General features: G+C 37.8%; 1 protein-coding gene across 1 annotated transcript; it reads left to right on the top strand.

The window, feature by feature from the left end:
• The first annotated feature begins 28,275 nt into the window (after positions 1-28,275).
• Positions 28,276-106,334, top strand: epha8 (eph receptor A8). The gene is made up of 17 exons (XM_047149506.2): positions 28,276-28,525; positions 51,580-51,644; positions 66,622-67,285; positions 89,224-89,379; positions 89,641-90,102; positions 90,455-90,579; positions 91,358-91,520; positions 93,081-93,186; positions 94,741-94,808; positions 95,002-95,127; positions 96,060-96,245; positions 97,196-97,257; positions 98,420-98,629; positions 99,271-99,420; positions 100,039-100,229; positions 100,839-100,994; positions 104,898-106,334. Exons 1-17 carry the CDS (start codon positions 28,438-28,440, stop codon positions 105,010-105,012), a joined length of 3,093 nt encoding a protein of 1,030 aa, XP_047005462.1. The 5' UTR covers positions 28,276-28,437; the 3' UTR covers positions 105,013-106,334.
• The last annotated feature ends 26,211 nt before the right edge of the window (positions 106,335-132,545 follow it).

Below are 132,545 nucleotides of genomic sequence, written 5' to 3'. Positions count from 1 at the left end.
TCCGGCACAGACGAGTACCAGCTCGTGTTCTGCACACATTTTGGCACGCAACTGTGTAATTCTCATACTCCACCAGCCTCACACTCGACCACATCGCTCATCAGAAATTCCAAACAACCTGAGACAGTTTGCAAATATTCCAAACTGTCCTTCAAGTGGATTGAAGCAGACGTCTATGATCGCACATGCATTATGTAGATTCTTTCTCTCTCACACACAGGCAGGTTCTCAACGGATCCTTCCTCAGCCACCATAACAGTGTCCTTCTTTACTCACCAACTCACTTTAATTCCTTTATCAGCCCTTAAGCAATGCATCGCATGTGAGGAGAATTAATGTCTGATGCTCAATATCTATGTGTAGCCAGTTCACAGATGCTAACTCATAACTACCGACTAGCGAAAACCCAAAGTCAGTGAGGTCAATTCAACATGGCTGCTCACGGCATGAACATTAAACAAAGTAACACCTTATACTTTTAAATAAATTATACAAGTATTGACATCAATCGACATACGGACATATTAGCTTGTTAAATCTATAACACTGACTATGCAGATTGCCATTTTGTTCATCATAGTTAGCTAGATAGTTTCTTGCTAAAACATCTCAAAACACACAACAGTCGAACCCTGAGGTGGAAGACCATATGGGGTTCCACTGCAGCCAACCAAGAACAGGAACCTGAGACTACCTGAGTCGGAACAGGATCTACCACACTGGACAGATGAAGATTGCCTGGTCTTTTTCCAATGTTTTTTGAAATTCACACCAATTCCCGCCTCATGTCAAATGGTCTGGGAGCACGGTGGCTTAGTGGTTAACATGTTTGCCTCACACCTCCAGGGTTGGGGGATTGATTCCCACCATGGCCCTGTGTGTGTGGAGTTTGCTTGTTCTCCCAGTGCTGCGGGGGTTTCCTCTGTGTACTCCGGTTTCCTCCCCCAGTCTAAAGGCACACATGGTAGGCTGATTGGCGTGTCCAAAGTGTACGTAATGTTTGAATGTGTATGTGGCCTGCAGACTGGATGGACTGGCACCCTATCCAGGGTGTTCCTTGCTGATGCTCACTGGGATAGGATCCAGGTTCCCTGTGACCCAGTAGGATAAGCAGTATAGAAGGTGGATGGAGAGATGTCTAGCGTTCCCAGGATAGATTCCGGAAGTAGAAGCTGTTTTGGAAAATAGAGACCCTTGAATCCAGATAAAGTTCACAATTATTTTGTCCTGCAACGCAACTTGCCATGTATCTGTTCTCTCGTGTTCTGTACGGTTCCTTAAAAACGAACCACGCAGCAAATCTGGAGACTGGTGGCAGCTGAAAAAAATCAGCATGATGTGTGTGTTTGTCCTCAGAATCAGTAGACTGAAACGCTCCTGGGGTTCGGCGAATCCTCTGGGATTTACGTCTTGCACGTCCTCCGAGACCCAATTTAAGTTGGACCTTGTTAGAGGGAGGAAAGAGCTAGAGAAAGAAATACAGAATCGGAGAAGAGCGAGAGCGTGAGAGTGGATAAAAAAATGACGCGCTCATGGGCCACGGTGCTGAAGAAGCACAACGGAAAAATTAAGCGTTTATGCAAATGGAGGGAAAGGTCGCAGGTCAGCTGGCGTTAGACACTGCCGGGGAAAAATGACACAGTAAAGTGTAAAGCTTCACTCTTAAATCTTAAAACTTAAAACTTCAGCATTTTAAGGTGGTGATTCTTGAAATTTTTATGAACCGGCTGCAAGCGGTAATCGATCTCGATCACATATTAGCCTGAATCTGAGCAAAATGGATTCTTTTGATTCGTTCGCTATTTGATTCACTCGTCTTGATTTGCAATTTCAAACTGCGCATAATTAAATGAACTTCAAAATCAAAAAAATTAATGTCTTGTTTGTTCTTCATTGCTCAGAAATACATCGGTTGCAACAAACCTTTCTCAAGAAAGCACAACAACCACTCGACCACCACGGATTCTGCGATCTGATTGGTCAGAGGATGTGGATTCATTTTTTCTAACAGCAGCTCTGACAGCAATGCAGCTCGTTCACAGATTTATATTAGTGTGCTCGTTCTAATACGTTATCGTTTCTATAGTAACACAGTTGCTCCACATAAACGGATTAAATACTGGACGGAATGGAAGGAGTCTCCTGTGTGAGCTCTTTATAACAATCAGAAGTAAAGATGCCATTTTCCGACATCTTCAGGGTGGCTCTTGGAAACCTGCATTTTTTGTATTTTTTTGCCTTATTAATTTCAAGATTGAAAGAAGAGAGGCTGGTGTTTACAGCTGCTATAACATAAGTGAGAACAGGAACTTGTTTTGCATATGTTCCAAAAACTTCTTTAACTGATAAAAATTGTTTCAAATTGCTGTGGTATATGAATAAAGGGAATAATAGGGAATAAAACCCTCCAGCATGTGCTCCAGGAAAATAATCAATGTCGGTGTCGTAATAATAACTCTGCTTTATTACACCGCCGTGTTGTTGATTATTTTCTTACAGCATCACGACACCGAGTGATTTATTTAATGTATTACAAACATGATATTTAAACAAGCAAGAGTGCGGTTAGACTGAACGTCCTATTTCCTATAGATCCTGTTTTCCACTGCTGCTTTCTTAGCGAGGTTTCGGGATCAATCTGGATTAATTCCTACATTTCAGAATGAATATACATGAAAAATGTTTCACTTGCTATGTCCGCTGATGATTCGGCTAACTCTACTGTAGTGACTGTTTCAGTGAAGTGGAAGTGGAATTTGAACACAGATGGGCGGGGTGATACACACAGTGAAGTGTCCCAGTGCGGTTATACTAAATATAAGCAGTATTGGAATGCTGTTCGTCCAATCAGATCATTGAACTGGAACTAACTGTTGTCTAAAATGGTATTGATTCACAGGAGAAGAAATCAAATTCCTTTGCAGTTGTTTTATTAAATACAAGAATCCCGTGTCATGCTACAGAAAAGTGTTTGCTCTATCATCAGTTCTGTAAACGAGAGTCCGAGCTAGCAAAACTGCCCATGTCTGGTTGGGGGAAATATCGTTTTGTCAATCACAACAGCCCAGAATCTTATACCATATCAGACTTTAAAGACAATCCCAAAAGCACCTGAAAGTCGCCTGTCCTTCACGTCCTTCAAAACCGCGCTGATTTCCACATAAAACCACGAGTCTTCCTCCACAGCAGGGAACCACGGCCTCACCTAGAACAATTGCTGTTAGACATCTTAATGTGTCGGGAGAACTCTGCGGCTCCGTTTCCCCCGCAGAGCTCCAACCCTTCCTCCCACCGCTCAATCCACAGTTAAGATGTCTCGTCGCTAGATAACAAGCAGTCTCAGTGGGGATTTTTAGAGGCTCTTTATTGTCCCACCAGAGGATGACTTTCCATGCTGCCAAGACAGAAGACGAAGGGAGCAGAAGAAAAACAAAAAAAAAGCTCTGCTGTCAACTAGCGTCTCTTGCGCCAGGCTCCAGATGATGGTGCCGGCCTTCGTGGCTTTTCCTTTTTTTCCCGTCTGGAAGCCGTCAGCCTTTTATAATGGATGTGAGTCTGGCTGAGCAGATGAGGGTGTGAGTCAGAGAATGAGCGAGGGATGTTTTCTGATCAGTGTTAGACCTGCTGTGGCAGGAAGTCGGTTGAACGGACGGTCGATATTATGTAACGCTTCACCCAAGCCCTGTGACATAAGCATGTCATAAGCATGTCACAATTTCCTCAGTAGCCATGACAGCTTGTGATATAACAGCGTCGCATTTTTCTCATGATGCTAATTTTAGCTATGTACGTATTATGAAAACTATTCCATAGCCACAGAAAGAGTGCTTAATGATTCATATTCTTCTTATTCAGGAAATCTTCCTTGGTCTTTTAGCGCATGTGTGGAAAAAAACAAACAAACAACAACTGGCTATTTTTTGATTTCACAACATTAGCTAAGCTATCCAGTGATCCAAACATAAATAAAGGCAATGAATGATTTATAGGATGTACTGTGTGGAAATATTTTATTTAAAAATAACAAAGTAAAATAACACTACCCGAGGCATAATTATAACGATTGGACCGTGGTATGCGTCTCATTACTACAACTTATTTACTATATAAATATGTCGTAACACATAGGAGAATTTGGAGTTGGGATATAAAAAGTGTTATAAATTCTCATAACATCAGATACTATTCTAGCTGCTGTCTTATGACGCGAGCATCTGTTGAAATTTGAGTGACTAGAATTACTAGTTATGAATGTACGACAGATACTAATAATTCTTATTGCTAATTACAATAATAATACTACTAATAATAATAATAATATTGATGATTATTGTTATTTACAGAGAAAATACTAAATTACTTTTTAAGCTGCTCTTTTTTTAATCCATCTAACTCCCCCTTAAATTTAAATCATTTGCATTAAAAATGGAACAAATATAAATACAAGTAAAACATTATTCTGTAATATTATTCTGCACATGCTTTTAGGATTGCCGTTTGCTCTGGAAACCGTCGGCCGTCAGCTCTGTTCTGTGTAGATTAAGCAAGCTGCAGGATTTTGGGCGCGCGCAATTATTGTACAAACCCATTAACACCAAAATATATTTAAAAAAAAAAAATATATATATATATTAAACACATGTTCTAGTGTGTAAATCAAAACTGCTATGGAAAATAACGTGTGTCTGGTACAAACAGAACAACGTTCAGTGTGGAAACAGCTTGTTCATGTTGTTCATGTCCCACAGTGCTAGATTAAGCATTAAACAGTCACTAGGAATTAAACAACAACAAACAAACAACAAACTGAAGTTGGAGACGAAACAACAACTGTTGAGTAATAACTTAAAAGATGCATGATAACTTCAGGTTATTAGTGAATCAATCACAAATGAAAAACTAACATGTATTGTACAACAGCTTTTCGGTCCGTAGTTTTTTTCCGTGATTGTGGCGCGAAAAACCGCAAAATTTGCGATGCAACTTGTGGAGTTTTTTTGTGCCTTTTTTTTTTATGGAAAACTACTCGACTTGGTGAATGGCACGAAATGGTTTCGCATGCTCTTTCACAGTGATGCTTGTTGGTAAAGGAGACCTTTTAGCTGTACGATGTATGCTCGACGCACGTGAATCGCGAAGGGTTTTGGCCAGATGCGTGTTGTGATGACGTCACATGATGCGTCTCGGCCCGAATCTGCTGAAAATCTGCCGTCATTTTGAAAAACCGCACGCTCCTCTGCAGAGTTGTCTGATTTTTCATTCATTTCTGTCTTCTGGGGCTGACTTATGGACTATGAATGTATAAATGACTAAAAACACGAGAAAGTTCTTTTTTCTTAACTTGAGCTATGTTTCTTAGAATTCAGCAATAACGTTTTTTTTTTAATCAGACATAATTTTCTAACCAGTGCCACACATGCCCCTAGGGAAGCTCACTTCCACCACCTCAAAAAAAAACAATCCTGTGTACTGTCTCATAAATATGAGATACCAAGTCATATTTATAAGAGACTAAGACATAGTTTTTAGATACTAAGTCATTACTATGAGATGTGAAACACAAAGTCATCATTTTAAGATAAAAATTTATAAATATGAGGTATTACATCATAATTTTCAGTCAGAATTATGAGATATAAAACCATGATTTTGAGAAACCAAGTCATAATTTCAAGATAAAAATCATAATTAAGGGTTGCTAAGTTCTAATTATGAGAAACTAAGTCATATTTTTATGTTGTATTTACATACATACATGCATACAGTGCCCTCCAATAATATTGGCACCCTTGGTAAATATGAGCAAAGAAGACTGTGAAAAGTGTCTTTATTGTTTAACCTCGTGATCTTTTGTTCAAAAGATTCACAAAAATACTCTGCTCTCATGGATATCAAACAACTGCAAACACAACACAGGTTTGTCTATATATAAACCTTACAGGTGCAGATTTATGAACTTTCCTGGAAAAGGATTCTTGAGTATTTTAGCCAGAGCTAAAAAAAAAAAAAAAACAACTCTCCAAGGATTCAAGTTGGACAATTGCAGATGCTGGCTTCATTTTTAATCTCCATTGATAATGACGAGATGCCGCCTCCATGCCAACGAGCACTTTGAAAGCTTTGCCAAACTCTCATCAAGCCGCAAATGGAAGCACCTGGACTCCACTAAATGCCATGTGAACCCAAGAGCTCGGTTTTCTGGTCAATTGAGATCAAAATGGTGGTTGTTTTTACCTGCCAAAACCAAGCATGAGACTTTTGTTCTTTCCTTTAGCCATGTATTACATGATCTGGACGACTCTATAAGTATTAGCACCCTTTCATGACAAGGACAAAAATGATTATCTAAAATAAATAAGAAGTGCAATGAGCTTAAACATATATTTTTAGACACTATTTTCCAAATGATTGGCACCCTCGAAAAATAACGTTTCATTTTTAATCATCCTTTATACTATATTCGTATTTGTTTATGCAGGCAGTCTTCAATTTTTAAGTATTGAACAGGTTTCAAATACCCAGATCGACATGCTCATTGCAAAAATGAATTTTATGTCATTTCGGTGTTTATTTGAATATACACTTGGGGTCATATCTTGAAAGATTGCAAGATTTCCAAATGGACATTAAATGTTGTGTACTCTCAAATTTGGTCAAAATGTACAGTAGTGGATTTTCTAAACTACGAGCAAGCAATTACGAGGCGTGTCATTGAGGTAACTGATATTTTGTTAGCGGGAAGGATTTTGATCTGTTGGCCCTTTCTCTTATAGGGTGCCAATAATTATAAGACTGACTGTACTACTTATAATAACAGTAAAGTGTATAAAAAATTCTGTTAAAGAATTTCTCTGGACAACGATATCCCGATATAAAATATAATTTTTTCAGATGTATTTGTGAATACCAAAGTGTCTAAATCCTCTAGTGTTGTGCATATACTGTACATTGAGGTGCCAATATTTATGCAAATCTATCCATTGTTAGCTGGTTCTGGCTAATATGCTTGTGCAAACAGAAAAGTTAATTGTAAGTCAGTTGATCGTTTTGATCCATATCTTTAAAACTAAATAATGAGTTACATTTTAAATATAAAATCACATTTTAACAAAATAAAGATTGGTGAAAGAATGGTTTTATTTCTTTTCATTTCATATAACATTATAATAAAAAAAAAAAATCAGTAATGCAAATGATTTGAAATGGTCAAATATGAAATATAATGCATGAAGAATGTCCATAACTTCAAAGCTCTGAAGAAAGTCGCCATGTGGATGTTATATTATTTATTCCAGTTGGATCTGTGTGAGTTGTGGATGAACACCTCCAAATGTATTCCTGAAGTGCGGTGTCGACAGTGTTGATGAGGATGAAGTGAAATCAAGTGAGAATCCTAGCCTTTATTAGATAAATATTTTGTATTGTGTGAAAAAAGGCTCATTGAAGTAAATGGCTCTGGTCATGTGACCCATATAAAGGAATGCTAATCTGAATTCAAATGCAGTGCTACCTTTTGCTTACCTTTCAGCAATCATGAGCCATGAACCAGGATAAACAAGCACAATTAATGTGAAACATACACTATTCGTAACTGATGCTAACGTTTTTTTTGAGACGTGAGGGATTTATTGTGGGTTTTGTATTAAGGCAGCAGTAATAAGTGCTTTTGCTGTGTGTTCTGGGTCTCATGGGTTCTGCAGTATCAGCGCTGAGAAAACCAATTATATGAAATGGTAAGGCAGGATGACTTCATCATTACAGATAATTACTTTCATACCCTGTGGGTTGTTCTTCAGTTAGCTAAAAACAGGGCAAAATTGTCGGTGTTGCCGCGACTAAGCGCAGAGACTTTTACTTTTCGTACATGCAGAAACATCCTCACTGAAAGAGACAGCCAAGAGAGACCACTCAGAAAAATTTCTCCTTTTTAAAAGTGCACTATGTAAGATTAGTCTTTTTTTGTTTTTTTTAAAGCAGTTAAATAGGTTCAACATTTGAATGCTCATGAAGCTCCACCTCCAGGCTCGACGGTGACCCGTAGAGTAAAGTCTATAAAATGACTGACAGGAGACACATCCACAATCAGACAAGAATTCCAGATCAGATGTCGGTTTTCCAAAAGGGTTTTCCCAGTGACTTAATACACTGTTGTTGAATGGTTGTTGTTCTACATATCTTCGACGTACTAGTGAATGAAAAAAAAATACAATTGCACCTATTGTACTTTTAACTGTTTCAAGCCCATGTCTGATGTGTGTCTTCTCAATCACCGCTGATGACGTGTTGCAAATGTGTCACTGAAGTGCATTTAAATAAATTAGCCCACCTTTGGATGCCAAATCCAGGTGGCAGTTTTAGACTATAGGAGTTACAGCATGGGCCAGAGGGAAATCAGCTACATTCTGTGTATTTTGATTTTGCTATCATTCTAGGTTTCCATCCATCTATACCGCTTATCCTACACAGGCTCTTGGGGAGCCTAGGGTCTTTCCCAGGGAACTCGGGGCACAAGGTGGGAGACAAGATAGACGTGAGACCAACCTGTCGCAGGGCACAATTGCACACACATTCACACTCTACAGACAATTTGGAAATGCCAATCATATTACATGCATGTCTTTGGACTTGGGGAGGAAACTGGAGTACCCAGAGGAAACCCCCAAGGCACAGGGAGAACATGCAAGCTCATTGTGCACAGGACAGAGGTGGGATACAAACTCCAAATCCCGCAGGTGCGATGCTAACCACTAAGCCACTGTGCCCCCCCTAGGTTTCACAAGGTTTAAGACATTTATTAACTGTAAATATTCATGGATGGCAAAAATTGAGCCTTATTTTTATGTATTCCTTCCTTCCAAGTAAGAGAGGTACTGTGTTAGCCCTGTTAAGCCATTCAGTTCATTAATTCATTTCTAAATTACAATCCAGTTACAAGATTGCAATAATTTGTCTCTTCTATGTAATGTCAAAGTTTATTCCAGCGTGAATCGGTGAAGCAGAGTTTCACTTTTATTGACACACTTGTTCATCTTAACGATAGCACACGATAACGCTATATGTGCAACATGACTTGATGGCACCAATTAGACAAATTTGACTTTCACTACAGGAACATTTCAGTTCATTAAACTTCTCTTAAAATAACCTCACCTTGCATGTCCTCTTGGACTGAATCCCAAAATGTTCAGTTCCAGGGCAACGAGCGGAATAAAACAACAAATGGAGAACAAAAACAGCAGAGGATGTTCATAGAGTTCATCACTGGAGCATCAGCATCCGGGACTGTGCTTTAATTATTTCATCAAACACGTGAAAATAAAAAGCCTCTTTTGGGCTTATATAATTCCTTAAAAAAAACTAGTGTTAAATCCCCATGGTGTGATCAGGGCAATAAAGCCATTTAGTCATTAGCATAGTTATGTAACCTGAACTAATGAACTGTGCTGCAATCGCATTGAGGAGAAAGAGAAGCTGTGCTCTTCAGAAGGATCGGATCTGTGTTCTGTACTTCCGTCTTGAAACCTCTGAGTCTTTTGCTCAGCTAAAACAAACAAACAACAACAACAACAAAAACGTTTGATGCAGAATCGTTTGCAGGCAGCGTATCACTGAGGTTAAACTGGGATGTAGGAAAGCTCTCGTCCAGTTTCTGTGATGATATAAGGAGTGGGAAATACTTGTCTTTACTGAACTTAAGTATTCTTTTGTATTTTACTCAAAATCAAGTACTCTTACTCAGATAAATATTGATTAAATTAATACTTTTTACTCCTTGCCTTGACATTTTGATAGTCAAAATATTCGTTAAATATCTCAAATGGCAGGTATTTATTTATTTAATCTTGCTACGATGTTGTCTTTTGCTAGAGTTACTGATTTACACAGGATGAGATGTCTTATTTGTCTAATTAGTTTGTTAAATTAGCTTGTGGTTATGTTTTGGACATTAGCTAGCTAGTTAAAATAGCTATCTAGTTAAGTTTTGGATATATGTTTTTAAATGATCTACCTAGATAAGCTTTGTAAATTAGCTTGTTAAATTAGCTAGCTAGGTAAGTTTTGCATCTTACCCTGTTAAATTAGCTAACTAGTTAAATTTGTACATTATCTTGTTAAATAGTTTTGACCGCTAACTTGACTTCTTGTTCATTGCAATAGCATTATTAAACATTATCTAAGCAGCATGCCACATTGTCAGTTAGCAGTATAATTTCTGTATGACTGATAGCTTAGCAAATATGCTAGTTATGTTTAGACTACAGTTGGGCGCCCAGATTTGATGTTTTCAGTGTTTCCTTGTCTGGCAGATACACAGTGAAGCCTTTAAACTAGAAAAATAACCAATAACTGCACAGTAAATATTTTAATATATCATTTTGTTTAGCCTCAGGGGGTGGGACATACAGTGAGGGAAAAAAGTATTTGATCCCCTGCTGATTTTGTACGTTTGCCCACTGACAAAGAAATGATCAGTCTATAATTTTAATGGTAGATTTATTTGAACAGTGAGAGACAGAATAACAAGAAAATCCAGAAAACCGCATGTCAAAAATGTTATAAATTGATTTGCATTTTAATGAGGGAAATAAGTATTTGACCCCTCTGCAAAACATGACTTAGTACTTGGTGGCAAAACCCTTGTTGGCAATCACAGAGGTCAGACGTTTCTTGTAGTTGGCCACCAGGTTTGCGCACATCTCAGGAGGGATTTTGTCCCACTCCTCTTTGCAGATCTTCTCCAAGTCATTAAGGTTTCGAGGCTGATGGTTGGCAACTCAAACCTTCAGCTCCCTCCACAGATTTTCTATGGGATTAAGGTCTGGAGACTGGCTAGGCCACTCCAGGACCTTAATGTGCTTCTTCTTGAGCCACTCCTTTGTTGAATTGGCCGTGTGTTTTGGGTCATTGTCATGCTGGAATACCCATCCACGACCCATTTTCTATGCCCTGGCTGAGGGAAGGAGGTTCTCACCCAAGATTTGACGGTACATGGCCCCGTCCATCGTCCCTTTGATGCGGTGAAGTTGTCCTGTCCCCTTAGCATAAAAACACCCCCAAAGCATAATGTTTCCACCTCCATGTTTGACGGTGGGGATGGTGTTCTTGGGGTCATAGGCAGCATTCCTCCTCCTCCAAACACGGCGAGTTGAGTTGATGCCAAAGAGCTCCATTTTGGTCTCATCTGACCACAACACTTCACCCAGTTGTCCTCTGAATCATTCAGATGTTCATTGGCAAACTTCAGACGGGCATGTATATGTGCTTTCTTGAGCAGTGGACCTTGCAGGCGCTGCAGAATTTCAGTCCTTCACGGCGTAGTGTGTTACCAGTTGTTTTCTTGGTGACTATGGTCCCAGCTGCCTTGAGATCATTGACAAGATCCTCCCGTGTAGTTCTGGGCTGATTCCTCACTGTTCTCATGATCATTGCAACTCCACGAGGTGAGATCTTGCATGGAGCCCCAGGCAGAGGGAGATTGACAGTTCTTTTGTGTTTCTTCCATTTGCGAATAATCGCTCCAACTGTTGTCACCTTCTCACCAAGCTGCTTGGCAATGGTCTTGTAGACCATTCCAGACTTGTGTAGGTCTACAATCTTGTCCCTGACATCCTTGAAGAGCTCTTTGGTCTTGGCCTTGGTGGAGAGTTTGGAATCTGATTGATTGACTGCTTCTGTGGACAGGTGTCTTTTATACAAGTAACGAGCTGAGATTAGGAGCACTCCGTTTAAGCGTGTGCTCCTAATCTCAGCTCGTTACCTGTATAAAAGACACCTGGGAGCCAGAAATCTTTCTGATTGAGAGGGGGCCAAATACTTATTTCCCTCATTAAAATGCAAATCAATTTATAACATTTTTGACATGCGATTTTCTGTATTTTCTTGTTGTTATTCTGTCTCTCACTGTTCAAATAAATCTACCATTAAAATTATAGACTGATCATTTCTTTGTCAGTGGGCAAACGTACAAAATCAGCAGGGGTTCAAATACTTTTTTCCCTCACTGTACATTCTAGACAGCACTCGATTGGTTGATTTGAAAGTTTTGGCACGATATGAATCATGAAGGTTTTCCTGGAAGCGCTGAATTTTAAAGTTAGACACAGTATTGTATTGGTGTCCATAACACTAAAGAAGAAATACAAAAAGCTCTGAAATTTCAATTGAGATTTTTTTGAGCATTTTAAACTGGGTAAAATGTTGTATCAGAGGTTAGACAAAATAAAAATCCACTCAGTGTTTGTATTGTTGATGTGTTTATTGTTCTGTTCGGTGTAATGCGTTACGGTGTAAGGCCTGTTCGTGTCCTGTTCATGTGCTGAGATTATGCACAGCTTCTTCCCTCAGTGCTCATGGAAGCTGGCAGGCTCGTATCTGCTAAATTAGAGCTGGAAAGAGAGATAAGCCTCTCCAAAATGGAGAGAGAGAGAGAGAGAAAGAGAGATAGTCAGAGCTGGGCAGTGTATGAAAGATTAGGAACACCCGAAGCCTTTCATTTCTGCCTCTCTTCCACCAAAGTCCCTCTCTCCCACTCGCAATTTTGACGTTTGTGAGAAGTTCGACGGCTCCAGATTAGAGTCTTCTGGGGTTGCTCTTTATCTTTTTTTTGTTTTGTTTTGCTGAAGGGAGAGTCGGTGGTCCTAATAATCGCAGTTTGTTTTAATTACAGCCGAATGTCTAGCGCTGTAATTGAGGGACTTGGGCTTTGGCAGTGCTGGTGTGTGTGTTTTTTCCCCCCTGTCTTAAAAAAAATCCGTTCTATTCCAAATTCGTTCTATACAATCAGCAAGTGTTTACCTATTTGCTGTCTGGCCCTGCCTCTGCCTTTTTAGAGAAACCCTGTCTGTCTTTTCAGATTGATTTCTCACATCCCGTGATGCAAATGGTGCGTTTAATTCCAGATGAACGCTGCATGTTTATAGTGCAGTTAATCTGAAAGATGTAGCTTATCATTTAAAAAAAAAAAACATTAGCGTGCTAATTACAATCGTTAACAATTGACAGATGCATGTTAAATAAGATGCTGTAAAGACAGCCGTACTTTATGAACATGTTACTCCCTGTAACTTGTCATATAACAGTTTTATGCACTTCAGTAGACTGCAGGCTTGTTAATATTCATGACAGGGCCACATGCACAGCAGCAACAGCTGGCAAGAGAAGCGCGTTCACCTGCAAACTTCCAAAAACACGAAGCACATCGAGCAAGCCTTTTGGACTGACAGGAAGTTTGAGAGGATTTGATGGATTGAAGAGGTTTTACGCAATTGCAGTTCATGTTGTTAAACAAAGAGATATCAGCCATAACATTCAACGGCAGGTCTTGTGGGGTGTTCCCAGTATGCAGTAGGTAGAATCTACCAAAAGTGGTCCAAGGAAGGACAACTGGTGAACCGGCGACAGGGTCATGGGTGCCCAAGGCACATTGGTGCTCATGGGGAAGAGATGGCACCAGGATGCACTATGTGAAGAAGGCAAGCTGGCGGAGGCAGTGTGATGCTCTGGGGAATATTCTGCTAACCCTAACCCTAAACCTAGAACCTTGGGTCCTGGGTATTCATGTGGATGTTACTCTGACACGTACCACTTACCTAAACATTGTTGCAGACCAAGTACACCCGTTCATGGCAATGGTATTCCCTAATTGCAGTGGATTCTTTCAGCAGGATAATGCTCCCTGCCACTCTGCAAAAATTGTTCAGGAACTGTTTGAGGAACAGGACAAAGAGTTTAAGGTATTGACTTGGCCTCCAGATTCCTCAGATCTTAATCCGATCGAGCGTCTGTAGGATGTGCCGGACAAGCAAGTTCAATTCATGGAGGCCCCACCGCACAACTTACACAACTTGCCAGATACCACAGTATACCTTCAGAGGTCTTGTGGTGTCCATGCCTCGATGGGTCAGAGCTGTTTTGATGGAACAAGGAATGAAGACCTACAATTATAATTATTATAACATTTAGGAATTGGAGAATAAAGTTAAGCAGTGCATCACAGACTAATCGTATCAGATCTGGGTTTGCAGATCGACATTGCTCGGATGTTCCAGTTCCAGTTCCAGCCCCCCCCCCCCCCCCCCCCCCCCCCCCCAGTCTCTGCTGTGCCACATGGAGAAGAAACGTTGACGCATGCCATGTTTCTCAGAATAACTCTGACATGATGGGTTGGGCTCCGGCTTGATAGAAATGTGTTATTTTTGCTGAGGAGGAACAAAAAGCCCCAAGAAAGTTTTTTTTTTCCTTTTTTTGCAAGATGCTGCTTTTAGAAAGTGCATGGCATGTTATTGGAAGAAACGCAAGCTCCTGAAATCTTCTCTCAATTTCCTCTAAGCACATTCGATTGAGGACATTTGCTCTCTTGTTGTGTAATGAAGGAGGCTGGATCTGTTTGGAGTTTTGCAAAACGGTCCACAAGCTAAAGAATTACGTTCAGTACAGTCAAAAGTGTCATAACACTTGCCATCATAATAACTTATATCAAATTCACATCCAATTTGATGAAAGCAGACTTTATGACAGCTGTGGAATTTGTCTGTGGGAATTCATTTGTACTAAATGGTCATGTACATTTATGTCAGCCATCATGAAGGGCTTATATAGCCTTATCAACCCAGTGTGAATCATGTTTTAGTCCATAAACTCTTTTCCACATCTGCCAACATGCTCACTGCCCCCCCGTCCTCTCCGTCTCCCCCGGTCCCCCTTCCCCCCCTTTTATTCAGGTCAGGACCCAAACTCCACTTCTCTTTTCCCTATCCTGTCTTTCTCAGATATTCCCATGATGCTTAGCTTGTCAGTGAAGCGCACAGTCCATCCTACAGTTCATAACCTGTGTGACACTGTGTCTAAAGGTCTGATTTCTCTCTCACTTAAAGCATCACAACAGTGCAATCCCTGGTGAGTCCCGTCACACAAAAGTCTTGTGTGGAAGAAAGAAAAAAAAATCCATTGTGAGATAGCAGACTGAGCCAGACACGCGTCCGTGTGAATACACAATGAGCTTAAACATGTGGAGAACCTCTCAGAGAGAACATTTCTGTAACGTTAGGGCACGGAGAGTATACTTCGAAAGCTGGTTAAGAGTCACTAACAGCTTGTTTATGTGGGAATCGATGGCAGTTTGTGCCAGAGCTGTCGACCAGCATCTGATAAATAAAAAAGCTAAAAAGCCGCAGATGCTCTCTGCTTCACTTCGGAGGAGTTAGCAAACCTTCTCGTCAAAAGTTTCTGCAAATTGGCCAGTTTATTCATCTTTCTGGTAACAAAAATATGGTATGAAGCCCATGTTCATAACTCATTATGACTGTGCTTATAATTATTCATAGGTTGGTAACAGTTCCTTACAAGCATTTTATAAACGTGTATAATACTTCATAAAGCTATACTAACATTCTATACAAGAAAAACCAGTAGCACTTTCCATAAAACCCATATTCATAACTCATCATAACGCATTATAACTATAACTCATTATATTCTATGTAAGTTGGTCAATGATTCTGTTTTTTCTCAACGTTAATAATGCTATGTAATAACTCATAACTGTGCTTATAAGTCGTTGTAAGATTTCTTTCTAAGCTTTTAGAATGCTTCATAAAGCTCTAATAATCATACATCAATACATCATTTTGTAACACTTTCTATGAAGCCCATGCGCATAACTCATTATAAATGTGCGTATAATTCTTTATAAGTTGGTAACAATTCCTTACAAGCATTTTATAAACTCTTATAATGCTTCATAAAGCACCAATAATGGGCTGTAAGCAATTCCCAGGTAACTTATAATGATGTTTTAACTGTTTTAAGTGTCGCTAGTCATTATTATGCCATGCGACATGCTGCACAGTTGTAATATTCATTAATGATTATAAATTTTTAAAAATTCCACCAAATTATGCACAAGACATTATTACAGCTTTATGAAGCATTATTACACTTTATAAAAACAATTGCAAGGAATCATTACCAGCTTAAAAGGATTACAAGCACAGTTTTAATGATTAATGAACCTGCACTTTACCAGTGATCAGAGTTAACAAATAATTCTTTCTCACATTTTTAGCGCTTTATGAAGCGTTATAAGCTTACAAGAAGTCAAGAAATGCAAGGATGAGAGAGATGAAGAAATGAACAATGCTCCCTAAACGTTAAGGTGACATGAAAATCAATGAGAGAATGTTTTTCCCTCTGGTCTGTCATGTCGAGACCGCCATAAATACTGCTCCAGGACATAAGAAAAAGCCTTAAATGTTAAACCACAATGACTTTTGACCTTATTGACGTGAATGTCAAAGATAAACGATCTCATAACACCACTGACAAACAGGGATCCGTGTGGGAAATCTTCCACCGGTGCTCTTTTATCCCCCATTAATTTTATATTAACGTTATGTAACCTCAGTCATAACATAACACGGCCATCTCTTTTCCAGTTCAAGCATTGTGCTTTTTTTATTCTTCCCCAGATACTGAGCAGACTTTAACAAGTGTTTACCATCCCTCGGAACAGTAACGCTTCTTTGTGCCACCCTCCTACAACACTTTTGCCCAACTTTAGCAGCTTTTAACGTTGTACAGTGCAGCATTGGTAACAAAGAGAGGCTTCCCCAGTCATTAATCATCGTGACAAGCCTTTTGTTGTCAGTTAGCAGCTGTGCGTAGAGGAACATTACTCTTCTATTCTGGCCCGCAGTGCCGAGGCGGCCCACGCCGTCCCCCCTTTTAATGAGGAATCGGAAACCGGAGCGTCCAACTCCTGCTCTCCTATCAACTGCTAATTGAACTCCCAGCTGTTAAGAAAATGGACCCTGTGTGTGTTTCTTTTTTTTCCCTGCCTGGTTTTGGCAGATGAGTTCATCTGGACTGAGCCCAGGAAATTCCTTGGTTATAGTTGTGGATTTAACAAGTTTTGAAATGATTCAGTCAGTCAAATCGTAAATACTTGAATCGAAACCCTGCGTCATAAGGCTGGCATGATGGTGTCATAAGCTTGTCATACCAGCTGACATAATGCATGACAGTGCATGTCAGTCAAATGTCCTACTCTGAACTACAAAGTCAGTTGTTTTAATGTAAGTAAGTGTAACAATACAAACTTTTACAAAAAATTTAATAAAAATCCATGTCATTTGTCTCAGTTGTTATGTCACCCTATGAACACAGCTTATAAGCTTTCCCTCCCTATTCAGGTCTTCTTATACACAATGACGCAACAGCATATGTCAGATGTCCTAAACTCTTAGAGAGTTCTTTGGTTTCGCATTTTGGATAAACCCTTAAAGGTTCTACTTAGACCTGCACTAAACTACAAAGTCAGTTGCTATGACGTTCTAATATACTGTAAGGAAGTGTTATGAACAGTGAAAGCAGGTCTTATGTCAACATGACATCAAAATCAATGAAAGCAGTCTTTATGACAGCTGAAGCCTGCTGGAATTAACCTTGTTTGTGTATATTTATGTCAGTGGTTGTAAAGGGCTTATGTAGCCTTATGAATACACGTTGCCTTCCTTTTACATTCTTTAAGAATCTTGGGGAAACCCTTAAAGGTTCTACTTGGACCTGCACTGAACTACAATATCAGTTGTTATGAAGTTCTAATGTACTGTAAGTAACATAAGCAAGTGCAACAACAAAGATGTAATAACCAGTGAAAAAACAGGTCTTATGCCAATTTTGAGTAATGTTTATGTAGATTTCAAGGGCTTATGTAGCCTTATGAACCTTTTAAATAAAATATTACCTTCCTTTTAATCCAAATAAGTTTTGTTTTGGAAAAGAAAATAATTCCGTCAAAGGTCATACGCTTAAAGGTTCTGTACTTCACCCTTAAAAAAGAACTGAGATTTGCTAAATGTTCACTAGTTAGCATAAATGTTCTTTGGTTCTATGGATAGTTAAGGGTTCTTACCTCTGAACAAAAAAAATGGTCCTATGTGGAAAACGTTCTAAAAATTGTAGGATTCTACACAGAACCCTCTTAAAACACGATCAAGATTGAGTTAAGGATTCATTGGATAAGTAAGAGCCTTAGTTTATTAAACATGTTCTACGTAGAACTCTGATAGGGAAACACTTTGTGGTAGAATTCTACATAGAACCTTTAAGGGTTTCTCCTGAGGGACAACTAAACATTCTTTAGGCTTCTAGATTTTAAGCATATTTTCTGAGAGTGTATACGAACATTCTGTATGTCATCTATGTTGTGACGCATTATGACAGTTATGACATCTGTCTCTATCTAATTTGAATTAGATAACAAGCTGTTATGGCCAACATTGAACTTATGATTGCTTATGAGATGTTTATGACACTCCTGTGGGTCTTATGATGCAGGGCTCAAGTGAAGTGTTACTAAGAATATGTAATTGCCTGTAAATTTTCCCATATTACTGCTGAACTTCTGCTAACAACTTTGTCGCATTTAAATGGGGGCAAACTACCTGGCTGTGAAAAATATGCTAAGCCCGAGGGCCTTGCTCCATGCGCTAATGTGTGAACATGCAAATTAATGCATGTTTTTTTTTTTAAAAAAAAAGTGCATAAAAATGCAAAACCGTCACTTAATATGCAAACGTATCTAGGTTTTGTTTTGTTGTTTTGTTTTGATTTTTTTGATTTTATTATTTTTTTGTTATTGCAGCTGCTGTTGTTTAGATTAGCACCCGTGTGGCATCAGGACTTAGCACGCTAACCGCCACAGGATTGCCAAGCTGCACACAATCTCTTTCTCTGCAGCATATTTGGGATGGAGAGGTTCCAGATGAACTCCATCTCACCCTGCCTCCCACAAACGGATGCTGGGGCTGCTAGCTCGCTTACAGGCTCTGCTCTCAAAGTGACAAAAACGGCTAGTGCACCGTGACAAGCTTTTTTGTCTTCTCTCCTGTCCTCCCACCTTTCAGTTCGCTTCTGCCTGTCTCGTTCGAGTGGGAGAGGGAAGCGAGGGAGGGATAAGAGAGTTGTAAGCTGAAAGATGGAGAAGAAGAGCGAGAGACCGAGAGTGAAGATGAGAGAGAGAGAGAGAGAGAGAGAGAGAGAGAATGAGTCCGTCTTTCTCTGTCAGCAGAAATCCCTCTCTAATGAAGTTCTTTTTAAACATAAACATTGAAAATCTACTTCCTATACAGTTTTATTGGATTTTGCAACTTATGAAACTTGCACACAATTAAAATTGTATACAATTATGACATAATTATGTGGCTGAACTTAATTATGAACTAAACACATTAGGGATTATGTAAATTAGTCATGGGAAATTCTGGTTCTTCTCAGTGAATCAGGGCAATCGGCTCAAAGAGTCGACTCATTTGGCTCACAAATGACTCCTTGCTTTTTGTATTTTTTCCCACAAAGCTGGCAAAATCTTTGTCTATCTATCTATCTATCTATCTATCTATCTATCTATCTATCTATCTATCTATCTATCTATCTATCTATCTATCTGTTCACTTCAACTATACTCTACATTTTGATTGTCAAAATAAAATTATTCATCCATCCATCCATCTTCTATACTGTTTATCCTTCATTCAGGGTCATGGGGAAACCTGGAGTCTATCCCAGGGAGCATCGGGCACAAGGTGGGGTACACCCTAGACAGGGTACCAATCCATCGCAGGAAAATAAAATTATATTTTACTTTATCTACCATTATTTACCATGTTACTACATTTTTGGTGACAATAAAAATTCTCACATTATTATAATATCTAATATTATCATGCTGCCGCAATCACACAAATGCACATTTCATCATTCTCATTAGAACAGCTTTCGAAAATCATTATTCTAAGCCACGCGAATCAAATGTAGATTCGATTCACTGAACCCATTTTAGCACAATTGCACTGTACGCGATCAAAAGAATGAAAGAATCAAACACCGATAAATCTTCACTGCTATACATAGAATGCTGCCAATTATTCAGCGAAAAACGAATGATTACAACTTATCATATATGTGGATCGACTCCCAGAAGAGCCATTTCAAAGAGTTGACTCATTTGTGAACGAATCACTAATGTAAATGTGACATGGTTTGAGCATGATTCTCTCGAACAAATACATAAACAAAGTGTTTGCTGGATCAGTAAATGCATTAATTACAATAAAATCATGCTAAATTTAATCCAAACAAAATTTGGCAAAATTATTGGCACCCTTCTTGTAAATGAGCCAAAGTGATAGAATAGAATAAACAAGCAGGAAGAGACCTTTACTTCTAAAAGAAAAAAAAATTCTTGTAATAGCTCAAAACATCTTTTTTAAAGTTCTACTTAAATTATAGCAATTCAAGTCATTAACAAAAAGTCACTAGTAATAATAATAATATTTACATTGTGCCTTTATATCATTCAAAGTTGCTGTACAAAAATAAATCCATATGATAACAACATCACAATCAATTTTATGAAATCCAAGACCGAGACTTTATAAAGTAATTGCCCCCTGTTCCACCTCCCTAATGGAGCAATCCTGTTCCCTAAATAGAAACAGAGAAGCTAATTACCCCCTTATTTCAGACACAAAAGCAACAGCACGCCTTAATTGCAGCGACCCGTTACTGAACAGTTCACTGGTTTAAGATCCTCTCACGATCCTCGGAGCTCTGTGATCAATACTGAGGCGAATATGTCAACCTCCATGGTGCGGCCTTAACGCCGTGAGCACGATGCGTGTGCTAAATAATAATTTTCGTTCCATTTGCATAGCTTTTATTCTGGTGAGCTCTGTTTCAAACAGACAAGAGGGAAGCCCTGTTTGAAACACAAAACCATTTTTTGAGTGAATCTGTTCCAAAATGCCTCACCCTAGGAGCAATTTGGGGGGGGGATGTTGGGGGGGAACTAAAAGTAGATTAAAAAGTGGCGGTCAGGAGTCCTGCATCGATGAGCACGAAAATATAAAACCTCAATGTCATTTCAAGATAATTAATCATAATTAGGCGCTCTTTTAGTGATCATACATCACGGGAAAACATCATCTTCCTGCCAGTGATAAAGCGATAATTATCCCCCTAATTACCTTCTACTTACTGCAAGCATAAAAATGAGGAATATTAGAGACTTGTTCTGACAAGGAGCTTCTGTCGTGGACCGAGTTGCTAATTCCAGGGTATTTCTGAGAGCCACTGCTTTAATAGCATGTGGATCTAGTCAATAAATCTGTGCAGAGAAGAAGTATCATTAGATAGCAGAATACACACCTTCAATGGAGCCCAAAGCTAATTTGCAAAGGCAGTAGATGGCACTTGTCAGAAAATTTAAGGCACTTTTCATGCAAGGCATACGCCTGTGAATCAGAAATGAGCCTTGCTATTGAGAACATCGTCGAGCCGTTTATAAAGCAATCTATGCAGCAGCAGCTCGTGACTATAGATTTCGGCGAGGCAGGACGACATTAATAACGAAACTAAATGAAGTCGAGACGCTAACACACTTGACTCGTGCTTCTATCTAGGTGAATTGTTGGTGTAACCCTGTAATAGGCAATTCCCTTAATTGAACAAGCTAAACATGTCTGATGTTAAACTGCCACCTCACTTTTCAGTTTGCCTTATTTGTAAAGAAATTTAAAACGCTATAATTAAAAATTTAATAAAATAATCGCACCCCTAAGACATTCCTTTTGCTACTTAAGTAGCTAGCTAGAAAAAGAAACAGTAATCACATACTTTCTAATCAGGGCAAGGACTGAAAACTGTGGACAAAAAAACAAACGCTAGCAATGTTCATTTTCAAATGGATTTAAAAAAAAATCTATGTACGTGCGAAAGTTATTGATAGTACTTCCTATGTGACGGACTTGACTGGACACTTCACACTAAAATGCACAAGAGACCACTGGATTGTTTTTTTTAGTAGAGAAGAAGAGCACTTTAAAGGTCTAATTAAAAATGTACAAAAGCAGAAAAGTATTCAGTTCCAATAATACTCATGTATAAATACTCCCAAAATAACACTTAAGTAAAGAAACACAGTTTAATCGCAAGTATTTTCCACCCTGCTTATGTTTAAAGCGAACTACATCACAGCCCTTAACCCTGTTAGAACGCAGTTCTGGGTCTGTTGCGCAGTATGGAAATGTTAAATGACTGGTAGTTTGAGAAGATAACAGAGTAATTGTGGTTAAATTACAGTGTGACGTTTTATCTCAATTGATGTTGCTCTGGAGACAGATTTAAAGGTAGTTAAATAAGACAATTGCCAAAAAATGGACCAACATTTTTTCTAAAAAGACAGCAGAAGCTTGGAGATTTGCTGCACCTTTGCTCCAGACATGTCCAAGAGACGTTAATTATGCACATGTTGTTGACTTTTATAACTCTTAATAACCTTTTGTACCTTAGCGAACACTTGTGCAGGGTTCTACAGGCGTTTAAAGTGAGAGAAGGATCAACAGAGGGGAAAAGGAAAGTCTATAAATGATGAGGATATGGAGGAACGTATTTGGAGTGAAAACCAGAACCTACAAATATTGTGTACGATATCTGTTTTTTTTTGTATTTCTGCAAAGCTGCCAAATGTTTCCTATCTGTCTATCACTTAAAACATGAAATAAAATCCTGCTCTTTATTATACTTTGTTGTGTTTGTTGTAAAAAATCTGTTCAAATCAATAAATCGGGATACATATTTGATTGAGTTGACAAAAATAGTAAAACTGATGTGTTATTATCACGCTGCATCAGTCATTCTCAATATGTCTCAATTGTTATTCTCGGCCAAACGAATCAGATCGATTACATTCACTGAACGAATTTTGCGGACGTTTGCACTCAGAAAATCAAACCCTGATCATTTTCACTACTAAACACAGAACATGGCCATGGTTATAACAAAATGAAACAAAATAAAAACAAAACAAAAAACAATACTACAATTGTTTGTGTTTGTGGTCAGCTCAAAAAAGAGTGAGTTCAAAGAGCCGACTCATTTGTGAACGATTCAACACTAATATAAGTGTCTTGGTTAGTTGCATTTCTGATTTCTGGTATATCTGATGAATCATATTTCTTTTTCCTTGTGTGGATGGTTGGTGTGTGTGTGTGTGTGTGTGTGTGTGTGTGTGTGTGTGTCGCTTACCTGAGGAAGAGATGGGACCAGAATGCACTATGAGAGGAAGGAAATCTGGTGGAGGCAGTGAGATGCTCTGGGCGATGTTCTGCTGGGAAGCCTTGGGTCCTGGGTATTCATGTGGATGTTATTTTGACACGTACCACTTACCTAAACTTTGTTGCAGACCGAGTACACACCTTCACGGTAATGGTGTTCCCTAATGGCAGTGGACTCTTTCAGCAGGATAATGCCCCCTGCCACACTGCACACATTGTTCCGGAACGGTTTGAGGAACATGACAAAGGGCTCAAGGTGTTGACTTGACACGCACATATATATCAAGAATACATGTATCCTTCACTGAAAGTGAATTTTAGTATATAATTAATCTACTAAAATGTTCTTATGTCATCGTGTTATGTTTAGTGTCTCCTTATAAGTCTTCTTTTCATCGAGCGCTAATTTTAGATTGCTGACTCAACGCTTGCGCTGATTGTGTATCTCCGTCATGGTATTGCAGAGCTGCAGGGCTTCCCAACATGATTAACTCCAAATCGACACTCAATCCAGCCGTGAAACCTGATTCATGTTTAAATCAGCAAACAAGGTTTCAAAAGATCTTCCTCCTCACGTTACTGAGCACAGAGGAACCTGAACACGTTACTGAGCGCAGAGGAAACTGAACACGTTACTGAGCGCAAAGGAAACTGAACACGTTACTGAGCGCAGAGGTTCAGAGTTCAGACTCATCCTCATACTCATTCACTACACTCTACATTACACTTCCATTCCTTTCCTTTTTTCTTTTTTATATTCTTTAAATCACTTTATTTCTCTCTTTCTTTCTGTCTTTTTTCTTTCTATCTTTCTATCTTTTTTATGTTCTGTCTTTTATTTATTTCATTCTTTCATTCCTTCTTTATTTCATTCTTTCATTCCTTCTTTCTTTCTTCCTTTCTTTCTTTCATCTTAATCATAATTTAAACATAGTTTTAAAAAAAAAAAGATTTTCTTAAAGCGAGAAGCTGAGTCGCGCACAACAAGTTTCATGTTGAAAAACTAGAAACAGAAAGGCGGAGGCTCCAAATAAACAAAATATTCCACTAAACGAGCCCGTCACGGTCTGCCTATATATAGCCGGCACCTGATGTCCGAGTCTTCCAGAGTGACCCCTGCCATCTGCCATCACACGGTGCGCAAAATGCCAAAGCGGGCAGGTAATTCAAGGTTAGTGCACGCCAACTGCTCCTGCTCACCTCCTATCGGGCACAGATGCAGGTCCTGGCTGGGCGCTCCCTACACACCAGTGCTGCTCCTCTCCATTACCCTCCCCAATGGCTGACACACTTTCTGCTCACAACCAACATACTGCATGACATCATTTTAGGAAGTCAGTCAAAAAAAAAAAACACGTAAAGTTATTACTATAAAAATAATTCAGTTGGTGTGTGATGGCAGAAGAAGTTGAATTCCTTGGGGCTTCGCATCAATGCTGGTAAATGACTGAAGAGCCATTCTGCTTTGTCACAGCCTACTGGGATTTGTCTCTCTGTGATCTCTTTACTTGGTAACAAGACAGTGTTCATAGGCCTACATTAAGCCTACATAACCCTTTTTTCCATGAAGGCCACAAAAAGTGATTGTCATGGTCCATATATATACATATATATTAGAATGTGTGTGTGTGTGTTAGTGTGTGTGTGTGTGTGTGTATACATTCTTATATAACCTGACATAAACTCCAATGGCGACTGGACTGTATATGACACAATTATGTCACAGTTATGCCGGATATTATAAAAATGAGATCTTCTTCATTGTAATAAGGAGGGGTTTGTATAATATTGCCTACAAGAGGTTTGTCCAAGAACTCACCTGTCTCATCAGGGATTTTTTTTTTTAAATTGTTGTTACGTTCTGACACTGAAACAGAAGGCAGGTGTTTTCACTCGATGCAGAAACAAGCCCAAGTCGAAATGGTAATAAGGCGGCATTGTTTTCCTGCTTGTGTTTTTCTGCATATGTTTAATGAAAGTGGAACAGCTAAGCGGCTCAGACGGAGGACTCCAGAGGATTAGGAGCTAAAGAAGTCTCTCGAACACACACACACACACACACACACACACACACACACACACACACACACACACACACACACACACACACACTTGGACAAGGCATATATTGGAAGATGAAGGCAACAAAACAGCCAGTTTCCATGCAGTGTTATAAAGGCTAAAGGAAGGATGACGCAAAGTGTATTTTAAGGTTAAATCAATGTTGATAGACTGATCAGAAGATGTGCCACTGAGACATAACAAGACCTAGACATAACCTAGCGTGTCTGCCATGACATGTCCTTGTAGACATTCACAAAGAAACAAAAACTTTTTTTTTCTTTTATAAATATGAAGGCCATTCTTATGATGGGCTATGAACACCTTCATATCATGTTATAATGTGTTATAATGCATTAATCAGGCATTAAAGACATTGTTATAATCATTAATGAAAATGTATTACTCTCCATAGTGATCTTTATGATCCAGTATGAATTGACAGTGTAAAGCACAATGCATTATACTGTAAGTAGTGTTCATTAGTCATTATAACGTGATTACGAAAGGAACCACGCTTGTCTTTATAGAGCGCATCATGAAACTGTCCTGATTTCTGTTTTAAGCGTACTATAAAACTTTTTTAAAAAAAATTTCAGTAAACATAATATTTTTGGGTTTGATTAAATTGTGACATACAAAACATTGGAAATGCTGCGGATTTACTCATTTGACTAAAATGATTATCTTTAAGTCATAATACTTTACATATTTCAATAATCTATACCTAAAAATTTAATTGAAATAAATTCAAATTACTTCAGAAATAATCTGGGCAGGTGTAAACATACTGAATTCAATACAACAAAGTGGCTCTGGGTGATTATAATGTGTTATAAATAAATGCCACGTTTAATGAATTCTATGAAAACTTTATAACTGCATAATAAATAAAGCTATTAAACATAATGCCTTTTCATAACTAATTATACCAATGTCTATAAAGTCTTGGGAATGCATTGTAGTATATTATGAATGTTTTCATAAGTCATTATACATTAAAAGTGTAATGATCAGACGATTTGGATCGATGCATCGACTATGCATTATAACCACTGCCATGAAGAAACGGTAATACTTACGGCTATGTAATGATACTGTAATAACAGTATTATGTATGTACGGTGTAATAAAACCAAAATCTTATGTCGACAAAACTCTATGTCAACTTGATATTAAAATTGTGCAAAAACTGACCTATACACACATACATAATATATTTCAATGCATTCATAAGGCATTACAGACATTGTGATAATTAATTATGAGCAACTGGTTGAAAAAAAAGCCATATTTTTAAAACTGATGTGTAAATAATTTAAGATGATTTACCTGTAAGTCTGATACTTTTCCACTTCCCAACGTCAACATTTGTGAATTGACGATAAGCCTACTTCAGATTCAGAACTTTCAGAAAGTTAGCTACATATCTGTGACATTATACTAAATGATATTTAGTACTTATTTCCTTTTTCATTTGTAATTTTTTTCTTAAATTAGCAGCTTTACCTGACGCTGGTGACTCCTTCCCTAACTGTTCAATTAACGTCTCCTTACGTGTAATTGAAGTGTTACCATAGCAATGAGAACATGTTAGAGTTATAAAATGATGATGCATAAATAAAAGCTTTGCAGCTGGACCAATCAGAATCGAGCAACCAGCAGCGCTGTGATATGAACATGCTATAATGCTAGTTTCTGTATCCTAACACTTTTATTTGCAGCTAAATGTCATGTCATATCTGCACTGCTGAAAATGAAATCTGCTACAAAGTGAAACCGTGAACAGGTTTTAAACATGAAATCCAAGTTTACACAACATAATCAAACATGAGTGAGAGATTGGGATTCAGATGTTTTGGCACTCGGCGGCTCGGAGCCTGTCAGCACGTCTGAATCCGGGTTCTGGGCTCTGAGGGAAAGAGAGGTAGCGATTGTGGGCCTGCACAAACTCTCCCCTGTGTTCTGAGTACACGGCATTGGCAGGCATGCAGCGGCCCTCTCAGTTCCCTCTCTTCCTCTCTATCCCTCCATCTCTCTATTCCTTACATTCTCTCCGTCCTCTACAGCAGCTGCAGGAGAAGCGATAAACCATACAGAAGAGGAGAGGACTTAGGGTTTATTACAAAATACCGTAATATGTATTTCATGTAATTATGGGATGCATCGTGTAATTGTATCCGATTGTATTCGATTATACGTTTTGTCTTTATTTACCTTAACCTGAAGCTTTACTTTACATTTTGTATCTCATTTTACTCGAGTAATGTATCATCATTTTTGGCAATACATACTTTTATATAATTTTCATACAATTTATTTTATGTTATTTTTAAGAGCGTGTGTTAATTCTCATAAGGAATAGACCGTACATAAATAGAGGTCCTTTTTTAAAGAAATATTCAGCCATCATGTCAATATATTTTCTGATTTCTTAAAACTTTTTTCTTTAAAAAAAAAATACATTCGTGAAAAAATTCCTAAAAGCAAACAAACAAACAAACAAAAAAAAGCCTCTAAACATGATTCAGTGTGCAAATAATCACAACATAATGTGTTGTGTGACGTAGAATGTGTTATTTTAATGATTTTTAATGTTGCTGCACTTTCATAAATAATTCAAAAATAATTTAATGTGTAATAATAATAATAATAATAATAATAATAATAATAATAATAATAATAATAATAATTCTTCCACTGTATTAATAAAGAATTACAATAATCATAACAATGTGTATATTGCTTTAAATGTATGCATAACTCTTTATAGATTTGGCCTTTACAGAAAGTGCTTTCGAATCTTCCTCTATATAATGAAAAGTTAAATGTACCGAAAATTATGCATCACACTCTCCCAGACATTTGCATTCGTGCTGCTTCATCCTCACCTCGAAACAGAAAACACTCTTGTACTACGCATATTAATATCAATTCACGCATATAAACATACCAGGAGGTGTTTTGTATTGCATATTCCAAACACTGAGCTCTGACTGGCTGCTGAATAGTGACAGACAGCTCTGAACACGCCCCCCCCGAGCCGAGCCGAGCCTGCCGGCACTTTGCGTGTGCCCGAGTGCAGGCAGGCGGTTTTTAAGTCAGCTGAATGCACTCAGAGTTCCTGCTCTGAGCCTCGAGCTCCGCTTCCCTGTTGAGAGAGAGAGAGTGAGAGAGAGACAGAGTAAGAGAGAGAGAGAGAGCGAGAGAGAGAGAGAGAGTGAGAGTGAGCACTTCTCCTCGCGCTCCTCACATTTGCACGATGGCATCAGATCCAGGGCTGCTGCCTCTCCTTCTGTGGATTATAGCTTTGCAGGTGCTGGGATCCAAAAGCACGACCAATAATGAAGGTACGTGTTCGTGCATCATGGTGTGAAATGTGTGTATTTTTGTGGTTTGTAGTCTTATAGCTCATACGTATTGCCGCTTTGAACTCATTTATGTAATGCACTGTGTGGACTGTGGACAGTGACAAAACTCACTACTGTGTATAGTGTGTATGTGTGTGTGTGTGTGTGTGTGTGTGTGTGTGTGTGTGTGTGTGTGTGTGTGAGTGTAAAAGTTTTCCTGGAGCTGTGTGTGAACTCAACAGAGCATCTCAGTTCAGCCTTCAGCAGCTAGAGATGTTTTATTTGGTGTATTTGTTGATTCGTTCCAGTTCACACGACTTACGTTGTATGAAATGATGCGAAGGTTGAAGACAGGGCTGGATGGAGTTTGTTTCTATCACAGCGTTGTTCTTAGAAACGAATGGAATCCATCCACTTTGTAAGAACCACTAAATTTTTTTTGTTTATTATTGCTAATCAAAATTTTATCATTACTTAAGTACAAATCCAAGCCGAGGGTCCTGTGCGTGTCGATTTCTATTGATTGCTGGATGGAAACGTTATTATGGCGTTCAGCCTCAAATGGCTTTTTTATTCATCGTTTCAATCCTTTAAACTCCGCTAACTAGTGTTTGTTTGAGTGTTTGTTTGTTTGTAATTTAGTTTTTCTTGGAAATGGTGCTATATAAATGAACCATTATTATTATTATTATTATTATTATTATTATTATTATTATTAATAAAGCACCCAATAAGAGGTCCAATATGGTACAACATGGACTTGTATATTCAAAAGTACAGGTTTACCGATTTGTTGGCTGCGTTCACTCAAATTCATACAAATTTCTTACAAGATCAAGCTGACAGGGTTAGGGTTAGGGTTAGCTTAACTCTGTAAAATCAACTCTGTCAGTGTCCGATCGGACATGAATAAATGCTGCAGGTCTTAATTCACCACACTGTATTTTACAGTGTAGGATTTTACAGTGTAGCAAATAATCAATAACGAGCGTGATGGTGCGATGAGAAGGCGTTACTGTTTCCCACCCTGAACTTTCTTACTTTCTTAAAACGGAAGTTTATTATCTCATCTCATCATAATCGTTTATTAAAGAACGACACCTCGTATATATTTTTTTTTTATCCATTTCTCATTACAGTCTAGAATGTCTACATGAAGCATGTTATACACATTAGAGCAGCAAGGAACAGTTGTTCTCTTTACTGGCTTCAGTTTTTTTCTCTCTCTTTTAACATCAATAAGACTGAAAAACTCAGCTTAGTCACGTTACTAAGAATTTTACAGTGTTGGATAATAGCTTTATCGTTGGCTAGTACAAAACCCCCTGACACTGGAGACTCCTTCCATGAAGGTTGAGATAAACATCTTGCCACAGAAAACGTCATCATATCAACGACTTTGTATGCACGTTTTTAATATACGGAACATCCGTCAGTCAGGCAGTTAAAAACGAGGCATTATTGCAGAAATTGTAGTGTATTAGAATGAGGGCGTTCTAGCATATATGAACCTGTGTTAATGTAAACCTGTGATCTTCTGACCAATCGGAATCGAGAATTCAACAATAAGTCTAGAGTGTATGGGTATAAATGATACATTCCTCGGGGTTTGGTCACGGACCTGATCTTGTTGACATGTGATGCCAATTCATTGGGTGAAATCCAGAGTCTCCAGTGTGTTAGTGTGCTTCCTCTCTTTGCGTGTCAGAAAGCCTCGGCTCTCGTCATGTAACCTTCCGCTGGGCCACACTAAGTGATCTTACACATCGCGTGCCTGTTTGCCCACACTGGCTGCTGTCGTGTTCAGCTCAGTGCAGCGTGATGAGGAGACAGAGATAGATCGAGAGAGAGAGAGAGAGAGAGATAGAGAGCAGGAAAGCGGAGGCAAAATGAGGTCAACCGTCATTCGATTTCAGCCTTCAGCTGAAGCTCGGACACTTCTAAAAGTCAGGCGAAATAAGTTAGTTACGACAACAATGGCAAGTGTAAAAAAAAATAAAAGAGACGCTTTTGGAAAGCGTAAACATAATAACTCATGCTTGTTTCATCCAAGCTCTGACGCATCGTATTCTGTCCCCACGTTTCGCAGCATCGCCGTATTAAACCGCACAAAAGAGCCTTTGAAAGAACGTTTTCTTGCTCGATCTCACGTCATTTTCGACTTCATCACCCACCAAATCGATTCGATAATTAAAAAGACGATTTGGTTCAGAGTTCTTGGATAACAGAAAGGCATTTCCACCATGTGTGTGTGATTGTTATGACGAAGAGTGCGACTCATCATCTGTGAGCTGTTATAACAGAATCTAGAGGAAAGGGACATAAAATGAGCAGTGAGATGAAAAGAACGAGCAGAATGGAAAACGTACAGAAGAAGCGAATTGAGAAGTGATTATTACCAAACAGTGCTGACCCACTTTCAGACGTCTCAACAAAAGACTCAAAGACAACTGAGAAGAAAACTAGCGAGATATAAAGAATATTTGATAAAGGCCTTGCGGCTGTGTTTTTTTTTTTTTTTTTTGATGTCTCACTCGGAGGATGTGGAAAATATTTTGCGAGTTCACAAGTTCACAACCGAGACACTTTCCTTTTTCTTTTTTCCACCTCGAGTACTCATGAATTAATGATTAAAGTGCCTCAATTAATTGACCCAATAACGTGATACGAAGATAGCTCGTCCTTCTTCTTTTTTTTTTTACTTTCTTGATGAGTGTTTTTTGTTCACACTGAGATTTGTTTGCTTGAGGGTTGACATTATGATGACATTATATCAAACCCATGCATGTTTGATGCATATATATATATATATATATATATATATATTTTTTTTATATGGCCCACAATTGTGCCCAAAAGTTTGCATACCCCTTTGCAGAATCTGGTAAATCTTAATACTGTTAACAAAAATAAAACGGATCATAAAAATCCAATGTTGTTTTTTTATTTAGTCTTGTCCTGAATAAGCTATTTCACATAACAGATGTTTACATATAGTGCACAAGAGAAGATGATAGCTGAATTTATAGCTAAAAGTTTACATACCCTTGATTATTAATACTGTGTGTCGTTACCTGGATGGTCCACGACATGATGTGTTTATCTTTTGTGATAGTTGTTCACGAGTCCCTTGTTTGTCCTGAGCAGTTAAACTGCCCACTGTTCTTCAGAATAAATCCAGGTCCTGCACATTCTTTACTTTCCAGCATCTTCTACATATTTGAGTCCTTTTCACACTGATGACGACTGAAGGACTCGTACACAACTATTACAAAAGGTGCAAACGTTCACTGATGCTCAAGAAGGCAACATGATACATTAAGAGCCAGGGGGTGTAAACTTTTGAACAGGATGATCAGTGTAAATTGTTATTATTTTGTTTAATGATCTTTTTTTTTTCATTTAGTACTGCCCTTCAGACACTAAATGAGATAGTTACATGTCTCCCAGAAGACCAAATACTAACAATTTAGTACCTCAACATTTCAACAAAATATGGAGAAAAAAAAATAGAGTTCAGTTATCAAAACATGGAAATGGCCAATCTGTGAAGCCACGTGTGCGACGCTCGCTGACATTTTATATTCTTATGCGGTCCTGCATTAAAAAGAAAAACTGGAATAAGGACATTTAACCTGCAGTTCTAATACTCTGAGTTGTTTTTTTTCCTTTCAGAGACTAAAACTTCATTTCCATACTTATTGCATGCTAATAGTTACAAATAGCACTGAGATATTAAAAATGTTTCCAACAATCTGGGTTTCAAGAAGCTTAGAAACAGCAAACGCCATGACGTTATGAAGGTTAGAGAATCTGGATGGAGCTAAATATCAGAGCTAAATGAATGCACTAAGGGCTAAGCATACAGAGATGAGGGATAAGTTTCACAAAAAGCTCAAAAATTACCCATAAATGGTAGAACGAGCATCAGATTGAACTCTCTCTCTCTCTCTCTCTCTCTCTCTCTCTCTCTCTCTCTCTCTCTCTCTCTTTCAGTCGCTGTCTCTCCCAGCCGAGAGCCTTAACTTTACAACAAATTCATTTGAATTCATTTAAAGGTTAAAACAAAAGACAGAACCTTCTTTTTTTCAGACTTTTTGACATTTTAATCCTTTATTATTTTGTATTATTAAAAATGCGATTACAAGCTCTTAGAGGAAGAACGTTCGGACAGTGCTGCGCTGTTCTCCACTGCATGGATTAATCTCACGGCTGTGAGTTCACACATTCAGATAGAATTCAATGGCTGTGTCTCTAACCTCATAATACACACCACGTACTATGCCTAAATAGTAGTGACACCAATGGTGGAGTCATGTACTATTTAGTACAGTAGTATGTGTGACTTGTGTGTGTTAAGAAACTTTTAAAAGAGTAAAACTTTTATTAATAACCCGACCTACAACATGTTCTACATGCATTTTTGTATAATCTGCTTATTTTGTTAGCAAAACTACTGAGTTCTCAAATCATTCACAGTTTTTCTCCCTGACTTTTTTTTTTTGACTGATTGTTTAATTTAAAAAAAAAAAAATAAATCATACGGACTGGAGCTTTAACAATGACTGTCTTATTAGACCCATCATCCAAACTCAAATAATAGTTCCATACAGCTATAGACTGGAATAGACTATATAGACTGTTACAGGCAGTCATGGACTGTTATAGACTGTTATAGACAAGCTATAGAATGTTGCAGAAATGTATAAACTGTTATATATGGTTACAAACTGTTGTGGACTTTTATAGACAGTTACTGATACTTATAGACATTTACAGGCTGTAATAAACTGTTACAAAGTAGTATACACTGTTACAGGCGGTCATGAACTGTTATAGACTGTTATAGACAAGCTATTGAATGTTGTAGACATTTACAGACTGTTATAAATTGTTACAAATGATTTCAGACTGTTATAGACATTTACAGACTGTAATAAACTGTTACAAAGTGCTATAGACTGTTACAGGCAGTCATAGACTGTTATAAACTGTTATAGACAGCTATCGAATGTTGTACCCACTTACATACTGTTCTAGATTGTTACAAACTATTGCAGACTGTTACAGACAGTTCCTGACTGTTATAGACATTTACTGACTGTAATAAGCTGTTACAAAGTGGTACAGAGTGTTACAGGCAGTCATGAACTGTTATAGACTGTTATAGACAAGCTATCGAATTTTGTAGACATTTACAGACTGTTATAAATTGTTACAAATGGTTGCAGACTGTTATAGACAGTTATAGAATGGTATAGAGTTTTATCTACTCTCCACAGACAGTTATGGACTGTTACAGACTGTTATAGACTGTTATGGATAGTTTCAGAAAGGTAATGAATGTTACAGACAGTTAGACACTGTTACAGACTTTTACAGACTGTTATAGAGTGTTACAGAATTTTACTGAAGGATATAGACAGTTAAAGACATATAAAAAGTTATAGAATGTTATAAACTGTTATAAACCACCGCATGCTGCCAATGATTTTTTCTCCCCATGACAATCACATTTCTCCTCGGCCAAGCAAACAGGGAACACACACATTGCTGCTTGCGGTGCATGACATTGTTTAAAATCATATCTTCACACATGGTGATATTTTTGTGGTTCACGTTTAAAAACAAACAAACAAAAAAAAGATAGAGAAAACTCACTTAAAGAGTGACAGAAAAAATACTATCCCACAGCAAGTCCTTATCTTCCCCCTGAGAGAAACAATAATTCTACAGCAGGAGTGTAAAATCCTCGCTCTTTTTCTCTCCTTGTATGAGACGGACAGCGTCGCTGTGTAATTGGAAAGCCAAATATCCCCAGATTCAACACTCACTTTCCTGGCTTTAGGTCACTCACTTAGGCTTTCTCCTCATACGCTTTATGTTCCTGCCTTATAATGGTTGTATTCATCTTTTGAACCATTCTTACATTTGTATATTCTTTTAAACATCCCTTCTACACTGTACCCTAATTATAAACTGATAACCCCCTTTATTCCCTCTGTATTCCCATTATAGCAGTTATAACCTCTTTATGCACTCTTATACACCTTTGTTTTGTATTTTATTTCTTTTTATTTTTTTTACCCTTTTCACACACCGCACAACCTGCTTTTAAACATTACTTACAAATTTGGTTCTCTTTACAGCCTTTATATTCTTCTTTATACCTTGTCTTCATATTATAACCGTCTAAACACCCTTCTTATTCCATTTATTACCTGTAATACCATGCTAATATGGTTGAAATAATTCTTATATTATTTACCAGATCTATTTCCCCAATTATACACCTGTACAGTACTTTACAGCCTATTTGTCTCATTTTTACCCTAATTATACCCTTTTCGACCTCTTGTAATTTTTTTATGCGCCCATTACAGCAGTTATACCCTCTTTATAAACTCATTTACATCCTTGTTATGTATTTTTGACCTTTTTGTACACCTTATACTCTGCTTTTTAACCATTCTAATCCCTTTTCTATCCTGATTATAGCCTTTATTCTTCTTTATCCTTCTGTATACACATTACAACCTCATAAACATGCATGTTATTTGATTCATAACCTGTTATACCAATGTCCCAAATTAGACAGTTTGTAACTTCTTTAATCCGTTATATTATTGATTCCCACTCTGTACCCTCCAAATGCACCCTTTAATTCCCCTCTAGATCATCTTTATATCCTTATCCTTGTACAATTCCCCCTCAGTACTCCTTTTCCTTGTACCTATTTGAATCAACACTCCAGCTATAAAAACATGTAGATACAATTACACAAACGCTAAAGCAGCACATAATACGTTCGCAGCACTGATAATCATGTTGTGTTTCCCCTGTAGAGAGCACAGGGAGAATTTAACACACTCAAAAAGCACTCCATCTGCAGCGAAGTTGTTATTGATCATTATCTGCCAAATAACTTGGCAAGTGACGATTAGCTAATATCATTAAATGGGAGTGAGGAGGTGGCCTGCCAAGGTGAGGGGATAACGATGAACAGGCAGCGCCGTGGGAACGAGCTGGAAACACACACTCTAACGCTCTAATGATAATATCAGTGCACACGAGCTCATCATGGGCTTAGCACTGGCCACTTGGAATTAGCAGAAACTGGCCATTTAAAGGAATATACTGTCTTTAAATATACATGTGGATGTTCAACCGAATTTAATGTTTTTTATCATCTGTCGTCACATTATAGCACCCACGAGGCACTATAATGCATTATGAATATTTTATTATGAATTTATGACAGTAAGATGTAATAGTCTATTATGAAATGCATTATAAGTTGTGCTTATAACATGTTATGCACTACAGTATTTCTATGGAATTGGCGTTATAGTGTGTTATGAACACTACTTATAATGCATCAATTCATTATGCATAATAAAGATGACATTACATTAATAAGTTCACAGTTCATAATAAATATGTCCTTTATAGAATATCTTACCATCCTGAAATTAAATAACTATACTATTACTATATGTAATTATAAAGTTAAAATTATAAAACTGTTTTTATAATGAATGATGAACACGTGAATTCATGTCATGTTATAGCGAATTCATAAGGCATTATACACGCCATTATAATTATTTATAACAATACATTACGCATTATAGCTATGTTTATGATGCATTATGAATTGTTAATTATGAATTTATGACAGTTTGACATTTAACATTTAATTCTGAAATGCATTATAAGTAGTACTTATTATAGATATTATACACATTATAATTCTAATACCACCAATTTTTAATGTTGAATATTTTTTAAACCTACTAACTTTTGTAAAATTAGTGCTCTGTATTTATATATTGTGAAATAAAACACTGTAAACGCTGTTTTATTTAATTTTAAAAAAAGTCGTTTGAGACTGAACTTGTTCTTTGATTGCAAGTGTTATAAACAATACTTATAATGCATTCTGTTAAAAATTAATAAATGCATTACAAATATGTCTATAAACTGTAATGGCTTCTCATAAACAATTCTAACAATGACTTTATATGAAATAAGTGCCATATTAATGCATAATAAATATTCATCTATTCATAGTGAATTATATATATATATATATATATATATATATATATATATATATATATATATATATATATATATATATATATATATATATGACAGTGTCTATACACTGTCTACATGACAGTATCTATCAGTGTCTATACTGATAGTGTAGAAACAGAAACTATAGAAGACATGACAGAAACTATATTTAGTCAAAATTCTAGCCAGATTTAACAACCAGCATCAATCAAAACACTATATTTAGAAATAAAGACACTCGGCTGTGTTGAACAGATGCTCGTGACAGACAATTTACTCCCTTTAAAACACTGGGAGGATGAATATGAAAAAAAAAAAACAGTGTAATGAATTTGGTAACACTTTCTATGAACATTTTATAATGCATTCATAAGGTGTTATACACACAATTGTTTAGGCATTTATAAGGCATCACAAGTTATAGCAACGTTTATAAATCTATACAAATTTTTAGAACAATTACAACTTTTTATGACAATTGATAAATGTTAACAAAATGCATTATAAGCAGTGTCTATAACAGAAGAAAATAAATTCTTTCTAGAATGTTTCCTGATCACCTCTCTGGTATGATTCATTCATTAAATAAAATTTAAAAATAAATAAAAATCAAGCCAGGTCTCACAATGCACTATATAAAGGTGTTTGGTTTCTTTGGAATTTGTTATAATATGTTATAAACACTTATAATGCATCATATATACAGTATTTATAATGCATCTTGTTAGCAATTAAGATCGCTATAAAGCATTATGCATGTTTCAATAACAGTATGTATAACACCTTACAAACGCACTATAACATGACATTAATATGTTCATCATTCATAATATCATAAATATGATCTTTATAGAAAGTGTTTCCATAAATCTTAAAATCAAATGATCTATATAGAAGTATAATATAATTAAAATGATAAAAAAAACCTTTCATAATTCAGCAATATACAGGTGATATTTCCTATGAATGACCTATGAATACATTTATAACATGTAATACTGTGTTATAATGCATTAATATATAGAACACCGTTAGAATTACTCTTATATTTAAATTCACAACATTGTTAAAATTACGCACCTATAGCAGTGTTTATAATGCGTTATAAATAGTGTTGTTAATATTTCACTATATATCACAGTGAGTTGAGATCTGTCCTAATTTTTTTTAAACAAGTACCTTAATGTTATTGATGTGATTTGAGTATAGATTATTAACATGAACATGGCATTGTAACCTAATAGGTTATAATAGGTTATAATGAGTTGTAGTAGAGTGCTCTAAGTAAAGTGAGACTAAAATGTTTGACAATTTTATAAAGTCTAAAGTGTTATTGCAGTCACAGTACACAGAGTTAGTAAATGCTGATCAAATGCTATTTTACTGCCATTTAAATGAATCATTCAATCAATCAATGAATCAATCAGTACATCATTAATAAGAAAAAGCAACGCCAATGATTTACCAAGTAAGAATGAAGGATCATAAAGTTAAAAAAAATTTCTTATATAATGTGACCCTAACACTTTTTAAAAAAAAATTATTATTTGCCTTTTTTTTTCTTTTTTTTGTCAGAAAATTTCCTGTCAATATCTCTGGTATTATTTATTTTAAAAAAATGTTAACTATTCATAATGCGTAATTGAGATTGCTATAATGTGTCATGTATTTTCACTAATAAGTGTATAAAGTCCAGTCAGCGCATTATACCGTATTCATAATTTATTAGAAATGTGGAACTTTTTTCCCCCAAAACACTTCTAATAGACACGACCGTTTGAAATACCAATTCAGAAGGATTGGAGTGAGCTGGCCACCAAAAGACTAACTGTTTAACGTTTTTATTCTACTTGGTTAACCCTCAGTAAGGCGTTACTCATCTCGGATCCGTCATCCCATCTGTCTGAGTGCAACACATTTCCCTCTCGCTAGACAGTCGCCTTCTTTCTTGGCCGTCTGTGCTGGGTTTTGCTAAGTCAAGCCTCTTGTTAGCGCGACTCTCTCTGCAGACGGGGTTTAAAATCGATTCAGGCAGCTCGAAGCCTCTGTGTGGAGACAGGACAAGGCCAGAGGGGGTAAGCCTGAGGAGACAGCGTCTCTCCTGGGTATTTCCTTCTGCCACGGCTCGGCTGGGTTAGCAAATAAGCTCAGTGATGCTGATAGCTTCATGAACGTTGACTTAATAGTTATTACTGGACCTAACTGTGAACCTACACCAATCACGAATGGTTAAAACGGACAACTTCTGCAGTTTCCTGTGGGTTTAACAGATGCATTGAAGTGTTTGGATGGCAAATCTACATCCACTCTTTAGAGGAAATATGTGAGAAAGGAAGGTAATATAACAATATGCATTGCGAACACACTATTTTCTTGGCAGACTATGATCAAATCAAGACAAGTTACTACAGTATTACCATCCCAAAATTGATTACGTTCCTATAACATCATGCCGCAAAGTGTTTTATTCTTCTTATACCAACACTTGCATTTTTTTTTATTTATTAACGACCGGCATAATCTTTATCCATTTTAGTTATGTGAAATGCAACAAGTATCAACAGCCAGTCATTTTATCTTTACATTTACAGCATTTGGCAGGCACCCTTATCCAGAACGACTTACATTTATCTCATTTATACAACTGAGCAATTGAGGGTTAAGGGCCTTGCTCACGGGCCCAACAGTGGTCGATTGGCAGTGCTGGGGCTTGAACTCATGACCTTCTGGGCGGCTGTGGCTCAGGTGGTAGAGCGGGTTGTCTACTAATCGTAGGGTTGGCGGTTCAGTTCTCAGCCCACATGACTCCACATGCCGAAGTGTCCATGGGCAAGACACTGAACCTGGGCCAAGTTGCTCTTGATGGCAAGTTAGTGCCTTGCATGATAGCTCTGCTACCATTGGTGTGTGAATGGGTGAATGAGACACAGTGTAAAGCGCTTTGTAGAACCACTAAGGTTAAAAAAGCGCTATATAAGTGCAGGCCATTTACCTACTGATCAGTAACACTGAGCCATCACTGCCCTATCTTTTTATTTTTCTCTTGACATGTATATGACAAAAAATGTCTTCATGATGAGCGAGATCAGCAGCCAGACGGGTTTGAGCTGTCAGTAGCTCAAATAATCGCTCTTTACAACCGTGGTGAGGAGAAAAAGTATCTCAGAGCACACAACATGTCAAAAACTGAGGCGGACGAGCTGTCAGCCGAGAACAGCACTCTGAGGCTACAGCGAGCACAGACTCCCCCAAACTGGTGAGATTTGGCTTAAGTGGTGTGTTAAAGATTGGGGAAAATGCCACGCCTGTTTCAGACGCTATCATTTTGTTGTTTATGCATCCCGGCATGCGCTTGTGAACTGCACGAGTTGTCAGTTGTTTCTCCCTCTGCTTTTGTTTTCTCGGAGTGGCAATCCAAAGAAGGGGACTGAGGCATGACAGAAAGAGTGAGAGATTCTTCATGGCTCTGCCAGCAAAACAAAAACAAAGCGAGAAGCGATTGAGAGAACAGCGAGAGCCAGAAAGAGATAAAAAAAGACTTTCCAGTACAGGCTCTAATGGAGTTTACGCCCACAGCAGGCGTAAAAAGGATGCTGCTGTTGAACTATACGGCGCGTCAGAGTTGTAACAATAAACGCCCACAGCCAGACGGCCACTGCGGTGTCCACGCTGACTAACTACATGTCAGCGCTCAGCTCTGAATGATGGAGTGTTCAGCATAGCTGGAGATCCACTCTACATTTGGCTTTTGTAAAAAAAAAAAGTAATGTCACTTGTCATGACAGGCTTATGAAGCCCAGTGAACCCTGCCCTGTTCGCTATTACACAAGGACCTAACTGGATGACTGAAAGCCTTCATCGATATACTACTATCAGTGCTAATCTATATTTGAATATAACGTCAGGGCCGATAAGTAAGGTCATATGAATAGTTATAAGCACTTTACATCAGGTTTGTTGGTGTGACTGGTGTTTATTTTTTCCTATAGCGTAATTAAGTTCCGTTCCCTTCAAACGGCGAGCCACAAACTCATTCAGATGCACAGTGATGGATCTGTTTCGCTGTTACCAAACAGAAATAATGTATTTTTTAGACGTTATGATTTGCACATAAATCACATCCTTGATGTAATTAAGAAAAAAGGACAGAAGAAGTAAAGGGATGGGGGAGGGGGGAGGGGAGGGTGAGAGAAATACAGTTACACCAACGCTTATTCATGTGTCATTACATTCTAACTCATTACTGTGAAAGGTGACTAACGTATTTATCACACCAAACCTCCAAGGTGCCATAGTGCTGAGGGCGAAATTAATAATGATTATTACGAAGAGAGAAATTGAAAAAAAAGAAAGAATTGCGAGGGGAAAAGTTCATCATATCTGTTTCAGGCAGTTGCATCAGCACACGGCAGACGCTAAGCGCTTTGGCCTGATCCAGAGGAGAAAATCCTCCACTTGTTTATCAGGAGATGGGCGAAGAAAAAGGAGTGAGTGTACACACAGAAAAAAAAGAGAGAGATGCGTTCGCTTAAGGACAAGACGCGCAACAAGGCCATTTGAAATCAAGCGAAAATCAAACCGAGCATCAGGAGTGTCTGGAGAAAAGCTTTTCTGAATTGAGCAGTAATGCCAGACATCAGTGGGATTTTTTCCCCATCACCTCTCATCTTGTTTATCCTTTTGATTTCATTTTTTTTTTTTATCTCCCACCTTGTTTTTTTTTCTTGAAGGCTAGTAATAACATATTGCAGTACAGGGTGTCACGGTGTCAGAACATAGGCAGCGTGTGGCTTTGAGACGCATACGCATGTGCACTCAGGCAAAGGCTCATCGGAACATAAATAGCAAACACCATACTGATAACACACACACACACACGCTCGCACACACACACACACACACACGCTATGTCATCAAGTCATCATCAGCTCTACTTTGTTCTGCTGAAGGAATATCTAAAAGTCTGCTGAAACACGTCAGTGGTTGTAATAAATGCCAGTCGATGACTAAAAACCGACTTCTTTAGAATTGCCGATTGTAAGCGTTATTCCAAACCATTATTTCAGGAAGGCTCGTAGGCGATAGAGTAAAGAGCATCGAGGCTATTTTAAAATACCTGAGTAACTGAACTTCCTTGCTGTACATTTTTTTTTTTGTTTTTTTTTTTTTTTTTAGAAGATTTACACTTTACTCAGGTGTAACTGAAATTCTCTTACTCAAGTTACTTTCCAAGATAAAATAATGCACTCTTCCTTCAAAGCACTCTTTCATCTTCTTTTTTTTAGTAAGAAGAATGACCAGTTCATATAAGATGAGATGTTTCATTTACCTGCCATATAAAAATGAAATATCACCCTTCAAAGCTAATGTTCCTATGCTAACGTAACTGTAACTTTGGTAAATTAGCCAGTCATGTTTTCAAAATTAGTGAGTTAAATTAGCAAGCTAGATCAATTTTTTAATTAGCTTCTGAAAGTAGCTAGCTATCTAGTTATGTTTTTTTTTTTCTTCGCTATTGTGCCTTAGATTTCACTCCAACAGTGCTATTAAACATCATCTAACAAGCTAGCCAAATTCCAGGTTTGTCCAGGTTTAAGGTAGCAGAATATTTTCCTTACGACTGATTGCTTAGTAAACTGTCTAATGTTTATGCTGGATCATAGGGTTAGCATCGCCGGGCTCTTTTCATGAGTTAAAAATATCTAAAATGCTTTAATGTAGATATTTTTTGACTCAAGCAGATTTTTGCCTCCAATTATTTTTTATTGATTACGATATTGTCACAGTAGGCTACCTATACTTTTCAGTACACATTCTTTGTACTTTTCCCACCTTTGTTAAGCATATCCGTATGCTTTATTACACACGCAATTTGTTATAAATGATTCATAAAGACTGTGTCTTCCTATTAGAGTAGAAAATGTCAGAGTTCAACACATGAATTATTAAAAATGATTTAGGTAATATTTTATTTGAGCTTTGTGTTCATTAACCTGATATCACCAGGCTATAACCATGTAAAGGCAGATTTTATAAGTTGTCATAACAGTTTCTGTACAGAGAATGATGACAGATGTCGTTTTTTTTTTAAAGTTACGTGGCAGTGTAGAAGTAGGAGGAATCCCTGATATGGATGAGTCACTGGAAGGTTTCAGGAACCTCATAACACCCGAATGGAATAACTCTGTATTGCTAAAACGCACTGAAGCAGGAAGAAAAGAAGTCGCTTTTCGGATAAACCTCTGGCCCAAAAGTGAACCCGCCAGTCAGGTCCAGGGTCAAGGTGATCTAGCATGACCTTCACAGGTCAAAGATTAGCTTTTAATGCTTAAGCAAGTCACTCGGAACAGATGAAATGTGTATTTTGAACCAGAAGCGGAGAATAAACAGCTTTGTGCTTTTTGTTTCTGTCGCTGATTTTTTTTTTTGTTGCCATGGTGAACATGGTGGCTTAGTGGTTCGCAACGTTTGCCTCGCACCTCCAGGGTTGGGGGTTTGAATCCCGCCTCCACCCTGTGTGCCTGGAGCTTGCATGTACTCCCCATGCTTTTGGGGCTTCCTACAGGTACTACGGTTTCCTCCCCCAGTCCAAAGACAAACGTTGGTGGCTGATTGGCATTTCCAAATTGTCCGTAGTGTGTGAATTTGTGTGTGATTGTGCCCTACAATGGGTTTGCACGCCGTCCAGGGTGTCTGCCGGCTTGTGCCTGGATGGCCTTCAGGCTCCTCCGCGACCCTGCATAGGATAAGCGGTTCAGAATATGGATGGATGGATGAATGTATGAACGAACCATGCCATTGCTTCACTACTCATACCAGAGAGGGGATGTAAAATGAAAAAAAAAAAGTATTAAAGTTTGTGAACATTCTTTCCTTTCTCAAAGATCTGCCTTCAGCTAAATATTTTTCAGAGCATCTGCTACAGACGTTTCATGTTCAGAAAACTGGAGTTGCTAAACCATGGCCAGTTTTTTCATGTACGTTGATTGCTTCTGCTGCAGTATTTTTCAAGTGTTTGGTTTGATCCGCTGAAATACTTTGCTCTCAGTCCACCAGTCAACGAGCCCTAATCTCACCCATTCTCCACAAACACACTTTCAGAAAAAAGCCACTAAACTCTAGCCTTGGTTGTCTCCAGCATTGCACTATCAAAGATACATCTTTTGCAGCTACAAACTCAAATAGAGCGCACCAATAACAAGAGATTATTGCATTTCAAGAGCTGCTGTTGTACATTTTATCATAACACATTTGGTGTATAGTTAATTCACTTTCTCAGGTAAAAGAAACGTCCTAAACGATGACACCCTAGTGACGAGGAAATCTCTACCTTTCCTCAACACTAGGGTGTCATCCTTTAGGATGTTTCTTGAGCTTTTTACTTTATTTGTAACACTGTATTTTAACACATTTGGAGTTTAAAGAAAAAAAAAACTCAAATTTATTCACTAATGCATGTATTGCTACATAACTGGAGATCTGTTTGATGAAAACGAGTAACAAATGCGTTTTTATTTTTATTTTACGTGAATAAACATTTGACTCGCTTCTGATCTTGAAGGTCAGGCACTGATGTTGAGGAGTGAGGAGGTCTGGGGTGCCGTCAGTGTTCCAGCTCATCCCAGTGGTGTTCAGTCGGGTTGAGGTCAGGGTTCTGTGCAGGGCACTCGAGTTCTTCCACCTTCTTCCAACCTTAACACACCATGTCTTTATTTGTGTACACGGGCATCGTCATGCTGGAACCGGTCTGAGACCTCTTAGTTCCAGTGAAGGGAAATTGTAACGCTACAGCATACAAAGACGTTTTATACAATTTTGGGCTTTAAACTATGTGGTAAGTTATTAGAAGAACATCATATCTGTGTGATGGTCAGGGATGTACAAATTTTTATTGGGTATATAGTGTGTCATCATTTATAAAATTCAACCTTTTTTGTCTAATTTGAGCATTATATGATTGTTTTATGTGCTTGTATTTGCATTCGGTTTGTTTTTGATACAGCATCCTTAAATAAATGAAGAGGTGTGTTTCCTCCACATCCATGGCGTTGAGAGGCCCGGCCTCAAGTCAGAGCTCAAGTGTTCAGTTCTACAGTTCGTATAGCCGTTTTTGCAGGACAGCACACATTAGAAAGGAAGAGAAAGGGCAACCCATCAACAATCCTTTAAAGAAGCCTGTCAATACTCGGTGCGATTGAATCTGTCAGAATGCTGTTAATTTACTTTAAATTGCTTTGGAAAATGCAGCGGCCCGGAGTGATTTGAAAGTCAAGCAGGACGGGAGACTAAAGGATTACATTTAATAGACTTTTTTAAGTGCAGTTGTTTGGAACCCTAATGGTTTTCGATTGGAATTGAAAATTTATTTACCCTTTCACGCTGACTTCAACCTGATGGTGTAAAGGCATGTTGTGTAATGTTGGGTTTTATTCAATACAAACATACTGTAATGAGGACAAAGGTGGATGTTCCAGACTATGGCTTTTCGTTGGGTATTCAACGTTGGATTAGTTTTCTACTTCTACACCGCAAAGATAGATCACCTTCGAGATACTGGTACTTTATACACTGTATATACACCACAGACAACAGATTGTACTTTGAATTCATTTATAGTCCCAAGAACTTGTTAGTTCATGTTAGCACTTTACAGCAGTCCTTTGTTCTGTCACGTTACAGAGAAAGCTTAAAGCGCCTGTCCTGAACATGTCGAAAAAAAAGCTACTGTTACAAAAGTGAAGACTAGACTCCTTCCATAAATGTTAAATAAGCATCTCTTTACAGAGGATTTCACCATAGCAAATGATTATACATTTTAAAATCCGTTTATATGATCACTGTTAGCATTGTTAGCACAGTTAGCATTGTCAGGGTGGCTGTGGTTCAGGTGGTAGAGCGGGTTGTCCACTAATCGGTTGGCGGTTCGATTCCCGGCCCACGTGACTCCACACACCAAAGTGTCCTTGGGCAAGAAACTGAACCCCAAGTTGCTCCTGATGGCAAGTTAGTGCCTTGCATGGCAGCTCTGCTACCACTGATGTGTGTGTGTGTGTGTGTGTGAACGGGTGAATGAGAACCAGTGTAAAGCACTTTGGAACCGCTAAGGTTAAAAAAGCACTATATAAGCGCAAACCATTTATGAGCGCATTCATATTTGTGTGATGTACAGTACAGCTGCACTATTGTCAGAGCTGCTGTTCTGGAAAAAATAATCATCACCTTCAGACCAAATGGATTCGAGAATTTAATTTAAGGGTTTTATTCTTCGTATAATGCAGCAATTTGCCAATGTTTACAATTTTTTATTTGTTAAAGAATTTTCCATCCATCCATCCATCTTCTATACCGCTTTATTCTTTTCAGGGTCACGGGAGAACCTGGAGCCCATCCCAGGGAGCATCGGGCACAAGGCAGGGTACACCCTGGACAGGGCGCGTTAAAGAATTTTGATTCACTTAAAGTTACATTTAAAGCCCGTAAAAAAGTTCTTTCACTTCAACTATGAAATGATAAAAATGGCTTGAGCTTGAAGCCATATATTTTTTCACTTGAAATACCCAAAGAACTAATGAAAGAAGGACCATAAAGAAAGAGGAGAAAAGTTCGTCCCACCCCTACCCCTTCCCCCCTCCCTCTGAAGACGCTGTGCAGTGCAGGATCCCTTTTTTGTTTGTTTCCAGACGTCATTTAGTGATTTATCACATGCCCGGCTGTCAGCGGGGGGATTTCTGAGACGTGTAATTGTGACATGCATTTCTGACCTTGGAGCTACTGAAAGGCCACAGCTTCATCAGTCCAAGACGGCAGGAAGTGGCAGCTAGCGAGCAAGAAGTGGAGTGGCGTGTCGAGGGAGAGAGGAAGACAGAGAGAGGCGATAGAGAGATCTAGAGAGGCCACCTGTTCCTGCTTTCTGACCCTCATCAGCAACAGATTTCGCAAATTAAGAGTTTCATCAGCGCGCACACTAATAACCGTGATTATGACACATGCTCCCTGAGAGAGAACAAGACAGAGGGAGAAAGTCAGACCTAAAGCACCTCATTTTAGGCTTCCTTTATGAGTCATGGGGAAAATTAAGCCCTGGGCTGACTTAACATCTGACTTTATTTTTAAAAAAAACCTTACACCTACAGACCACCTGTTAATGAAGACATAAATACTAAGCGTGGCTCTTTTAAGGCAGGAGATTTTTAAAATGGCATCTGCTCAGCATTTATCAGTTAAATATTGTTTACAAAGCCGGACATTAAGTATTAGTGCCCCCTCTGCCACCTTTCAGGTGTGCATTTTTTTGCATTTTCAAAGTGCTTAAAAATTTGGACGCTCATAAGGAACAGGTAGAACCGGGACAGGTGTATATCTTTTATTTATCATTTATAACTCAAGACAAGATGCTGTTTCACCATTGCTGTTGTCGTTACATTAAAGAGCAGCTCCGAGAAAAATAAATCAAAATTGTAGCAAAAATATCATCTCAAGCTGTATAGTAATCTCTCTTTAATCAAAAGTGCTGTTATTCGTTATTTTGTTCATTTTAAATGTTGTGGGTTGGCTGTTGGGTTGTGACATTTGATCCAACACTAGTGAACGAACCCTGAAAATCAGGCCTCGTAAATATACGGTCTTAAAGGTCAGGCAGAGGTGGGAGGTTTACCGATAGGCTACACATGAGAAATCAAATAAATCTAGCTTTATTTGAGCGTAGTTTCCATCCTCAGTTATTTAAACATGAATATTCAACTTTGCTACACCATTACAAAGCGAAAGCATAATGCGTTTAACCCTGGAAGACTGTAAGCCAATTAAAAGACAGAAACCTAATCAAAATAATGCAATTTCCTGCCAAAGGCCTAGACGTCAAAGACAGTCTGAGACAGTGGAGACAGATGAGCTATGCTCAGTTTTAATTGCTTCAAAGGAAACAGTGTGATATAGAAATGATGTGAGCCAAAACCTGTGGAAGCATCGACATTTCACAGCTCGACATCCAACCTGCGGAAAAACAGTTAGCCATATCTTTGAATGTTGTACAGTATGAACGCTTAAAAAGTAACGTTGATGTTGTAACGTATTTAGTGGCTAGCAAAGAGTGCATTCCCCTTTAAGAAAGCTGATGCACTGTGGGCTGGTTGCTCTAGTTCTGTTTTTATGCCCATGTTGTTTGCTTCTTCCTTGTTCAGCTGTCAACCTTCTGAGTTATAATGTATGCCTGAATGATTGAATATAAACTAAACTCCTATACGGAACAGCTGTTTCCAGCTCTTCCTGCACGGATCATATATAGGCAGCGAAGTGGATCCAAACGCTAGGCAGTTCATTGACAAAGAGTTCATTGTGAAAAGATGGCTAGTTTCTGGAGTTGGCAAGCAAAGCAATAGGCTGTCGTGAAAACCTTTTAGTACTGACATGGCTACGTTGGCCCATATTGAGGAATATGATGAATGTTTGGATAGCTCTTTTGAAGAATATATTGAATAACTTGGGGGAAAAAACACAGTCCTGCTCCACTTTGCGTCCTGTGCTCACTTTGATACAGCTATCTAACTGTGACCTATACAAATATAGTAACTGCTTTAAAACGTCATTACAGTCCGGCCCCGTCAGAGATTGTGCAGCGTTTTCATTTCCACAATTGCAAGCAAAACCAAGTCAAAGCATTTCCAACTACATTGCTGAGCTTAGACGATTGTCTGTTCATTGTGCTTTCAGTTGGTGATCAGTTGGAAGCCATGCTGTGTGATCACATTGTGTGTGGTGTTTTGAATGGAGTGCTCCAACATTGCTTGCTGGCTGAACTTAAACTCACATTTAAAGAGGCAGAAGAAAGGGCAATATTAAATACTCATCTACTTTGCCCACAACAGCATGAATCACCTCCTGGGGAGGATGTCCTCTACATAGCTCACAACCCAGCCTTTAAGAAGACATCACAAGCTGAACAGCCAAAAAATGATAGACCGTGCTACAGATACGGTGGCCAGCACAACCCACAAACTTGTAAGTTCAGCACTGCTGTATGCCATTACTGTAAAAAAGGGGGCACACAGAATATTAGAGACAGATCTGGTACATGCACAAAACGGCTTACTCTCGGTCGAAACAGTTGTTGCCAACTGATAAGGTGTTAGAGCATTATGAGGAGAAGAAATCCCTAGCACTGGTCTGTAATGCCTCGCCTTATGGCATTGGGGCTCTTCTGTTCCACATGGAGCTGCTGGGAGAGACCCATCTGTTTTGCTTCCAGAACAATGACCTCCACAGAATGAATATGCCCAGATTGACACGGAGGTTGTCAAAAAGATAGCTGTCAAGATCATTTTTGCTGTCAAAATGTTTCATCAATATCTCGTGGGTCACCACATTATGATTTTGACTGATTGTAAACCCTACTGCACCTTTGTAAACCAATGCCTTCAGTTATATAACCATGCATGTTATGCTGGAGTGTGATTCCTGGGGCATATGACTATGAATTGTGCTACAGACCTGGCAAACTGATGGAAAATGCTGATGCTTTGAGCTGCTTGCCCCTGCCTGCACCTGTAACAATTACACCCCCACCACTACCCCACGAAGTTCTGCTGCTAGAAATTGTACCAAACACCCCCATGCATGCTGCAAGAATTGCTGCCCCTACACCGAGAGACCCTGTCCTGTCACGAGTACCGCATTGGGTTCTACACGGTTGGCAAGCCAATGTAACGAACAGCTGTTTTAAGCCCTTTCTCGTTTTGTTGCATGACCACACCACGCACCACACAACTGCACCCTTGGGAGTGGACAACAAAGAAATGGTGCCAGCTGCATGTTAACTTTGCAGGCCGTTTCCAAGGCAAAACATTTCTAAAAGTGGCTGACGCACAGAGTAAGTGGTTGAAAGTGTTTCTGATGAATTCCATGTCATCCTCAGCAGTGGTTAATACACTGAGGCTCATCTTTGCAACACATGGTTTGGCTGGTGTTACTGTTTCAGATAATGGCACTTCCTTCACCTCTGCAGAATTCCAGGAGTTAGCCAAGTGTAATGGCATCCACTGCCCCTGCCCCTGCCCCATCACTCTAGTTCAAATGACCAAGCCAAATGTGTGGTCCAAACCACCAAAGAGGCTCTGTTCGGTATCACTAAAGGTGATTGGACAAACACACCACTTACATGTTGACCAGCTATGGGGGATGGCAAAGGGTAAATGGTCTGCACTTATATAATGCTTTTTTAACCTTAGCGGTTCTACAAAGCACTTTACACGGGTTCTCATTCATCAATTCACACACACTCACACACCAATGGTAGCAGAGCTGCCGTGCAAGGCGTTAACTTGCCACTGGGAGCAACTTGGGGTTCAGTGTCTTACCCAAGGGAACTTCGGCATGTGGATTCATGTGGGCCGGGAATTGAACCACCAACCCTACGATTAGTGGACAACTCGTTCTACCACCTGAGCCACAGCCATTGAAAGGCTGGTTCCCTGTGTTTCCATGGCATCAGAAGAACTTACCGACCATACTGAGTTTTTGCCTGAAACTGTAATGCCTGAAAAACCAGTACGGATGTTACTCTAACCTGCAATAGCTGAAGAAGCCTCTGTTGACAGGCTTCAAGGAAGTTCTGATGGGGTTGTGAGTGCGCCAGAGACCACCTATCTTTGGAAGTACCCTTTTAGAGAGCGCCATCCTCCACCATGGTTTTCAGATTTTGCGGAAAGGTCTTGTAATGTATTCAGTATCTAGCAAAGACTGCATTCTCCTTTAAGAAAGCTGATGTTCTAGTTCCTATTTTTCGCCCGTGTTGGTTGCTTCTTACATGTTAAGCTCTCAACAGTCTGAGTTATAAAACATGCCTGAATGACCGAATATAAACTAAACTCCTATACGGAACAGCTGTTTCCTCCTCTTCCTTCACAGATCTTGTAGACAAGTCTCATGTTGTGTTATATTATGTCTAAGCACTGTTATATTTTATAGGTAATGCTCAAGATGATGTGTAAGGGGCATATTTGCTAGGTAGCTAGAAACATGCACGCATTGAACAACCCTAGAAATTTATTATTTTAGCAATTTCTTTCTTAAACAACAACAACATTGTGTAATCCAATTCTTCTTAGCTTTCGATTATATAGACTGTCCACCATCCAAGTTCCTGTTGTATGTTACTATAGAAATGACAATATATTAAAACAAGTGCATTTATATATACATGTGTACGATAGCTGCATTATTGTCAGAGCTGCCGTTATAGAAATTAATCAAAGTTCGAACAGTCAGAATGCTCAGAAGGGATTTCAAGGACTCGCTTATTTGTGCAAATAGCTAACAAGGAGTGTTTTTTCTGTCGGTGGCACGGGACTCCTTTCCTTTGTGAAAAAAAAAAGGACACCGGAGTTGCTCTTTAACAGCATTTAACCTCACACAGCGATCAGGAGCACTATTGAATAATAAATAAACAGTGTAGGGGAGAAAGTGTTTAAAGCTCCGGGGCCACTCCTTATCCCAGGGTGACCTTGGAGTTTGCCCAAAGCAGGACAAGGAGACTGGTTATCAATAAATTAGAGGGGAAAGCCCCGGCGGAAATGTCGATGTGATGGTCGAAAATGTTTCATCATGCCAGGCGTGTGGCTCAAGGCAAGAATCAGGGCTTGGTTGACATATTGATTCAACCGCAAAACACTTAAGATGGATCGCTTGTGCAATTAATCAGATTGTCGTCCAGCATCACCTCGGAGAGAAAGTATGCGATTCGGTAATTAATAGTTATTGAATATTAAATCAATTGCTGTCAGTATCATTGTCCTGAGTGTACAGAGCGGCTTGAAGTACAGTTCCTCGAATGTATTAACAATGTGATTTATCGCTGCTGTAGAACGTATTGTAATATAAATACACGGCAGATTCAATTTCCGACAATGGATTTTGAGTCGGTGCATGAACCCTCTGATTTATTTCAATATTTAAATATGTGCTTCTGTCTCTTGCAGTAAATCTCCTCGACACCTCCACAATATCAGGAGACTGGGGCTGGATGACATATCCATCACACGGGGTAAGACAACCACATTCACGTACAAGTTTTGAACCTTATACAACCCCAATTCCAAAAAAAGTTGGGACACTGTGTAAAATGTAAATAAATGTTTCATAAAAACAGAATGCAATGATTTGAAAAGGTCATAAACCCGTATGTTATACATGATAAAACATAGAAAACATATCAAATGTTTAAACGGAGGAAATGTACCGTTTGGAGAATTTTTATTTTTTTTTTTGGTAATTTTGAGTTTTATGGCTGCAACACGTCTTAAAAAAGTTGGGACAGGGCAAGAAAAGGCTGGAAAAGTAAGTGTTAGTAACAAGAAACAGCTGGAGGTTAATTGGCAACAGGTCAGTAACATGATTGGGTAAAAAAGAAAAAAAAAGAAAATACTATTATTTAAAATAAATTCTCATGAAAATTAAATGATAGCTAGTAGTTTTCAAAAATTAAAAGACTGTGTGCAATATTCATTTTAGTTATTAATTTTTTTGTGTGTATTCTTTTAAACGGTGCCAATAATATTGATGTTCAGTGTACACAGAACCTGATTTTAATATGAAGCGTCTCTCTCTCTCTCTTTCTCTCTCTCTCTCTCTCTCACAAACACACACACACACACACAGCCTCACTTGTCAATTTGACATGCTATTCAGCAGCTCACACTCACACAGGAGGAAACTGATAGACAGAGAGAGAGAGAGAGAGAGAGAGCAAGAGAGAGAGAGAGAGAGAGAGAGAGTGGGAGAGAGAGAGAACAGGCAGACGTACCGAGTGACAGAGATAGACAGAGATAGCGATAAAGACAGACAGACACAGAGACAGGCAGAAAGAGAGAGAGAAATTCAGACAAAAGAAAGATAGGGCGAAGCAGATAGAGAAATAAAGTGATGAAGGAGTGAAGGATAGACAGAGAGAGATGCAGACAGATAGAGAGAGACTGATAGAGAAATAAAGTGATGAAGGAGTGAAGGATAGACAGAGAGAGATGCAGACAGATAGAGAGAGACTGATAGAGAAATAAAGTGATGAAGGAGTGAAGGATAGACAGAGAGAGATGCAGACAGATAGAGAGAGACTGATAGAGAAATAAAGTGATGAAGGAGTGAAGGATAGACAGAGAGAGATGCAGACAGATAGAGAGAGACTGATAGAGAAATAAAGTGATGAAGGAGTGAAGGATAGACAGAGAGAGATGCAGACAGATAGAGAGAGACTGATAGAGAAATAAAGAGATGAAGGAGTGAAGGATAGACAGAGAGAGATGCAGACAGATAGAGAGAGACTGATAGAGAAATAAAGTGATGAAGGAGTGAAGGATAGACAGAGAGAGATGCAGACAGATACAGAGAGGTAGGGAGAATACGACAGACAGATACAGAGAGAAAGACATAGATAAAAATAGATAGAGAGATAAAATAATGGATGAAGCAGAGAGAGACTCTAGAACAAGCTTTATTTCAGTTCGTCATGTCTTTGAGAAGTTGTATAGTATATGACATACAGTATATCCAATCACATACTATATATCTAATCATATACTATAAATACTATATATCCAATCAATATACTATATATCCAATTATATACCATATATACTATATATACAATCATATAGGCTACTATATATAGTCATATAGTATATCCAATCGGATGAAATCACACTCATAATATTCTCTTCCATTTGTAAGCATCATACAGTAAACAGGAAAGAACTGCAGGTAGGAATTAGGAGTTGTGAGAGGGGACCTGAAGAAATGTTGGACTGCACGCGCTACAGGATTGGTCGCTTTTTTATTATGTCACCTCTAATTTGCATAGAATTAAGAAAATCTGAATTTACTCGCTGAAATTGCAGCTTTGTGTTTCGTGTGTGTGTGTGTATGTGTGTTTGTGTGTCGAAAATGAACAGTCGCTTGCTAATGTGAATGCACGGTTAGCTTCCGCGCTCCCAGATCAATAGTGCAAATAGTATAAATTTATTTTCACTCAGAAGGAAACAGCAGCCCACAGAACCTTTTTCTACACCATTTTGCCTTCATACACCTGCGGATAGAAAGACCTACTGCTTGGCCATTGCTCTGTCCGTGTCACTTGTTTCCCTGGCGGTAATCAACTAAAATGTCCTTCCATCTTGTTTACAGCCTTCATTATGGTGAGCTAGGGTTGCAAAAGGATTTGCAGCATGGACACTTTCCTCCATGTCCCGCAGTCTCTTTCACGGATCCAAAACTTCCATTACCTTCACATTTCCCCTCTGAATGCTGCTTGAGTTCAGAGCCGACCGTGCAGCAACTCGCAATCGTCCTGACAGCAGGACGAGCCAAAGAGCAATAAGAGATCACTCGGCGGAAATATTCGCAACACAAACCCAGAATTTTTTATTTAGTTATTTATTCAAACATTTCTGGCTGTATGGTAGTAAAGGTGCCCTTGACCAGGTTGCACATGCCGCAGGTGTTGTGATAAACCGGTGTCATGATCGTATCAATCACAAGGGGAGGTTTATGAGGACGGAGAAGGAAATACAACACTTGAGGCAAACCTGCGTTGCACCTTGCAATTTAACACTAGCGGCACATTTTAACGTGGAGTATGTTTAGGAATTTTAGGAATGGAGTACGTTTAGAATTCTTCCCGTACACCAACAAATCTGTGTCAAAATTTCTTGACAAAAAAAAGAGAGAGAAAAAACAAAAAACCTTTCTATAAAACATATCCAGATTTTTAGATGGTTTTATCAGTCAAACATGGTATCCAAATTCAAATGAATGGGTAAAAACTACACTACCCATCAGCCCCATCAGTATATATATCAGCCCCATATGTATACACACACACACACACACACACACACGCACACACACACACACACACACACACATATATATATACATATATATATATATATATATATATATGATGGTACGTATGAGAAATGAAAGGCTGTGGAAGGATTGTCTTTATTGTATAACCTTTTGATCTTTTTTTTGTTTTCAAAAAAGTCACAAACATACTCTGCTCTCATGGATATCAAGCAATTGCAAACAAAATACAGGTTTATCCAAAAAACTATCTTTGTTAAATATAGGTGTGCAACACCTATGAATTCATATGAGAAAAATATATTCCCATTGATATTTGGCATTTTTTAGTACACCTGGGTGACTAGGAGCAGGAAATTGTTCAACCATGACTTCCTGCTTCACAAGGGTATAAATATGAGGTAACACATAGACCAGATTCCCTTAGTCATTCATAACAATGGGTAAGACCAAGGAATATAGCTGTGATGTACACCAAAATTTTGCTGAGCTTCACAAAATGGGAAGTAGCTATAAGAAAATAGCACAAGCATTGAAAATGCCCATGTACACCATCAGGTCAATGATTAAGAAGTTCCAGTCAACTGGAAATGTTATGAATGAACCTGGAATTGGACGTGTGTCTATATCGTCTCAATGCACTGTGAAGAGGATGGTTCGAGTGGCCAAAAAATCTCCAAGGATCACAGCTGGAGAATTGCAGAAGTTAGTTGTGCCTTGGGGTCAGAAAGTCTACAAAACTACAATCCGAAGTCACCTACATCACCACAAGTTGTTTGGAAGGGTTTCATGAAAAAAGCCTCTACTCTCATCCAAAAACACACTCAAACATATTCAGTTTGACAGACACTACTGCTATAGGTGGTTTTCGAGCACACAGAGAGGCAGCCGTATGGAAAAGTACCTCATGACCGAGGTTAAATATGATGGTGGCTCTTTAATGTTTTGGGCCTGCCAGAGGACCTGGACATTTTGTTAGGATACATGGCACCATGGACTCTATATGAACAAATATATCTATATCAAATATATATATATATATATATATATATATATATATATATATATATATATATATATATATATATATATATATATCAACAGATATTAAATGAAAACGTGACTGTCTCTGCCAGAAAGCTTAAAATGGGCCGTGGTTGGATCTTCCAGCAGGAAAATGATCCAAAACATACATCAAAATCAACACAATCAAGGTTCTGCCATGGCCATCCCAGTCCCCTGACCTGAAACCCATAGAAAACCTGTGAGTGAATTGAAGAGGAGAGTCCACCAGCAGGGACCTCGAAATGTGAAGGATCTGGAGAGATTCTGTATGGAGGAACGATCTCAGATCCCTCGCCATGTATTCTCCAACCTCATCAGGCATTATAGGAGAAGACTCAGAGCTGTTATCTTGTTATCTTTATTTGACTGTTTTACCTTTTACCATTTGTAAGATGTCTTATCCACCGGAGTGTCGTCGCCATCTTGAAAAAAGATTTTCTCATCCAGCATCAGCGCCTGGTAGCCCCCCCCTTTCACTACATAAGCAAAGCTGCGACCGTTGACTGCATCCAACACTTAGTTTTTTCAGTTGAATAAAGTTCAACGTCCGTGTACTGGTTGGAATTTTTAGTGTGAACCCACTACTCACACTATTTATGCTACAAAAAGGCAAAGATTAGTGCGCAAGCATGAATTTAAAAAAAAACAAGAAAAGAAAGAGATCATTTTGTTATTCAAGCCATCGTCTTGACATAGCGATTTTTACTGGAGCACTTGGACTGCTTTTAAGGTATTACACACATCCTGGTTTGGCTGAAGTATATGTTTTAGCAGCACAGGAAGGAACAAGCCGAGGCTGTCAGAGGGCAAACGCTGTCATCCACCCCCAAACAGCTGATAAGAGACCTCCGAAGAGATTAGTGTCACAGCATCTGGACCTCCCTGTTCCTCGGGCCGTCACATTGATCTGATTTCATTCGGTTTGTGGCAGAAACACATAAACAACCTAGTGCTGGCAGTACAGCACACACACACACACACACACACACACACATTCACACACACATTCACACACACATTCACACACACATACACACAACAGACACCTGACAGCAACAAGCAAAGAGGAAGAAATCAAAGTAAAAGCTCCGGAAGACGGATTAAAATTGGATTCAAATGGCACCTTGAGTGTGAAATCCAGGACGCCCTGTCATGTAAGAGTGGGCTTATCGAAGACTGTGCTGTGGATTTGAGGCAGAGAAGATTGAGTGAATGGTGAAGAAGCACTTGTTGGGACTTATTTTCCTGTTTCCTGTCAATTCTTAATCATTTCTACCTAACTATCGAGGCGTGACAAGTAAACAACACGCTCCACACAAGTTAGAGTTCATAAGGCTATGTTAAACCTTCATACACCCTACATACTGAAAACCTATATGAATATTTACAAAGCCTTATCCCAGCAGACATTAGCTGTCATAAGGGCTGCTTTTTTATGTCAACACCTGAGTAAAGTTTAGCATTGTTGTCTTTTATTTTATTGACATGACAACCTTATGACACTTCCCATGCTGACTTCTAATGAAAGTTGTCTTAAGCAGCTTATATAGGTATTATGCAGCTGTATGAACATTTCCACAGGGTTAGGGTTAAAGCTTAACCCTAACCCTAACCCAAACCCTATGAAGTATTAGCAATGTTCATTAGGGAATGTTCATAGGGCTATATACAATATAATTTACCACAGAAGGTGTGATAACAACCTTATGTCAACAGAAATCTGTGTCACTTGCCTCAGGTGTTATGTCAGCTTGATACCAAAACCTACTTTGTGAGACCTGACGCATATTCAAACGAATATTTATAAATGCTAAAGTAAGATTATGTCACTTATATAAGCTTATGATTTAGCCCTATATGAATGTTTAAGACTTTATACCTGGGACGTGTCATAATAACCTTACATCTGTCACTTGCCTCAGGTCTTATGTCAAATAGATATCGACTTGAATGAACTTTATGAATTCCAGGACTGACGTATATTGAAATGAGCGTTCATGAACGGTTTATGACTTTTAAATAAGCTAGGTTCCATGTAGCCTTATGAGCACAACCATTGTGCAAATTATTACCAATATTTCATAAACGTGTACAACAATTCCTAGATGCTATGACACAAACCGATCTAAAAACCTATGTCTCCGAGTCTATTGTTGTGGATCTTCGCTTTCCTCCTGGCCATTCTGAATTATTTATGTGCCTTCATGAACTCACAACGAGGAAGATCTTTTCTGTCCAGTTGGAGAGGGAGAGAGTGCCGGCGCCTCGGCACTGCCCTCGGCACCCAGCTCCACTCGCTGCCAGCTGCCACTCCTGACAGCCCGCGGTGAACAACTTCATTATTTTCCCATCTGCCTCCTGTTTTTGCCGTGACAAGTTCATTTTCGGCTCCTCTCCCTTCTCGCCAATCGATAGAGCTGATAAGACAGGCGCGTGGAGCAGTGACAAATGGCTTCTAAGAGTGAGATGATATGGATGTCATCATCCCTTGTCATGGCATTTTGTCATGTTGTCAGACATTCCCATGCCCTTTTGTACATCTCGGATCATGTGGAACGCTTTTGGACGGAATGTGCATCCAAAGCTGATTCTCTGTAACCAAGTTAATAATAGTAATAATAATAATAAAAATTCTATATTATTATTGTATTTTATTTCAAAAAGTTCACGCATACACTGATAATCCTAATACACAAATAAGATAACAGTGTGGCTACAAGACAATTAAAGGAAATTCAATTCAGCATGCCCATATAAGGATGAAACAATTATACCTTGTAAAGGAAAAGGTTTTTTTTTTTTTTTAATTAATGTTTTAATAAAACATAATATCACATAAAAATGCAGTATGAAGATTTTCCTATGTCATTACAGGTTTATTTCTGACTATTACAAAGCGCTGACACTGGAGACTCCTTCCATAAATGTTAAGTAAACATCCCCTCGTAGAAAACTTCATATCAACAATACTTTTTACTTTATTTTCCATTTTAAGACATTAATGATTCGGCTTATGTTATACTATGTTATACCCTGTGAATGAGCTGTCACTGAGATTTGTAATGATTACTTACAAAATCAAAATGAGATTTTTTTTGTTGTTGTTGTTAATTACTGTTGACTTTTTTTTTTGTTTTGTTTGGTGGTGCAGCGGGTCGCATTGCCATCTAAAAACACAAAGGTCCTTGGTTGGATTTTGAGCTTGGGTTACTGTCTATGCTGAGTTCTCCCCTAAATCCACATGGGTTTCCTCCATGTTCTCCAATTACCTTCCACTTCACAGAAACATGCTGCTAGGTGAATTGGCTAAGGTAAATTGCCTCGGATGTATGTGAATGTATGTGCGTGCATGGTGCACTGTGACGGACTGGCATTCCATCCTGCCCCACGCCCAGTGGATCCACCACGATAAAGCACAAGACTGAACAACATCCGATCACAAGCACCTTTAAACGTATTTGACTTTTTAAAATTTTTTATTTCTCGTCTCTTTGGGAGAATCCTTATGTAGAAGACCCTACACTCTTGGGTGTAGGGTTCAACAGTACAGAGAACCTTCAAGGGTTCCTCCAGAGAGAAAACTGAGGAACCATTAAAGTCTTATGAATGTTCTAGTGAATAAAACCTTTATATTATGTTGTTAAATAGTCAAAGAGACAAAAATACACAACAAACTCTCAGAAATAACGGTACCCCATTGCACCTTTTTCTTGTCACTGGTATGGTACCATGTACGCTGCATGTTTTGTACCTTCTACAGAGGGAAATGAAAGCGATTCCTTTAATAAGCTTTTAGAATAGTGGTCCATAAGGTCTGAACATGTACCTGAAAATTATTTTTAAAGATTACGAGGTAAAAGGTATACAGTATACTAAAGGCACAAAAGCTGTCCACTTGGTACCATGCCAGCGACAAGGAACAGTACAGTTTGGTCCCTTTATTTCCGAGAGTGCAAATATACTATATCCAGATTTATATCCCCATCTGTTAAGCCTTGATAACTGCTGCTGTACAATCACTTCTTTCTTCCTCCGTGGGTAATTACTAGGCAAGAACTGGAGGAACGAGCCACGCACTTATCTCCCTGAAACAGCCTCAGCTCAGTGAGCTGTCTGAGTGAGGTCGTCACTTTCTCTCCCGCACTTAACTCTGGACCTGCAGACGCTCGAGTAAATATTTGTGATTAGTATCCTCAGCGGTGTCGTGAAGAAGACAGATGTTAGGCAAATGTCACTCATGTGGTGCGCGCTGGGTCGGGAAGCCGCTGCTGTCCTGCTGTTCTGTTTGCACAGGAATCTTTGATGAGAGCTTGTTAAACTGCGATTCGAGTGGATAATTATTTGTTGATTAGCCAGTTAAAGTAGATGACCTATTTGGTGATGTTTATAATGTGAGTTGTTTACTGTTACACTGTTAACTTTCCCAGTTCTAAACCTGTCGAATACATTTTATTACAGAGGAGTGGGATTTAGAGGTTATGTTGACAGAGAACATGTGGTTATAGGAAATTTCCACCCTGAAATATGTTTATATTGAAATATTTGAGAATCTGTTGCTAATTTGTTGGTTGGTTGGTTGGAGCTGTATTATTATTATTCCTGTGAATTAGCAGTGTGTAGTACGCTGACTATTTCACTGTTAGCTCCTAAAAACAACAAGCTTCTTTTCTTACTCACCATTTTCAAGTGACTTTCAATGCTATATTAATGAGAACTGTGGTGTAGAAATTATTCAGATATTGGCATAAGCGTTGTAGGCTGATTATCCATTTTAAATTTCCAAATGATCCGTAGTGTGTGAGTTTGTGCTTGATTGTGTCACCTCGTCCAGGATGTCCCCTCCCATGTGCCATAAGTTCCCAGGTATAGGCTACAGGTTCCCCACGACTCTGTGTAGGATAAGCAGTACAGAAAGTGGATAGATGGATGGATGGATGGATGGATGGATGGATGGAGGAGTTTTATGAAGAAATGTTTGGCCCAACACACCCAGCAGACAACGTTTTAGTTTTGTCTTTCGGTCAGTTTAATACGGCACAGTGTAAAACCAAACCAAATACCAAAGAAACCATTTACATGCTGTATATACAGTATCTTTCTTAAAGTGCACCTATTATGGTTTTGAATATTTGTGCTAATTTTGTTTTAAAGCGCTCCTACAATAGCTTTACATGCATCCAAGGTCAAAAAAACACTTTAATGTGCTCATAATTTAAATAGCAGCATTGTTTTCCTTTTCCCCCCAGTGTAACAAATGACTCGTTCAATGATCCGTTCTAAAGGGTTTGTTCTAAATTCTTCCTTTCAGAGAGCATACTCTGCTCTGATTGGTCAGACATCCCAGTCCGTTGTGATTGGTCTCCGGCCGTCAGTGTGTTTCAAAAAGGAAACGGCCACTACCATAACGAGTTTCAGCTCCGTCTGTCAGCGAGCAGCCAATGAAGACCAGAGGCGGGGTTTTTTTTGTTACCAAATGATGTAGGTTGGTACAGGAAGTAAGTGTGGAATCACTAACGATTCGTTTCAGCTGTTCAGAATCGGTTCCTTCTTTTGGGAGTCGATAACTCGTGCGCTTTGATTTTTGAAACTTTGCAAACGTTTTTACATTCACAAACAGCTCTATAACACACTACATGAAAGGTAATATTTGAAAAAGCATAATAGGTACACTTTAAAACATGTGATGAAATGTAATGCCAGTGTAATGAAGAAAATTGGTTACTGAATATTAACTTTGCAGACGAACAGTAAGCCCTGAGTTTATGGGCTTTAAGTTGAAATCCAAAGTTTCAGGCTTCTGTGAGGAGGCAGCTGAAACATTTTGCATGTTAATGTGTTGCCATGTTGTCATGGCGAATGCCACCCAAAGATTCTCAGTCATTATGTCTTGCTGCTGTGCTGCAGATTCAAAGGATTTTTCCGCTACCTAGCTTCTTAATCTGAAATTGGATCTCAAGGAGCCGAGGCCGGACTTTTTCGACTTCTTTTATACTTGTGTTATAAGCGTCTTCGGACAACAGAGACAGCTTGTGCATTCCAATGAAGTGTTGTGGTCATTTTTAGGCATTGTCACAAAAGTGACGAGTCAGGGTGCACTTTATCATTTCTCCAGGGCAAATCAGGTGAACTAAACCCTGAAATGTTTCAACATCTGGAACAAACAGTGAGAATGTAATCACGTGTAAGTATATAGTCAACAAAAACAAATGTGGTTGTACACACAGGAATACACACAGTACAAATGCACAGAAACATATATATATATATATATATATATATATATATATATATATATATATATATATATATATATATATATGTTACAACTCTCAAAGATTTGATTCTATTTAAACCTCAGTGCTGTTAAATTCTCAATTCTGATTGGTCAGAAGTTGCTGATTAATATTCTATAACAGCAGCTCTGGCAGTAGTCCAGCTGCAAATCACCGTTTTTTAAATTTATTTTATTTTTTATAAATGCACTTGTTCTAATACATTATTGCTTCTATATTAACAGCTCATTCACAGGGATGACTTATTTGGCGGACCCTCCATAGAAACAGATTAAAAACGTGTGAAATGGTTGACATGATGAAGTTTTCTATAAGGACACGTAAATGTTTCTTTAACATTTATGGAAGGAGTCTCCAGTTTCGGTCAGACGTAAAGCCATAACTTTACGTTTTATGACATCTTCAGGACAGAGGTGTTTAAATAAACGTTGCGGTTTGAAACTAACATCACAAGTTACCTTTTTTTTTGTCTTATTTCCTTAAAGTGAAAGAAATTAGAGAGGCTGCTGAGGGATCGACTGTTTATCGCTGCTATGACATAACTGATCACAGGAATTCATTTTTTTCTAACCTTAGACATTAATTTGTTTGTAACATTAAATGTAACGATAAATGGATAAAAAGCCTGTCAGAGACTTTTTTCCCCTTATATATTTAAAAAGAGGTTTTAGACCCTGAAGCAGATATTTTTTTAAACTAATAAGGGATGAATAAAATATACCAGGTGAAACACACAGTATACGAGACAGCTTAATTATATAAAGTATTTTGTGAAATGATAAAAGCATATGTCCAATGATTTCACCAAAACATCAAATATCACTGCTGTGAAAACTATCAAAACATCGTATCACGAAAGCTTAGCAGTAATTAAACCTGTCGATAAACAGGGTAAAGTAATAATAGCTGTGTGTATCATTCAAACTGACAGCTTCCTTCGATTCCTCGCCGAATACAAACATTCTCAAATATGGCATAATTGTCTGAAATGACAGTTTTCATTTTTAGAATAGTTTTTCTCATCCCACGCTTTAGGATTTCATGCGCTGAGGGAATGGAAATTATTAAGTGTGAAATTTAACAAAAGGCATCGCAGTGATCGGTGAACTCTTCCAGTGATGTTCCACAACCAGCTGTGATGTGGTACTAACATATTAATCCTCCCTGAGATGCTGAAAGACTCCATCTGACAAAAAAAAGCCTCTTTTTAAGCCTTTTGTAATGTTTGCATTGATGAATCTGTCGATTTTGTCGTCTTTTTAAAAATAACGCGGAGGATAAAGAGAGGTGTTTTTTTTTTTTTGTGTTTTTTTTTTCCATGTATATACAAAGATGTTAAACATCTGAACACCAGCAGAGCCTCTCAATTTTACCATAACAGTAAACCTGCACTTATATAGCACTTTTTTAACCTTAGCAGTTTTACAAAGCGCTTTACACTGTGTCACCATTCACACAGACACTCACACAAAAATGCCATGCAAGGTGCTAGCTTGCCATCGGGAGCAACTTGGGGTTCAGTGTCTTGCCCAAGGACACTTCGGTATGTGGAGTCATGTGGGCTGGGAATCGAACCGCCAACCCAATTAGTGGACAACCCGCTCTACCATCTGAACCACAGCCACACCAATACATAGCTGAGTAAAAATGTTTGTACCCGCTTGTTTCTGGTGCTTAACTATTATGGCAGTTGAGTCTGTCTACAGTTACTGTATCTTTATTACCAAACTTTTAGCAAAAAAAAATTTGCATCCCCAATGACTTGCTCCAGTTAATGTACTGAATGAATGAGACTCATTAAAGTGTAATTATATACATTTCATGCAATGAAATGCCAAATACTTTACTGCCAAAATGCTGGCACTTTTATATCAATTGTTTTACTGTTAATATATTAACGTACAGTACATACCTCGCACCTCTGCGGTTGGGGGTTCGAATCCTGTCTCCACCCTGTGTGCGTGGAGTTTGCAGGTTCTCCCCGTGCTTCGAGGGTTTCCTCCAGGTACTCCGGTTTCTTCTCCCAGTCCAAAGATATGAATTGTAGGCTGATTGGCATTTCCAAATTGTCTCTAGTGTGTGAATGTGTGTGTGATTGTGCCATGCGATGGGTTGTCACCTCGTCTAGGGTGTCCCCCACCTTGTGCCCCGAGTTCCCTGGGTTAGGATCCAGGCTCCTCCACGACCTTATCTAGGATCAGCAGTACGGAAAATGGATGGCTGGATGTTAAGATAGACCTTTTGGCTATTTTAGTTATTTGTGATATCAGCGAAACATCTCAATTTGAGTTAAAACACTTAGTTTTGTTTTTGCTATTTCCATAAAAAACGCAATACGTTTTCACTAATTCACAAGCTTTAAAAATAATTAATTTATTTTTAATTAGTAATTTTTTTAATTATAATAGGTTATTGCGATGGCAGGATGTGATGGATACGTCCTTGTATTTTTATTGAGGTGAAAAACGTTGCGATGTTCCTAGGCCATTTTATTAGTTAATTTAGATATACAGAAAGGAACTAACTGAAACAATTAATTCAGAATTTAGACACAATGCATTCTAAACAGTGCCAAATACAGATATTTGTAAAAAAAAAAACACTATTGTTTTGTATGGGTTTTTTAAAGAAGCTTGCTAAAAAGTTTTTTGGTCAAGGCTAAAGCTGTGCATCAGTATTGGGTTTGTACCAGATGCAACAAAAACAATTGCACAAGCAGGAGGTTTTTACTTCGTACGGGTGAGAGTGAGCGGACAGCTGTGAAGCTCGTGGAACAAAGAAAGACCACATTCATTAACACAAACATGTGACCCATGGTCAGGGTCACAGTGGTTTCAGTTGGGCTACTTGTTTGACCATATTTTGGGAAATAGAGCCAACTAAATTTACAAGAAAATATTGTGAACAGGTATTAAATTGTGTGAGCAGGATAAAAAAAAAATCCATGAACACCTCTAATTATGAACTTGAGTGATGTAGCTGAGGTTGAGGAACTATCAGAGCACACCATGCTGATACTGCTGACATTTCTATATCTGCCCCCCCCCCCCCCCAAGTGTTTTCCACTGTTTCCAGGAGCACAGCGTTAAGATTCATACAACTTTATTTTTTAGGCCACGCCCACTTTGGATACACATACGGATACTTGGAGCACTAAAGAGACACAGATACCGATAGTATCAATGTACCCCCCTACAACTGATCATTCTTCATACAGTAGATTATTTGCATGTTTAAGACTACATCAATTAGCTGATTTTCTTTCCACCAGGGATTAGAAATGAGCGAAGCAAGTGTCCAATGTGACTGCTGCTATTACCTGTCTATCTTCTTCACCCTCACACTAACATACACACATCCTCTCTATGTAATAACACCTCAATGTATATTTTTCAGACTTTGCCTATTCTGATCCATGCTAGTCGAAGCAAATTCCCTTTGCGTAGTTTGCCCCATCCATACACACCTCTCTGCGATTAATTACCCTTCCAAGCTTGTTCCTGGCTAGTGAGCAATCTGCAGGGTGTGTGCTGCGGTCCTGGAGATGAAAGCCAGCTTGATGGACGGTCTGTCCCATATGGTCCAGCTTGAGGTCTTTCAAAGTGCAGATAGCCTTCAACTGGCCATCGTTATTATTTCATGAGCTAGCCGAGAGAACAGAGCTGATTACCTGTAGGCCAGAAAACTCTCGATGAGTTCTTGATTTGACGATTTTTCTCTGGACAGCTGTCGTCATAGAGTGTGTATCACTGCCCGGTTCAGCACTGGAGAGTTCACTGATGAAGTGCCGAGTGTGTGGTAGTTTGAATTAGTCAATTAGAGGCAAACTATTTGAAAGCATATATATATATATATATATATATATATATATATATATATATATATATATATATATATATATATATATATATATATATATGAGAGAAAGAGAGAGAAGGAGAGAGAGAAAGAGAGAGAGAGAGAGAGAGAGAGAGAGAGAGAGAGAGAGAGAGAGAGAGGACTGAAGAGATCAGGAGAGCATTTTCTTTGCAGACATCAGTTCCAGAAATCATCCATCCACTTAATCATCCAACATCTGATCATCTATCTAATCTTTCCATTCACCCATCTATCCATTGATCAATCCATCCATTAATGCACCCATTCACCAAATCATCTATCCAACTTATCGTCCATCCATTCACCAATCCAACCAACCATCCATCCTTCTAATCTTCCATCTTTCCATGAATACACCCATTGCTCAAGCAATCATTTGATCCATCCATCCAACTATCCATTCATCTATTTATCTCAAAATAAATTTATCTAGCAACAATCCATCAATCCTCTCATTCATCCATTCATCAATCCACCCATTCATTCAATCATCTATGCATCCAGTCATCCATCCACCAGTCCATCTTACCAGCCCTCCATCCAACCAGACTCTTGAATTCTATTACCATTTTCAGTGTAAGATCCACCAATATGAGCATGCATAGGAAAAACAAATTTTGCAAACTAGTAAATTATATGTAAATCACATATACATTTAATTTTAAAAAATCTTTATTATTATTATTATTATTATTATTATTATTATTATTATTATATTTTAAAATTCTTCTCATTGCTGTTGGCTCTTGGCTACGGTTGGATTGCAGTAAAATACAAACTGCATAACACTTTTTCCACATTTAACCCAAGGTGAACTGTCTGTGTTCCATGAATTCAGGATAAAACGTCAAAACTATTTGTAGTGTAGATAAAATGTATGCCATTAGTGGTGTAGCCAACTCTAACATCCTCCTCCTGTTTTGGCAGTGGGATGCAATTAACGAAATGGACGAATACTTCAGCCCCATTCATACATACCAGGTGTGCAATGTCATGAGCCCCAACCAGAACAACTGGCTCCGTACCAAATGGATCCAACGCAGCGGTGCTCACCGAGTCTATGTGGAGATCAAGTTCACGCTCCGTGACTGCAACAGCATGCCGGGCGTTCTAGGTACGTGCAAGGAGACCTTCAACCTCCACTACTCTGAGACGGAGCGTGACGTGGGAACCAGCCTCCGAGAGAATCAGTTCTCCAAGATCGACACCATCGCAGCTGACGAGAGCTTTACTAATGTGGACCTGGGAGTGAGGAGGCTTAAGCTGAACACGGAGGTGCGCAGTGTAGGGCCTCTAAGTAAGCGCGGCTTCTACTTGGCCTTTCAGGACATCGGTGCCTGCATTGCCGTCGTCTCGGTGCGAGTCTACTACAAGAAATGCACAGGCCTGGCGAGGAACCTGGCTGTGTTCACGGATGTGGTCACGGGGGCGGATTCCTCGTCCCTGGTAGAGGTCAGAGGTCAGTGCGTGGACCATGCTGAGGAGAAGGACACTCCCAAGATGTACTGCAGCGCTGAGGGGGAGTGGCTCGTTCCTATTGGACGGTGTGTGTGCAGTGCTGGGTTTGAGGAACACAGAGAGGCTTGTATTGGTAAGTGGCCTGTGTTTTTTTTTTTTTTGCACCAAATGCAAAGACATTTTCAAACTGCAGATGTGAACATTGAATAAATTCCAATCTAATGTAAATGATCAGATAAATAAAGATAAATAATCAGATAAATAAAGAAACACATCCATTAGAATTGGAATATATAAATTTTCTTTAAATATGTATCCCTACTCAAACAGTGAATTAGTATGAGTAGTCATATACATGTGTGTGTGTGTGTGTGTGTGTGTGTGTGTGTGTGTGTGTGTGTGTGTGGGTGGTTGTGTGTGTGTGTGTGTGTGTGAGAGAGAGAGAGAGAGAGTAGGAGGAGGAAAAGAAACAACCTCTGCTACCCTAAAGCAGATTAACGAATAAAGACACATCACTTAAAAATCAGGTTCTGTATACAGTGAGCAACAAAATTATTGGCGCCTTTTAAAAGAATACACAAAAATAAACAAAAACCTACAATAAATACACATAAACATATAGTGTTTTACTATTCCCCCAAACTACTCAAAACTACTAGCTATACTCGTGTGTGTGTGAATCATCTCAGGTTAATTGTCCGAGCGATAGAGTCAGGCTTCCTCTCTCCTTCCTCGTGCTAATTCCATTTTACTTCCAGTACTACGCACATGGCCTCGATGTCGTCATGCTCAAAGCAAATGCTTTTTAAAATGCTGATCAAAACAGAGCACAGAGTCGGTGTCCTCTTCGTGTCATGGCACCTCGAATTTCCAGGCTGGATGAAGAAGAAGAAAAAACAGAAGGGGGAAATATCCATTTCAAAGCGGATGAGTCAGTACATGCTCGTCGGGTGCTGGGGAGCCTTGTCAAATCCACTTCACTTAGCAACTTGATTTAACCCACTTACACTCCTCCACACATGTTCGCCTGCCGCTCAGGGCCTGACTTATTCATAAAAGCTTGTAAACATAGATTTATCCAATCGGATTGAGGTTGGCGAGCCGTGATGGCGTCAGTAGGGGTTCATTAACCAATTGCAAAAGTGCTAAAGTAAGATGTATTTGTGTAGAGTCGAATGATAAAAGGCTTCTGTGCAGAATTAATGGTTTTTGCATTGGGCTCAGTTAAAAATGTAAGATATGTTGTTAAGGTTATTAAATGTATTCAATTGGCTGAAAAGAATTTAGGAACAGGATCCTGACTAATGAGTAAAGTTGAATTCTCAATCCTGATTGGTCAGTAGGTGTTGTTTTTAATCTTATTGTTAATGTGCTTGTTCTAATACACGATCATTTCTATAGTAACAAATCACACAGGACCGCCGCATAAACAAAGCCTTATAATAAACTCTTAAATTATACAAATGTAATTAAGTATTCTTCGAGCTGTCTCCTGCTCCTGCAGCCGCCGTTCACGTCATGGCTTAATTTTGGGTGCTTGGTAGGTTTTATAAAAGGGTGTATAAAATATTTTTAGGAAACTTTTTAGATCTGACACGTTGCTAAAGATATTAGGAATGATTTTCATGTGTAGTGCTTTTTTTGTTTTTGTTTTCAATATTGAGAAAATGCGCACATTAAAATCAGTTTACTGTTAATATAAAGTTAACTCAGCACAAGAAATTCCCTTTATTACATTTATTTATTCCAAACAGTTCTTTTCAACCAACTTGAATTCCTTTTTTCGTTTCATCTGGACTTTTATTCTCTATGACAGCTCTTGTGTGTCGTGTTATTTCACCAAGCATTGAAATGCATCCAGTTCTCGATAAAATACCGCTTTATTTATTTATTTTACACACTGCAGTATAATAGTCTACAATTAGTCCATTAGTCTAATATTCCTTTAAAAAAAAATTTTTAAATATACTTCGTTCATGCTGTAAATCATACTGGATTCTATGTGTGTATTCATATTCTAATGTAATGCATAAACGTGTTCGTCGGTAAATGGTTGTGCTTTAGGTTACTAATTTCTGCCTGAGACTCAGTCCAGCGTTTGTGATTTCTGGCACGTTAATGTGAGCGGCTTTTGCATAATGCATGTTTTAAAAAGGGTCAGAACACCTGGGGTGTGTTTGCATAATCATTTGAATGCAGTTTAAACACTTATTAGAGTGGAAATAAACATCTATAGCGTCCCAAAAGCGGCACGTCAGACAAACTTCCATAAATCCATCGACAAAACTTTATAAATGTTTGTCATTCATTTATTCATTCATTAATTCATTAATGCATATATAGTTAATAAGTTAATTCTTATTAAAAATAAAAATAAATGTTATTATATATTTATTCATTATGAAATAATAAGGCAATCTTATTGTCACGAGCATAATGCATAAAATCATGGAGATACGGGTCAGGAGCATCAGTTAATGTTCACGCATCAAACATCAGATTGGGGGGATCAGAGATCAGAGGAGAATAGCTAGACTCATCGAGCTGGCAGGAAGGTAATAGTAACTCAAATAGGCACTCTTTACAACCATGCTGAGCAGAAAAGCATTTCATAATGCACAATATGCCACTCATTGATACTGAAGGCACCGAAGTGAACGCTGTAGCCTCGGATTCTAGCTGACAGGAGAGGAACCTGACGTGGTCTTCCGCTGTTGTAGCTCGTCCACCTCAAGGTTTGACGTGTTGTGCGTTCTGAGGTGCTTTTCTGCTCAAAATGGTTGTAAAGAGTGATTATTTGAGTTACTATAGACTTCCTGTCAACTCAGACCAGTCTGGTCATTCTCCTCTTGAGCACTCTCATCAACAAGGTGTTTCAGCCTGCAGGTCCTCAACACACAGGATGTTTTTGTGTGTGTTTTTTGCATCATTCTGTGTAAACTCTAGACACTGTTGTGTGTGAAAATCCCAGAAGATCAGCAGTTTCTGAAATACTCAAACCAGCAGCAAAACTCGGACATGGTTAAAGTTTTATACACATTTTTTTCCTTTATTAATTATTGCAACATCTAATAATGTAAACCTCTCAGTCACCATTTTCTTTCCTCATATGAACCTGCAGGATTTAGAGACACTCTTTATAGTTGCGATTTGTCTGGAGTTATTGTTTTAGATATTACTTTGTTTACTTTATTACTCCGAGTTAAAATCCCACCTGTGCTTTTGGCTGAACTATTAGTGGTAAGCTTTCACCATCGGTGAGGTGAAGAAGAAAACTAAACAAAAACAGATGAGATGACCAGATGAACTAGTTTGTGTTGAGTGTATAAATAACACAATTAATAAACACAAGAGCTGCATGTTGATATTACTTTAACGTACTGGCTTTAGAGAGATTAAATATGTCGCATTAAACGACGACTGTAACGCATGAAGACGCAGAACAACCGGGAGAATATTGTTTTCTTTTCATTCCAAATAAATTCATATCACAGGCAACACACAGAGAGTGATATCTCTGCAGTATTAATATTAATCTCTTCACTTCAGGAGGAAAAAATATTCAGGAATATATGGCTCTGATAGCAGATATTGTTTATGAAAAAAAACATTTTTGGGATGTATTAACATACATATATATATATATATATATATATATATATATATATATATATATATATATATATATATATATATATACAGTGTTGAATTTACAATCTACAGTGTTTATATAAGTCCACTGGACATAAATGAACACTAGGTGTTAATTCAACACTAGGCATTTTACAGTGTATATATTCTGTTGAATTTTGGATTCTGAAAGCGTTGATTAATTTTTAACTGGTTGGTTTGATTAATCACAGGTTTATTTATTTATATTCATGCATTTGTTATAATATGTTATCATTTCTTTAGTAACAGCTCAATCACTGCGATATGAATGGTGGAACCTTTACATTTATGGAAGGAATCCCCAGTGGATGATATATATCACACACACACACACACACACTATATATATATATATATATATATATATATATATATATATATATATATATATATATACATATATACATATATGTGTGTATGTGTGTGTATGTATGTATGTATGTATATATATATATATATATATATATATATATATATATATATATATATATATATATACAGTATCTCACAAAAGTGAGTACACCCCTCACATTTTTGTAAATATTTGATTATATCTTTTAATGTGACAACACTGAAGAAATTACACTTTGCTACAATGTAAAGTAGTGAGTGTACAGCTTGTATAACAGTGTAAATTTGCTGTCCCCTCAAAATAACTCAACACACAGCCATTAATGTCTGAACCGCTGGCAACAAAAGTGAGTACACCCCTAAGTGAAAATGTCCAAATTGGGCCCAAAGTGTCAATATTTTGTGTGGCCACCATTATTTTCCAGAACTGCCTTAACCCTCTTGGGCATGGAGTTCACCAGAGCTTCATAGGTTGCCACTGGAGTCCTGTTCCACTAATCCATGATGACATCACGGAGCTGGTGGATGTTAGAGACCTTGTGTTCCTCCACCTTCCGTTTGAGATGCTCACAGATGCTCAATAGAGTTTAGGTCTGGAGACATGCCAGTCCATCACCTTCACCCTCAGATTCTTTAGCAAGGCAGTAGTCGTCTTGGAGGTGTGTTTGGGGTCGTTATCATGCTGGAATACTGCATACTGATCATGCTCTGCTTCAGTATGTCACAGTACATGTTGGCATTCATGATTCCCTCAATGAACAGTAGCTCCCCAATGCCGGCAGCACTCATGCAGCCTCAGACCATGACACTCCCAACCACCATGCTTGACTGTAGGCAAGACACACTTGTCTTTGTACTCCTCACCTGGTTGCCGCCACACACGCTTGACACCATCTGAACCAAATAAGTTTATCTTGGTCTCATCAGACCACAGGACATGGTTCCAGTAATCCATGTCCTTAGTCTGCTTGTCTTCAGCAAACTGTTTGCGGGCTTTCTTGTGAATCATCTTTAGAAGAGGCTTCCTTCTGGGATGACAGCCATGCAGACCAATTTGATGCAGTGTGCGGCGTATGGTCTGAGCACTGACAGGCTGACCCCCCACCCCTTCAACCTCTGCAGCAGTGCTGGCAGCACTCATACGTTTATTTCCCAAAGACAACCTCTGGATATGACGCTGAGCATGTGCATTCAACTTCTTTGGTCGACCATGGCGAGGCCTCTTCTGAGTGGAACCTGACCTGTTAAACCACTGTATGGTCTTGGCCACCGTGCTGCAGCTCAGTGTCAGGGTCTTGCCAATCTTCTTATAGCCTAGGCCATCTGTATGTAGAGCAACATTAATTTTTTTCAGATCCTCAGAGAGCTCTTTGCCATGAGGTGCCATGTTGAACTTCCAGTGACCAGTATGAGGGAGTGTGAGAGCGATGACACCAAATTTAACACACCTGCTCCCCATTCACACCTGAGACCTTGTAACACTAACAAGTCACATGACACCAGGGAGGGAAAATGGCTAATTGGGCCCAATTTGGACATTTTCACTTAGGGGTGTACTCACTTTTGTTGCCAGCGGTGTAGACATTAATGGCTGTGTGCTGAGTTGTTACGATTCCTTGGCGGAGACAAACGCGGACTGGCAATCTGGAGTACATTGGGCAGACGACAGACGGAACATGGAACGAAATCAAGGTGAGAATAATCAGGCAATTGAGTTATATGGGGCGTAGGCAGAAGCATAATCAAAAGACAATCAAATATCGAAACCAGGTAAACGGATATGAAATTAAGGCTTGGTGCACAAACAGAGACGAGGCTGCTGAGCGTTTACTTCACAAGCAGCTGACATTAACGAGGCCCTTTTATAACTTTTGATGTAGTGCAGGTGTTCGTAATCAGAACTCCGGCGAACTCGAACGCGGGCATGGCTGGGAAGTGTAGTCCTCATCCGCCATGTCCATGGGTGGTACTACACGCTGGGAACTGCAGCCGCGAGTTCTCTGTGGCGTAACGTGAGTTATTTTGAGGGGACAGCAAATTTACACTTATACACAAGCTGTACACTCACTACTTTACATTGTAGCAAAGTGTCATTTCTTCAGTGTTGTCACATGAAAATATATCATCAAAAATTTACAAACATGTGAGGGGTGTACTCACTTTTGTGAGCTATTGTATATATATATTGTATATACAGAATGACATGGCACCCTTTCATACTTTTTATCCATTTATCCAGAGTTACATTTCATGATGTTGATTATTTCCCTATAGCAGCACACCCCTGTGTTTTATTCCTTGCCTAATTAATCATGACTAATCATTAGTTAACGATTAATAGACTTACTTAACTGTTTAATAATACATATTACTGTATTAACTAATGTTTATTAATGTGCTCTTATAATATTGCTACATTTTTCCCCACCGCATTACATCAGGAGCAAATGGAGATGCTGACGGTTCTTCTTGACGATATTAAAGCCCCGTTGTGTGACTTCACTATTGTGCAGAAGCGCAGGTTTAATCTGTCGGCTGGCAGTCGAGGTGGAGGGTGACAGTGGTGAAAATGGGGAGGGGGGTCTTTTTTCTGATAAAGGAATGAATTGTATCTCAACCAGACGGAGCTTCGTCTTGTCAGTCAAATCAGACACACGCACACACACACACACATACACACTCAGCTCTCCAGGTATGGAGGGGAATTGTCTGCACAATAACGGCTTAGACAGACGTAAAAAAAAAAAAAAAAAAAAAAAAAACACTCTTCCATGGTTGTTCATTCAGAATGGAGTCTTTTTCATTACTGTTTCATAATTTATTGCGATGGACTCTTGTGTTTGCCCATGTGGGTTTTTGTGATGGCTGGAAGAAAGGTTTGGGACTAAAGGGAAATGACTGCGAAGACGTCAGCTGTCGTCTGGTCACCTAGATTATGACTTGCGTCTGGGGATTTTATTCTTTTTTTTTTCATTTCTTTCATGATGGAGTAAGTCAAACACTGCAGAAATAATAACATGTGATTACCTGTCTAGAAAGGCAATTTTATCAGTCACTGGACGTCAGAGGTGGGTAGAGTAGCCAAAAATCTTACTGAAGTAAAAGTACTGCTGTGTTTATAAAATTAAAAAAAAATTTACTCAAGTATAAGTAAAAGTATGTCCTCTAGAATATATTTATATAAAGATATATATATAGCGATAATCAGGGTCCAAGCACTTTTGGCCATTTATGAACATTACTGCAGGCGGTAGTAGACAGCCATACACGTAGCTATAAAACAAACTGCTGATTACAATTGTGTTGGGGGAAACTGCATCATTTGACACCATGAGCAATTTTCTTTTTTTAACAAAAGCAAGAGATCCTTCAATTCTAACATGACAATGTTCTAATTTTCCTTAATTGGCACAAGATTGGGCATTTTAGTGCCCCCAGAGGCTGAGCAAACAAAACATTATGAATATTATGATGGCGTGGTGCAAACAAAACTGGCTGATTGGATGTGCAATTTAGAAAAATGCATTTTGGCAGAAATGTTGGCAAAGCTTAATGGTTCCTGGGTTTTTTGGGTTTTTTTGGTTTGAGTCAAGGTATTGAACGGAGCAAGAACATTTTCTGGAGTTATGGGTTAAAAAGTTTATAAGAACACCTAAAAGTGTTCCAGCAACTATTTTTTTTTTCCAGCAAATATTTTTTTTAAATACATAAATATATATATATATATATATATATATATATATATATATATATATATATATATATATATATATATATATATATATATATATACAGTATCTCACAAAAGTGAGTACACCCCTTACATTTTTGTGAGGTACAAGTATTGTGTACAAGTATTTGTGTAACGACACAGACTATATACAAGAAGTAAGCGCAGGAGCAATGTCTTTATGCACCAACAAGCAGACAAAACACAGGGAGTGTGGTCTATACTGAACAAGATTAACTAGACTAAACATAAGACTAAAGTCTAGGCATTGCACAAGAACAGGACATGGAAATAAGACCGCTTCGCGAACGTAACACATTCACCATTCAAACACTCAGTTAACATAAATACAGCATGAAGTGCGCAGCCACACGAGGGGTTTAAATAACATATATAACAATGCCGGCAGGAGCGTAAAAATTTGATTATATCTTTTCATGTGACAACACTGAAGAAATGACACTTTGCTACAATGTAAAGCAGTGAGTGTACAGCTTGTGTAACAGTGTAAATTTGCTGTCCCCTCAACGCACAGCCATTAATGTTTACACCCCTACGTGAAAATGTCCAAATTGGACCCAATTAGCCATTTTCCCTCCCTGGTGTCATGTGACTTGTTAGTGTTACAAGGTCTCAGGTGTGAATGGGGAGCAGGTGTGTTAAATTTGGTGTAATCACTCTCACACTCCCTCATACTGGTCACTGGAAGTTCAACATGGCACCCCATGGCAAAGAACTCTCTGAGGATCTGAAAAAAATTAATGTTGCTCTACATACAGATGGCCTAGGTTATAAGAAGATTGCCAAGACCCTGACACTGAGCTGCAGCACGTTGGCCAAGACCATACAGCGGTTTAACAGGTCAGGTTCCACTCAGAAGAGGCCTCGCCATGGTCGACCAAAGAAGTTGAATGCACGCACTCAGAGTCATATCCAGAGGTTGTCTTTGGGAAATAGACGTATGAGTGCTGCCAGCACTGCTGCAGAGGTTGAAGGGGTGGGGGGTCAGCCTGTCAGTGCTCAGACCATATGCCGCACACTGCATCAAATTGGTCTCTTCTAAAGATGATGCACAAGAAAGCCCACAAACAGTTTGCTGAAGACAAGCAGACTAAGGACATGGATTACTGGAACCATGTCCTGTGGTCTGAGGAGACCAAGATAAACTTATTTGGTTCAGATGGTGTCAAGCATGTGTGGCGGCAACCAGGTGAGGAGTACAAGCATCGTAGTGGGAGTGTCATGGTCTGAGGCTGCATGAGTGCTGCTGGAACTGGGGAGCTACAGTTCATTGAGGGAACCATGAATGCCAACAAGTACTGTGACATACTGAAGCAGAGACTGTATTCCAGCATGATAACGACCCCAAACACACCTCCAAGACGACTACTGCCTTGCTAAAGAAGCTGAGGGTGAAGGTGATAGACTAAACCCTTTTGATCTTCTGTGGGACATCCTCAAACTGAAGGTGGAGGAGCACAAGGTCTCTAACATCCACCAGCTCCGTGATATCATCATGGAGGAGTGGAAGAGGACTCCAGTGGCAATCTGTGAAGCTCTGGTGAACTCCATGCTCAAGAGGGTTAAGGCAGTGCTGGAAAATAATGGTGGCCACACAAAATATTGACGCTTTAGGCCCAGTTTGAACATTTTCACTTCGGGGTATACTCACTTTTGTTGCCAGCGGTTTAGACATTAATGCCTGTGTGCTAACTCACTGTCTGAGTTAGCACACTGAAGTACTGAAATTATAATGTCTATGACCAGGGTACTTCTGCATTAGGATTAGTAACTACATTGGATAGACTTAATATTAATTCTGTATGAATATGAATACGAATATTCCTTGCTACATTCACTTTTTAAATACATTTTGAACTCTAACAATTATAACAATACTGTATACACAATACTGAACAGTCCAATAGTTCTACTACTATTGCTACTAAAGCTACTATTAAAAAAAATCTAACAGATAAAAGGACAAGACCCATTTTCTTAGTAATCAGGGGAGATGGGGGGGGGGGGGGGGGGTTAAATGATATACCTAATTTTCATTCCGACCCCCCCCCCCCCCCCCCCCCGCAGGTATCAAGAGAGAGAATCCTTCCTCCCTTTCGATACATATAGATTAGACAAGCCTGGGTAGGTGACAGCAATTCAGTCAGACAATTAAAGGCCGTTTAATGCTCATTAACACAAATCCATTTTCCTCGTCTAATGTGTGATTGCGCAATATTTTCAAAGGAAAACACTGTCTGCTCTGAGTCCTTTCAGTGATTTGAGTCATTCGTTGAGTCATCTGCTCAGTTAAATGACTCGTAAAGCAATTTGTTCAGTTTGCTCATATGTGTGTCCTTGATCATGCCACTGTCTAAGGCAGAAAACAAACAGCCTGACTTGGTGTAAAATAGCAAATAATTATTGCTATCTTGTGTTATCTTATGATATGTTTGTATAGTCATAATTACAAGCAATATTTTGTCAGATCCAGGGCAAAACAGACTGAATAAGACTCATATCAAACTTACCGATTAAGAGGATGTGAGATGAGAGAAGATTAAATCTTCCGAATGAGAGTGAAAAAAAATCTCCGTCATGACAAACAGAACGGGAGAGGAGAGGATTTTGGACATGCCCGAAAGATCTGCTTACTCAAAAACTATGCTTTTTAATGAGAGAGAAGCGAATCTCAGTCATGACCAAAAGAATGAGAGAGGAGCGGATTGTGGTCACGACCGAAAGATTAGGTGACTTAAAAACTACAGAGAGGACAGAATCCTATAAATGACAAAAGATTTCATGACCCAAAAACTGGACTGGACATTTGAGAATTCCTGTCATGACCAAAAATGGGAGAGAGAGAGTGTTCAAAGTAATGGTCTTTCGACCATTTAACAATGATCTTTGTACTGTGATACAATCCTCAGTCTCTTTGTTCTTACTGTGAATTAAAAAAGTGGGTGTAATTGTTGGGTTTTCAGTGAGGAGATGGTTATCTATCTATCTATCTATCTATCTATCTATCTATCTATCTATCTGTCTGTTGATTGACTGATTGACTGATTGATTGATTGATTGGAAGGAGACTCCATTGTCAGTACTTTAACAGTCAGATGCTGAGCTGTACATGTAAGTTTTTCAAAATGGGAAGGTCTTCAGGACAGAGGACTGTATGCTTTCCAGGTGACAGGCTGAATTCCATCCATCCATACTTCCATCCATCCATTTTCCATATTGCTTATCCTACACAGGGTCATGGGGGAGCCTGGAGCCTATCCCAGGGAACTTGGGCCACAAGGCGGGGACACCCTGGATGGGGTGTCAATCCATTGCAGGTTTTCAAGGCACAATCACACACACACATTCACACACTAGAGACAATTTGGAAATGCCGATCAGCCTACAGCTCATGTCCTTGGACTGGGAGAGGAAACCGGAGTACCCGGAGGAAACCCCCAAAGCACGTGGAAAACATGCAAACTCCGCTCGCACCAAAGTGAGAGATTTGCGTTGTGAAAGTTCCACACTGTTAACTATAATTGGATGAAAAGTACCATATAGTTCATTTAAAATGTTAATTATTGGCAAATTGCTGTGGTGTAAGAGGAAACACCTTATAAGACATGCTTCTGAGTAGTACCTAACTTTTTTAATAGTGCTCGCTAGAACTTCAGCTCATGTTGAATGTTAATCAACATGACAAATTTGTTTATACGTAAACATGTTATTACAAGTCATTAACTCCTCCTGTGTGTACTCCATGTATTTGAGTAGTTAGGCCAAAAAAAAGTGCCCAATAAATGGAGATAAATGTACTGAGATGCTTTGGGCCCATTGGGGCAAAGTCTAATCGCGTATTTGCTCCACTTCACAGCGTTTTCCTTTCCTAATAGTGATATTGGCAGGGATGGCTCTAATAGCTGCAGTCAAGTCCCTTTTCTCACCCGGCAAGACTCTTTAGAGAAGTGACGTGTTGCTATGCAGCCTATTAGCACTGGCGGGGGACATTTAATAACATAATTAAAATGGGACGCCCATGGGGGCGCGTTCAGGTAGATTAAACTTCTTCATTAGCATCAGGCTGGACCTGCTGCCAAAACACCAGAGAGAGAGAGAGAGTGAGAAATCTGAGGCTACGATCATCCCTGCTGAAAAAAAATCCCAGATCTTACAGCTTAAAACCTTCATGTGATTTCAATATTTGTATGAGGACTTAAGAAATAATAATATAGTAGAGATCTTTGGGGTCCAAGCACCGCTTTGCAAAATCTTTGTAAATCCACCAGACATTTACACCTATAATATAATATAATACAATCATAGTATTAGGGTATCGTAAGGGTTTCAATGTCTAGGTGAACAGTAGATAGTGAACGGGGTTAACGGGTTTGTCTGTCAAGATGAAAATACATTGTTTGTGGTTTGTGGTTATGTCGGGTTGTTTGCAGGGCAGTTGATCAAATTTCAGATATGTTCTATTTTGTGCACTTCTACTGTAGCTGAGGCGGTAATTCTCTACTCCACATGCACACAGATTTAGATCTGACAAAAATCTAATGTCAGGTGTCATAAGATGGCATAAGAAGCCATCAATGTCAACAAGTATCAGAAAATGACATTAGAACCATATGTCAAGACGTATCATAAGATGACATAAGAATGTTATGAACAAGTGTCAGAAGATGACATAAGAGCCTTTTTTGGTGCAAGTGTCATAATATGACATAAGAACCTTATGGCAACAAGTGTCATGAGATCACATAAGAACTTGTCAACAAATATCAGATGATGATATGAGAATGTTGTCAGCCAGCGTTATAAACTGACATAAGAGCCTCACCAACAAGTGTCATAAAATAACATAAGAAGCTTAAGTCAATAAATGTCATAAGATGACAAGAACCTTATGTCAGCAAGTGTCATGAGATCACATAAGAACCTAATGTCAACAAGTGTCTTGAAAATTGTCACAGTAACCTTATTTTAACAAGTGACATAAGATGACATAAAATAACCCTAACCTTAACCTTAATATAACATAAGAACCTTACATCAAAAAGTGCCAACAAATGTTATAACATGACACAGGAACATTATGGCAGTAAGTGTCATGAGATGACATAAGAAGCACTTTTTTGCTTGCTTTTTTTTTTTTTTTTTTTTAAATTACAGATTTATTTATGCACTCTTCCTGTAGCTGAGGTGGTAATTTCCTCCTCTGCAGGTGCACCAATTTACATCTGTCCTCACTAATGAATAAATGTGTTGCTTTGAGAGTTTCCTCCTTGTCATTTGTACTGTAAAGACGCTTTTGCCTCAAACACAACCCCTTTTCAACCTAATCATTTCTTTAGTCATTTCTTCATGTTGCCAGGTCCGAATGGTAATCAAAAGGTTGACATAACAGACTGAACTGCCTTTTTATAGCATCTACACAAACCCATGTGCACTAACCCGTGAATACGCATTGTCAGTTGAAGGACCAAGCGGCTTCTCTTCCTACAGTTAACGACTCCTCAAGGTCACACTCTATTTAGGCAGGTTCGGCTCCATCTATCAAGCAGTTAGAACGAGACACCACATTTCTTTCGCAAATTGATCAGCAATTCCCCTCCTTCACTTGTGCTTCTGTCACCAACAAAGTTGAAGATCACAGTTTTAAGGACAATTTGCTGCTAGTAGAGATGGTAATAAACTTATAGTGGTGTTATTTTCTCACATATAATACATTACGTGGTATTTATACATAAATGGGTACTTTTCAGCTTTATTTATTAAAGTAGGTGAGAGGCAGTGTGATGGACATTCTGTATAAAGTTACAACGATGCAGTATATATGTTTTTTTTTTTCTTTTCATGTTTAAGACCTTAAGGTGAAAACAAATGATTTATTGAAAATAAATTCAGGTTTATGTAAATCTGGACTAAATATTTATAGACAAAAAGGCCTTGTGTGAAAGCAGCCTAAGTGCATCAGTCATGAATGCAAGTCAGTCTGGAAAGTGTCATAATAATTGACATATGATCCTTCTGTCAACAAGTGCCATACGATATCTTATAACCATACGCCAACAAGTGCCATATGATATTGTATAACCATATGCCAACAAGTGCCATAAGATATCTTATAACCTTATGTCAACAAAAGTCATAAGATGACATAAGAACCTAATATCCACAAGTGTCATAAGATGACACAGGAGCATTATGACAAGTATCATTAGATGACACAAGAACCTTGAAAACAAGTGGCAGAAAATTATATAAGAATTAAGAATGTCATAACATGACATAAGACCCTTATCTCAACAAATGGCATAAGGTGCCATAAGAACCTCATGTCAGCAAATCGTGATCTTAATATACAGTTTAATAATGTTCTATCTCATATTCATTCTTAGCACAGATAGAAACGTATCATATAAAGGTCATGAAGTGTCACAAGATGACATCATTTTATTTTTGATTTATCATTATTATTGTTTTATTACCGCCTCTTAGAGCAAATTGTCCTTTGCTTTGACAAAAAAAAAGTTCTAAGTTACTTGACTCAGGTGTTATGTCAATTGAAGCATATCATGAACAGCTTATGCAGCTGTCATGTAGTCCTATGAACACCAGCTCGAAGAAGAACCGAGTAATCCAAAATCCAAAAGAAAACTTGCTGTCCACACATGCCACCGATTAGTATTTCTAATCAAAGGTCTTGTTCTTTAATGATTTATGGAAAGGTCATGGCTGCATTCTCTTTTATTTCTTCTCCAGATTTTAGCTCGCATTTTAAACAGATTGGCATTTCGCGAGGCTGGGGTGAAGCTCGGATATCTGATTATTTATAAACAAATCTTTTTTTCCCTTCCTTTTCATTTCTTTCTCAACCCCAGCACACTTCACTGCTCACACTCCATCTTGAGACGCCGTCCCTTTGGGGGCATGTGGTGTGTGTGTGTGTGTGTGTGTGTGTGTGTGTGTGTGTGTGTGTGTGTGTGTGTGTTTGGGGGGGGGAGTGGGGGGTTGGGAGGGGTGCTGCTACTGCATGGTATCTTCGTTGCTGTAATGAGCAGAGAGGTTCAGGATCCAGATGGTGCCGGTCATCATCAGTATCGCAGCAGTGTGGGCCTGCAGTCTGAAGACAGATTGGCTGCCTGCAAATGTCACTAACCTCTAATAATGTCACGGATAAAAGACGCCTCGGTTTACTGAAGGTTCACGCACACACAGCTAACACACACAACTCACACACACAGCTAACACACACAAGTCACACACAACTCTCACACACAACTCTCACACACAGCTAACACAAACAGCTTACACACACAGCTAACACACACAGCTAACACACAAACTCACACACACAGCTAACACACACAACTCTCACACACAGCTAACACACACAACTCACACACACAACTCTCTCTCACACACAGCTAACACAAACAGCTTACACACACAGCTAACACACACAGCTAACACACAAACTCACACACACAGCTGACACACACAACTCACACACACAGCTAACACACACAACTCTCACACACAGCTAACACACACAACTCACACACACAACTCTCTCTCACACACAGCTAACACACACAACTCACACACACACACCTCACACACGGCTAACACACACAGTTCACACACACCTCACACACAGCTAACCCACAGCTAACACACACAGCTAACACACACACACACACACACACACACACACACACACACACACACACACACACACACAGCTAACACACACAGTTCACAGCTTGTGGTTTCTGTAACAAGCTGTGTTTTTTATCATATCTATTTACAGAGAGAGAGAGAAAGGCTGGTGAGAGAATGAATGTTTATCGCTGCTATAACTACAGTATAAGTGAACAGCACACTCACCAAGTGTTTCATTTCTTACTTAGTCATATAAAACCAAATCACTCAAGGTTATATGGATTTTCATGCAATTGTTGTTTCCTGCCCTTGATGTTAACCTGTAAAGGACATTCAATTAAATGGACCCGTTTATCTAAATACACTAATCAGACTGGCACTGCGATGACTCCAGCAAGGTGTATCAGAACTGACAGAGCGTACCTTGTACCAGCAACACAAAGTACTTTTGAGAATCCAGAGCCCGAGTCTGCCGTAACCCCTACACGGGGAAATCCGTTCCCGCTTACAGGACGTGTGAACAGAGGCCCAGTGATGACGTAATCCATTTCCAGCTATGATTTCTCTGACAGAATTGTTCATCACGTAGACGAATCCTCCCAGCTTGTTAGCAGCTGTTGTTTGGTCCCTGATGAGATGTCAGGATTTTGAAGAGTGTTTAGTTGTGTGTAAATGCATACTGAAGTGGAAGACAAAATAGAAATTCTGGTCTTATTTACAAAGGGCAAGATGTTGTAATTTTGTCTTAGATAAGTGTTCATTTATTCATTTTGTATAAATTACATTGGTCATGAAGTCTACCTCTCAACTTCACTTGATGTTCATATGCTTTTGATTTGGTTTTGGTCCTATCATTGCCCCAGTTCTGTCATTGGTTATGCTGCAATAAGCAATACGTACTCAGAACTCGGAAAAACCCAGCCGTGCAATCAACTCTGAAATCCCAGTCAGGAACTGCGGCAAAATCCATCTTGGATAGTTGTTTTTTTTCTGTTGTTGCTTATGGATTATCCTCTGTTAAGCCTGCCTGTGTTTTGACCAATGCTGTGCACTCTGACTATTAATGTGTCCCAAATGACATGCTATACACTATACACTTATACTATACACTATACACTATACACTAAACACATATACTATTCACTATACACTATACAATTATATTATACACTAAACACTTATACTATGCACTATTCACTATACACTTATACTATACAATTATATTATACACTATACACTTATACTATGCAGTATACACTATTCTCTTATACTATACACTATACACTTATTCTATTCATTACACACTTATACTATACGCTATACACTTACTATACACTTATACTATGCACTATACAATTATACTATTCACTATACACTTATACTATACACTTATGCTATACCTTATGCACTTATACTATGCAGTATACACTATACACTTATACTATACACTATACAATTATACTATTCACTATACACTTATACTATACAATTATATTATACACTATACACTTATACTATGCAGTATACACTATTCTCTTATACTATACACTATACACTTATTCTATTCATTACACACTTATACTATACGCTATACACTTACTATACACTTATACTATGCACTATACAATTATACTATTCACTATACACTTATACTATACACTTATGCTATACCTTATGCACTTATACTATGCAGTATACACTATACACTTATACTATACACTATACAATTATACTATTCACTATACACTTATACTATACACTTATGCTATACCTTATGCACTTATACTATGCACTATACACTATACACTTATACTATATACTTATACTATGCACTATACAATTATACTATTCACTATACACTTATACTATGCACTATTCACTATACACTTATACTATACACTTATACTATACACTATACACTTATGCTATGCACTATACACTTATACTATACACTATGCACTATACACTCTGCTGTCTAGTGTATGGATTTTAGAAGGGTAGTATCGAGGTCAAATTATGTCAAACACACGTGCAGTAAAGCCATGGTGTTAGCATTTCAAAATAGCCAAACAGATCACAAAAAAACGAATTGGTACATTTGACTATTTATGTTATTTATGTTTCCTTTTATGCCCCAAAAATACTTTCAAGTCAGTTAAATTTTATTTGTATAGCACTTTTAACAATGTACATTGTCTCAAAGCAGATTTACAGAAACATATAAACACAGGATACAGATTTTAAGTGTGTGAATTTATCCCTATTGAGCAAGCTGGTGGCGACGGTGGTGAGGAAAAACTCCCTAAGATGATATGAGGACGAAACCTTAAGAGGAACTAGACTCAGAAGGGAACCCGTCCTCATCTGGGTAACAACGTATAGTGTGTTCATCATAGTTTTTATATGCAGTCTGTTTTGTTGAACTAGTCCGCTGTTTACTAAAGGAGACCTGAGTGCAATACTGCATGTGGTAATTGCAGTCTTAAGGCCATAGTAGCAACCCAGCAACTACAGAGAGAATGTCCATGCGGACTTGAGGTCCAAAACCATTTCCATGGTTCATCAAGTGGCACCATCCTAAGCGATCTCCAGGCTGTAGCCTACAGTTGATGAAAGCTCCATCCAGAGGTAGGGCATCAGGATGAATGAGGCAGGACCGGAGAGCAGAAAGGGTCAGGATCACTGGCATCTCCATAAAATCATGTGTGGCTCGATAGAAGGAGAGAGGGAGAGGGAGGTTAAAGAGATGGAGAGATTCTTAGGTATAAAGACCTCAGTTACTGATTAGGTTGTCGTGATCGTCTACCTAAGCGGATTTTGCTCAACACAGTTTAAAATCAGCATAGTATGTTGTGGTTGTTGCTATATCTGCTGGCAATGTAAGCAGCTTTTTTTTTACGTTCAGCATTTGAGCCTGATTTATCCCCTCCCCATCCGCTACGTAAGGAAAGCTGTGACCATCGAGTGCATGAAGTGTTCATCATTACACAATTCGTGCATCATCCGGGAACTTAAAGTGCACTTTGTTTTTCATGGGTTTTCAGTGTGAACACACTAATCACACTGTTTATACTGCAAAATGGCTGAGAATAGTGCTTAACTGTGCGATTTGGGACGCACTGTATGATTTCTGGATTGCTCAAAATGTAACGCAATTGCACTCCTTCCACAATTGCTACAAACGTTGTGCAGTCTGAGAAAAACAATGTACTTAACTGTACCAGTATTTTCACTGAGGTGTCCCTCAAGGGTGTATCTTTGTTATGTTATTTTTTTGTGTTTTTTTTTTTACATGAGAAAGCAAATGAAGTGTACCTTTAAGATAATAAGTACAATTAGCAGTCTTCAATAGTATAATAATATCATAATTATATAATATAAGAATAATTGATCAGTTTTCATTAAACGTACAGTACAGTCAGTTTGCCAGGTGAAAAATAAACATCAAAGATACCAAAGATGTACTCTTGATGGTCTCACAAACAATGATACTTTTTTCTCAGACAAAATGTTTGTGTATCCAATAACTCAAGTAATGTTTATCCAGTTTTGACTCTGAACCCTGTCCTTCACCTTAACTTTAACTTTAAAAACTCTTTTAAATCTGCAAGCGTAGGACCATGCAATGGAAGCAAGTTGTTGAAATTGGATGTGGTCCATGCCTCGGTCAAGAGTGTGAACTTTTTTGCAGAGACAACCTTGACTAAGCTTTACTAAGCCATGGTCTGTATTGCATTTGATTTTATTACAAGCATCAACAGGGCAGCATTCGCAAAAGTTCCGAAAAAAGCTCAGAAATTGCCAAGGAGCAGTTTGGAGGGTTTTTTTTTTTTTTTTTAGAGAACAGTGTATGTGAGTGGAGTGGAGCCGAAAGACTTTCCGCTCCACGCTCAAAGCATTTCATAATCAGTCCACTCCAGCTCCGCTCCGGGTTGACCGTTTCCTGGTCCTCGCTCCCTGTCATATGTAACTTTAGAGAGGTCCCTTAATTTGCAAATATTGAACGTCCAACATCAAGCCAACTTTATGCCAGTAAAGTAGGGGAAGTATAATAGAGTCGTCCTTCCAGAAGCGAAGGACGTCAATGTTGGGGTACATTCTTGGCATTGCGAGGTATACATCAAGTGTTGCAGATGAAAGTGTCGCAGTTCTATAGGACTGGAACATTGACTTGCCTTATCTTTGCTCTTGATGGCTCAGGGTCAGCGACAAGGGACGGGCATGTTATTGTTTTATTCATACTGCAGAGAAGTTGTGATGAACTAAAATCTCCCGGATCTCAATCAGTTTTCCTTGAAACTACAAGAACAATACAAATACATTATTGTACAATTACGGTCTAACAATGGAGCCAGAATAACGTGGGTGTCGTCATAAAACCTTTTATAGCGAGTCAAACGGTTCTCAGCTAGAGTTTCAGCGAATGTAGCTATTTCAGGTGGATTGGAGACACCAACCATCATCACCCTCAACATCTTGATCCAGCAGATCCCCAAATTCATTGAAACCAGGCAGATTGTATTGCTGGCACTATCACTAACCACACTGATCACACCACACTGGACATTCCAGCGCCTCAGGACCTCCTCATATATTTCATTAATGTTCTTCGTTGTGTGGTGTCCCTGGGTGTGTTCACAGCCCAGCAGAACAGTGTGGCCTTGAAGATTTTCATCAGTAAAACTGCCCACGATACCCCAAAAACTGTGGTTTGTCCAAACATCAATGGCCAATGAGACTGTTTCCTTGACAAGTGCCTTTTAGGATTCCTCAAGGAACCTTCCCCGCACTCGTGTTCTCCTTTATCGTCATTACCTTTTAAGATGTATTTGTATTTTTGTTCACCTTCTTTAAGGTAGTATTTCAGAAAATTTATCATTCTGTCAGTGGTGTTAACCGTGCTTATCACATGAATTTGTTCGTGCTGTAATGCAGTTGCGTTATGGGCCGTTAACATGAGTTGTGCTCGTGATGGAGCGGTAGTGGAGGGAGCGCTTTTGGAGGGAGAGAAAACCATGATCCTGCGACTTTCAAAAAATCTGCCCCTCGCTCCATTCAAATACTCTGTTTAAGAATCTTGGAGCCCAGTGCCACAGTGAATTTTTTCAGAGATCCAATGCATAGTAGACGTTGTAGACATCTACTATGCGTTATAGATGCTGTAGACAGCATTGTAGACGCTGTAGACGTTGTGTGTGATAGAAAAAAAAAACACTTTTCCACCACATTTATTCATTCATATCAACAGTAAAAATATCAAGGTCAATGCACGATGGCTGTAAATACTCATTAAAATTCATAGTGATGCAAATCCCCCCCTGCAGTGGGCGCATTCCACTGACAGGTGCTGACAAACCAAACAATATGCCGATACGGTGGGAAAAAAGAGACAACCCTAATACAAAATGAATATAACCTCTGGCCATCCAACACTAAATAATCATTACGTTAAATTTTATCCTGCAAAACCAAAATGTCACCAAGGAGTATCATGATCAATTTATCAACAAGAGACAATCTTTCACCCCAGCCGCTACATGGTGGTTGTTTAAGAGTGTATTGCTGTTTGCATGTGTGACGTTTGAAATGTGTTGCTGATTGTGTAGCTGCTGGTAATCTGTCAGAACTTCAAAGCAGTGAGAAGGGTCCACACTTGATGACCGTGCAGTCTTGATGCTTATCGTGGCCCGGCTTTTCCACTCGAGAAAAAAAAAGAACAAAAGAAAAACATCATAGTATGCAGAGGATTAATGGGATGAAATGAGTGAAGAAACCAGACAGGGATAAATATCGCAAATCAGGAATTCTTTCAGGTTCCCTGGGGGAGGATTGTTCCGGGGGGGGAGCGAGGGATGGAAGACCCTGAAATTGCTTAAATTGTTAATTCATGTATCGTCAGTCATGTATCTTTTTCCCCCTTATCAGTATGCTTGGTAGGTCGACAGCTACGATCTCATTAAACACTCCAAACTGCAGAGCTGACTACAGTGCTGTGATGCTTATGTGCAGCAAAAATCTGCAACTATTCTCTGGTCAGTTTGGTGACTGCCTGGTCAAAATGTGCATTGTTACAATGTTAAAGATTTTTTTTTGTTTCACCGTCTGAGTGAACTCTTTAACTGGTTTACATTTTGCAAAAGGTTTCCAGTAGAGCCGCTGCAAAAAGCCAGAACGCTTGAGGAACTCTTTTTTTAGATTACACAAGAGTGTAGATTTTAAGAGTAAGGTTTAATATTAAAGTAAGGGACAGTGTTACATATATTGATTATATTTTCATTCATTCGTTCATCTTCAGTAAGCTCGATCCTGGTCAGGGCTGTGGTGAATACAGAGCATTTCCTGGAAACACTGGGAGAGAGGCAGGAATGCACAACAGTCTCAATGCACAATGTATACATACTCATTCACACCGAGAGGCAATTTAAAGTCGCGAACATGTTTATGGGGGTAGGGATGAAACCAGAGAACTCAGAGGAAACCCAGGGAGAGCATGCAAAACTTCCCACCAACAGTAATCTCAGGATTGAACCAGGGATTTGGAACTGTAAATCGACCACATCACCCTTGGTTGATTGAATTTGTACAAACTTCTCATAAAATTAGGTTGGTGTAACATAACCGTTGTCATCTTTTTCATGTTCTTTTAGCCTGTGAAGTGGGCTTCTACAAACCTTTGGCTGGAGGCCAGCTTTGTGGGAAATGTCCTCTTCACAGCCACTCAGAGACCAGAGCGGCTCTTGCGTGCCCTTGTGACACCAACTACTTCCGGGCGTCATCTGACCCTCCTGGTGCTCCTTGCACAAGTATGCTGCAATATAACCTGTTTATGAAATTCTTTTTAAGTTTATTTGAATTAAATGGTAACACTCATATGTCCAAGACATCTGAAGATTAAAAAAATAGCACAGCTAGAACCATACAATCACTGAGCTGAGACCCGGCTCTTTCTTGAGAAAAAAATTCTAACATTACACTTTGACCTGTGAGTCTGATAACTTAAACCACCTTCATCCTTTTGAAATTAACCTGTAATTAAATGCTATCTGGCTCTTGTGTCCCTACAGGACCGCCCTCTGCCCCTGTAAATGTGATCTCATCTGTAAACGGGACCACCGTTAACCTGGAATGGGGTTCCCCTCTGGATACAGGTGGCCGTGCGGATATCATCTATGACGTGCAGTGCCAGATATGCGTAAAGGATGGAGGGCAATGTGAGGACTGCAACATCAGAGGAACCTCTGTCAATGGAATATTAGGAGCTGCTGTTGGAGCCCAAGGAAGTACTAGTGGAGGAACAACTGGGAATGGAGGAAGTTTAGGTGGAAGTGGATTGGTGTCACGGACAGGAGTTACCTCAATCAGGTTCATCCCCCAGCAGAAGGGACTGACGGAGCCATGGGTGAACGTGGTCAACCTGGTGGCCCACACTAATTACACCTTCCGCATCCTGGTGATGAACGGGGTGACACACTTGAGCAAGGAACCACTGCCTTATGTCACGGTCAACATTACGACAAATCAGGCAGGTAGGAGACGTGTTGAGTAGCTGACAAAGGTGGTTTCTCTAGGGTTTTGGGTTTGGGAACAACTTGGTTGAACTAGCAAGTACACTCTTGATCAAATTGCCAGAAAGTTTTTTGTTTGTCGACTTGGTTTAAAGTAAAACTGACGAAGGAGTTTCTCTACCAGAGGGGGTTCCTAGTAGAACCCTTTAGGAAGCTAAACACCCTGAACTCTACAAAAAATACTGGAAGAACTAAAATAACTTAAAGCTACTTGATGAACTAACTACTAAAAGTTATCCATAACTGTTTTAGTCCTGTAATAAAGTCCCATAGACAAGAAATTTGAATGTGACTTAATTCTCTGTATTTCCAGCTCCCTCTCAGGTGATGGCTATCCGTCAAGAGAATACTAGCACAAATAGCATCACCCTCATGTGGCATGAACCTGAGCAGCCCAATGGAGTAATCCTGGAGTATGATATTAAATATTATGAAAAGGTGGGACAACTTACATTTATGTGAAATTTGTTTAGTGTTGTGAGGTTAACTGTGAAAAATAAGTACTGTATTTTATTTCTAAACAAATATGACAGCAGGGATGTTCGTGTTATTTCAGTTGCAATGTGAACAAGACAATGTGACTGTAAAAATGCTTCATAAAATACAAAGTGACCAGAGCGAAGCATTAGAGAAGGGTCACGTTTGTTTACGGGCTAGGTCGGCTTCAGGTCGTGCAATTCAATCACATGGCTCGATGGCAGCTCCATTTAATTGGATGGAAATTACCAAACAGTGGCGGTTTGTCACAATTTAGTCTGATTATTGAAAGTGACAATGAACGGCAAACATTGTGAGCCATGCCAAGCACTGGGGAGCCGTTAATTGCTGAGCGAGCCGGGAGCTTTGCCGCCTAATGGGCCAAGAGGGATCTCAGCTGTGTGGGGGAATTAGCAAACAGTGGTCGGTACCACATGGAGAGCAAATGAGATTTCCATGGAATTGCTTATGAGGTTGAAGTGCTTTTCAAGGTAAAGGCCTGACTCATAAATGGTGGCCTCTGGTGGAAGCTCATGACATAAGGAGGTTCTTGTGAGAAGAATTTGGTACACTAAAAATGTGTACTGGTCTTAAGTAGGATCTTCATTAGCACAATGGCCAATTTGATGGGTCATGCTTTAAAAAGCTCATCTAACATAAGTTTGATCATCCTGAATTATCACAATATATATCTGGGAAATGGTAAAATTCAAAGAATCTGCCTGGAATTTTCCCATAGGACAAAGAGCAGCAGAGCTACTCCACCCTGAAGTCAAAGGCAACAAGTGCTAAAGTGTCTGGGCTCAAACCTGGCACCAGCTACATCTTTCAAATCAGGGCCAGGACCTCGGCTGGCTGCGGCCGCTTCAGCTCCTCTGTGGAGATCCAGACTGGAAAAGCAGGTGAGAACCTGACATACTGTTACCAAACATATATTTATAGAAATACAGCAGCACAAACACCAAAAATATAGCACATAAATTATTACAGTAACGTCCAGAATTATTGGCATTTAAATTTTGGTCAGTGATTAAATTTTTTTTTCACTTAAACACCTGGACAAGTTTTTTTTTTTTTTTGTTTTTTTTTTTAAAGAATTTCCTCTTTGAAATAATAATTAAAATACATTAATATATATCAGTGTAAAAATAAATTAATGCAATAAATATTTAGAAAAATACATAAAATATTCTTCAGCATATCCCAGTAGAAAACAATACAACAGAATACAACATAGTAGAATCTGATTCCATAGAATTTAAGAGAACACAACAAGACAATATAATCCAACATAATAAAATACAGCAGAATAAAATACAACAGATTTAATTAGAATTCAATACAACTGAATAGAATACACAATACAATAAAAATATAAAATAATCAAATAGAATAAAGTGGAATAGAATACAATGGAGCAAAATGCCATTCAAAACAAAAAATAAATTAGAAGAGAAGAGAATACATAAAGATTGAAAAGAATAGAATGCAATAGAACACAATACCATACAATTCAACAAAATATAGCAGAATGCAATACAAAATTATTGAAATAGAATTCAATAGAATAAAATGCCAAAAAATCACCAAAGTTGAATGCAACAAAATGCAGTTACATACAATACAACAAAACAGAACACAGCAAAATATAGTGCAATAACATACAATACAACTGAATACAACATAATAGAATTAAATAGAATAGAATACAGCAGAATCGCTTAGAATACAATAGAAAAGGCGTGCAGCACAACACATCGCTGTAGAATAGAATGCAATAGAAAAATACAAGACGATACTGTAGAATATATGCAATAGAAAAATACAAGACTATACTGTATAATAGAATACAACAGAATTTTTTTTAATAATAAAATTGAGGAAGGAGTCTTATATTTTTGCCAGAATTAGGCAAGATGCTAAATGAATTCCACAAGAGTCTAAGAGGGAGATAAATTTCTCCCACTTAAAGTCCACTGCACTGAGAGGAAGTACTATCGCTGGATTTATTACTGTGATACAGTTATTCGGGCAATCTGGATTTTAAAGCCGTACTGATTTAGTGACACAGGAAACATCAATAAGTCATCATGTTGGACAGGACAGTTTGAGCAGATTGATTGGGATTTTATTACAGGGTCACCTTGCACAGAATCCCGAGTGTGATCTCATAATCTCTTTGCTTATTGGTGGGTCATAACAGATATCTGATGTAACTGACCCTAAAAAAACCCCTCAGCTCATGTGTGTTCTCGGGAGGTTTAGCTGATCGGCGTGGTTCGTCGTTTCATCGCCGTGAGATACAGAATGATTGACAGCGAAATATCAGGGAACGGTTTGAGGTTGACTTGATTTGAAAAAAAAATGATTTGATGATAATGATTTGCATATCATATATCTGATAAGTGTATATCTTTCCATTTGTATCCCTGTATTTGCATAACTTTTCCGTCATCTTCCAGTCCCCTTACGTTACAACACTGTGACGATTATCTGGATCTCCATGGCGCTGGTCTCGGGGCTCATCGCCTTTATGGCTCTCATCATCTGCAGAAAACGGCAAGAGGAGTACTTTGAATTGTCTGCCTTTTCTTTTTTTCTATTAAAAAAAGAAATACGACATGATGTTGGAAATCTGTTGCTTTGTTTTATAGCATGTTGTTGTTTAGATTTAATACTTCATTATTTCAAGATAGTATGAAGTTATTATAAACTAAATATCTGGTTATTTTGACTTAATAACTCAACAAGATATGATGTCACTGTGTTGAGTCTCCTTATTTCACATAGCATTTTATTTCTACTTAATATCGTTATTTTGAGTCGATAATTTATTGCTAATATTTTGTTATGTCATTCATTTCATGATATTGTCGTTATTTTGAGTTATGATCTGATTACTTCACTAGATCATGTCATTATTGTAATGTAACTACTAAATTATTGTAACTACATTATTGTAATGTAGTCTTTGTTATTACTAGCTAGTATTTCATTAATCTAAATTCAGATTCTAAACTTAATAACTCATTATTTCAACATAGAATTTGATTCTTTCATTCATGTGGTTATTTTTTTTACTTAATATCTCATTGTTTTTAACTTAATTCTACGTTGTACGATATTATATGCTCATTTTTACTCAACATTTCATTATTTTGGCTTAATGAGAAGTTATTTTAAACTATTTCGTCATCATTTCAAGTTATCTCATTATTTGCAGATATTATGTCGGTATTTCGAGTTATTATATCAATATTTCAAGATATTGCATTATTATTTCGACTTAATATTTCTATTTCAACTTAATAACTCACAATTTCTGGTCAATATCTTGTAATTTTAAGATGCCATCATTATAATAACAACAATCAATAACCGATTATTTCAAGATATTTTGAAAGACCTTTTTTATTATTATTTTTAAGCCATTTTGAGTTTCTACATTATTACCTTATTATGGAATTATATTATGGAATTATTTCTACTTAATAATCTCAGTATTTCCAAATATTATTTTGTTATTTCTACTTAATGTCTCAATTTTTAGTTATCATCTCATTCCCATTGTTTCAATATGTCATTATTTTGAGTTTTCTTGTTATTTCAAGATATAATTGCCATTGTTTTATGTCATCTTGATATTTCAAGATATTTCAAGATATTTCTTTCCAAGTTATTATCTTATTATTTCAAGATACATAACGCTATCTTTTAATTTGAGATATTATGCCTTATTTAGAGATCTTATCTCAGTATTTTAACATATTGTGTTGTTATATTTACCTAATATCTCGTTATTTCAACGTAATAACTTGTATCTTCTAGTTAATATGTTGTTATTTTATTTCGACATATTATCTCTATATGTAACATCACAATAATCTCCCAATACGACTAATTTATTGGATATTAACTTAATAAGTTGAATGAATGGCCGTGAACTACACCACAAGCAATTTGAATGCAGTATCAATTGTTTAACTATCGCATTTTATTTCCATACAACATGAAATACGTGACACAATGGCAAATATGATAAATATATAGATATTTTGTCACGTTATAAGTATTTGCACCGTTTCCTGTGTCCCTCAAAATTCTTCTTCACCTTTTCTGCAGACACTGTGGCTACAGCAAGGCTTTCCAGGATTCAGACGAGGAAAAGATGCATTACCAGAATGGCCACGGTAAATAAATAAATAAATAAATAAATAAATAAATAAGTAAATAAATAAATAAATAAATAAATAATTCAGGAAATGTTTTCGAAGTCAAAATCTAACCCCAGCTGCTCCCTGGACGCTCCAGTGATTATTACTGTGATTGAAAACCTCTTTCATCCTGCAATATGTGACCAAATGCTAATTCTGTTTATTCTAGTATCATTTCCAGAAGCCAGATTTTATATTGATCCCCACACATACGAGGACCCATGCCAGGCTGTCCACGAGTTTGCCAGAGAAATTGAAGCTTCCCGGATCAAAATTGAGAAAATTATTGGTTCAGGTATGTTTGGATTGCGTGGTCTTGTGACTGTAAGCGCATACTGAGATTTTCGACATTTGTATTAGCATTTTTCAATTGAGCGAGTGTGAGGTGAATGTTAATGTGCTAATCACACACATTACAGGACACATAACATAGACCCTTCTAAAGTGTGTCGGGTGCAGCCAGGTCAAAAAAGTATTACTCTGCTTTTATCAAAAACTAATACTTTTACTCAGTTACTATTTTTTTATTTCATTATATATTATTTAAAATAGAGACAAATACATTTGAGCTGTTTGAGAAGTCTCTGAAGTATTAAATTAAAAATATGGAAATGAATTTCCTCTTCCATGGAATACAATTTAATGCAAAAGTTTACATACCTTAGGGCAAAATAAAAGAAGTAATAAAATAAATGTATTTGTTATAAGCCACTTATTTATTTATTTATTTATTTATTTATTTATCCAGGGTTTTTTTGCTTACGAGTTTTAAAATGGTCGGTTTAAAATGGTAAACTGATTATATCTGTTTTCATCTCTGTTTCTAAATGGATAATGGCTTTATTATTATTATTATTATTATTATTATTATTATTATTATTATTATTATTATTATTATTAAAAGTTTTTCTTTTTTTCATAGAGTCATATGTGTAATAGAATTTCTTTCTTGTTTTTCCTTTTTCTATTTCTTACACTTTTCGTTGCACCACTTGAGTGGCCATTATACATTATTGTTGCTACACTGTATTCATATTTTTTTGTTTTGTTTTACTAATAAAAAAAAAACGATATCAATATAATTTAACAAATTATAAGAGATTTTGCTAGATAGTTCTTGATAATGAATCTGATTTTTGGAGCCTGCTGTGTTCCTGAATCATATAAATTGTAATGGTTACAAATATCTGGAATAAAAGTAGGGCAGTGTAACTTTCCGTGCTACAGGAGAGTTCGGGGAAGTGTGTTATGGCCGTATGAGGCTGCCCGGCAAGCGGGACGTCCCCGTGGCCCTGAAGACTTTGAAGGTCGGCTACACTGAGAAACAGAGGCGAGATTTTCTGAGCGAAGCCAGCATCATGGCCCAGTTTGACCATCCCAATGTCATCCGTCTGGAGGGAGTGGTGACACGAAGTAAGCTTTCTAGTCGTTTAGTTAATTTTTAAAAAAGTCAACTTGACTTGAGTTATAATCTCCAGGACATTTCAGCACTCGGCTTAAAAACTTTTATAGCATTTTAATTGTGAATCACAATCTGGAAATTCCTCCCATTGTCGAGAAACCACTCAGATGAGTGGAAAAGAGTCGTTAAGACAAAAATAGTCTAGTTATTTTAACTAAGAACTGTGTTCATAGGACTACATAAAACCTACACTGTACAGTAAATAAGCTCTTAATTGCACAATCAATCATTTTCTTGGAGTTGGAATCATGATGTCATGACATTCACATGTAAATCACTTGATTCAAGTGTTATGTCAAGTTCAGCTCAAAATGGACATCAGGAGTCTTTATAAGGTATATGTCAGGTGTCATGAAGAGCTAATGTAGGTTTAATGTAAACTTATAAACATACACAGCCTTTAAATAAAGCTAGATATGGAAACTAAATACATTTAAAAGTAAAAATATTGACAAATTTCAAAATGTCTGAATTAACATATATAGTTATGATTGGACTGCCACACCTCATCAGTTACTGTGCTATGATAGAAAATAATAATAATCATTATAAATGAACAATAATTGCTTCTTTTAAGAAGAATTTTCAAGAAACATTTAGTTTAGATTTGTGTTTAAGGCTATACTCACTTTATGTCCAATTATATATATTTAATAATTTTGTACGGTACATGTTTATTTTTATTATTCAGAATACTCTAGCTTGCACACTCTACTTTGTAGGATTGTTGTACATCTGTAAATTTCCCTCTGGAATTAAGAAAGTGATCTATCTATCTATCTATCTATCTATCTATCTATCTATCTATCTATCTATCTATCCATCTATCTATCTATCTATCTATCTATCTATCTATCTATCTATCCATCCATCCATCCATCCTTCCTTCCTTCCTTCCCAGGTAAACCTGTAATGATCATTACTGAATACATGGAGAATGGCTCTCTGGATTCATTCTTAAGGGTGCGTAAACTCTAAAGTCTCTACTTTAAGAAAACAGAAGTATATTTTACAAAAAATACACTCTACAAAGTGATTAATCACCTTAAGTAGCTTTTACATATTGATATAATGTTACTACAATAAATTAAGTTTGTAGATGTACATGCTTCAGTTTAAAATGCTTAAGTTTAAAATAACCCTGCAGTTATACACCTATTTCCTTTTTGTCAAACTTATTTTATATTTTTATAACTTGTTTTTATATTTTACAAACGTTGAAATTCTGCCCTTAATTAAAATAATCTTAACCTTAATCTACAATATATATATATATATATATATATATATATATATATATATATATATATATATATATATATATATATATAAACTAGCCTTGGCAATTGCCTGCAAATGTGCAAATTTTTGAAGGTAACCAGATTTTAAAGTGCTTGTATGTTTATAGAATAGTTGTGGTTGAGACACTTGCGAAAGAGAAACATTTTTCAGTTCAGGAACGTTTTCAGAACTACACAGTATATAGTGGAAAATGCCGGATATTTTAACTTGTGATGCGTTTCCAAAGCCATCCCACATTTAATAAAAGTAAAATGGTAACCTGATCCCTAAATACAGCTTTAATCTTTGGTTTTTGGTGTTAAGTACCACCCAGTGATTAATTTGTGAAATATGAGGTACTGGAACATTACCAGTGGGTCTTATACAAGCACATTATGCCCTTTAGAGAGCATAACATAATAATATCAATGAAAAAAGACTTTCTTAGCTGACCTAATGATCCAAATTACTTCACAATGAAGTCATGTTATAGTCTGCTCCCAATGACATGGTTTGCTCTGTGGCAGTTCGACATCTTTTAGAAATCCAAACATGTAAAAAGTTTACTTTAGCTGTTTCTATAGCATGGGTCAGTATACAGACAGGCAAGGTGTTAAACTCATGACAAACAAGATTTGTACTGCAAGAGACTAGAACACAGAGATGCAGGGAAAACTAGGAAACTGGAAATCCAGAAAATCCAGGACATACAAGAGACATGGCATGGAAGCATGGCGTGTGCAACATGATAGGACTATAAATTACACACACAAAGTGAGGATAGATATGGAAATAAGACCAGAAGGGGTGTTACCATGATACATCGATATATCTGTCCTAACAGAGACACGATGGTCAGTTCACCATCATTCAGCTGGTCGGGATCCTCCGAGGCATTGCTTCCGGCATGACGTATCTGTCGGATCTCGGCTACGTCCACCGGGACCTGGCTGCGAGGAACATCCTGGTCAACAGCAATCTGGTCTGCAAGGTTTCAGACTTTGGCTTGTCGCGGGTGCTGGAGGATGACCCAGATGCAGCTTACACAACCACTGTGAGTTACATTTGGAATAAACAGTAGGAGATTTATAACATGTCATAATCAGTGTCATAAGGTATTATAAGTAATACTGGTATTTGCACGCATGACACATTATAATGCAGGAATACAAGACAACAACCAGGTTAAATTAAATATTATGGTAACACTTTCTCTGGAGGCTGTACTGTATGTACAATGGCCTATGACCACATTCATAACATGCATTCATTATGGACATTGTTATAATTATTTATGAAAAGATAATACAAAAAGGTTATAGCAATGTTAATAATAAATCTACATCACCAATACCAAGGACATCAGCCACCATTCAACTATTAAAAATGAATAATAATCAGGTCTTGTGATGCTCTATACAAAGACCAGCTCAGTTTCTTTGGTACTGGTGTTATAATGTGTTCTGAACACTGCTTATAAGTATAATATATCATGGTAGCCATTCGTAGTGCATTATAAAAGATAGCTATAAAGTGTAATGCATTTTCATAAATAATTATAACGTGTATAATGCTTTATAAATGCGTTATAATACGATAGGAATGTGCTCATAGCTCATTATAAATATGACCTGATGAAATATGAACTGATTCTTATTCCATTCGACTGAAATTTAACACGCTTTGGCATGCCAGGGTGGGAAGATCCCAATCCGCTGGACAGCTCCTGAAGCCATCGCATACCGCAAGTTTTCCTCGTCTAGCGACGTGTGGAGTTACGGAGTGGTGATGTGGGAGGTGATGTCCTATGGAGAGCGGCCATACTGGAACCTCACCAACAGAGATGTGGGTACCTGTTGATATATAAATGTCACAGTGCTTAGGTTTGATTTAGAAATGCTGCATTACCTAATCTGTAATCTACAAATGAGGTTATTGCAAAGCATTGCCAAAAAATAGAACATAAGATTACTAGTGTAAACGTATGTCCTCTTATGTCCAAACGGTGTTTGCAGGTAATAAAGTCAGTTAATAACAGGTTATAACATGAGATTATACCGTAAGCTTTACTGAAATTATAACATATTTGTTTGTGTATCTGACTTGTTGGTGTTTGTGTGTAGGTAATAAAGTCTTAAAGCTTATTTATAAATTAAAGAGTATAAGGCATCTATGAATGGCTTATGAACATGGTATAAGCTGTTGTTATTATAAAATGTTCAGAACTAGAGCATAATAGTAATAGTGGTAATAGTGTGTTGGCGTTTGCATGTGCTGGCAGTTTATTCACAAATTAAAAAGGATTAGATATCTATGAATGCCATATAAACATGTTATAAGGTGAGGTTATTGCAAAGCATTACCAAAAAGATAACATATTGTGTTGGTGATAACATATTATACTGTAAGCTTTACTAAAATGAGAACACAAGGGTACTAGCGTGTTAGTGTTTGTGTGTGCAGGTAATAAAGTCAGTAGAAGAAGGCTACAGGCTTCCAGCACCAATGGGCTGCCCCGCTGCTCTCCACACACTCATGCTGGACTGCTGGCAGAAGGAGCGCAGCGAACGGCCCAGGTTCTGCCAGATCGTCACGGTCCTGGACAAGCTTATCCGCAACCCAGAGAACCTCAAGTCAATGGACACATTGTGCAGGTAGAAAGCCGGCAATCGATACACAGCCTTTTTCAGGGATTTGCTCAACAAATGCACTCTGTTAGCGACAGATATGATCCCTTATTGAAGGCACACAAAGTTGTAGCGAGAAAGTTTTCTGTTCAATGCCTGGGAATAACCCGACTTGTCTTAAGGGGGGGGGGAGTGGTGAGTGTACATTTTCCAATAAGCCCGTCTCAAATAGATGTGTTCTGTGTTAAATAAAAGGGGCTGCTGCTCTATATTGACATTGATCCGCACCGAATCAAAAGACTCATAGAGGGTTTGAGCTAGAGCCAGGAGTCCTGCAATTGGACTTGTATAAATTGCTCATGCACCAAAGGCTCGGTGATGCATATCATGATGGGGAGCAAAGTGACGACACGGGAGGATTTCATCCCTACATTAATCTACCCAAAATCAGCCATTTTTTTCCTCATTCAGGTCTTACCTCCTGCACCTCCTTCTCCATCATTTCATCTTGTATTGATTTTCTGCCTGAGCTGGTTGCATTTCAAAGCTTTCCCTCATTCCCTACTTCTCTGTCTCTCTCTGTCTCTCTCTCTCTCTCTCTCTCTCTCTCTCTCTCTCTCTCTCTCTCTCTTTCAGACTGAACAGCCCATTGATGAACAGAAGCATTCCTGATTTCACAACCTGCAGATCGGTGAACGACTGGTTGGACACCATCAAGATGGGCCGCTACAAAAACCACTTTGCGTCAGGAGGTTATCACACGCTCGGCCACGTGATGAGCATGAATCAACAGTAAGTTATAACGGTGCATATATACAAACACGTCGACTCCACACTACTGGGCGGTGGAAAGTCGTTATTTTTCTATATGCTTTAGCAAGTGGAAATGAAATGGAAGAACTAATGAGAGTAACACAATCCTATATACATCATATTATAAATGGATTTTAAATGCATGATGGATTGTAATAAATCATAATAATCATTATAAACAAGTACTCACTTTATATGTAGGTTTTAGTATAGTTGTATTTGTTGCAATTTGCTACCTCGAACATATTTTTATCTTTCGTCAGATGAAATATGAACACATTCATATCATGTTACGATGCATTCATAGGGCATTATACACGCGGTTATAATTACCAATGAAAATGCATTACACTTTACAGCTATCTTTATAGTTATTATGCATTATGACTTGTTAACGTGATGCATTATAAGTACTGTAGTGTTCGTAACGCATTATATTCCGTAACACATTATATATTATATACTTGGCACAGTGCATCATGAGAAGATAAAACAGTGATATAGTATGTTATGAACGCTATCATGTCTCATGTTAACAAGTCATAATGCATTTTAAGATACTTAGCTATGAAGGGCAATGCAAAGAGAAATATAATGTATTTATAAATTGTTAACAGAATAGGTTTTATGTATTGTTTATAACGCATTATAACACCAAAGAATTTCAGCCCCAATTTGCTTAGTGCATTTTATTCAGCCGTAGAAACAATGACAAGTTCGTTCAGATTTTGCAAAGTTTTATAGTTTATATTCACTTCCTGGATTGGCACCCTGTCCAGGGTGTACCCCGCCTTGTGCCCGATGCTCCCTGGGATAGGCTCCAGGTTCCCCATGACCCTGAAAAGGATAAGCGGTATAGAAGATTGATGGATGGATGGATGGATGGATTCACTTCCTATGAAGGCCATATTTATCTTTATTATGCATTATGAATTGTTAACATGATAAGTATTATATCCGCAAGCCCCACTTAGCACAGTGCATCATGAGAGACGATAGATATAACCCTGATATAGTGTCTTATGAACTCTATCATGCATCATGTTAACAAGTAATAATGCATATGTAGCTATAAAGTGCAATGCATTCGTATTAATAATTATAACAATGTGTGTAATACCTAATGAGTGAATTATAACATGATATCAATCTGCTCATAGTTTAATACAGACCTGTCTTGATTTTTTGCTGTGTTTCTAAGTTTCTATGAAGGTCATAGTTGAAGGTCATATAAAGTCATAACGAACTATGAACACATTTATAGAGCATTCATAGGATATTATTGAGCATTCATAGGGTATTATAGAGCATTCATAGGGTATTATACACACGTTATCATTATTTATATATAAAAAAATCTTATAGTTTATAGCAATATTTATTATGCATTATGAACTGTTACCATAATGAATAATAAGTAGTGCTTAAAACACATTATAACACCATTACCAAAGAAACCAAGCAGTTATAAAACTGGGGCCAAATTTCTTTAGTATTGTTAGTATTTAGTGTGTTATAAACATTGCTTATAATGCATTCTGTTAACCATTTAAAAACGCATCATAAACATTGCTTTAAACTGTAATGCCTTTTAATAAAAAATTATACCAATGTGAATAGTGTATTATGAATTCATTATAACATGTAATGAATGTGTTCTTTGGTGATTTTACATGTGGCCTTCTTAGAAATTGAATATAAACTATAAACCTTGCGGGGAAAAACTTGTCATTGTGTCTACGGCTGAATATAATACACTACGCAAACTGGAGATGAATTTCCTTGGTGTTATAATGCGTTATAAACAATACTTAAAATATATTCCATTAACAATTTCTAAACACGTTATAAACTGTAATGCCTTTTCATCAATAATTAGCCAATGTGCATAATGCTTCAAGAATGCATTATAACATGTAATGAATGTGTACATAGGTTCATTATGCATATGGCCTTCATGGAAAGTGTTACCACTAAAATGTCAAATTCTTCAAAGTATAATAAATTTAGCAACAACAACAACAACAAAAAATGCATGTGATATAACTGTCATGGCAACAAAGATTAGATTTAACCTCACTGCAGCACAAGAGAAAATCTCTCAGTGCGCCAAATCACAGATCCACTATTGGATGGAAGATAAGAAAGAATATATTTATGATGTCTTCAGTCGTCAGGAGTTCACAAGAAGGTCAAAAAAAAAAAGTGTTGAAACATTCTTGTGGAGTTTCATCCAGCTTAATTTAATGTTGGACGGGGAAAAAAAGATGTTTTTCATATTAATGAAGAGAAAATGTGATCGTTCTGAAAATACAGTTAATGAGCAATAATTGCAGCAAGCTGTAACTTTAAATTTTCCACCAAGCCTTCAGGACAGAGGTGTTTGCACTTGTTTTCTGTAACAAGTTTTGTTTTTTGTTTTTTTTTTACTTATTAATCCTATTAACTTCAAGAGAGAGGAAAAAAAGAGGTCATGACTATAAACATATAAAAAAGTAATCTTTTGATAAATTAAACATTGCAATTGTTGGCAAATTATTGACTGTGATCTACTATAAGAGAAATAAAATACTTTGGGTTGTGCTGTTGGAAAATAATCAACCTGGCATAGACATAATGGCATAGTGAACAGTGGACTAGTTCAACAAACAGACTTCATGTAAAAACCATAATGAAATTTCTTTAACTTTCACTCTACCCGTTGTTACCCAGATGAGTACGGGTTCCCTTCTGAGTGTGGTTCCTCGCAAGGTTACTTCCTCATATCTTCTTAGGGAGTTTTTCCTCACCACCGTCGCCCTGGCTCGCTCAATAGGGATAAATTCACGCACTTAAAATCTGTATCCTGTGTTTATATGTTTCTGTAAAACTGCTTTGAGACAATGTCTAGTGTTAAAAGTGCAATAGAAATAAAATTGAATTAAATTGAATTGAATAAAGGGTCTTGCTCGAGGACCCAATCAAGGTAGTTTGGTGGCGCTGGGATTTGAACACACAACCTTCTTATCTGTGACTTCTTGAACCTTAACCATGAGTTCATTCAGTGTTCGAATCAATTTGAATCAATGCGAGCTAATTGTGTTGTGGTTGTAGTGGCTATGTTACCGATCAGAAGGTTTCCTGTTCAAGTCCCAGGAGAACCAAGCAGTAATGGTTGGGCAAGTCCCTTAACCTTTGGCTTAGATGTATTCTACATCAGCCAAATGAGCAAATGTATTAGGTTCTGTCTTATTTTATAGACATTATATTATTTTACTGGGTTGAATTTTGAGACCATTAAAGTGAAAATACTGCATATTCATCATGACTGTTTAGTCTTGTACATTGTATAATCCAAACCTAATAATAAATGGGTAAAAAAAAAAAAAAAAAGTCTTGTTATTTAACAAAGAAAAATGTCTAATCATTGAATTTCTGTAAGGAGACGTTTACGGAAGGAGTCTCCAGTGTCAGTGGTGAGGCTGCTCTGTAAGCAGCCATTAACACCACAACACTTTGGGATGTGGTGTTTAACGTAGCAAAATAAATCAACTTTAGGGTGGTTACAGTAAATCTTTCCTATAGCAGCCTCGGTAAAGTGTTTAATTAGTTATTTATACTATGACAGTTTTCATAAAGTGAACATTTTAGCATGTGAAATAAGCTATAATGACCTTAAATTACCTTTTAGATAGCTACTACAGTATCATTACAGTTAACATTACATGACGGTCGGCGTTATTCATGACACAGTATAAGACGTTTATGACACTGTTATTACAACTTATAACGCAATATAGTGATCATACGTTCACATCAGTTTGATGGTTTGAATGATTGTTTCTTTAGTACAAAAATGCCACTCTAGAAAATGTTGCTCATTTATCTCGTGTCTCCTCACAGTGACATCCAGAAGCTGGGGGTTACACTGATGGGACATCAGAAGAAGATCATGACCAGCGTCCAGGTGATGCGAGCACAGGTGTTAAACCAGAGCGTGCCGTCGGTGCACGTATAATCGCCTGCGGTGTCAATATAAATACATAATCATCTGATGTGTGTGTTCGGGTCATGTGTTACGAACTCTTAAAGACTCCCCTCTGGAAAGAGAACGTCAAGAGGACTCTAAACTCCAAGGGTTTCCTTCTCGGCACTGGATTTATTTTTTTTTTGTTAACGAAAATCCCTGCATTCTTTCTCCAATGTTCTCTTGGATATTTTTTGTTCATTTCTTCTTTCAGTAAGTGGATAGCCTGCCTTAAAGACCATGGATAATTGAAATATCGGTGTATATAAAGGACGATTTGATGAACGTCTCTGATATATAGCTGAGAACCGGAGCACTTCACAATTGAAACAGCATTAATGATTCAATGAGTGTTTCTATTTAAATATTGACAATTAAAAAAAAAAAACAATAAAACTGAGATGAAGTGAAGAATATAGTATAAGTACCAAGGATATAATCTATAATCTATTATCCATTTTCCCAGCAGAACTAAATATCACACATGGAAAAATACTGAATTGAAAACGATGAATGAATTATTCTGAAAATTTGTCCCAATTTGCATAACAAAGGAAATGAAAGTGATGTGTCATTAAATGTCCATCCAAAAAAAAAAAATATTGATAACAGTAGAAATGGGGGGAAGGGGGGGAGTTTTGGGGTTTGATTGTTCGTTTACTTTAATACTTTACAAACCATCTAAAAATGACATTCTGCACCCGGTTAACGCTGATATCTTTGGCTTTTCATGGACTAATTAATTATGTGCATATTAGCCACTTAAAGGTCATTTGTGACTCTTTTTTTTTACCTGTCAGCGAGTACGCTGAATGAGCTTTAGTTTCCGTCTGCTGATTCGAAACAATAGGACTCTGCCCAACTAGAATGTTCCTCAAAATTAGAAATGTGAAGCGTATCGATTTGTCGCCGTAATATTTCACCTATTGAATTATAATTCAGACCAAAGCATCAAACAAGAGTCCATATTTGACTAATAGTCTACTCTTCAGTGAAGTCATGTGGTACATAATATGGTAATAAAATAATATATCATGTTACAGTAAATACTATCAAACCTGCACAAAAGTTGTAAGAAAAGATGCCAAGGTTATAGTTAGGTTTTAGGGGCAGGGTTACTCGTACCTTCTTATGAATTAATACGTATGAAATCAAGTGAAATCTCCATTGCACGTACAAACTGATCGTGAGAGTGTGTGAACTCTATCCATGCAGTCCACGTTCACAATGTTTTACCTCTGTGCTGATAATGTTGGGACATTTCAATAAGCATTTTCATTTAAAAAAAAACCTAATAATGCTCAACTACTATAAAGTACTAGAATTATAATAATAATAATAATAATAATAATAATAATAATAATTATTATTATTATTATTATTATTATTATTATTAATTGACCAGCATTGATATTGATATTGATATTGGTATTGAAATTGTCACTAAATGGCAAAATGGGGGGGGGGGGGGGGGGTTGGTTTTATTTATTAAAAATTGGTTACAGTTTAAAATGTATTGCTTGTGATATACTTGTGACACAGTTTATTTTTTTACAGTATAAACAGGGAATATTTAAGTCCATGCTTATTATAAAATGTGTTATTCAATTTAAACTGATGTTACTGTAAAAAAAAAAAATGTATATTTTAAGAACTTTTAAAAGTAGAAACAAGAAGAGTACTTACAGTGCGCTCACATCGACAGCCATTTTTCACCCCGCAACCCCTCAATTCGGTGACTAACACATTTCACGGACTTAACGTTTAATTGTAACTATAAACAGATAAAAGAAAGAATGGCATGTCATTCTTTAATGAGTAAAGCCTAGAAAAGTTTGGCGTTATAATAGGAATAAACCATTTCAGGATGTGTTGCTATAGGAAAGCAATCAACGTTGGGGTGGTAACGGTAGGTCCACTTCATCACACCACTGCACCGTTTATTAGTTACCTATAACAGCACACCCCCAAGTGTAATAAGAAGGAATGTATAAGTACAGTAAGGAATAACACGCAATAGACTGTGCTGATATATGGAAATATTGCATAGTGGGGTGGAAGGGGGGTACATTTTTTTCTTATAACATCATAACGTCTTTAGTGTGTTATTCCACTTATATTACAACAATTTACCAATGACTACAATGCTTAAATTTATTCATAATTGATACACTAGGAATTTTAATGGGTTATAGTCAGAGAAACCAGAAAGCCTAAACTCCTCCGCCCTGAAGACTTTCACACCTCTGCATACCTCCTGACCAATCAGAATCGAGCATTCAGAATCGAGTGCATCTTAAGTGCACGGTGCTATAATAATATTTAAGGAATGAAAATCATATTTAAGTAATATTTAAGGAATAAAAACCGCATCGTGTCATGCTGTAGTAGGAAAATAATTGAAGACAAGGTGGAGTTAATGTAAAACCACGGCCCCCCACTTCAATCCCCCAAGCCCCCACCCCCTCCCGCCCGAGTTGACTATTTTCCTATAACAGCATAACACTATTAAATATTATAGTACTTTATTGGCAGTTTTAAAAGACATTATTTGATTTTATTTTATTTTTTAAATAAACGGTGAAATTACAAACAAATGACATATTAACGGGTTTATAAAGATTTATGAATGAAACTTTAGTCATTTACTGACACCTCGACCGGATCGAATGCAGGGTATTTTCATGTGCATCATCAGGGTTGTTGCAATAAGCAAATAAGTTAAACTGGACATCATCTGTATAACAGAAAAGGATTGATTGATGGGTTCTTGTGAATCGTTCACATGTACATAAGTATATATATAAAAAAAAAAAGAAATATTAAAAAAAACGTTCTTTCTGTACTTTTTTCAAAGAGCAATACTCTCCTGTATGCACCGGCGAGTGCGAATAAAGTTCAAACACTGCCATCAGTGGTCTCGCAGTGACTTTATGGATCAGTGTGTGTATCTTTATCATCATCATCATCATCATCATCATCATCCTCAACCGTGTCACCGCTGCGATAATGCAATACAGGAAGATGCCACCGGCGTCCGAGGTGTCCCACTTCCAATTTTCAGCTGTCTGTGTTTCTCCCTGAGGCCAGACCGGGCCATCATATCATCTTCTGTCTGCAAATATCTCTCATCTGTGTATCATAATTGACCTGGTCACGAAGCTGGAAACACAGCAATTACTTACTTCAGCTGCAGAACCAGCACAGCCAGCAGAACTGGCAGAAGCAGCAGAACCGGACCTGTAAGCTAGAGACGCCGAGCATGACACCACTGGAAGTGGAACGATTTGAGTTTAACGCATGTCCTCTGTTTAAATTCATTTCAAGACTGTGGATGTGTATGAGGAAAAATATACGTCCCCTTACAAAAAAAAAGCGCATACAATTTACAAATTTACAATTTTTACAGTTTGTGCATGCGCGGTTTTATATTTCAAGCGAGATATATATAATTTTATTGATTGATTTATTTATTTATTACACATTTTCATTTTATTTCATTATTTATTTTTCATCATTTATACACCACATTATTTGTCTATGTTAATATGATTATTTTTTAAAAAACATTTTCAAATTAATTTATTTTGCACACGATTTTTCACACAATTCCGTTTCCATACAATAAATTTTACACATGATATATTTATTTTTACTTGTAGCATATTGTTGTGGAGGTTTTTTTTTTTTTTTGTTTTGTTTTTACATGATGTTTACTTTCCTGTTATATTTTCCAATATAATTCATTTATTTTGTGGGATTAAAAAAACAACACACAATTCATGTATTTTCACATGATTTTTTTTACACGTGACTCGTTTATGTTCACGTGACTCATTTATAATCACGTGTAGCAAACTTTTTTTCATTGCATAAAATAAACACAACACAATGAAAATCCATCATCATGGGAGGAATCAAAGAACTCTTAAAACAAAAGTTTGATTTTTTTTTCTTGTCAACATGCAAAAGTCAGGTAATAAATTGAAAAAAATGGGGGGGGGGGGGGGGTGACCAATTCACTGCTAAATACATTTTTAAAAAAAAAAATAAAACAACATCATCTTAATTGAATAAACGGAAGTTGTGGTTTAAAACAATTCAACTGAATCGACAAACACCGAACAAAACACAATGAAAACATATATGTTTGAGTATAAAGCCAACTTTTATTGGCGCTGATCCTTGAACGCGAACCTGATGCTTTCGTGAATGCAGTGACATTCACAGGATAAAGCAACAGCAAACAAAAGCCACTCAAACTTTATTTGATATGCACAATACACCGTTTTATAAATGCACATATGCATTATGTATTCATGAGGCACTGGCGTGGCCATGCATACACAGCGTAGCCTATATATTATGCATCCGGTCCACGGTGTTAAATATCAACTAGATAGAAACGGATAGACAAATAGACAAAACGATTATGTGATGAATATATATATATATATATATATATATATATATATATATATATATATATATATATATATATATATATACACACACACTCACAAGTCTACTATATTAGGTACGCCTGCACACCTGCCCATTCATTCAATTATCCAGTCAGCCAATCAGGAGGCAAATGCACAAAATCGTACAGATACACGTCAAGAGCTTCGGTTAATGTTCACATCAAACACTGGAATGGGGGAAAAAATGTGATCTCAGTGATTAACCATGATTATTTGATAAAATAAAAAAATTAATAAAGAATGTGACACGTGTATCAACCGTATCTAATTTGTCCTCATTTCACTGGGTGCTATCTTTATTTTATAACAAACTTCCTGTAGCTGACACTCCAGGCTGTTTCTACTCAGCTGAATAAGCGAAATAATTTTTTTGTAAAAAGTCACAAAAAAACATTTTTCAAAAAGGATGTGCACTGTGTCTGACCCGGTACAACACGAATAAGGATTTCCCTTCCCTCAGAGCAAAGCTGTATGCCCAACTGTTTAGTAATTCAGTCATCCTCTCATCAGCATATATGCAAATCAGCTTCGTATCTATGCACGGCCTTTCCCTTTTTCTATCTTCCACACGCTCCCGGGCTCCTTATTTCCCCTCCCGACTTTCCCTTTGATGTTATTAAGCAAAGTCTGTCACTGATGATCCGTATTTGCATGCAGGTCTCGCTTGGCAAATTAATAAGGCCCTTGAGATATCCACTAGACAGAGAAGAAATTAAGCACTCTTCCTTTTCGGGGAACGGAAAACAAATGTGGCGGGTCATGCTGAATCAGGGGGTCTCGTCGCTCTGGTTAGTCACACAGCGGCATGACCGCGGATTCAACTTCACGGAGCTTATTAGAAAAAGAGATTTTGCACAATGGGGCTGAAAAACGATGCGTCGGCTCTGTGCGAGCTTCGCTGACGGCTTATTGGAGAGAAATCGCAAGTAGCGCATACGGAATCACTATGAGTCTATTTAGTCGCTCTTTAAATTGGTATCTTAAAAAAAATAAAGGAAAAATCGAGCTGATTTATAGATGATCAAAAATAAGCAATATAACTAGATAAAATCGGTTAAGGCTATCTAAAAAAAACATTTGCAGACATAGTGACTTGGGCTTCAAAGTTAGACAACAGAACATCCCGCTATCGTTATACAAGGCACAGAAATCTCTGAGTCACTCTGCTATAGGAAAATAATCAACAGCAGGATGTTGTGATCAGTGTTGGGTAAATTACTCAGAAAAAAGTAATCCACAACAGATTACTACTTTAAAATTGTAATCTGATGACATTACTGATTACTTTACTTTTATGTTACTTTCAAAACCTATACAACCTACAAAAATACACTACAACGTGAAACTCGTAGTTCTTTCAGTGATTCTAGCGAGCATCAATGTATGACATGATCAGAAAAAGTCGGATTTATCATAAAATATGCGCCCGGTGTTGTCACTGTGTGTAGGACTACCAGACCGATAATATATAAAACTTTTCTAACTAGGCTAGTTTGGTTTCGCTAGCCAAATGGAGAAACAGCTAAGCTATCACTGTATGGGTTTAGCTGCTACAGTGCCATTCAAAGTACATTATCTTTCCTTATGCTCTGCTCATGTCATGTTCACGTAAACTGGAACTCGTATACACATTTACACACCTTGTTTTCCTGCTCAGCATCAGAGGATGTTATTGTTTCAGTTTCAACACCTTTGCTGTTTAAAAAAAATCGACATATATCCATTTATCCTCACACTGACTGTGTGAGCTAGCGTTTGAGAGCAGAATTGAGAGCCGTCAGCCAATAAAACGCGAGTATTTCCACGTGTGTATTTTCCTGTAAGCGCTGTCTGATTGGTCTCACTTTTGTTCACTGAAGATATAAATGTACAACACTGCCGTCTTCTTTTACTGACATCCAGTTACGTAGTGACAAATCACTCCGAGTGGAGAATTATTTCGGGGCTAAAGAAAAAATCTTCGGGGCAAAACTGTGATTTATTTTAAAATGCACTTTTACTTCATATTGTTTTCTTAACAATATAACAAACAAAGTTTCCAACAAAGATATGGTAGGATGTATGTAACAAAGTTATCACCCAGAGGCTGATTATTTGAATATTATGAATACTGAATATTTTTCTATAAGAGCATGTCACAAAGTTTTATTCCTCTTTTCTCCAGAAGTTAATTAGACAAAAAAAGTATGTTTCTGAGAAATCACAAATGAGTAAACTCCTCTGTCCGGAAACTTAAAGTTACAGCTTTACCTCTGATTGTTATAAAGTGCTGACACTGACACTGGAGACTCCTTCCACAAATAAACTCATAAATAAATGTCTCCTAATCGAAACTTCATCATATCAACAATTACACATTATTTGTAATCTGTTTGTGTGGAACAGCCATCATACAGGTAAATGTGAATTAGCAGTTACCATAGAAACAATGATTTTTATGTATTTCAGTAAGTGCATTGATATAAAACTATAAGAAAATGAATTAGTATCTTCTGACCAATCAGATTAGAGAATTGTGTGTGGTATAAGCTCATTTAAACGAATTCTGTGTCACAAAATTCAATTTCACGATTCACAAAACTAATTCTTTCACATTAAATTCTTTCACATGAATTCTGTGGCGCTACATGAATGTCATGAATGTCTTTCATTTTGTGTTCAATAAAATAAGTTTTCTTAATACTTTCTTTGTTTCTTTCTTTCTATAGATTTTTTTGTTAATAATTGGGGTCACCACTAAATAGAGAACAAATGAAATGCAAGACTAATATTAAATAAGGACCTCCGCTCGAGTGAATGTCACACAGTATTGGTTAGGTGACTGTCCAACACTGGCAGACAATTAGATTAGCGTAGCTAAGTAGATTAGCATTAGCTGGTGTCTGAACCCGATACAGTGGTCACTCAGTCTGAAACAAATTTCCCTCAGGAAAAGAAAAATTCCATGGTGGTGCTAGCCTCTCGCTAACCTTTCTTAAGAATAGGATTAGTATGTCATAATTCCTAACAATGGCAAAACTCTTCAGTTGATAAGGAGTTGCTTATAAGTAGCTTTATGTATTTCTCATTTTAGAGCAGCAACAAAGACGACAGGATCTTGCACAGGAAGTGCAGATGCTACGAGAACAAGCGGTAGACTTTTAAAGCATCATGATTCAAATCAAGGCTCAGTACAATCACAAGTTAAATTGTAATGTTTCTAGACTCGCATGACTTTCATGACAAAACCAAACAAATTTTGTGACTTAGAAAAAGTCACAGAGATGGTTTTCCTAATGATCCAGAAACGATCCTGAATGAGGTTGGCAGATTTTTCTTGAGTAGAAGCATGTGAGACTGGGGTTTTTAATAGTGTTTGGTCCAGTGCCTTTAAACACAGTCACTCATCTTTAATTACTAACTCGTCAATTTTGCTGTCAAATGTAATAATGATAATGAATCCTTATTAATTACATATACATTAGAGCACAGTGAAATTCTTTTCGTCATATACCCCAGCATCTCAGGAAGAGCGCAGGGTCAGCCATGATACAGTGCCCTTGGAGCAGAGAGGGTTAAGGGCCTTGCTCAAGGGCCCAACAGTGGCAGCTTGGCAGTGCTGGGGCTTGAACCCCCTACCTTCCGATCAGTAACCCAGAGCCTGGCAGTGCTGGGGCTTGAACCCACGACCTTCCAATCAGTAACCCAGAGCCGGGCAGTGATATTGCTTGAACCCCTGACCTTCCGATCAGTATCTCAGAGCCTTAGCCACCACTGCCCCACGATGCGAAAGTTTGTGGACATCTGACCAATCACACCCATATGTGCTTTTTGAACAGCCTATTCCCTATAGCGTATATACAAGGTGTCCCAAAAGTCTCCAATCATAGGGGAAATTAAACGTTTTAGCGAAACGTCTTCCAAAATTTTTCATACTTAGTTATATATTTAAAATTTCAGATAAATTTCAAGAATGCCTTCGACAAAAGAAGACCGTATTGGGATCATTCTCACGGCTGGATCTTGAAGTTGTCACAAGGTTGCGATGGATTTTATCAGGAAACACGGCGAGCACATTGCACACACGATACTGTTGCCAAGCTTATTAACAAATTCAAAAAGACAGGAAGGGCTGCACACCAGTGAACATCCAGGAACATCCACTGACGAGGGCACAACCGACGTGGTGCTGATGTACATAGTCCCCTGTGTACTGAGACTTTTGGGACACCATGTATTGTTCTTAAAACACCCAGAAAACAAGACCTTGGGAAGTCTTCTGCCCATTTAACATTTATTAACATCAGTTATGATGCTACAGGCGCTGTGCTGAAAGTCTGCATTAGCATGAGCGAGTGCTCGAATCATCAGTTGATTAACTGTAATGTTCGAGGTGTTTCATGTGTTTACTTTTAAGTGACCTTGAAGAGCATGGCACGACTCTTAACACGTTCATCAAGCTAAAACCAAGCGAACGCAAATCTTACAAATGATCCGGGGACGTTTACACAAATTAGCATGGCATACTTAAATGGTCCTGTTATGCAAATATAATCCAAAAAACAAATGTTCCAGCAATTATATTTGCATCATGCACCCTTGCTTAACGTGCGTCTTTAAACGGGCTGATGGGCTGGATCTCCTCTGACACCTCTGAATGTCCGGCAGGCAGGAAAGCAAGCAGGCAGCCCGTGGGAGTCTGGACTGTGTGATAGCACTCTGAAATGATAGTTTAGCCCAGGAGAGCACTTGACACGCAATCTTTCTCCACCCTCATATCAGAGCAGAGCAAAGCAAAGCACGAGCAGTAGGGTAAACACCAAAGCCCAGGGCGTACTGCAAGACCAACAGAGAGAACCATGAAAAGGCGGGGAAGGCAAAGCTTTCAGCGCTGTATTCATCACACGTTAGAACACCAAGAGTGCTGCACAATTACTGCTCTGTCCATCAACAACACGCTCAAGCTCTGGGGCCTCAATCCTCCTGAAGCGTCCATGTTTATTCTCCTCCGCCCCCCATCCTGCCGTTCATACCTGACAGCTGTAAATAGACACAAGATAATGTATTGATGGTTGAATGAAAAATAAAACCTCGCCGAGGGAAACAAATGAACAAGCAATGTCTATTTGTTTGCTCACAAAAAGGTCCATGTCTCATTAGTGTTTTTCCCAATAAGAGATCAACCTTCAGGTCAAGATTTGACAAGACAGCTGGATGACCTTATGCAGGTGTAATCTGATCAATCTGATATGATGGATCTGATCTGCAACCTTGACTGTGTCTATAACACCCTCGCAAACATGCACTCTTTCAAAATGACAACCAGGTCAGGCCTGAAATTTACTTCAATCGTGGAATCGAAGGAGGTTCTGTTTCATGCATGTTGTCCATCAAACAAAAAAGTGGTGGGGCGGTGAACAGCCCAAAGTGTGCATGTTACGCTCAAAAATAAATTACCGATCCCATAAATTCTGCCCCAGTTTGAAAAAAAATGTTTAATTAATTGACAAAATAATTCAGTGACACAATGAACATGCAAAATGATATTCGTATCACAGAATGAATTCATTGAGTCATGATATTTCCTCAGTAAACATTAGAAAAACACCATAAACACCTCCTGACCAATCAGGATTGTAAATTCAACAGCAGTGTGGTGTAAATTCTAAGTTTTTTTGAATTCCATATCATAACTTCCATTCATTTTGTTAGACAAGATGTACAATGAACGTTGTACTAAACAAATGACAAGACAACCATTATACATGAGCATTTTGCAGCATCAAGTTGTTTACAGAGTGCTACAGAATGCATTTAGTCCCACACATTGGTGTATTTGTAAACCAAAGAAAATTTCATCCACAAAAGCACCCTTTTTCATCCTCGAACTGAGAATTTGATTCACCCTTGGACTTCAAATAAGTGTTTTTTTGTTGTCAGTTCAGTGCATGAAATGAAAAGGGTGAATGAAATTCTCATTTCGAGGATGAAAGACGCTACACAAAGAATTGAATTTATACAGACAGGTGGATTAAAGAAAGAAAAAAAAATGGCATAAAGCGTGTTAGTAAGGTATTGGGCCACCACAAAACACCAGAATAGCTTCAAGCTCTGGAAGTGGAGCGATGAACGCCATTCTTCCTAAATATTCCCTCTAAAACATTGATCCAAAATCCCTAAGTGTTCGATCGTGTTAAGATGGGGTGCGTGTTTAGCTCGATGTATTTGATGATGATTTACATCCTCAACAAATCATTTAGTTATTTCATATCATATACATATCATTTACATCCTCAGCAAATCATTTAGTCATTTCAGATCATATACATGTCATTTACATCCTCAGCAAATCATTTACTCAACTCTTGGCCACTGTGGATGGGGGTGGGGTCATCCTGGAAGAGATTACACCCAGCAGGATAGAAATGTTCCATCATCCATCTCGTTTCACCCTTTTTATGTTTCGCAGTCAGGTGTTTGGTTTGCGTGTCCATTTAGTAGTCATATTGGGTTCTGCCAGTTCAGTCTTCATGGAGCTCCCCTTGGAGCGCTACTTCTGTTTGGAACCATTTAAGGTGTTAGTTGCCACTAAGTAGTAATGGTAACTTTTAGAAGATGACAATGTTTAACCTCCCTTATATGAAATAAATACTTAAATCAAAGGAACACCGTACAAACTATAGTAGCTGACGTGGTTGCACATTTGACTCGGTAACATGGCAAAGTACATATATTATGACTAAGACACACTTTAGATCAGATGAGGTAATAGTCTGAGACAGCTTCAGGCTGAGGTAGTGTAGTGTATGTTTTCTTTATTTAATCCAAATGTCAGTATTAAATCAAGGTTGTGTCCGGCCATAACGAATGGGTCCTTATTAATCTCTACCGAGCCTTTTCTAAAGAGAAATGAAATTAACAAAAGGCTTGACTTAACAAGTAGATTTTTAGCTTAGACTTAATGATTGTACAGTTCTACTGCTGTACAGTAGCCTTCAATGTTCTAGGTACCAGTAAAGATCCTGCACCTTTTTGTACTTGTAATTCCAAGTCAACTTTGTTCATGCTGGGTTTCATTATTATTATTTTTTTTGTTTTGTTTTGTTCTCTTTGGGTTATTTATTTATTTATTTATTTGGGTGGGGGGGGGTGCAAATTTAGATTCATGAACGTTTGATTTCTAGACTTTTTTTGGTGAAACAATTAGAAACAATGACAAACTAGTCAGTGGTTTATTATTTTTTGTAATTAAGCATTTTTTGGAAAAACAACTTTTTAACTATATTTTGGCATGGGCCGTGAAAATGAAAACTGAAATGATAAAGCTGGTTCCTTGTTTTTGCATTTTCACTACCAAAATAGAATTGATTTCTAACCATTTTACGAATACATAGTTTGTTTAAATGTTCAAAAGCACATTGTTTGAACCTTTAAAAACAGCCTTAACATGTCAATAAAGTGGCTGCAAGGTGTTGTCTATCACATAATGACCTCTGTCTTGTTTTGCTGTTTCTTTTCCAGTGCATCTAAGGAAACTCATTATTTTAGAAACCAACAACCAACTCCTGAGCTGACAGCTTATTAGTCCTCATGCTTTTCTTTCGAAATACATCTGAGTCTGTAATTAGATCATCTCTCCGTATTCCTCCCACTCACCGACTGCTGCTTCTGAGTGAAAGCTCCATATTTTCACCTTCTTCACGTCTCATAAATATACTCTTATGGTTGTTTTTTTCTTTGTTTGTTTGTTTTATTATTATTATTTTAATATGCTTAAAAATTTAATGGATTTTCTCCTTGGTGTGTTTGGAGACATGAGAAATGATAACAGCACACATGTCAGAATGAATTAACGTTAAGAATCGAGATGTCAAAAAAAATGACAGGTTTGTATGTGCTCTTAACAAGTTCTGACAATTTGGGAATGTCGTTAGACAGTAAATAGTTATACTTATCTGGAAAAAACAGGAATTCTGATTTAATTGTGTTCTTTAAGTCCTTTTTTGTTTTTTTCTTTGTAGCTCGTCATGTTTTGGAGATACCAAAACGTCCTCTGTCATGAAGACTTGGCCATAGCGGAAAACTTAAAATTGATTGCTGCAAAGTGCCGATACTGGAGGGAAATGTAACTTTAGCTACACTTGAGTTGCTAAGCTAACGTCAGCTCCACCATAATTACCCAGCTAGCTAGCAGGCTAAACATTCATGCTGAAAAAAGTAAGAAACTCAACCCCCGCAACCCTCCCCCCATCTTTCTCGGAACTTCTTAGTCCACTCATTCACCATGTCCGCATTTGACACGTACCGTTTTAGATGTAAAACTTTAACGAGTTAATTAGAAGATTCTGATTGTCTCAGAGAGGGGTGGTGCCACCCTACAGTGATAAGGAGAATGAATCAGGATTGCTGTAGCACCTGAAGCAGCTGGATCCCAGCACGCAGCTGTGGACACTCAACGGGAGAACCGCACCATCATCCCTGTCTCTTCTGATTGAATGAGTACTTTACACACACTCATTATCATTAACCAAGCAGACAGGCAGCTGAGAAAAAGAAAAAAAACCTGAACATTACACATAGGATTCTGGAGAGCAGTTTCTTAAAAATGAGTTCGCAACAACGTAGAGGCAGAGCCAGAACTAATGATATCTCAAATCCAGAATAAAAGGATTTAGAAGGTGTACAGTCCTCTACAAGGTCAGAAGTTTAGAATATAAATACCAGCTGTCTGTGGTGTGAAGTGCTATGCAGAAAATGGCTAAATATTTTGTTGATTTCATTGCTCTGGGAAAAAAATGGGCTCAAACTCGTCTGGCTTTCAATGTATACTTGCAACATACAGTACTGTGTAGGCTTTAGGCAGCATGTGCTACTTAATCTGAGGTAATTTATGTCAGCATTTGCTAGCTGCTCTGAGTTCGTTTGCTTTTGCTACCTAGCCAAATTTATCCTTTGCTAACTAATCTGAGGTCATTTAGGCTAGTATTTGCTATTTTGAGGTAAGTTTTATTTCTGTTAGCATGCGCTACCCAGTCTGATGTGGGAGTGTATCTATGTTCCCAGGGTCCTATGTCCCCAAGATTTATATGGCACATAATGAACACATGACAAAGGGTCCTATATTTTCCAGTTCCCAGGGTCCTATGTTCTTCCACTCTATATAGCACATAATGGAACATAATGGAACCTGAAAAACATGTTCCCAGCTTTGTATTTGTAAGACATGGGTTGTTGTGGTATGCTGATAGAAATTGTGAATACAGAGCTGGGAACATGTTTTTCAGGTTCCCATTATGTGCTATATAGAGATTAGGAACATAGGACCCTGGGAACTGGAAAACATAGGACCCTTTCTCATGTGTTCACTATGTGCCATATAATTCCAGGGAACATAGGACCCTGGGAACATAGGACCCTTTTTCATGTGTTCACTATGTGCCATATAAATCCAGGGAACATAGGACCATGGGAACATAGATACACTCCCCTCTGAGGTATGTTAGCATTTGCTAACTAATCTGAGGTAATTTATCTTAGCATCCATTCACTATTCTGAGGTAATTTTTGTTAGCATGTGCCACATAATCTGAGGTTATATGTAATTTGCAAGCTCATTTGAGGCAAGCAGGTCATACATAGTTTTTATAATCAGAGCTATTCAGAGGTAATTTATGTAGTATTCACTCACTATTTTAAGCAAGTTTAATTTCTGTTAGCATATGCTACCTAGTCTGAGGAAATTTATCATTCTATAACTAATCTGAGGTAATGTCTGTTAGCATGAACGACCTAATTAGAGGTCATTTATAGTTCACTAGTTAATCTGAAGTAATTTGCCTAATCTTGTCTTAGCCTATTACTTTTCTGTGTCATTGACGCTAATCGTAATAGATATCTGAATGCAAGTGGGATGAAATAAGCTGAGAATTTTATTTTTAATTGAAGACATATATTTAATCTTGGTGTGGGAAAAAAAACCCTACCCTATATGTTATTTAAACTTTCTTATACAGCTTTGTGAGGATTGAAAGCTTTTATTGGACGTGGGGTCATAAAAAGAAAGTGCTGGTGTTTTCAAAGGCATGCTAATGGATTGGGCTCTGGAGGGTTTGGACTGTAGCTTACTCGGTGTCATAATAAAAAGAATCTCCAGATCCCCGCTTGGTTTGAGCCTGAGTCAGGGGTCAATTGTTTGAAGTGAAAATTGTGGCGCTAATCCTCATTGTACTGCAGAGAGCAGGGAAAACGGCCCGCTCTTCAACAATTAGTGAAGACTTTTCAAGGTGCCCGTCCACATCACAACATCTAGTGCTCTTATGTGTAAATGGAGGCAATGTCGGTGAGGTTGATAGAGGGTTTTTTTTTCCCCATTTGATGAAGTCTGAAACACTAAACACAACCTGATTTTTTTTTTTTTTTTTTGCCATCAAATATTTGCTTTAAGTACTTTAAGAAGTTGAACTTTGAAAACATAACAGCTTTGTGTTTTTCCAGTGAGCCTGAAAGATACGCCGACATGAAAAGGTTTTACTTATAGGCTTCTGAAATTCATAACGATCTTTAATAAGTTAGTAAAGCTTTTACAAATATTGAAGCGGTTCGAAAGTATTGCAGTGGGATCTTTAAACGAAGCATCATTTTAACATTTTAATATTAAGCTCAAATCTTTTGAAGGCAAAAAAAAAACTCATTAATGTTCCAAAGTGAGATTTTCACTGGAGGCATTTTGGCACGACTGTTCACAAACTCTAAACATTGGTTTCAAATTGGCCTGAAGAATATGATAAAAAACAAAACCAGGGTTTCTCCTTACCATAGAAAGGCTTAGGCATGGCACCTAATTGTTTTTTTGTGGATCACCTTAAGCCAAATGAACATAAAAAAGGCATTTATTTTCATTAAATCTCAAACATGTTATTTGGTGAAATGAATAGGCTTTTGACTATAAGTACAATAAGTGTTGCCAGCCAATATGGTAAGTCTCCGGGTTGAAAACAACTTCAAATAACATTTCCTTCAAATCATTTCAAACCCCCCAACTACCACCACCCCTCAGGACCCAGACAACACCTAAGCCCTCTGAGAACCTAGAGAAAACCCTGAAAACTTTTGTTCATCTCAAGAAAACCTTCATGTTGAAGACAAAAATTCAGCAAGTGTTTTAAGATTATAACTTGTCACATTGTGTGAGATGGCCCCAATAAAATCTTGTCTGTATTCTATAAAAGATTGTGTGCTAACGTGTTCTCCATGACAGATTATACAATTGGCCTGCAATTAAAGAAAATTACTATGTTCTGTTTATGTCATCAATCAGCATGATCTGGGCTCATGCACAAAATGGGCTTGCGTAATGACCAACATTCTTCAAAGTGAGTTTGAGGTAATAAGGATATTTTTTTTCTGTCCATTACCCTGTTTGGTTTACGATTTGCTGTTCCGTGAGTTTGGTGTGATCCTAAGCCGTCTCCTGGTGGCCATCGTTCACACTCTTTTAAAATCTTTAAACATTTACAACAAAATTTTCAACACTGCCAGAACTTTGCTGTTGGCCATCTTTGGTTGCAATGTGACGGTGAACATGTCACGTTATGCATTCCATGCGTGCTGATCTCAACTCACGGCCAAAGAATTCTTCAGCGATGTACATATACATTCATGGCATTTGGTAGACCCCTTTATCCAGAGCGACTTACATGTTGGTAGTGCTGGGATTTGACGATCAGGAGTCCACTGTCTTAACCACTGAGCTACCACCGCCCACTGCCCACATGACGTGCAGTTTTGTCTGTGAGAGAGTTGAAACAAATTGAGCTGAAAATGCTACAGTGTAAACCCTGCTTAAGGCACAGTTTTGTCAATAAGTGTGTGCCTGAAACGTAACTGTTTTCAGAGGGTGGATGGTATCAAAAACGTTTCCAAAGAATGCTGCCTTTCAGCATGGATGCAGCAACTAGTTTGGACAAAAATTGCAGGAACCAATCAAAAGTTTTTGACTAAAAACCTACATTTCTGGCAATTCTAGTTCCAGAATATTTGTTTTATTATGCAATGAACTATATATACAGTTACTATTGTAAGAACATGGAAGTAGTCAAAAATCTGGATCCGAAGGAATGAAGGGGTTTAATAAAAGATTATAAGAATCCAATATAACCACAAGCAATGACAAGAATAGTGAGAAACAGGTTTTATCCTGGGCAGGGTTGCTGTGGATCTAGAGAATATCCTGGGAGTATGCTGCAGAGACTGGGGAGAGTGCAAAGATACACCTACTGGCATGTTTTTAGGAGGTAGGAAGAAACCAGAAAGTCTGGAAGTAAACCACATGACGACAGGTAGACCATGAAGACTCAGAAATGAAGAAGAAGAAGCCTTTATTTTTCACATATACGTGCATTGTAGCACAGTGAAATTCTTTTCTTCACATATCCTAGCTTGGTAGGAAGTTTGGTTCAGAGTGCAGGGTCTATATATACATATGTATACGTATATAAATATATGTTATAGCATTAATAACTAAGAACAAGACAAAGACGAAATGGATGAAAGGCTCAAGAAAGAAATACCGATGAGCTAACATGAGAGAAGAAAACAAAATCTGAACAATAAGAAAAGTTCACTGAATAACCTGAGAATGGTGTCATGCACCAAGAAGGGTGATTCATGACAGCCCTGAGCTCCTCTCCTACACATTAACCCTTCCACTTGCTGTCACTTTGGCTCTGTTCTCATCTTCTTATCAGAGAGATATTCAAAATTCCACCTCATGGTCCAGATGAGGTTTGCAGCAAGCATACAGACACAGGTGGCTGAAGTGGCACCAAAAAGCAGTCATTATCTCAGCAGGACATCCTCTTACACTGACAAGACCCTGAATGGTGGCTACTCTCACTCTACATGTCTCTATCTCTGTCTCTTTTTCTTTTTGAGCCAAGAGGAGGTTGCCTGGAGTCAATCTCCAACTCCATTTGGAAGCAAAGGATAGGAAAATTACGGATGAAGGCAATCCACTCATTTCAATACACTCATTTCCAGTCAAAGAAGTACTATCAAATGCTGCTTCACTAGAAGGCTTTGGCAACCACAGGTTTATTTATGTAACTGATTTATTCTTTTTTTTTTTTGTTTCAGAGTAAGGGAGAAAAAACGGGGTACGCAGTAAACTTTGCCGCTGGCGGCTTGCCTAGCGGCGGTGCCTTTGATCGAAGGGTGGGCCGTCGGTCAAGTGGGAAAACCCTACTCTGAACACTGAGCTGTACATGCAAGCCAACGCTCTAAAATCCCAGAGATCCAGAGGGCAAAGAGAGGGCACGCCAATCAAGCAGTATTTCAACAGGCTCATAGTTTGTAGGATGGAGTTATGAAGGGCTCAGGAAGTGAAATGAGCATCAAATGAGCACAGCATCCAGGAAGGGTTAAAGTACCATGCATTTACATACATAATACAAAATATTTCAGATGTAAATGTATTAAAATGCAAAATATGTTTTTTTTTTTATAACAATATAAACGCATTTTGGGGGTTGGAGTCAGGTCAGTAGTGACATTTGATAAGGTTGATAATTTTAGCATTCTGGTGAATGATAGCTGATGCTAATGCTAGGTATTGCTAGACATGGTTTGCCATTTTGTGTACCTTGTACTCTGATTGTGCAAGTTGTGTTTGGTGTTTCTACTTTTACATTTTAGAAAAGTAAGATAAACTAATGCTGCATTAAACTAAAGGCTCTAACTCATTATTCCTGACTGGAAAAAAAAAATTGAAATTCCTACTCGGGAACTAGCAGGATGGTCTCCTTACCTCAGAGTTCAGCAACTGACGTCAAATCAACATGGCTGCTTGCAGTATCAACAGTAAACAAAGCAGCACTTCCTACTGTATATAATGTATTTGCAATCAACATAGAGTCATATTCGCTTATTAAATCTATAACACTGCTAGGTTGTTGTGAACCAAAGACAAGCATTGAAGGCATCCATGTTTTTAACGCCACTTGAACTAGTTTGAATACAGCAAGGTCAAAAATGACGCATTTCTGAGCTCCGACTTCCCGCTTCTCAGATAAGTCAAATTCAGCATCAATAATCTACCTTGTTCATATTCATTAAACACCATGACTGTTACTGAAGTGGTATTCATGTGTCCTAAACGGAGATCGAATCTAGGGGGCGTGCCATTCAGTGTAATCACTTGACACAACTGTCATTGATTGGCCGTATGAATTTACAGTCTGGGCGAGAAATAAATCAGCCTTAGTCTCGCATCTCACTTCTTCGTACCATTGTGTGTACTTTTCTTATAAACACGGGCGGTGGTGCTATTGCGCTCAGTTCCACAAAAGTCCAAAATAATCCACATTTGTTAACAGCAAGAAAATATGATAGTGGGTGCCAAGATTTAGAACAGAAGAGGAAACTTGGTTCCACTGTGTCCTCTCCAAACGGTGCTAATAACAACACCGATTCAGCATGCCTAACTTCTTTCTCATCTCATTCATGCAGATTAATTACTTTCTCATCCGTTTTTGTTTGATCAGCTTGTTACGTTTGAACGAACAAAGACATACCTGCATCAATCTTAATTACTTTACCGATACTAAAAGTAACACAAGGCTTTGGGTAAATGTTAGCCTAGTTGGCAGTGGGGAGGTAAAGTCTCCTTCAAACAGAGATGGGGGAATCGATAAATATCACTCGGGCTGATTGGGCCTAATTAGAATTGTACAGAAGAGGAGCGGGGTAAAAAAATGCAGTGCTGTGGAAAAGCTGTTTAGATTCGAGTTGGCGAGGCTGTCAGAGACAATTAGGCTGCAGTGTTGTTGGGAAAAAAGGCAGTAGAATAAATTAAGAGTGTGTGTGTGTGTGTGTGTGTGTGTGTGTGTGCAACTAAGACCATCGCTATCTGAAGGTCAACAAAATTAAAGAGTGAAGTGGCGTGACTTGTGAATGTTGTGTCACTTCATTTGCCGGTCCATATTAATTCATAGTATAAAAATAATAACATTGAATTGAACTTTTTGACTTATTATAGACTGTAGCCTTAGATTCCTGTTCTTGGATGACTGGACCCGAACTTGATGTGATGTGTGTAGCCCATCCCCCTTTGAGGTTTGACATGTTGTGCCATTCTGAAATGAAAATTTTCTGCTATCAGAATGTAACAGGACCCACTCATTAATGGCGGACACACACTTGACTTAATACTGATAGCTGAATTAATTATAGAGATATGAAGAATACTGGAGGTATTTGTCACATGTCACATGTATTTGTCACATTTTGGCAGAAATTATTGCAATACTCCCTGACCAGTTATCTCCTGATCTTCCCATCAATTTTAGAGGGAAAGAATCCACCCATATATCCATCCATTTTCTTTACTGCTTATCCTACAGGGTCAGGAGGAACCTGGAGCCCAGGGAGCATGGGGTGCAAGGCAGGGTACACCCTGGACTGGGTGCCAATCCACTCACATACACATTCACAAACTACAGACATTTTGAACATGCCAATCAACCTACCATGCATGTCTTTGGACTGGAAGAGGAAACCAGAGTACCTGGAGGAATCACCTGCAGCACGGAGAGAACATGCAAATTCCACAGACACAGGGCTGCGGCGGGAATCGAACCCCCGACCCTGGAGGTATGAGGCGAACGTGCGAACCACTAAGCCACCGTATGGTATAGCCATTCCATTTCCTATCTGACATCTAGTACAGGGAGTCTCCACTGTCTTTATCATTTGTGCTGGCATTCCTTGATATGGTTGGATAGCCTTCCTTTTTTGTTAAGGTCACAGCTTTCTTCTTGTTCAGGTCTTATTTTTATTACCATTATCAGTTTGTAGTTGTCAATAGAGACGTTTGGTGATAATAATAATAATAATAATAATAATAATAAGCCTTAGATTCCTGTTCTTGGATGACTGGACCCGAACTTGATGTGATGTGTGTAGCCCATCCCCCTTTGAGGTTTGACATGTTGTGCCATTCTGAAATGAAAATTTTCTGCTATCAGAATGTAACAGGACCCACTCATTAATGGCGGACACACACTTGACTTAATACTGATAGCTGAATTAATTATAGAGATATGAAGAATACTGGAGGTATTTGTCACATGTAGGGAGCAACCAGTACTTGGCAGAAATTATTGCAATACTCCCTGACCAGTTATCTCCTGATCTTCCCATCAATTTTAGAGGGAAAGAATCCACCCATATATCCATCCATTTTCTATACTGCTTATCCTACAGGGTCAGGAGGAACCTGGAGCCCAGGGAGCATGGGGTGCAAGGCAGGGTACACCCTGGACTGGGTGCCAATCCACTCACATACACATTCACAAACTACAGACATTTTGAACATGCCAATCAACCTACCATGCATGTCTTTGGACTGGAAGAGGAAACCAGAGTACCTGGAGGAATCACCTGCAGCACGGAGAGAACATGCAAATTCCACAGACACAGGGCTGCGGCGGGAATCGAACCCCCGACCCTGGAGGTATGAGGCGAACGTGCGAACCACTAAGCCACCGTATGGTATAGCCATTCCATTTCCTATCTGACATCTAGTACAGGGAGTCTCCACTGTCTTTATCATTTGTGCTGGCATTCCTTGATATGGTTGGATAGCCTTCCTTTTTTGTTAAGGTCACAGCTTTCTTCTTGTTCAGGTCTTATTTTTATTACCATTATCAGTTTGTAGTTGTCAATAGAGACGTTTGGTGATAATAATAATAATAATAATAATAATAATAATAATAATTATTATTATTATTATTATTATTATTATTATTATTATTATTATTATTATTGTTGTTGTTGTTGTTGTTGTTATTATTATTATTCTTATACTTTAGGATTTATATACAATGTATGATGACTAAACTCTGCCTTATACTGGATATAAATGGATGTTATATGGTGTGTTTCAGAGGTCACAACACCACATTATGTGTTTGTGTGCATGCTGATCTACAGAGCTGGCCCAAGTGTGTGCACGTAACTGCATCCAGACCGATCCAGCTGTCAGCTGTGAGGTTTGGCTCCAGCTGCATGCTGCTGTGCTGGACTGCTGTGCCAGTTGAAATGTCCATGGCCTCACTGAGGTCTCGCCGTGCATTATTTCACTCCACACTCAACAGTCTGTGATGCACACTGATCACATAGGTTTATTTTCAGATTGAGTCGATGCTCGATCACGGGTTTGAGACTTACTCAAAGATTTTTTTAATGTATTTTAATGCATAATTGCTTTCTGGATGCCATCCAAGAAGAAAGAAATAAAAGAAGACACCAGTGAAGAGAGAGAGAGAGAGAGAGAGAGAGAGAGAGAGAGAGAGAGAGAGAGAAATAATGAATAAATCAGAAATAAGAAATGAAAAAATAAGAAAGAAAGAAAGAAAGGGGTGGAAGACAGGTAGAATGTATAAATTAGAAAGAAAGAAAGAAAAAGAAAGAAAAAGAAAGAAAGAAAGGAAAAGGGCAAAAAAATTGAAAAAGTTCAAAGTGATAACATGAGAAAATAAATGAAAAGGAGAAAGAAAAGTTAGAAGGAAGAAAAAGAAAAGAAAGAAATGTGTTTGTTTAACTCAAAAAGTTGCCCTTTTTTCCTTTTAAAAAGAGTGCAAAAGTTTGCATCCCCCATGATTATGGGTAGACAAAGATCTCAATTTTTTTTTTCATTTCAGCCTAATTTTTTTTTATATATATTTTTGTATATCTTTATTTTGTATTGGGCAATTTATCTACAAGGAAAAGAAAAATGAAATGAAAATGAGCTCAAATTTAAATAAATCGAGACATTAATCCTAAACAAAGGTTCGAAAGAAACCAAGTCAGAAAAGGTGACTTTTCTTTTGTGAAATCTTAGAAACTGGTTTATATTTATTTATTTGTTTGTTTGTTTATATTATTATTATTTTAATTTAATTTAAGGTTATTTTATATATATATATATATATATATATATATATATATATATATATATATATATATATATATATACACACACACACACATATATATATATATATATATATATATATATATATATATATAAAAAATTTATTTTTTTTTACATATATGTAAATGTAAGTGTAAGTAATTCATGCCTTACTCAGGTTTATGTCTGACACCCAGTATCTAATAATAAAATACATTTTTCTACACATTTCTAATCCAACACTGTGCTATTGTAGCAGTAAACATGAGAACGCAGAGTCGGGATAGATCCAAGTCCTTGGGCCTCTTTTGTTTACACCTGTTGGCGGTCGTGATCACAGCGTGACGGGCAGCTGTCCAGGAAATTAGCAACAGATAAATGCTGCAGCAGGCAGGTGGGCTTTCTCTCCTAGGACTATCTGATTAATGAAAACAACACTGGGCGCTCAGAGAAAACAGACATCTGGGGGGGGGGATGCTGGAAAACTCCAATTAGTAGCTCTGGAGATGCCTGGGGCATGTTTCTATAACATAACCGTTAACTTTAAAATGTAACTGTAAATGGATAAAAAGTACAAAGTTGTTTTTAATGTTATTTATAATTTTAAAATATATAGTACTTTACAAATTGCTATGATGCTGTAGTACAGGAGGAATAAAACACTCATAATAACAACAAACAAAAGCCATGCTGTTATAGGAAAATAATCAACTTCCAGGTGGTAACAGTTACTCGATTACGTCACAGCATCGTGTTGTTTATTATTGTCCAATAACAGCATGACAACATGTCTTACTGTATATTATACAGTATATACCATCAAACCGAGCACTAGGTTGAATACGCCACTTTTTAAACAGTATACTCTTTTTTTGTAATATAATAACATTCAGAGACAGTATTGCACTTGAACCCGTTGCATTTTTATTATTTTGTTTCTTTTGTCATTGTTTTTTTTTTTTTAACTTTCTTTCATTTGTAAAGCTCCCTTAAGCTGAAATGCGCTATATAAATAAATTAGCCTTTCCTGTAATAGTTCTCAGCATAGGAAATAAACAGAAGGTTTTAAAATTCTGGAATATTTCAAACAAAGGAAGTAAAACATTTTCTGTTATGTATGATTCTGTACTATTTCTATGTTGCTATTTAAATACAACAGATGAGGATGGGTTCCCTTCTGAGTCGGGTTCCTCTCAAGGTTTCTTCCTCTTAAAACATCTTAGGGAGTTTTTCCTTGCCACCGTCGCCACTCAGTAGCTTGCTCAGTTGGGATAAATTCGCACCTTTAATATCTGTATACCGTGTTGATATTTCTGTAAAGCTGCTTTGAGACAATGTCTATTGTAAAAAGCGCTATACAAATAAAATTGAATTGAATTGAATTGAAATTAAATGTAAGCACATTTGTTACATTGACCTGTTCACTGCTTTGTACAAAATGTCTGATTTTCCTCACGTCTAATCTTTTCTGTTGAAGCCGGTGTTCAGACGACAATCTGGTGGATTTGCGCTAAAATGGATTGGTAAGTTTTGCACACGCTCGAATGCACACTGTTGTTAAAGCATAAAGGGGACGAACCGAATGGTAAGAAACTCTGAAATTCATGTAAATATTTCAAAGATTCGACTTTTCACTCATGTTGGTGTCAATAATATAATCTGGAATAAAAAGCGTAATAAAAGAAATTTTAAAAATAAGCATTTTTACTAATGCTCTCAGACTTTTGAGTGTCTGTGTGCATATAAACAAAAGAACCCAGAAACAGAAAATTTGCATAATCATCAGTATTTACCAAAGGTCTTATTTCTGTCTTCTCGTGTGTGTGTGTGTGTGTGTGTGTGTGTGTGTGTGTGTGTGTGTGCGCGTGCATGTGTGTGTGTGTGTAAGTCTGAGCTCATCTCTAGGGTGTTAAGTCACAGACAGGACCAGGTTGAGAGCTGGCTGAAACAGAGGGAGGGAAATTATCTATACTCACTTCACTAATATTTTCTATGAAGGTCATATGAACACATTCATACCATGCTATAGTGCATTATAAAGGCATTATATACATTGTTATAATTACTTATGGGAATGTATTACACTTTACAGCTGTCATTACTATGCTTTATGAATCGGTGACATGGTGATGCCTTATGAAAGCATTATAACACTGCAAAAGAATGACACAGGTGAAAATATCTTGAATATTGTCAATTGCATCCAATATTTCCTGTTATAAGAATACAGTCAACCAAATATATTATTATTAAACCAATTTGTAGATTTTTTTAAACTAAATTTAAGCTCAAATATATATATATATATATATATATATATATATATATATATATATATATATATACACACACTTATTTATAGATGTTTCATTACAAATTCTAAGCCTAATAATGATATAACTTTGTATAATCTTATGAATGTGTTATAATACGTCAAAAAACAATTTTATTAATGATAATCGATTACTAAACTATTTCTAGACTTGAAATAGCTGATATCAATTGGCAGATAATATTCTGGATTTGAAGCAATTATTTGTAGACAGAAGCAGTATTATTTCCCGACTGGATGAGCACATCTAAAAACAGGTTAAATAATCAAAATATTCTATTTGTAGTCATAGTAATCTCTTAATAAGAAATAATAGGTACATTTTCCCATTAGAAAGATATTTTCGCTGGGTAAGATCACATTTTTTTTTGCAGTGAACATGTCATGAACGTGTTATTCATAGGTCATTATTCATATGAAAGTTACCGTGAAGTCATATTAATGTGTCAAAAATATAATATTCGTTCCTAAATCTTGCTATACTGTTGTCTGATATATATATATATATATATATATATATATATATATATATATATATATATATATATATATATATATATATATATATATATATATATATATATATATATATATATATATATATATAGATAGATAGATAGATATAGATAGATAGATATATACATGCACACACATATGCATATATATATATATATATATATATATATATATATATATATATATACTGTATGTGTTTACTTTGTGATCAGAGTGCAATCAGACTAGAGTGGTGTCTCCATCCGTTCCAGCCCGTTTCCCCATCCTGTTTCCTGTCGGAATTTTAGTGGGTAAATAACATCTGTTCTGTAACAGCGTGTAACACCAGTTATATCAAGTTTGAGATGCTAAACGAATCAATAAGCTCAGCAGGCAAATTGAGATGCGCAGTCTGTAGCGACTTCCATTTTGGTCTCCTGTTTTCTTTCGACTTGTTTCAGTGAACTCCGGGATGACTCTGTAGGCTTCCCATGCCCCTTTTGCGTCTAAGGCATAAGCTTTAAATCTTCCTGATAAGGAATTAATTAAAACAAGACAATTAAATAAACCGATATTGTTAAACAGTTCAGTCGCAGGTTTTTTAATTAAAACGGACTACTCCTCACATACTGTAACAACTAAGTCACTCCATTCACATAAACACATTAAAACAGCACAATATGGCTAAAAACATTAGTTAAAAACAACAACATTTCAAACACTTAATGATGAACAGGAAACTGAAATGTTACCCAGATCTTGTGCTGAGTGCTATAACTTCTAAGCATGCTGAAAAATTATTCGAATGAACCAATCCCTGATTGGACACTGGGGCATTTCAATGTTTTTAATGCCAAATATTGAAATTAATTTGATTTTAAACAGTAAAAAAAAAAAAACAACTATTATTACAGTAGTAATTGTGTAATAATGTCATAAGCTCTTTATGACAGTTGACATAAACCTACATACTTTCCACATAAATCTACACACACTTTCGTACGCATTCTTTCAAGGCAAAATGTATAACTATAATGACCTAACATGTTATGATGTATTCATTTCTCATATTGTTAGAATTACATATGAAGATGCATTACACATTTATGAAGTGTTAATAATGAAGAGTCTGTGTTATAGTACAGTTCATCATTAGTATCTACAATCTTGTAGTGAATGAACAGATGTTATAGCTACTATAACGCATTGTGTACCCTAAAATTGATCAGGTTATGGAAGCTTTATAAAGCATTATGGGTCTATGAAACTGTGTCCTATGTCATAGGAAAAGCACAAGTTGCTTGCGATAATGCATTTTAACTACAGCAGAACCTGTGTTTTTTAAATATTTTAGCATTAGTGCCTGCAGCGTTTCTATGAGCAGATGTTATAAGCTATTGTAATGTGTTATCTGAAATCAGGACCTATAACCATTGTACCGAAATATGAAATATGTTATATGTGCTGAAATCAGGACATGTAACCATTATAAAGCATTATAGATCTATGAAACCTTTCTGAATGTGACAGGAAAAACACAAGTTGTTTGCTATAATGCATTATAACAGTAGCAGAGCCTGTACTATAGTACAATTCATCATCAGTAGCTAGAATGGTTCGATGAACAGATATTATAAGCTAGTATAATGCATTATGTAACCTAAAAATTATCAAGTTATAGAATCTTTAAGCATTCTGTACAGTATCTCACAAAAGTGAGTACACCCCTCACATTTTTGTAAATATTTGATTATATATTTTCATGTGACAACACTGAAGAAATGACACTTTGCTACAATGTAAAGTAGTGAGTGTACAGTGTGTGTAACAGTGTAAATTTGCTGTCCCCTCAAAATAACTCAACACACAGCCATTAATGTCTAAACCGCTGGCAACAAAAGTGAGTACACCCCTAAGTGAAAATGTCCAAATTGGGCCCAATTAGCCATTTTCCCTCCCCGGTGTCATGTGACTTGTTAGTGTTACAAGGTCACAGGTGTGAATGGGGAGCAGGTGTGTTAAATTTGGTGTCATCGCTCTCACACTCCCTTACACTGGTCGCTGCTTTACATTGTAGCAAAGTGTCATTTCTTCAGTGTTGTCACATGAAAAGTTATAATCAAATATTTACAAAAATGTGAGGGGTGTACTCACTTTTGTGAGATACTGTATCCATGAAACTTTCCTGAAAATGATAGGATGAACACAGTGTCTTTGTTATAATGCATTATAACTGTAGCAGAGTCTGTGTAACAATACAATTCAACATTAATGTTTACAA

This window comes from Ictalurus punctatus, chromosome 21, assembly GCF_001660625.3.
Source record: "Ictalurus punctatus breed USDA103 chromosome 21, Coco_2.0, whole genome shotgun sequence".
Classification (NCBI taxonomy): Eukaryota; Metazoa; Chordata; class Actinopteri; order Siluriformes; family Ictaluridae; genus Ictalurus; species Ictalurus punctatus.
The sequence above is the reverse complement of the archived record's forward strand: the minus strand, read 5'-3'. Positions and strand labels throughout refer to the sequence as shown.

What these genes read in the sequence shown, in the direction of transcription:
- epha8 (XM_047149506.2), top strand. Translation starts at nt 28,438, where the DNA reads ATGGCATCAGATCCAGGGCTGCTGCCTCTCCTTCTGTGGATTATAGCT. An exon ending in TGACATATCCATCACACGGG is followed by an intron (nt 51,645 to 66,621) that starts GTAAGACAACCA and finishes CTGTTTTGGCAG; the next exon opens with TGGGATGCAATTAACGAAAT. An exon ending in TGCAGAAAACGGCAAGAGGA is followed by an intron (nt 93,187 to 94,740) that starts GTACTTTGAATT and finishes CCTTTTCTGCAG; the next exon opens with ACACTGTGGCTACAGCAAGG.